Below are 121,896 nucleotides of genomic sequence, written 5' to 3' on the forward strand. Positions count from 1 at the left end.
ACTGTTGATCCTTTAATATTAACTTCATCCTGAAAAGGGTAATTCTTAAATTGGCAAAGTCTAGCTATGCTGTTTGGCATTATTTCTGAGTTGCTCAACATTGTGAGGTGTTCAGCTCTGAGATGCAGTCATGAACTAATCCTCAAAAAATTGTTGCCTCTCACAATGATGAAAGGCATAACCTCAGCTCACTCAAAAATGCTTCATCTTTCAGTTTGGTTTCTGATACAGATTTAGTGTGACATTCCTCAGCAGTTTCACACCAAGTCTGCCCTGCCTGATTTAACTGAAACTACTGAAACATGCCAGAATATGGAGCAAACTATCACCTATAGAAATAATGAAATAATGAGACTTTTTGTGCAGCCTTCTTCTACAAGCCCACACTGCTTACAAGCACAAAATGGTGCCCCATTTAAGGCTTCACATACTCTGGAGAATTTCACCACTGGCAGAGAATTTATTTGCTAGTCTCTTAATTGTTTTTTTCTGGCACATTGTGGTGTTTGGGGACATCACTCTGCCTGAAGAAGCTCTGCATTAATCAGCCTGATTCCTAATGCTAAGGCACACAATCTTCGTAACATCTATCTTTTCTTTTTTTTTTTTTTTCCAAGAAACTTCACCCTCAAGGGACTCCAAAATACCAGAACACCCATAAATTTTCTTCTTACAGTAATGGACACTCTGAGCTAGAGGCTATCCTTCTGTACATGCAACTCTTAAGCCAGAGAGGGAATCATGTCTAGGAAACGTCATTACGAACATGAAGGTCAAGTTTGGTGATTGACAGTGACGCTGCTTTTACATTGCAGGCAGTGATTGCAGGTCACCATGGAGTTTGCTGCTTACTTGCTACTTCAGACACTAAAACCACCCAGGCTTCAGCAGCACAAAGCACAATACAAGCTGCAAAGTTCGCAAAGAATCTGGATAAATGATCATTTCTTCTGTCTTTGCTGAGGGCACACTGCTACGGCTACACGGCAGCAGTAACCACTGCAGCAGGTGGAGAGGCAGCTCCACTGTGTGTCCAGAGGAGCATTCACACTGCTGCATCACAGTTTAGCCACATTAATTATCACATGAGCGTGGTTTCTAGTTCACCTGTCTATTAAATCTCTATTTCCAGTCTTTCAGAAAAAAGAAGGAAAGAAAAAAAAAATAAAATAAATCAAACAAAATAACAAACGTTCTTGAAAAGCTTTTCTAAAATGGTCTGTTCACCTTTCAGTGGGACTCTTTTGCAAATCCAAATGTCATTCTTCAGTTAAAAGAGGTATGCTAACATATATCCTGCAGGAGATTGCTGAAAGTGATTCAATTGCAGTGCTTCTTAACTCTTATGCATCTTTTTCACTATGTTTATGTTCTCAGTATAATTTGATGTGGCATTTTAAAGCAGCTTACACAAAATTAGGAACAGAAATACAAATCCCAGAGGCACAATTATCTGATTATCTGACAAGCTGTATCTTCGACACAGTAACATGTTCAATTTCTCAAATTATATTTTATGGGAAAGAGATAGTATAAATCACATCCTTTCATCATTGTCTCCAATCATTCTGAGAGGAAGAGTCCACAAAGCTTTGTTTATTGGGACCACATCACAAGCTGCAGGTTGCAAAATATAGCCTCAAGCCAATTTATAGTCATAAAATCATTGAGGTTGGAAAAGACCTTTAGGATCATCAATTCAAACCATGAGCTGCCAAGTATGCCAAGTCCAAAAATGCCAAACACTCCCAAGTTCACCACTACACCATGTCCCTAAGCTCCACCACCTACATATATTTAAAATACTTCCAGAGATGGCGACTTCTCCACTTCCCTGGGCAGCTTGTTCTAAAGAATACAAGCCTTTCAATAAAGAATTTTTTTCTGGTATTTAATCTAAACCTGATAGTTATCTACCCCCACCTGGCTTCTAAGGAGAACTCTTTTCTGTGGATTTCATGCTCCATCATATTCCTGAAATGCTGCCATGCTCTTAGGGCTCTTCTTGTTATCCAGTGCCCCATACACCTGAGTGCTCTCCATTCCCTTTTGCAGGTTCACCAAGTTTCACTAGTCCAGGTTAAGAATACAAACGTGATATGTGTTATTCCTATTGCTTTCTAATTTTAAGCCATATTAGTCTTTTAAATAAGGGCCATATTCTACACTCAGCAGGCTCTACTTAGTCCCAGTGGCCATAGGGTGGTACACAAGTGAAGATGTCTTTTCCCTGACTATATTAAAACTCAAAAAGTCAGCCAAGTTAGGCCAGCCTTATTTTATGTTCAGCTCACAAGCAATTACTCTCTTTTCTGAAAAGCTAATTATAAGAATATGCATACTCAGGTGAACTTTAGCAACAGTGCAATCCTCTGGTAAGTTAGGTACACATGAAAAGGCAAACAACACTTTTGAATTAATTTTAAGTTAATTGGTTACATCTCACTGAAAGTATAATCTCAGCATTAGCAGATGATAAAATTTGTAGTTCATATAAAAACTTCATATTTTCATGTATGTTAATTACTGGAAAGCAGGACAGAAATACATCTAAAAGTGCTTTGCTAATGATCTAGGACTACGAGGGTTTTTTAATGTTTAAATCTCTAATTCTAAATTTGGCATAAAATGATCATAGAGATGGGCGTAGACACATTTTCTTTAAAAAAAAAAGGATATTTTAAAATTTTAGTTCTAGTCAACTTCTCTGAATGCTGCTGTGGAAAACAAACATGTTTCATCTAAACAATGAACTACCACATTTATATCTAATCCTGCTCTTGTCTGTGGTAACATAAATCAGGACAATAACTAAAGCCAATAGGATGACATGGGGTCAAACCAGTTTGAAGTCTGAATGAAGACCACACACCTTTCATCCCTTAGAAACACTCATACCATTTTGCTGTTGCTTCTCTTAACTAGGCTTTGCTTTCTGGTTTTTACATACCAAGCATAAGACCAGCAAAATTCATGGATTTAAATTGAAATGAAACAAAAGTAAATTCAATTACATGCTTCTCCTCAAGGTTAAGTCCGACAAGCTACAAACTTTCTGATGCTATTTCCTTTAAAGGATTAGGTAAAAAACACTTTTTATGTAGTTTTTGAATTAAAAATTGCTATTATATAAGCTCCTGATCTGGTTATTTTTCACTTCATGGTGAGCCAAGAAAACTTTTTCAGCTTGATCAAGGAACCAGGGGAACAGATCCTTCAGCCTCTGACAGCAAAACAAGGTATCCTCTGAAGGGGCACAATCCAAAAGCTCACAGAGTTCAGTGAATCAATGGTGATTTGGACCTGGGGTGGCTAAAAAAAGAAAAGAGTGATTCCGGCAATAATTTCTCATCCAGAAAGGCAACAGAATCACCACACATGGAAAGCAGCTCTTCATCCTGCACTCCCTGATATCTAAGAAGCACTGAATAATACTGTAATTTGATGTTCAAGGCAATACACCGATACTACACCATTAAATGTATTTCACATTTTAATATATATTTCGCTGCAACGGCATTTTCTTCCTTTTGGGGTTTTTTCTGCGTATTTTGCCCTTTGATATATAAACTCAGGAGAAAAATGTTGAAGGAAAAATTTGGTTGTGGTACAATGTATTTCCCTGTATCATTCAAATTGTCACAGCTATTTTTTTTTTCTTGGTATGTTTTCTGAGGTTTTCCTATTTAGCTCTAGGCTTTGTTTCAAAATTTCTCCCCTTCTGTTTTAAATATCAGAGCTCATATCTTAGTCTGTTTGCAGCGCACAGACTTGGATGGGAGTTTATCATGCCCTTCAACTGCTCATAGTTCCTTTAAAACAGTAGCTTTGTCCTCTTCAGTTTGAGATAAAAAATCCTTAAAATCAAAGGCTACTAGTTAGAAGAGCCTACATTTGAAGTGCCTTGAAGTCTTTGGCTTTCCTTTCATTTATATGGGCCTTGGATCAGCCTGTACAGTCTCCTTTGTTCATTTATAAGCACAAAGAAAGATTCTCTTTTATTTATCAGAACCGTAACCACTCAGAGAAAAAAGACATTTTTTTATCAGGAATGTTATGGAGTTATTTAATGATCTTATAAGCTAAAAGCTCATTATGTGTCTCCTTTTAGATCCCTACTAAGGATCTGGGCAGAACTAGGCTTTGCTCAGAGACAGGGCTGGTTTAACTAAGCTGAACCCATGTCTGCAGAAGGGTCAGACTCATTCAAGTGTGTGGGCAGAGCGAAGCCAAGCACGAGCCTGAGGTGTCCTGCCAAAGCCAGTGGGGTAAATCAGGAGCTGGGCTTGGCCCCTTGTGTCTGTGAAGGAATCTGAGCTGTCACCGCCACATGGAGCCGGGATTGACTTATTAAGAGTTTGACGAGAGGCACTTGGTATTCCACAGGGAAGGTGGCCTTCGCCTCTGTGCTGGAAATGAAGGAGTTATGGCGTTTCTATGGGTCCTGTGAGCCTTTTATTTCATTCAGCTCTCTGCTGCTGCACAGCATGAACTGACTGAGCCCCAGAAGAGGTTAACGAGCACAACAGCCATCATTTGTGAGGAGTGGGAAAGAGCCATGTGCTGCACCAGCTTCTTTTCAAGGCTCCTGATTTTTTTTTGTCTTCACACTGGCACAAGGGCAAGCACCCAGCATAGCTTGTCTTGGGGAGCTTGGCAGCATTCTCCTCTCCTGGCAAACCTGATGAAGACAAATAAAGTAATCTGTGCATTGTCTCTTCCTTCGCTTGGGTGACTTTTAAGTTGAGGAAAAAAGGAACAGGGGGGCGATAAGTCTTTTGGCTCGGGGGCCTTGTTACTACTCATAACACAAGCATCTTGCTTGGGACAAACTAACTGAAATCATTTTTTGAAATTATACTTATTAAGTAGAAAATATTTTTTGAGACAAGTCTCCTTCCACCATCCTCCTCCCGTCTTTTCTGAAGCCATCGTTGCATAGATTTATTCTATTCAGCCCTCACATTAGCAGATGTGAATGAGGGAATCTGACTGAGCCTGTCAAGGCAAAGAAAGCCATGAAAGAAGAGAGAGAAGAAACATTACACAACCATAATGGCAACCACAATGGAAATATGCTGGCGTGAAAGCAATTAATGCAATTGGTGCTCTAAGTTCATGGCTTACTCTAAAACCAAGCAGCCCCTGGAAGCACAAAGCTCATCACAATGTAGGGGACAAACCCTGAGCCGCTGAGGAAAGCACAAGTAAAAAGGCTTTGCTGTGCATGCAAAGCTGCTCTGGGAAAGGGCTTTAGCATGGAACTTCTCTGCCATGAGCTGCTGCTCCATGCTGGAGCCTCAGTCAGGGCCCAGAAGGCAGCCAGGGTATCACACTGCAAGGCTTTGCTTTGCTGATGTGCATGAATCCTTACAACCACACCACGGGGTATGAGAGCCAAGCTGGGCAGCCTTCCTCCCCGCTGCCAATCTGAGGATCCAAACCCTTCCTCTTCTCAATGGAACAAAAAGCCAAAATCCTGAAGAGGTTTGCAAATCAATAGCCATAAGGAGAGAAAGAAGAGGAAGTCCAGCTGGAACATTTTCTTTTTATAATTTCATGTGCCAAAGCCAAAAAAAAGAAAATTTTCATCCAGAAAATATTGAAATATGCAGTTTCAAGGATTTGTTCTTTCCTGAAAGCAGTCTTTGCTGTAACTAGGTATCATCTCACAAGAAAGAAGAACATTTTCTGGAGGTGTCTAACTAGCTCTGTTACATGTACACCCATCTGCAGCTGACTCCAGGTGTCCCTCAGAGCATGTTTGAGTCACTCGGGACTAGTGGTACAGGACAGCTTTGGCACAGCAGAAGCGCCCCTTTCCCACAGCTCACTCTCACTAATGACTCGTGGTAGCAGAAGCAATCTTTGGACCCAAAAAGTGAAGTGTTACAGAGCATGCAACACCTTACTACCTTACATGACAGCAAGTCTGAAACAGGATTAAAAGCCATAGACTGATTTGCATATTTTTACCTTCCAGGATTAGTACAAACAGGACACAGGAAGACAAGGGAAAGAAATTTTCCTCTCTGAGATGTTACAGTGTAAGAAGATATACAAAGATATACCTTCTGCTGGTTTCAGTCAGACACATGATCACCTGAATCACTCCCCATCTCCTGGGCCTGGAGGGCAGTGATTAGGCATGTGGGGAAGGAGTTGTTAAGGCTCCCTCTGAACATTACCAAAGATCTCTCCCACACATCTCCATTTCCAGCAGCACCCTGACAGGACAATGATTTTTATCCTTTCAGGCAGGTTCATTTAATGTCTTCTCTACAGCCTCAAATTTAGGGGCTTTCTTCAATGTGCTGCGTAGCAGCAGCAGTGCTGTGACTCAATTGTCATTAGATCTCCCCTCTGGTAGGGACATGTATAATTGCTCAAGAGGAACAAGCAGAATTTGTCCCTGCTGACTTTCCTCAGGTCAGGATTTAAATTCAAAACAATTTAACAATCTGAATTATAGATTGAATACAATAAAAATATCTTCTATTTTCTTTTTCCATTATTTACAAAGGGACTCCTTTTATTTCCTAACATTATATTTGCATATATTATGCAATAGATTTCTAGTTGTCTTCTCAAGTTGTTCCATCTCATTTGCATCTTGTTTCCCGTTAATGCAGTCATAAAAGAATGGTCTATATTTGGTTTCCTATTTATAATTTATCTCCTTGTAGAGATAGAAATGATCTCTCAAAATGCAAAGGAGATTCATCTGTGCATTTTTCCTTCCCCCCCCCTTTCTTTTTAGAATCACCTCTTTCCTTTGTAGTTATACATATGGCTTCTTTTCTTCACTTTTGTGAATTCTAGGGGAGCTATCAGTCACTGCTGTAGGTCAAAAGCTTGTTACACATTATGATGACAAATCCTGTCGGGAGGCAGTCACTGTAGAGTAACCCACAATAATGCAACAATACATTCAGCTGGACCTGCAGAGTCTCACCTCACCTGAAAATCTGAAATCCACACAGTTGTTTTCCAGAAGATTCCCTAGCAAGTTTTTCCTCCCTTTTATTTCCCAGGGCACATGCACATTTCCTTTGAACTCTGTGGGATCCCAAGTGCCCCAGGTGAGTCACTGTCAGAGCATGGGGTAGGTAGATCTTTGGGGTACTTGGCTGTGTTGACATTCCAAGTCTGGCCCAAGAAACAATCAGGGAACCAGAGGGAAAGGGAGGGAGGAAGCAGGAGGCAGTAGGTGACACAGAAAGTCTGGCCACAAAGAAAAACGGCTGAACAATACTTTCACTGTTATAGAAAATAAATGAGTTTAGCGTCAAGTGCAAACATACAGCACTATCAACAAACTCAGCTTGTTAGGAGAAGGTTTGCTGAAGGCCAAAAAATAAACTGAGTATCAAGTGTCATACACAAACTTTCCAATCAGAATGTGAGCCTCGGGCTTTGTACACCATGGAATTACCTCACATCTCAAATTTTAATTTCAAAAGGACAAAATTCTACATACATTATATAGATACCTTATTGCTCCACATCATGTGCAGTCCCTAAGGCAGTACTTGAGCTATACAAAAGAGCATATTTTCTTTGCTTTTTTCTGTTCAGAATAGAGTAGACAACATAAACAAGATGTTATGAGCCTACTATGCTAATTAGATTATTATTAGAATGCACAACTTCTAACTATTTGAGGAAAAAAAAAAAAAAAAAAAGCAGGGAAAATGGGGAGAGCAGCAGCAAGCAGCAGTGTTTGCCAGCTCCCCATTATGACAGGGTGTAAATAGAGGTTAGGCTCCTGTCTCTGTCTGCGAGGGGGTCACATCAAACTGCTTTCACCCCACAGGCAAGGTGAAAACAAGACCACACAGACAAAGAGGAATTGAGCTTCAGCTGGCATGACTGGAACCAATGCCAGTCAAAGAGTTCATTGAACAGTTCAATCATTTATCTTGACAGGATATGATTCTTTACAGGCTCCTTCTAGCACTCCAGCACAGCCAGCTCCTTAAAACCTGACACAGGATTTAATAGCTCTAATGATCTAAATGAATATTTAGTCTAGAAAATTAACTTTTGATAACAGTGGCTGATATACCCTCTTATGGCATACTGTGTTTATCAAACGTTATGGTAATTTATCACTAGGGAAAACAGAATGTTAGGTTTTATGGGCAGACCCCAGCACTTCTTTCTAAATGAAAGTTTAGAGAGGGATTTACAGTGGTGCATACCACACAGGTTGCCAGAGGATGAATTTCATGTCCTTGAAACCAAAACACATACCTCCTCCACTTGAGAGGAAGCAACAGTGCTGCTGGACCTCCCATTTACCAGCATCTAAACCATGCATTCTTCCTGCTCAGTCTGACTTCCAATCCAGTAATTCTCTGAGAGTTTTTACATTCTTATGAATTGCATGATTATATAAGATGTTTTGTTACCTCCACACAGAAAACCGTGATTTTAATAAGGACGGTTTAGCCAAGACTGAAATTAGACAGTAGCACATCCTAGTTTTCCTGTAGCTATGGTCTGGCTGAGGAATTACCAGGTTTCACAAGTCTTGCTGCCTAAGATGGACCATATAGGGATAAAAGCATGTAAGTTTGCAACAGAATTTCTTCCCGGACCATATAGGGATAAAAGCATGTAAGTTTGCAACAGAATTTCTTCCCACATCCATCCTAAGCTGTATTGCACCACTGTGCAACTTTCTGTATTTTACTGTTGATTTTCAGAGCAAAGGACACAATATTAATTATGGTTGGGGTCCCACCTATGACAAGTTTAGGCCAACTGACTAGAGTGAGCAACCTTTTTAAATTGCTTCTTTTCTTACACCTACATGGCTCTTCTCTTAGTGTTCTTGAATGGATTTTGGAAATATCTCCTTAAGTCACAAATCAATTTTTCTTTCATTGTTCTGAAAACATTTCAATTGCATGCAGGGGCAATTTTTCTATTCTGCTGCCACAAAAAACACATTTTGGGGCTGCAATGAATACAGCTTTGGCATCATTAGCATTTCTCTGACAACAGCCCAGAATCAGGTGATTTAAACAAAAGGTGCCATCCTGTCCAGTCAGAATTCCCACACACACCTCAGGCAAAATTTACAAAAAGGCTAAAACCTCAAAGCACAGCTTGGGCAGAAGCTACAGACCAGTCCTCACAATCCAGCCTAAACCCCCCAGCACAGCACTAAGTGAGTCCCACTCATAACTCAGTAGTTCCTCGTACAAATGTAGCATCTGATTTTGAAAGACAGCTAAAAATCTTCCTTTGGTGCCGAGAGAATGCAGCTTACTCCAGCAAATTGTTATCCAGACTAATTACCTCCGCTATAAAAATATGCAATGCTTTTCTCTTCTGAAATTATTAAGCTATGTTTATGAAGATTACTGCCTTCATTGCAGTGGTACTACCTAGTACTTTTGACACTAGTTACCTCTTGGCTTTGTTTAAACAGGCTTAACCTTATTAATCTCTTGCATAAAGGCAGATTTTCCAAGAGCTATATTTTAGCACTATGACATTTTCATTATTTCATTGTGGCAATTATTTTCTAATATCAATAAAAGTTAAACCTATGTTATTTTCTATGTGCTAGTGCCAGAATTCATAATTGCCAATGCTCGTGCTAGAAGCAGGCAAAATATTTGGACTGATCATTTTAGACCAACAATATTAATATGGAAGTTTTCATGAGAAAATTTAATTATGCTTTATATTCCTAAAAGAAAAAAAGTATTTTGCTAAAAGTATTCTCTTTCCCATAAATTTTATATGGGATTTAGGTAAAGTGCTTTACATACACCCAAGCACTTTCTATGCATTGATGTAGCAAAGAGAAAAGCCAAACCCCTTCCAAAGTCAGCAACAACCAGAATGAGAGAGATTTCTTCTGTGAAGGGCTCTCCATGACCAAGAGTCTAAGAGACAAAACATCTTGGAGCACCTATCACATGGAAGGCAATTACAGAAAAGCAATCTAAAGTGCTTGCTGGCAAATAATAATTTAGAAAATAGAAAATAAAATACACCCTACTGGTATCATAAAACTGTAGCTTCACCAGGGGATTTTCACGGTGTTATTAAGTTTGAGAGACAATCTCAAGTGGTTTAAGTAATTGAAAGAAGAAAATACAACTTCCACAACATCATGTCTCAAAGTACACTTCTTTGTACCTAATACATAGGGCAGCCTCACTCCAAATACATTTGAGATTTTTCTATTTCGTGTTCTGCAGATGATGTTTGCAGCTCTGTGTAGGTATCTAATTTCCAACCAAAGACAATACACTGGGAGCAGCAACAAGGCTGTGAGAAAATGAGGTTATAGCAACAAGGCAGTCAGAAAATAAGTTATTCAAAGACTGTTGAGAATAATGCCATAATTCTATCTGTTGTGCCACCTTTGCTTTCAAAGGATAGAGCAACACACTGCTCACTGGACAGTTTTCACGAAACCAACATTATATAGTTTAGACATTCTTACCCAATTTGAAACAAAAATAATAAATATTTCACTTTACAATATCGCTGCCATACTTCTGCGTGAGTTCCAAATGACCAAACTATTCTCATTTCTCTGCCTCAAATAGCAAAAGAAATTGGGAGTATATGTCTGCACCAACACCTCACTTCTGGATAAAGAAATGGTAGATGAAATACGAAGTTTTTATGGCAATTTGAAAATACAGCGGAGGACCTGGGTAAAGAAACTGAGACAATAGATTTTCTTATGCAGTACTCTTATGTAAGAGTAAAAGCATATGATTAAATACTTTTGAATTCTTTGGCAAATAGCCTGCCCTTCCAAGGAGTGTAGACCCCCAACTCCATCATTGCTATAGCCTTATATATGACCCAGACATTCAGAATCTCCAGAGAAATAGCCCTTTATATAGGCCTCTGAAAGGAACCAAATGGTTATGGAGAGAAGCTCCTCAAGTGGTTTATCAACTAACTGAAATACGGGAAATGAAGGAAAGGTGATTTTCACACTAGAGGGAAAATACTGGCCGGGAAGTGAAATGCATTACCATGCTGCAGTCATGGGTGAAAATGGAGTTGTTAATGAGGAAACAAAATATAGCATGGTATGAAATGTTTGGAGAGGTTGACTGTAAGGCTGACTGATTGGACAGTAGCAAGAGCATTTCACAAGAGGCCCAGAGAATGAGCAGAAAATGAAATCCTGCATTAATCCACACATGCATGGAAAAAATAACCATTATCCAAGAGCAGTCTTTAAACCAGTATTCACACTCCATAAATAAAATATGGCCCCCTTGTGCCTCCCCCTTTGTACTATCAGCTCCATCTTTAAGAGCACAACGCTAAGATTTTTAGAGTGAATTGAGAATGAAGAAGAAAATACATTGTTCTATAACAAGAGAAATGTATGAGGCACAAATATCTTGACTGCTGTAGGCAGCTTTCCAAAGCTACAGAGATGAACCAGAAGAGGTTTTAGCTCAGAGAAGGGCAAAACTCAGGTCAGAGATCATTGGAGACTGATGTATGTTGGGAAACTACATCAACTATAGCACTTGTACCCGGGAAAAAACTAACAGGGCCAGAGTTTGAAGGGATATGATACAATTTCACTAAGTCATAGAGTATTAGCTGTTTCTCACACCCCAGCATCTGACAAAAGGTTTGAAATGAAAGAGAGAAGCTTTACCACATAGGGTGTAACTTCACTGTGTAAGTCACTGCCACAAGATGCATGGAAGCAAAATAAAGGATATAAATCAGATAAAAATAACTTGTTAGAGGTAGAATCATTAAAAATTAGTTTAAACACATTATTCTGCATTTGGTCTTTTTTCTTATACTCTTTTGCTCAACCTTCAGAATTGAGCACTCTTGAGAAGAGAGCATCAAATGAGCCTTTGATTTTACACGGCATTTTGTTATATTCTTGCACTCCAACAAATTGCGAGGGTTAAATTCAGAATAATTTGTTCACTCAGGAGTTTTGCCAAGAAGACAGATTTAGGCATTTTGCCTCTTAAGAACTGTGACAGGAATTAGTTAATTCCAACTCTGTAATGGACACAGTGTTTAAAAGCTTCACTGCTGTCCCCAGTGCAGTCATCCTTCAAGGCAACACTGCCACCAGCGCTGTCTCTTTTTGCCCTAGACCATTGCCTTGAGGTGTTAACACTGAGTGAAGAATTCACCCTCATTCTTCTATCATATCTTCTCTTGCTACTTATCAGCAACTCGGGAAACTTTGCTCATTAATAGCATTGAAGTTTTAATGTGATCAATAATCCATCATTATGAAGTCTGCATTTCATGATCTTGAATTATTGCACCCTAAAGCAATCTATGGCTACTCTACCACTCTAATTTGGCAGAAACTGGATCTAAAATAGCACAAATGCTGAAAATATATAAAGGCAAATCATATAGAGGGAACATAAAAAAATGATAATATACATCACTGAGTGGTGAGACTTTCCAGAAAGAATCAGCTTCTAGAACCTGACTCAGATGCTATTTACTCACCTAAATAATTATTAGGATATTTTCAAAGGAGATCAGCACTCAGTCTGTTGAAATCTTTTGAAAACCTGGTCATAACAGTCACAATGAGAACTGAGTCCTTTTGGAAAACTAGTCAACAGCTGAGAGTGCCAAGGCAGTGAGAGCTGGATCTCAGACAGAAAACTTGCTTCATAACACCTCTTGAAATACTCAGCAGTGGTTAATGGGAACAGATGAGTACCTACTCTACTCTCTGATTGCAGCCTCCATCAGATAAACAACAAGCTGTGACTTTTCTGTTATATTGATTTCCAAAAAAAAAAAAAATGGATTCAAAAAAACCTTTTATGAAGGGAGATATTGATTCAAGGAATAAGTTCAATTTCCCCCCAGAAGATTGGTTCCATGCACTGCAGTTCTCAGGCCATCCAGGCAGCCACTGCTTCCTGACTTGTGGATTCACAAGTAAGAGGGAAATCTGTGCTTTAAAAACTGTGATTCTATAGATGTTTGCCTGCTGGGTGTTGGAAAGAGGATATTTGTGGTCATCCTACACCTAGCCCTCAGCAGCCACACCAAATCTGCTGCTCCTGACGCCTTCAGGTTTCTAGTTCTTTAGAGTCCTTATACCCACCACAGGGTGTGTTTTAGGTGTCTAAGACTGTTTTAGAGGCCTGCTGGTATCCCATGTGGCTGCCAAATGCTACTCTAGGAAGTCACAGCACTCACTCGTACCATAGGCATCTAAAGCAGCACTAGAGGCCAATGCTTAGGCCCTTGAATTGCTCCTCAATAAAGTTTGAGTCAAGCTGCCACGTCTTTGAGGAGTCCAGTGTGCCAGAGAGATGCTTTATCCAGCAACCGAGGCAAAAAAAGTGGACATTCATGTTTTTCCTTCAGTAAAATTTTTCAACTTAAAAGTTATTCCAGATACTTCCCACAAGAAAGAAGAGTTTACTTCTCATACATTCTAGTTAAATGCTGCATCGGATATCTGTGAAACAATTTTCTGCCTTGTTCTTCTCAACCACAAACTCCTAAAACTTGAAGACTTACTACCTACAATTACACAGTAAGAAAAAGAGAAGTTGCATTAACAGAAATGGCTGAAAGCTTTTTCACCTCTTATTTACACAAGAAACAATTTTCTTTTGTCTTTTTTTAAAGGCAATTCTTTCGAAAAATATCTTACTGTAAAATTACAATAAGAAAAAAACCCAAGAATTTCCTACTTATGATTTTTCCACACATCATAACGTCTCTAATCATTTTATTCTCTTTAGATTTCTACCTACTCCACACAGACATGTGTCACTTCCTAACTTTCTATTATCTGCCACTTTCATTTTCCAGCTCCTTCCAAATCTTTTTATACTTTTTTAATATCTTTTTCAGAATAATATTTAGGCTTTCTATATTTCTTTTTTTATATTTTTTTTTTATTTTATGGACTTGTTTCCGATATGCTGATTACCCATCATATACTTTAATCCCCATTTCTTCTCTGTGTTTCTTTGTATTCCTCCTGGAGCGCTTCCAGGCGCTGCTTCCCGAGGCTTTGGGGGCTTTGGAGCCGTGCCTTGGGCTCTGCTGCCCTCCGGTGGCCCCGCGGGAGGGTCCCGAGGAACGAGCTCATCCTCCTGGTCCCTTCCCAGGCAGAGAATTCCGTGGTCCTGAGCTCTGAAGTGCAGAGGAATGGAGGATGCTGGTGGAGAAACTGAGTTGTGAGTGCCGGCTTTAACTTGCGCAGGAGCCATCCTGGCCTCCAAAGGGAGTCACCTTTGGAGGCACGGACACACAGACACGTGGGGACAGCCAGACAGACTGTGCAGAGGCAGGAAGGAGAGAAGACACAGCCAAGGCAGAAGGGAGAGTGGCTTGTCCACACCTGTAAATAATGGAGCCAAAAACAGAGCTTCCTTCTCCCAAGTGCAGCTCTGTTTCCTAATCTCAGAGTTCAAAACCTCTGCTGGCCTGCAGCTCCCTAACACGTGCCAGAACACACTTGGCTCTGCCCAGCAATGCCAGATGTCCCCATGGCCAGCCTTGGCTTAGGGATTCACATTCTGCATTCCCACACTGATTTACCCAACTAGCACAGCACAACACACAGCCCTGTACCTTGATGTAAACCATGGCAAGCTTATACATCATGAGGAGAAAGACAAGGAAAATCACATTGTGTTATTGTTCTGTTTGTGGGAATTATGCCACGTTGTTTTCTGCATGACTTTCTTTCTCAATCAGATTTGGGGATGGCTTTTCCTAGACAAGATAATTGGCTTAAATCAACCCACTATAGCCACAAACACACAAATTTGGATAATGCTATAAAGGCTGCATTTAAAAGAAAGAAAGAAGAAGAAAAAAAAAAAACCTGAGCAAGGGTTGACTGATTGCTCCATATCACTGTCTGCAATTAAGTTCCATTTGTAGTGAATTGTTAACTACATTAACCTAACTTGAAGTCTGACTAGACAAAACAGAAATATTACTGTGAAAGCATACAAGTTCTATCTACAAAGGCAAAAATTACAGTGAGCCCTCTGCATTGTCCAGAGCGGGGAAGGAAGTCATCAGCTAAAAAACTGTGGAAACAACACAGCTTCTGCTCCTGCCCTCAAGCTCCACAAAATCCCTTAACATATGGTGCCTGGATTTCCCAAGCATCTCCAGTCCTACCACAGCTACCTGCTAAGATCTGAAATGTACATGCCACTCTCAGTCCTGCTCCTCTGCCATAGGGTTAGACAAATCAATGTAGCATTTACAACACCAGAAATCCATTCTGTACATCCCTCTACCCATCCCAAATCCCGAAATCTCAGAGTTTTCCTAGTGTTTTTGCTTTACATATTGCAAACTTATCAGAACTGCAGTAGAGGACACATACAAAAAACCCCACCACCTTCCCTGCATGTTTATAAACTGCAATTTCAGTTTGCTTGAGAAATGCCATAAAGATCCTTTTGAGCCAACAGTGAAAGCCCATTATTGGTTCCTAGCTTCCAATATCCTTTGATTACATCTTGAAACTGAAGCTCCTTACGTGCTGGTATTACACAGTCAGATGTTAACTCAAACTGCAAATTTATTTCAGTGTATTTACCCCGCAGATCACACTTGCAATTCATTTTATTTCCAATCTCTGCAAGAAATACATGCTATATTTATACTCCATTAAACATGAGATTTAATGATTCTGAAGTGTGTTATACCACCAGGAAGAGCCACAGTGTTCAAAGAAAGTTGAGATTTTGTACCAGGGCAGTACCTCCTCCATTTATCACACCATTAGCTGGAAGCAACATGGGATCAGAGTCTGTGTATGGTCCATCAAGAATGACAAGGCAGTAGAAGGAAAAAAACCAAAGATGGCTTTAATATTCCTGTAAGACACCTGCACTTCCAGATCCAGGCTCTTTCCCCTGCCCAGTTCTTTTCCCTGCCCATGGCATTGCTGCCCAGGAACCCAGTAGATTCATCCCCATGTACATCTCTCTAACAGCTGTACACGGAGAGCTCCTCCAAGAAATCGTGGACTTATCAATAAGTCCTGTATCCTACAGAACATACACAACCTGGGACTTTACCCATTCCTTGAGGATGACTTTTTTTTTTTTTTTTTTTTTTTTTAAGCAACATGCAATTATAGATAACATGAAAGGGCAGCAGAAGTACCTGTGAGCAGCCCCTGACTTTGTGGTCATTCAATTTTAGAGGACGATACTGAAGCTAAGCTCAGCCTTACAGTTCCCCAGCCCAATCCTGCCCTGACAATTTGTGGTAAATATCATTGTCCAAATCAGCACCACACACACCACTCTCCTCATGGCTCCCTAGCAAAGCCCTCTCACCACAGCCTCAGCTAGAATGCCTTTTGTTTACAATTTCACCAGCTGAAAGACTCTTTTGAGAACACAAAAAGAAAGAAAGAAAGAAAGAAAAATAAAAAACACACCACCACAACACACCACAAAACAAAACACCCAGAAGGGAAAGAAAGCAAGCTGAAGAGGCCACTATGAGGATCTAATCTATGGCTAAGAGGCTAAGACCACCCCTTGCCTGGCAGTCTGCATTGCCATCAGCTGTATGCATGGTGAGTGCACGGGGGTTTAGATCAGCTGTCTGTGCCTTCTTCCCCATTCACATGGATAAAAGCGTGGCATTCCTCAGCATACCAGCTGCAGCTCCTTCCTAATGCATCCTCTGGGCTCGGAAAATTAATTAGTTCTGATGGTCACCGTGTTTCAAAATGATGGCTGTCATAACCCCACAGATAAAATTACACACCCCTGGCATTTTCCACATTGCCCATTCAGGCTCTCCATAGGCCACCGTTGGCTTCCTCAGATGTATGGCACTGGAAAGATTTAACTTGCCAAATCCTTTTTTTTTTTTTTTTTTAATATCTCTTTGTTATGTTCCAATTAAGTCTGTGTTAATCAAAGGCAGTATTTCCCAAATATTCCCCCTCCTTACCCCAAGCCTCCTCCTAGGCAACTTGATGGTTTGTACCCCCCTTCCTCCCACCTACAATTAGCATTCAGACGTTTCTCTTGGCAGAGCCAAAGCCTCCCTCCCCCTAGGAAGCCTTCTTCTTATGAACACATTTTATATTTCCCTACCCCTCTGCAAGGTGCTTTAGCCAGTTTCCAAACAAAGAGCAAAGTGACTTTTCTCAGACATGTGGAGCCTCCAACTGTATTCAAACACCCCTGTGACAGTTTTCCTGCTGTGACTGGCTCTAAAACAGAAGCCACATACAGTAAAAACACAATAATTCATTGATTTTCTTCTGCTTACTTCCAAATTACCAAGTAAGAATATCAAATTTAGCTCAATACTGCCCTCACCCTTGACACTCTCTAAGATCTCACTGAATAGTCTGCCCCCCTGGGAGAGGAGCAGAGCTGCAAGTAGGGTAGAACATACCAGGAAAGTAGTACCAGCATTTATCATGCACAGCTCAAAAATGTTCAGGCTGCAATGAGTGTTTTCTATCAAAGTAGTCTTGTTTTTTTCTTATTTCTTGGTCTGAAATGGTGCTTTGGCAATATGACTGTGAAATGGTTGAGTTTTGTATGAGTCTCTGAGACCCATCACGTGAAGTTCAGTCACCTCTGGTTGCTGATTGAGAGAGTTTCACATTCTGAAATTTAAGGGGAACAATACACAATGCAAGCTATGTGGTCAATATTCAATTAAAACTTTTTTAAATGCAGGAAATTGTGTGGTCATCAAAACTCTGTAGAGTGAAGACATGCAACCCTCATGTCTTTACCTCTGCTGATTTTGATTTACTTTTGAACTGACCTCATGAACCTGGCTCTGAGAAAGAGCAACTTTCATTGTGATGCTGAAAAAAGCACAGGCACTGTTTTCAGAAACGTCTGCATAAAGGAGCCATCATGTTTTCTCTGGTTGGTTGACATTTACAGCACAGAAATAGGAGCAGTGACTCAGGGAGAGGCAGTAGGTGGATGAAGAAAGTAAAAGGATAACTAGTTCACAATTACCTAAAGCAGGAGCGTCCAGTCCAGGAATGCAATAGCAGAGCAGTGCAAAACTGTGACACGCAGAAGGGAATGCCCCAGCACGTGGTACTTGCAGTATTAAAGCACACACAGTGACTCTTAATAGTCTTTTTCACCAGACTGCTTGCAACCTGGAAGTTTCCAGATGTACAAGGGTGACTAGCAGTTGAGACATGGGTTATCTGAGGAGGGAGGCTTGGCTGGGCTCCCCATGCCAAGGTGATCCCAGCTTTCAGGAAACCAGCTCTCCCTGGCTGGCAGTCAGACACCCTGCCACACTGCACAGGCTGCTTCGAGCACGGAGGTGTCACCTTCTCACCGCCAAGGGCGCAGGGAGCCCCAGCCTGTGTGCCAGGTGACCTTTTAGCCTGAATTTCTGTCCAAAGTGGGGCAGGGGCCAGCCAGGTGGAGCCATAGTCAGAGCCTGGCACAGTCTGTAACCGCAATGAAGGAGAAAAATGCCCGTCACCAACAAGAGGAAAGGGTGGCTGGTCCCTCTGAGCGAGGAGAGCTGTCATCATAGCAGTGAGGAGACCACACCCTGATGAGAAGGGAGAGGAAGGAAAGGGAAAAAGAGTTTACTTCACCCAAATGCCTATACAAGAAGCAAAAGCAGATAACAAGAGAGCTGATGCTGTTACTTTTTATCTCAGTCTACAGGACAGGAAAGGGATGTGCTTGATTTACGGCTCCTTTCACCACTGTGCTCCCTGAAGTGGTAACAGGCAGGAGACCCAGGCCACCTCAAGCTGCTGAAGAAGCTGTCAGCTCGTGCCAGCTCCCACAGGGACCAGGGAGATGTGCTTTGCCCAGGTGGCACAGCCCCTGCCCAGGCAGCCACTCTGCCCACACTGCCACCAGGCACTTCTGCACTACAAGGAGGGAAAGATTCATTCCCACACATCCCAGAGAGAACGGGATGTGGACATGGGCTATGACCACCAGGAAGAGGAGATCCTCCAGGATTCTGCTTTTAGAGTAAAACCTGAGCCATCCCTTCCACCAGGCCAGACTGTACAAAGCCAAAGTCACGTGAAACCTTGACCTCAGAAAATAACAAACCCAGCCCTTCTTAGGAACATACCTACTGTCAGCACGTCCATCACAATCCTGGCTGCTATCATGTCTGCAAAAACAAGGAATGATTTACTTTCCTCATCATATAGAGAAAGGAACAGGATCTGATGAGTGCACAGGAAACACCTTGCCCTGCCATCTCCAGCGATTTTGCAGTGTTCTTTTAGAGCATATAACAAAAGTAGATGGATTTGTACATTATGTGATATGATTATCACTGCTCAGTTCTTTAGGAAAACCACACAGAGTTAAAGATAAGGTGTTATGAAGAACAGCTTTGTATTAAGGTATCCTTATGGAGCACCTTCTAATGACAGAAAAAATTCTAAGGTCAGGGGGAAAAATTCTAAGGCAAAGTTGCCAAACTGGAGGGAGCCATATTCTCAGGTATTTGAGACATGAGAGAGCCTGCCCTTACAAGACTGACCAGAGCAGTGCCAAAGAGCAGCACTAAAAGTGAGCTGAAAAACTCTGAGAAGAAAGAAAATGTCCTGCTTTTGGCAAATCGAAGGGGCAAAATCAAAATGTTTTTGGCAAATCAAAGTATTCATCTCTCCCTACCATATCCAAGTAATATAACTGAGTCAATTTTCTTCTGCTTAGCTCCAGAAAATCAGTCAAAATGATTTAACAAAAATAGCAGAAAGGGGGGAAAAATATGCCCCTTTTTATCTAGCTGACCAAATCTGAAAGACTTCTTCTGGCCTCCTGAGATAAAATCCATAGTATTTCTCCCAGAACCCCATTGGGGTGACCTATCCTTCTGTTCTTAGGGCTGATAAGCCAACTTCCAGAGATCCTTTGCTCTCCCTTAGATCTGTTAAGTAACTGTAATAATAAGAAGCACGGTAATTACTCCAGCCCCCTTATCCATGCTCACCTCAAATAAGAAATCACCTTCTGTCATAAAAGTTCAGTGTCCTTGGTTTTGTACTATCAACAGCTCCAGAGAGAGGAATAAATGACTGCAGCCCCATCAGGATATCCTGTCATTCAGTGAGGGAGGCTTTATTCAACTTTCCAGGGAAAACTTTCAGCAAATACCCTGCGTTTTGGAATCTCTCCTGCCTGGGCAAGCTCTGCATGCCTTATCCTTCACTCGTTTACCTTGGGGAAGACAAGAGTCCTGCTAGAGAATTTGCCTGAGAATGCAGAAGAAATAGCACCTTTAACAATCGTTTGACATCAGATTTTGAGATTTTATGCTTGGACGGCTCTGAAACAAAAAAAATCCAATTCACAATGGAAAAAAGTCCAGGGTTTTTATTCTTTTTGGCTTTTTTGATTGCAATGAAATTATGTTTGACATCACAAATCCAAGATGAGGTAAGAAGCATCTTTTTACATAATAGATTGTTATTTATCTGTACTAATCTGCATTATAGAGAGATCAGTTATCAGATACAGTATCTTAGAGCAGGAAAACCCACTTTAACAGTCACTGGTACTATGACAATGAATTACAACCTAAGAACTCTGTAATTCAGTGCTCTGAGATAACAGAAATGCATCTGTTTATTCTGCATGAGAATTTGTCTCAAATGATACAGCATGAGTACACTGAAAAAGTTTCTAAAACTAGCATATGTGGCAAAAGACTGTAAATTATGCATCTATCAAAAGAAATTGATTGGGATTTCTAGTAAGTCAGAAGATGAAAGCAGAAATTTTTCTATAGCGAAAATTATCTTTTCCTACTAATGAAAAGGTATTTTAGGTAAGTGATAAAAATCTAAGGAATTGAGATATTTAAAATAATAACACAAAGCCATAAACATAAGTAAAGAATCTGTAGTCCTTTAGGGAAGTGATGCATTTGTCATGTACAAACACTATGAATCTGTGGAATTTCACAACACCTGTTTTCACCACCCTTGTAGAGAGGCAGAACAGATTTAAAAGAAAAAACAAAAGGACAGGGAGAAATTAGAAGGGGGAAAGAATGACACTCAGGTATTTTGTTGCTATTGTTGTTGGTTGGTTGCAGTTTTTAAATGGGAATATACACTGAAATACACAAAAAGTACTGGGAAATATATTATTCTTTTTCTTTAAAAAGAAGACTAGAAGAAGAGACATAAAAAGAAGAGACACTAAAAAGTCCACTCTCTTCAGTTTTCTCTAAAAAGCAAAAAGGGAAAATGAGGAATTTGGAGAAAGTGGAAATGATGTTACCATTCCAAAACAAATAGTGTTTTACAGCTGGTGGTAGAGAAAGGGCTTAAGTTATCTTTATTTAGTTTTTTCCTTTTCAAAAAACTCAATGAATTTTACTGTTCAAAAAATGAAACTTTTTGATGATCACCAAATGCCTTTTCAAGTTCTATCCACATTATACCCACATCTGGGAAAAGGTGACATTTTTACTTCAAAGACACCTGAAAAGCATCTACACAACAAAAGGGTTTCACTACCCAAATATTTCAATGTTCCCCAGAGCAGATTTCAACAGTTGCACTTATGAAGACTAAAATTTGACAGCGAAATAGATGTTGAAATGTGCTTATATGTGGGTGGTGGCAGTCACACAGAGCAGCTCAGAGGTTATCAATCTAAATCTCCTTATCAGTGTCTGTGATACATCTTCACAGACTTTGCTGCTGGAATGTCCAGCTGTCAAGGGGAGAAACTGCTGAGTGAGGGCTTCATCCAGGACCACCGTAGGACATGCAGAAATCCTGCCCCAAGGTGCAAGGGTACCCACCCAGAGCAGCTGTGAGCTTCTGCAGAGCCTGCTGCATCCCACAAGTGCCCAGAAGGTCCAAGACTCTCTGGACTGCACGGGGTTTTGTTGCTGGTCTTTAAAAACATACTCTGAATTAGGTAATTTCTCTGTGAATTATGAACTTACTTCTACAAAGAGCAGGAAGAAAGAAGATGAAGCCAAGATTAGATGCAGTTCAGCAATGACTTACTGTTTTAAAATAGGCACGTAAAAACAAGTTAAAAAAAAATAAAATAGGGCTTTTGTCAGCGCTCTGCTGTGGTGGGGTCAGGTCCAAAACCTCCACCAGATCTGAATGCAAAGCAAGATGTCATTCTTTGTCACCACTTTGAAAATGCCAGCCATAGCCCTTTAGATCAGTACAATGGTGATGATTTAATTTTGCCTCCTCCACACCTTGTTTAATTTTGACTTTGAGTGGGGAAGGCACTTGTCAGCAACTTTGGAACTAACACACCATAGGCTGATGCTGTCTCTGTAACCTGGCTTTTAAGTCTGACAAGCTTAGTATTGGTTGATAAAGCACTCTTAGGAAAAATATTACACTTAGAAGGGTTTATTCTGCAGTGGTTGGACATATTTTGTGCAGACAAAGCCTCTGCAAAGTGCTAATTTTTGGTCTATTACCTAGTTTACCTCCAAAACACGGAGCTCCTGCTGAACAGAGAAGAGCTGTGAGTGAGAAAAAAGCTGAGTCAAACTTTTTCAGCAATGTCATTTGGGGCAGTGCTTTTCCTTCTTGCCAATTATTCTTTTCCTATTGCAGGTGAAGAAGCAATGTGATCAAAAGCTGCTCATTAGAGTGAAAACCAAATGTGTGCCTTGCTCTTTAAACCTTGACACCCAGTGCCCTGCTGGTTACACCAAAATTACCAACGGGACTGGGACACCAGACTGCAGGTATCTCCTCTGTCAGAGCTTTGCTAATGAATATTGTTCTCCCGTAATTAGAAAACATTAACACATATAAAAATCCTCTAGTCGATCCAATTTGCTTATGGAACATTTACCAGAGGCTTCACCAACTCCACAACTCAAGCTGCATTCAGGGTATTCAACGCTTGAGGTGAAACGGCAGGTGATGTAAGGGGAAAACAAACACTGCTATTGATGGTCTAACAGATTTTCTCTTGGACAGTATCATAGAATCTCTTCTATATTTATTCTGTATACTTGATGTGAAGGATAAACATAGGATAAATATTATTAATATATTTATTTAGTTAGTTCATATATGTATTATTATATAATTTTATCTAGTATATTATATTATATTATATTGTATTGTATTGTATTGTATTATATTGTATTGTATCATTTCATATCATATCATGTCATATTTATGTGTTAATCTTATATATCATATAAATAAAGTATTTTTCAGACTTCTGGACCGGGGAGTTGTGAGGATGAAGGGCAGGAAGAGATTTATAAAAAACAATTTGACATCCTGCCATTCCAACTGGGAAAAAAAAAAAAAAAAAAGAGCAGTTTTTTAGAGAAAATGTAATTATTTTGAGCCTACTTAGCATTTAAAGAACCTTGGTATTAAACTTCTTTTAAAATACTATTCCAAATTAAAACTTCAAGAAATGTGCTGTATTTAGGCTGGGGTGGGAAGATAAATACACTCTTCAAAAGAAATGTCCCAAGGATCTTTTTAGACCTTGTCATTCAATGCATGTTTTAAAGAAGAAAAAAAAATAATTGCAGACCAATGCAACCAAGATTAAAGTGCTCCTGTGTGATACTGAAAGGAGAAGAACTTAAGTATTTCACTTTTCCCTATGGGAGGCTTGTAAGTACTTTAAAGCAGCTCTAACTTCTTTTCCACAGGTATTACCTGGAAATTAAAACATACACACTTTCTTTTCCGGGCTGTCGGCATCGTTGTGTGAAGGAATTTGAACAACCTGAGTGCTGTCAGGGATACTGGGGCCCAGACTGCATGGGTAAGTTGGTTTGGGCTTTGGGATTTTATTTTCATGTAGAATTTGAAGAGAAAGAAAGCAGCAACTTTTCTTCTTTTCAGAAACTATTGCTGTAGAAGTCTGTTCCTCAGAGGTTGTTATAAAAGTAGAAATAAATAGCAGTTTTCAGCTAAAACTTAGGGGATTTGAAGAAAACCAGGCATTCAAATTTTCATTTAAAAAGAAAAATTCATAGAAAAATGTAAAGAGCCTCAGAAAACCTCCTAGATCTTGAGACTTTCAAAACAAATCATTACAGGTAACACCTGCAAAATTATTTCATTTGGGAGGATCCGCAAAATGGATTTTAAAAATTAAGATTTTTCAAACCACAAATTCAAATGTTTCGTTTTAGGTCAAAACCACCCTTATCTGCACCTGAAATAATTCCGAATCCCTCACTCTTGACTTCGTGATGTAGGGAGGGTCTTTTCTTTCAGCTCAGCTTGAAACACTTTCTTGAACTGCCTGTGAATGCTGAGGGCAATTACTGAAGGGACTCTGGAGTGTCTCCTCTCCTGCTGCCCCTTCCTCAGGAAAAGCTTTTCAGCACCTCCACAAATACATCACATCTCAGGCAACCAAGATGGGCATCCAGACCCACAGAGTAACTTTTCCTGCCCAGAGTTTCCTCCTTTAGTTAATGGCTCAAGGTCTGTTTCAATGTCTGTGAAGTCTTTTGTCCACAAAATAGATTTTTAAAAAGTATTATTTTAGCCCAAGCTATTATTTAAATTCAGATCATTTATCTGCTAAAGGAAAACAGTTCAAACACCAGCCATTTATCTGCTAAAGGAATGCAGTCAAAGTGCAGCTCACAGCAGCTCAAGAGAAAAGACTGGCAAAGAGCTGAGTGCGCAGTGTGTGGTCATGTCTCCTGAAGAGAGTGACCTTTGTGGTGGATTGCCAGCCCGTCCCCAAACGCAGCCCCAGTGCTCCTGCTCCCATTATCAGGGTGCTCTGGGCAGCCACACCAGGGGCAGAGTCCCCTGCCCCAGAGTCAGAGCCCTGCCTGCACCACTGTCTGAAGGAGGCTGTAAAGGCAAGGAAGCCCTCTCTTCCTTTGGACAAACTTTCTGAGCCCAAAAAGCAAAGACTCAAGGTCTCAGCATTGTTTCTGCTTTTATTTGGAGGAAAAAAAAAATAGTTATCTCTACATTATCACAACCCCTGTAATAGAATATGGCACAAGTTAAAATATTTGGAGGAAAGACAGTCCTTCCTGAGGCCAGGCAAAAATCCCTGACTAGGGGTTTACTTCACATGGCAAGGACAAAATCAGGCCTTAAATAGCACTCTGACTTCCTTAAACGATAGCACATGCTGAAACACAATGTATGAATGAAACATCTTTTGTCCTGTTCCCTCCCCACAAGGCACACCAAGCCATCCAGCTGCACACCAATCCGCCCCAGTGAAAAGTCATCAAGTCAAAAGAGAAAAGCACAGGGTCCAAAAAGGTCCAGGGGGGAAAAGCAAAGCCTTTCCACACTGCCAGTATCATCCAGCCACAGGTGCTACAGCTGGTGGATCTCAGGTGCAGCAGGAGCTGCTCCCTAGCACAGCACAGGTTCCCACTCTGCACAAATATGTCCATGGCTCCCAAGAAAAGCCTGGGTACCAACCGAAAGGTGAATGCCATGACCAACTGAGTAGGAAGATCTGTAAGAATCAAAAGGGAGAAATATTAAAAGAAAAAGTAAAGGCCAAGAGGAGAGATACTAAATTTAATGCTATCGTATTATGTGGTTCAAAATACTTCTTTTCAAGTACTACTCCCTGCTTCAGCCTCACAGGGAGTCAGGCAAAGAGAAGTATTCTAAGAGGCTCTATTTGATAACACTGGGAAAGTTCTGAATTTATGTCCATGAAGGAAAAAAAATGCTCATAGATTTAGGTTCTTTTGGCCTTCACATTCTGTTAAGAGAATTCAAATAGATTCAAATATTTGGCCTTCACATTCTGTTAAGAGATAGCAAAAGCATCTCCTTCTTATTGCTTTTCAAAAAGCATCCCCAATAAAAGCGAAGGTGTCTCTTCTCCTCGGGTGATGGTGCCAGCACTGCTCTGGTGTCCTTGCACTGCTCCAGTGTCCCTGCACTGCCTCCTGTGGCCCTGCTGGTTGAAGGAAGCACTTTATCTGCCTTGTACAAACTTGTACAACAGTATCATAATTTGCCCAGCTTCTGAAAAAGTTGTCCCTTGGTGCAAGTATCACAAGAGATAAGATGTAGTGAAGACAGGGGGAAGTGCAATGAATGCCAACAGAAAGAAAAGAAAAAAAAATCCAACAAAACCCACACCTTCTTTGTCAACAATTGTAAAGTAATTTTTCCTAGGAATTACAACATGAACTCTGAGTTTTCTCTATCCTTGCACATTCAATAAAAGCATCAGTGCAAGTAAATTATTTCCCATTCTGTGCAAATATTAAACAGTTGCCAGAAGTCCTAAAGATAAGAATTAACTATCATAGAGTAGCCAGAAAACAAGATTCACTAAAAGCCACTTTAAAGACTAAAATATAGTATTTATAACTTTCCCTCAATTGTAGTTATTTAACCTAAATTCTTAAAATATTATTTCAGCGTGTATGAGGTAAACAGCACTAAAATTTCCATCTTTAAATTTATTGGTTTTTCAAAAGAAGCTTACACGGATACAACAGACCCCAGACTACGTGAAGGAATAAACTGAGAAATGTTAACAGACTGGTTTAAAGCCAAAGATTTCAGTGGAATTAAGTGAACACATATGCACATCATTTGCTCATCACTGTATCCAAATCAAATTAATTTTTGCTAAAACTTCCACATTACTTAAATATTCTTAATAAGGACTACCTTAGGCAGGGGGAGCATCAATCCAATGCTGCTCCTCTCCACTCACACAGAACAAACTCTGAGGCTCTTTATAAGAAATAAATCTTACTAGTAAGGTACAGCAGAGTACCTGTGAGGCCAGAAGGGGTTTGATTCATTTAGATATCACCTGCATCAAAATTATGGTACCTAATGGAAATTCTAATTACAGGAAGGAATGGCTTATGGAAGAGAGTTAATACATCGTTTACAAGGAGGGGCAAGACAACTGTGAAAAATAAGAGTGTCCCTATAGGAGAGAAAATCTGACAGAATGATCTGCCTAAAACCCACTGTCATATACATTTCCTGTAGGCAATCTTTCAGTAAAGATTTGGATCTTGCAAACTTTCAGACAAAAAATCACACTAGTTTTATTATAAATATAGTATTTTTTTTTCTTATGACATCCTGCTGGCTGGAGTTTTTGTTCAGACTGTCTCACCTTCTATGCCACTGCCTGTAGCCATGGTTTTAGCACCAGAGACACTGAAGAGCATAACACACCTTTGTCACACAAGTCTGATTAGTGACCACATTCTGTTGGACAGGATTTGCTTGTGAGATATTTCGATATTTCAATTCCCAAGATTGTTTGAATCAATTATCACAGCCTCATGTATGTAACAGGGAAAAGAAAAAAATTCCCACGTAAAGCAAATGCAATTTTTGGTGGGGGAAAAAGAAGGCTTAATAAACTCCAGCTTAGCATCAAATAAAATCCTGAGAGCAAATTATCAATCCATCAGAGTTATATCAACACACAGGAGTGGTCAGGCAAGCTCCACTTGTACCAGAAAAGCCAAGAGCTTAGGGTGTGGCAGACAGGTGGATCAGCAGGAACAAAACCATATGGTATTTTAGAATACCATAATTATTTTTTGCTCAAACCTTCGACTACAGTCACTAGCCTTAAATTCCCAGACAAGAGAGAGTGATGATCTCTGCTGATGCTAAGACTCTAGTGAAAAGATTGAGGCAGCTGCAAAACAGCAGCTGTGTCCCAGAGGCCCTGCTTGGGCCAGAATGCCAAGGTGGTCACCTGTCCAAGGGGTGGTCACCTGTCCAAGTGCAAGGGGAGCAGAAGGTTCAGAGCAAGGTGACTGAGAGCTTAAACATTGTCATTTCCAGCATGTCCAGGAGGAGCTGCATCACCATGCAACGGGAGAGGACGCTGCTCACAGGGCATAGCTGGGAATGGAACATGCACTTGTCAGGTACGCCCTTTCTTTTAAATGAAAAAAAAAAAAAAATACAACTACAGCATGCAAGTTTTGCTGAAAAATAATGCATGCTCCACTGCATAAATACATTAAAGAAAATTATTCCAGAAACAGTGGACATGATGGGCTTGGAGTTCTTTTTTTTTTTTTTTTTTGCTTGGATTGCACTAATCTTCACGCTACTATTTCTATGGACCTGAGCATGTTCAGGTGAAATTATTTTAAAGTTCTTTCTTCTTGCCTTCCCAAGACAGGTGTTTTGAGTTCTTCTTTTTTAAAATTGTGCTATTACGTGTGGCTTTTTGCCCTAAATAGAAAGTACTTCTACATGGGGGTATACTCTCCATACACTGTTCCTTTGCTGAGAGTGCAACATGTAGTGCTTAACCTCAGGCAAATAGATCTTTAATACACAATTCATATCAACCTTCTTGACCTCCCCCTCTAATGGTTCATCTTTACATCAAAAATCCTCTTCTGGGGACATGTGAAGAAGTGGCAGAGGTAGAAGCAGCCAGAAAACACAACCCAACAATTTTAAGCCTGATTTGGACATTAGGCTTGATTATTGTACTTCATTGTTACCTTGATATTCAGAACATCTGATTTGAAGATCTACAAATTAGTTTTTTTAAATATGTGGGGACAAGATTGTTTAAAAAACAATGTTTTCTAGATTGTGGTAGCTATTGATTGAAACTGTCACGTTATTTTCTTTTGGCAGCAAAAGATGCTGTTTTCAGCCTTCTAAGCATGTATCTGTATAGAGACAGATGAGAAACTTAAGTTTTGATTCCATTGTGTAATTCACAGAAAGGGTTTGGTGGGACAGCCTGTGAAAAATGTGCTGAAGACAATTTATTTGGTCCTGACTGCGCATCAGGTAATATTCAACTTGCTTTATTCGATTAGGGAAAAGAAGGGAGTAAAAGCTGCGTTCAGTCTCCAAGAAATCACAGTGAAATGGGTAGAGGGCCCAAAGAGCTCTCAGTAAGAGCTGCTGTCTGCCTCAGAGAACACAATGGGGAAAGGAAAGAGAGCTTTTTGCTCTATTCTGTGCCAGGGAGATATACAATTCTGTCAAAAGTGTGTGTTTACTTTGGTTTTGGGGTCTGGGTGATTGATGAATTCACTGATTAGCTATACATCTACCAGAAGTGGAAGTCTGATGGAGCAATTAAAGCTGTGTACACTTTTTTAAAATGTTTATGTGTCACAAGTGTATATATGCACATAGCATTTTCCACTTTTGCCTGCTTTAATCATCTCTATTATTTAACCTTCCTGAGCCTTGCTGAAAATTACACTGAAAAACCAGAAAAACTGCCTGAAAAAAATGTTTCAAACACTCTTAAGTGATAATAGTTGCTTATCTCAAAGTAAAACTCCTTTTCTTCCCTCAAGATGTACATAATGTTACTTTTAAGGAGTCACAAATGGTCACAATTTAAATAATCTCTGTTGGCCTTTCTACACTAATCCTACACCACTGCTGGCTCAGATACCCTTTTTCTACCAGCCGTCCACTGGATGCCAGTGTTGATACACTGAAATATAACTGAACCAGAATTTTCATGAAAATAAGGTACTTGAATGGATTTAATATCATAAATGTAATTATTTTCCAAGAAGTTACTGGCAGACTCAATTAGATATTAATTTAAGCAATATTTTACACTTCATCTTTCAGATATTTGAGCTCCTCTAAGTGTTTGAAAATAAATAAAATATAAACAACGTTCATTTGTGACTAACTGCTTTTCAGTAACACGTCAGACATTCCTGATTTTTATATTATTACTATTAACATAGGTAGGAAGTTATTAATTTATTAGTGCAGGTGATTTGCATGAACATAAGCTATATTTTTAAGGGGAAGAAGATATGTTACATCACTGCAGCTTAAATATGAGGCCAGCAATACAATACTGTACCTCTTTTAGACTCTTCCAAGTGTAACTCCAAATGGCCTTTTAAAAAATCATTTCAAATTGCCATAATTCAAACAGTTATAACTATAAAGCTTTTGCAGCATACTTAAGGACTCAAAAATTATTTACAGATGGGTCTCACAGTTGTGAATGCATCATCTTGTGTACATGTTGTCATTGAGTTCATAATCAGAATATAACCAGAAATGAGAGACTATATGAAGAGAGAAGCCTGAGACCTCGACAGTGATTAATTGTGCTTTTAACTAAATAAATTCTGTTTAGAAAGGGGAGGAAAAAAGTCACAAAATTCATCTCTTCTTGCAGTACTTGAGAGATACCGTGTTGAAGCAAAAACAAACAATAACTTAATGGTTATTAAAGAGGTTTATGTTACACATTATGTCCAATTTTGACTTCAGACCATCTCTCAAACTTTACAAGTTTTATGGCACTAGCAACAAGTCAGTTTGGTGTTTAGGGCATCTGTTCTGCAGATTTTCAGACCCCGAGCTCTTAACAGCCTTCAAAAATTCATGTGTTATTTACTAATGCATGCAACTGCAAGAAGTGATGACCTGAGTAATGGAAGCCTACAAATACAGGGACTCAGGTCAGAGCTTGGTTTGGCCAAAGCTGCTGGCTAGGACACACCTTGCTATGAGCAACCACTAACAGTGTGATTCCAAACACTGTTGTTGTTCAGTAAAGCAAATCCATTTCTCCCTACAGTCTGTGATTGTGTTCATGGAGTCTGCAACAGTGGAATTACAGGGGATGGAAGATGCACTTGCTTGTCTGGATACGAAGGGCTCCGCTGTGATCAGCGTAAGTAGCATTTTCCATGTGGGATGTGTTCTACAGCTGTGACGCAGGTAAGGATGAATTGGTCTCAGGTTAGTCATGCAAGAGCAACCGAAGCTTCGCTGACCCTCTAAGCCTCACACGGTGTGCAGGCACAGCTTAACCCGTGCCCCTGTGTCCCTCAGCCGTAGGCGAGTGCGAGGCGCTGCGGTGCCCTGCAAACTCCAGGTGTGCTGCCTCAGGGGAGGATGGAGGACAGCTGCAATGCACGTGTCTGCCCAACTTCCACGGGGACAGGACACGATGTGAACGTGAGTCATTCCCACTCCTGCCCCACTTCTTTGAATGCGCCATCCTTCGTGTTATAGTTCAGATACAGAATGTGCTTTTGAGCCACATCGCACCATCTAATTTTTCTTGGGCTCATATCCCAAAGCACAAACTAGATTCCTTCCGGGTGAAACAACATCCTAAAATGTGCTTCAGAAGCCCATCCATCCAACTACAGTCCATGCAATCAGAGTAAGCTAGTCAATCCTCTTGAAATACACAAAGTGGAGACTGGGTCGTTGGTGCTGACAAATCCACTGCTGTCATATCTCTCTGCTCGGTCCAGTTCAGCCCCACAGCTTGCTTTCATCAAAATCAACAGCAGGTAAAGTTCATTTCAGCTTTCCTGTTTTTCATGAAACAAAGCTATTAGTATCTCAGCTAGAGGTAAACTCCACCTTAGAGGTGTCTTCATAGACTCCTCAACTTGCCATTGAATGCCCAAATTAACTGTATAAGAGTCCAGATTTTCTTTTCCCTAGTCCCTTTGTGTCTTATGGTACCAGTTCTTCTGCCTAGACAAATTGCAACAAAGGATATTGTTTAATCTGATGCTGGAAGCACAATTTAGAAGAGATTGGCTCAGATCAGTCCCAGCTGAGGGGAAAGGAAGGGATGATAAGAGGAGAAAACAGTGAGAAACACGACTTTTTAAGGTGTGTCCAGGGCATACCATCTTCTAGATACGATGTGTGCTTAACCATAACCTAACCTGGACACAAAGGTGTGAGAAGATGCCCTCCAAGTACTGCTCAATTTTGAAAAAAACAAGCAATGCTATTGCCTCAAAAAAATGGTTCATGGAAATACCTAGTGAGCTTCTAGTGCCATCCTGAAAGTAGAAGAGTGTGGAAGACTAAAGCACCTGCTGGACAGTTTTTCATACAGCTGAACCAATGGCATTATATTGTTTAACTACCGGAAAGAAAACAGCAAAGGCCTATTGTATTGAGAAATATTTTCCAACTCATCTAACATGTGCTTGAAACTTGCACAGACCTCCCACCTCCCACCTCCCACCTGACCTTCTCTAGTTAAAATCCACCAGGGCACAAGGAAATAGTTGTGATATTTTAATGAGCATGGTTATATGCTTTAAACTGTTTATAACTCAGTTTGCCAAGTTAAGAGATCATTTCTGCTCAAAAGCAAACAGTTGGTTACTACGTTAGCATAAACACATTCCTCTCTTCCATCTCCATGCAGCCACAATACTTCAGACTTGGCTGTTATGAAAAGTTTAGTCTGCCCAGGCCTTGTTTGGCATGGAGGTGTTCTGGTAAATCCTTGTCTTCAATTTGAAAACTGTGGGCAATAATTCATTTCCTTCACTTCTTTCTTCACAAGCTATCAACCCGTGCTCCAAAAAGGTCTGTGATCCTAATGCCAACTGCATTTACCTCGGGCCAAATCAGCACCAATGCACCTGTCAAGAAGGTTACACAGGGGATGGTCAAATCTGCCTGCCCACAGACCCTTGTCAGGCAGCACGTGGGAACTGCCCTGCACAGTCCAGCATCTGCATCTATGACGGCCCAGGAAAGGTCAGTGCAAGAAGAAATAATGCTTTCTCTTGAAAAAGAAGCCATGAGGGAAACAGCTCTCAAGGAAATCAAATGCTGTTCTTAGTTTTACCATAAGCCTGCAGGTGACCAGGAGAGAATCCTTATAGCTCCTCTCCAAAAATAGGAATGGCAATAGTGTTGTTTTTTGACTCTGATTTGCCTCCCCGAAATAAAGGCACTGAAATAAATCTTCTCCCAGTTAAATTTTCTCTCTCTGACCACAGAAGACTTGTAGAACCAGCAGGGTCCTTATACTGGTACCACATATACATGTCAAAATTTAGTTTATTTAGGAAAGAAGCAGTCTGAGTCTTTGAAAACAATCAATGAACGGCACTTTACAAAAACTGCATATTATTCATGATGTTGGGAACTGTCTCCAATTTCTGTGCCTAAAACTTGCACTATCAAAAAAGCAAGATTTCAAAAGGCATAGTTTGCTTGGACACCCTGAAGAGCCAAAAGAGGACTTGATAATTCAGGGTTGTTTTGCAGTTCATGGTCACCTCTCAGTGAAGTGCAGCTTTCTGAAACAGGCTGGTGTATACAATGTAAGCTTTATATTTGTGTCTGGACTCACCAGGTGATTAACTTAGACACTGTGTTCAAGCCCTAGTTCCAGAAATTATCCTGAAATCCACAATTTGTGCACAGCTGATTTTCTCTCATCCTTCTGATTTAGTCCCACTGTGAATGCAAGGAACATTATACCAACTTTGTACCTGGGAAAGGCTGCAGCATGAAGGACATCTGTGAAACAAACAACACCTGCCACAAAAAAGCCAAATGCTTAACAGTTGCACCAGGACAGATTGCGTGAGTCTTTTTGGTTATGAAAGTTTCACACAGTTTCTCCCTCCTTCCCTATTAAGTGGACTGCTAAAACAAATCCTGTGGATGGACCCCTCCTAAAGTCATCTTTAATGGCTTCTTTATCAAGGACAAATCACAAGATTTAATGGGGTTAGGGTCAGCCAATTAACATAGCGTTAGATTTCATCAGGCCATTTGCTAATACCTATTAAGTTTTATTTTTAAAGCAGTCAGAGGTTCATTTCTACACTAGTAAATAAAAAGGACCAAAATCTCTTTTCTCTTCCTCAGGGCAAGCAGCATTGTCTGTCTCTCAGCTAAAACCTCTTCCAAAACAGAGTAACTGCCTCTTGGCAGCAGTCCCTGGCACATGCTATCCCTTCAACTGTGCCTGGGCACTGCCAGGGAAAATGCTACTTGGTGTGGGCCAGAAACATGCCAGGCAGCATGCTGAAAAGTAATCAGTATTAATTATGGGCTAGCACTGGAGACCTGTCTCTTCTGAGTATACTGATACAGACACAACCAGGGGAATCTGCCCCCCAAGCTGTGAAAGCAACACCAACCCCAGCAGGAGCAGGTTCCTTGAAACTTCCAGTCAAGCAGATGGGAAACTGCAAAACCTCTGGCAGACTTGGCTTTTCCTGTCCAGAAATATGCTGCACGAACATTAGGAAAAAGGCACAGATGGCACTAAACTCTACAAGGCTCTCTTGGACCACAGAGTTTGGCTTATGTGTTCCTACAGCCCACTGATGGCAGGTGCTGGGTTAAAGAGCTGTGCCTGAAATACAGTTTTTGGGAGCTGAGAGTTTGAACATGAAGGACAACACAGGCCATGCATTGTAAGTTAGGAACAAATTATCACATAGCTCTGTAGACAGAAAGCACTCAGGAGAGTATTCTTATTGCCAGCCTTTGTGTCATCATACAGCTTTCCTTTGCAGGGTAATATCAGCCTCACTTCGGCATAAAGCTATTTTGCATCTCAAACAAATTTATCTAGAAAATCCCCTAGTACTCTTCTACAGCATAGAGTGCTACTCCAACTGCTTACTATAGACCCACACAACACTTAGTACAGAGTACTACCATACAGCACTGCTGTTGCAGTTGGAATTTCGAAATAAAATTCCAAATCAGGAACTTTTTTTTTCCTTGATTAGCCACTGTTTCACCATTGTAAAACAATTTCTGAAAGCTGAGAAAGCTTTGAGAATTTCAGAATGAGAAAATTAAAAATTTGTTACTGGTGATTGAAAAGAACAATAAAAATTCTCTGCATATCATTCATTTAATGATATTTAATGGCAAAAAAGTAAAGAAGAATGGACTGGGATTGAAATAAAACTTGAGCTAAGGAAAATCCATTTATGAAAGAGCAATTTAGGAAAAGCGCTGATTTACAAATGTGGGCACAATAAATAGATTTTCATAGGTGACAGACTGTATTTTGGCTGCAGCTCAGATTTTAAATGTATTTGGGAGGGGGTTTTGATTGGGGTTTTTTGTTTGTTTTCTAAAACACAAAGCTGTAACAGAGGCCACAAAACTCCATTTCTTCCTTTCTATTATTTGGTTTGGTTTTTTTGAGGATACAGTTATGCTATTAGCTTTCCCCACACAGACAGTTCTACTTTCTCCAGAACCAAATTATTTGTACAGGAATGAATCTTTCATACAGTCAAAGATGTAAAAAACTCAAATATTGGATTTGTGAATATAACAAACACAGCAACCTCCTCAAAAATCACAATTGCCTCTGTCTTATGTTCCCATGTAGATTTTTCCTGAGTGAGTGCTGACACTTTCTATAGTGTTGCTTTAGCACAGTAATCATGTTCAGCCTTGCCCAGAAGCTATGAAGCTCCAACCAGTGCAGAATTACACTGTATATTAGATCATAATCTCTCTGGTTTCCAAGAAGAGCTGTAGTTAAACTCGATTCTTTTCTTTCTTAATCCCACTCTTATTTGTCCTCTAGGTCTTCAATGTAGAAATTATTAGCTTCATAAACCAAAACTCTATTATAGAAGGTTTTGGTAAAATGGAGACAGAAACCTGAGCTTTCCTCTTCCAGAGAGACAGAGTTTTTCTTCCCTAAGTTGAACTGGTGACAGTTCCCGTCTTTTCCAATCCTGCTGGTCTTCCCCATCCTCGTCATAGAAAGGCAATTCCTTCATCAGTAGAAGTGAGGAAACACACAGGTTGAAGAGCTCAATCCCATGCAATAGGTGCTCATCTCCAATTGCTCAATGCTTTCCAGTTTGGCACACAAATCCAAACTGTGCTACTTGGATGCCCACTCAGTTATGAGCAATATTGTCCTCAGAAAAGAAGTTTCAAACTATGCAGGTATTTCTGCAGCTCACTGTGCCCCCAGAAATGATAGCCAAAAAAGTTATTGTGTTTAGCCACCTGCTTCTTTATGAATATTGAACGAAAAAGAGAAGAGAGGTTTATTTTTAAACCTGAATCTAATTTGTGCCATATTTCAAGTGTAGTTCCTTTTTTCTACTATGCTATTTCTCAGCTCCTCAGTTGTTCTCTTCTGTGTTCAGAAGTGGAAGGGAGCTACCTACAGCAATTCAGCAATATTTGCCCAACCAGCTCCCAAGGAGCAGCTGTTCCTCACTCCCAGCTGTAAACCCTTCATCCAGGCTCCACAGTCAGGCTCTCTCTGCTCAAGAGATCCCCTTTAAAAGAAGTGGATTAACCCCCAGAATAGCATCCTAAAAATTTAGGATGCTTTTAGACTGCCATTTTTACCCAGGATCAGAGTCAAAAGCTTGAGACTCTTGGCCAAAATCTCAGCATCCCTCTGAGCCTGTATGCAGCTCCCCAGATTGCAGGCACTTGTGAGGACTTGCAAATAACATTTCTCTCAGCAGAGGAACAGCTACAGCAGAGACCACACGTGGGGAAAAGGAGAGCATCTGGCATCAGGCTGATACTACTGACATCAGGCTGATGATGTGGGGTGTTATTGGCAGGTGTGTGTTTTTAACAACCAGCACATGCAAATGATTAATTATAGAAAGGGCATCTATTGCTGACGCAAAGTAATGTTCCTTCTCTCGTGATGCCATTAGGAAAAAAAAATCCAAAGAGATGAATCATTGTGGATAGAGATTATATGAGTATTGAATATGCTGCAGACTTAATTGGAAGGGTACTGTTAAATACAGTGTCTCTCTGTCCATCTCGTGGGCACTGTGACCTGAGTCTGCTTTAGACAGCCAGAGTACTGGGTCAGGAACACATCACTGGCACCTCTCAAAGGCTGGAGTCCCCAGGAGACAGCCAGGGTGTTACATATGAGATGCTATTTGCAGAAGTGAGACAGCAGCAGCACATGCATCTAAAAAAGCACGAGATTTTGTGCAGCAGCAGAAAAAAAAATGTAAAAAAGTACAAGTATTACTGCCCAAAATGTTGGCATTACTTAAATGGTAGGATAACAAACCACCACTTTGCTTTGTTGAAAGGAGAAGACTTTTTCTACAAAACCCATGCAGCTATTCCAAGGACTGGTGAGCTGCTATCACCTCCCTTAACTACCATTAATCCTGCTGAATCCCATGTCACGAGAGGTCCTCCCAAAAGACTCCCTGCTGCAAGAGTCACACCTGTCACATTTATGCTGTGCTCTCTCCTCATCCACAGTTGGGCAGGTTCAGTGGATTTCTGGGCTCCAACAACCACAACATTTTGGGACCAGAGGCTGCACATAGCCTTTATTCAGAGGTTCTGCAAGACAGACACCACTGTCTCCTGCCCAGCTAACAAGAGTCCACCACTTCAGGCAAGCAGCCATCAGGCTGCCCCACACACTGACACACTTCACAGCATGCAGAAGTGAAGAATTAACCACAATGCACGGGTGCTTTGTGAAAATGCCTTCAGAGCAGCAATAGGTGCTGGTGCCAGTTTATTGAGAGCTAAAATCCCAATCCCTTTGCAGGTGCACGTGCGAGGGGGGCTCCGTGGGGAATGGGTTTGTGTGCTATGGGAACATCATGGAACGTCTCCAAGAGCTGAATGCAGAGGTGGGAGGACAGTGGCAGGGCAAGCTGACATCCAGCCTCTTGCTCATGGGTGAGTAACCACACACAAGCTGAGCCAGCTTCTGCCCAGGGGGCTGATCCTGCCCTGTCTTCCCCCAACACCCCGTGCTCCAGCAAAGTGCCTCCCACAGCATGACACAGCACCCATGCTACTCACTGCAAAGTCCCTCAGGCCTCTGCTCTGCTCCTCATAACCACGAATGCAGTCTGCAAGAACTTCCAGGCACAGGTGCTAAACGTGTTTCCACAAGCCCCCACACATCATTTGATACCAACAGTGGATTTCGCCCCACGGTGTAACAAGTGGGATTACCCCACTTCTTCTCCCTGGCCCCACTGTTTTGGAAAAATGAGATTTGGTCTAGAATGATACACATTAGTCCATTAAAAACACTGGCATTCCCAGTTACCTTGTGAACTGAACAACCTAACAGCCTTCATCATCTTCTCTACAGCAAAAATCTGAGCTATGAACAAACATTGCTGGAATTGGGCTGGATATTTAACTTGAACTTCTAAATGTGGGAGAAAAAATCCTTCTGTTTAATGTAATTTGCTCAGTCCCATGGAGCCCAGCAATTAAAATAAAGACCATAAATTCCTGAACAGAATAAGAATCCTCCATAGCTGGCCAAGATCAAAACCGGGCAGTGACTTTCATAGTCAGCCCTGAAGATCAGTATCCACTGCCTCAGAACTGAGAGCCCAGTTGCAGTTTCTCTATGCATTTCTCCTCACATGTCTGAAAAGTGCCCAGCATGCTGAGCTAACAACCCAGATTTTATGTTCCTTGATTAAGTTTTGGACATAAATGTGCCATATGATCTACTAGCCAGAAGCTAGAAAGACACATTAACTACACAAGTTACCTTAAAATATGTTCACTCCACACTGATGTCTTTCAAGAGCTAAGAATTTATTGATGTTTTGTAGGACAGCATATTAATTTGGAGATAAATTCTCTGTACAATACACCTGTAACAACTGTAAAGATTTTTTTTCAGTTCTGATTTTATACCTCCAGAAAAAGAGCTGAATATCAGAAATATTTATTGCCTTCAGCTGCCAAACCAGTGGTCTCTCATGCTGCTGTCTCAGATACAGGAATAGCCTCTGGGTAGTAAATGAATTCTAACTAACTTTCAGTACATCAGTTTTGATTACCAGTATTATGCTTGCTGATATTTGCAGTACCAGCAGGTTATCAGCAGCATATTTCTCACCCCATAGAGATGGAATTGATTTAAAGTAGAAGGCTGTGTTCCTGTAAGGACACATCTCCAAAGAAACTGCTGGGTTTGTGTTCTTGCTCTGGCCTGCACACCACAGAATCCAAGCTGCCAGGAGCATCCTGAATGTTTTGCATCATTTTGTGTCAAATATGCATCAGCACCTGGATTTCACATCCCATCTGTCTCTCATCTTTTGATGACTCGGATTTTAGAATCTTAAATTAATTTTTAATAATCAGATAATATTTCTGCTTATTCTCTCCTCACAGCTTTGCACAGTCCCTTTGTCAAATGAGTTTTTCTATAGGCATTTAAACTTCTTTTATTCCCTTTTCTCACAAGAAAATACCTATGAATGGCAGCTGAGCACTCTGGGACCATTTACTGTGCTTGTACCAACAAACAAGGGACTCAAAGGTACAAATGTAAGTAAACAAGGGAAAAGGTTTCACACAGAGGGGGGATTAGCTTCTGCAGAAATCTCATCTGTGTTATAAGCGTTTTGATTCAGCAGATACAGATAATATTGGCTCTTGTACACTTCTGATCACATTTAAATCTAGGGGCCACAGACTGCATTTTTCCCACTTGAAAGAAAAACAGAATCATTTGGTGAGTTAGGGTAGAACACTGCCACCCCTCAGGTAAGTTTTGGGTTGTGTTACAGGCTATGCTTAAAGTCTTTTTACTCAGTTGAGACAGGGGTTGAACTAAGATCTGAATTGTCAGCAGCAAGGTCTGCAGGCCATCTTTTACATAAAGGGGATTAAAAAATAATGGCTTTAGTGAAAAAAAAGAGACTGACATTTAAGTAGCACCTTCCACTGACATCAGGACAATTCTGGAGGCACCTACTGCTCATGCAGAGACATAAGGGTGCAATGTGAGCTGAACTGAAAACAAGAGAGGTCTCTACTTTTTTCAGATTCCATCACCTTGCTTCAGGGTAAAATATGTAACTTCAGAATGAAAAGAACAAAAGAGCATTCACCATGTTTTGGGTTTTTTTTAGATGAAGCCTACATTGAAACAAATCTCTGTTGCTCTGCTTTTCTAGATAAACGATCTTCTGAAAAATAAGCAGAAAGCCCAGTACTTCGTTAAACTCCATATTATTGCCGGTGAACTGAACACCAATAGCTTGAAAAATGCTAATGTAATATATACTTTGACTGGCAAGTCAGGAGAGATGTCAAAGGGAGAAAAGGTAAGTGGCCTTTCAGCCTCCCACAGCAAGAATAGGGCTCTCTTCTCCCTCTACAAGGAGTAGGAAAGCTCTTGTTGCAGGGAGACATCAGGACGAAGATAACTCTTGTATTATGAAAAAACCACAGCTGTGGCCATGCACTGCAAGGAGTTCAAGTCAAACTTCACTGGCCTCGAAGTTCCCACTAAAACCAGCAAAAAAAAAATTACCTTTAGTCCTGTATCCGCACTGAATGACTTGGCAGACTAACAGAGACTGGTCTAAAATGTTTGCTAAAATGAAGTTATCTTAAATCTGCAGGTATGAACAACAGAGCTGGGGGGCAGGGGATGAGGTTTAAGAGAGTCCAGGTGAAGCAAGAGGTGGCAGGGAGAGAAAGAAACCCAGATTTTATGCTGGAAACCTGCAAATACTGCTCACATGGAGCAATCACTGGCTGAGCTGCAGATCCCATTTCCCACTGAGCATCAGCAGCCCTGGAATGATGCAGCAAATGGAAGTCTTCAGCAGAAATAGAACGCATGGCAATTAACCGTGAAAAATGCTTAGCAAAGTTCATCATTAGCCCTGATTATCTAATGTCAGTAGTCATCAGGGCAGCCTGATCCCACAGTTTAAACAACTTGTACTTTATAGATGATACACTAGATTTTGTAATCTGGAATTATTGTTCTTGGTCCATTATGTGTCTCTTGATGGATTGGGCCTCTGTGGAGGCTGAAATAAAGTACTTCTCATGTTTTGCAGAAGATCAGAGGCATCTGAGCAGAGAGATCTATTTTGTATGTTCAGTGACTACACACTCCATTTGTAACAGGAAAATATCCTTGCTGTCTAAGTCCTGTTTGTTTCCTGAAGGCTTCGGTACAGTGCAGGATCAGCAACATTTTGTTGTTTTAAACATACATAGAATATAAGGAAATGGATTGGAGTCCCACAAGATTATAGAAGCTGACCTTTCCAAGTACAACAATATTTTAAATCATTTCCTGGCAGATTTTTATTACTAGCAGTCACCAGAACACTTTCAGGTACACTGAAATCCCCTCAGGGCCTGTCTCTGTTTCTCTTCTGAATTTTGCTCTCATGAAGCAAAAGAACATGGTCTTGATCCGAAGGAGTTTTTTCCATTTCCTTGATAAGCATTGGAAGCAATCTTTAGCTTCCCCAGATTTAAATTGCTCAAGTGTTGGCAACAGGAGGGAGTCAGAGTACATTCAACCAGTGTGAGCACTCTGCTGTCATTTTGTAATAAAGACTTCACTAACCATTGTCTGGGTTCTTTCAGGATAATCAATTAAGGATTAGAATCCAAGGAGGAAGGGGAAAAGGAAAAATTTTGCAGGGAGATATTATTGCTTCCAATGGAATTTTGCACATTATTGACAAAGCTATGGACAATGTGGAGCCAACATTTGAGAGCAGCACAGAGGTGAGCCATACCCTACATACAATGTTACATGCAGTGTCAAAATTTCTCTTAAAATCGTTTCTCATGAAGTGAAACATTAAGAAGAGGGATGACTGACAGAAACTAAGCAAACTCTACCCAGCCATTGCACATCAGCTCACAGAAGCAACATTCAGCATGAAAGGTAATGACACAGTTTCCACAGAAAACAGACTTTCACCCTTCTGCCATGCTGGTCCATGGAGAGTTTGAATGTTCCCACTGCATCTGAGTGGTTCCTTGGAAAATTGGCAGTCGTGATCAGTGAATTTCACTCAGTTCCAGGATCACATACTAAAAGGAGAGACATCTGTACAGACACCAGATAGGACTTGTATTCAAAGTTTCAATTCCTCCCCCCCAAAAGGCTTTGTTTTAATATCAATGGTGATATTAAATGCTTTATATCAAAAGAAATGTGATTATCAGAAACATTGTAATATCAAAAAAATGGTGATTTTAAATGCTCTGTGGGTTTTGGTGCCCAGCTTATCACGCCTGCTTAAAAATTCTCTTCCTTATGTTGCATTTGTTAAATACCTTACTCCTCTACCTTTCTAAAATAGGGATGAAGAGATAAAAACTCTTTCCCTACACACACACAGCTGTTTCTGTGACCCCCCCCAGTATTTCAGGACAATGACAAAATCTAACAATAAACCAGCATAGCACCAGGGAAAAAGTGCTGCCATCTCAGTCATTTCCAAGCCCCTCAAAAGAAATGTAATCGATCTGTAACAGCTGACACTCACAAAGTCAGGAAATGTCTCCTAAGAACTGGTGTTTATGCCATGTTCCCAACTAAAACAAATCTTACTTTTATCTTATTTCAGAAAACCATAATGTCAGTACTTCAAGCTAATGGAAGATACAGCCAATTTACATCTTTGATACAGGTAAGGATCCAGAAAGCAATTACATAAAGCCACTTTCAGATGTTCTTCAACATTAATATGTAATTTCACTTTTATTTTTAAACCAACACAGAAAACTGGCCTAGGATCGGATTTACAGCAGGACAACCAGCCTTTCACAGCCTTTGTTCCAAGTAACGAGGCTCTGAGTAACATGAAAGCTGATGTTCTGGATTACCTGCTTTCTGCAGAGGTACAGTCTTTCTGTAAGGCAAATCTTTCTCAGATAGCAGATGCATACAAGCATTGTCCAGAGTTCATCTAAATTAGCTCCCGTGACCGAGCCATCTCTAATAGTTAAATATCATGACATCATCTGGAGAGGAAGAGGATCTGGGGTCTCCCATCACATATAGGGATGGTGTTCCTCCACACCAGGCCCCCAAACCTCACCTTTTGCCCAGACATCACACCCTGGGCAGCCACATGGCACAGCCCCAAAGCCTCTTCTGAAATCCATCACCTTTGGTGGGAACGGTCAAGGGAAGCAGTTACCACAAGGGCCCCACTGGATGGGAGTCACTGCTGAGGGGTCCCAGAAGGTGGATATTGGTGTCCTGTCCCATGGATGCCATAGAAGACCCATATCAAAATCAAACGTGGTGTAGGGTGAGGACATGGAATGCCAGAGTGCCGGCCACTAGCTGAGCATCAGCACTGGCTCAGAAGTTTTCTGGTATAGCAGCCAGTGATGATGTTTCTCATCCCCATGTCTGCTCAACAAGCCAGACTGGGTTTCTGAGGGCTCATTTTGGGCTAAACCAGCCTCTTTTCTGCATTGGCAGGGTTCCTGGAAGTTGCTGGAGCTGGTCCGACACCACATTGTCTCCAACACTGAGGTGAGCACAGCTGCTTTGCCAGCCCAGAGCCTAAGGCCAAGAGCCACTGTCAGGGGCTATTGCCAGGACTGCAGGCACGAGTAGCAGGAAAAGGAATTACTGCCATTGAAGTCAAGCTATCTCTGAGCCTATTCTGCTAAAATCTAGTTTACGGAAAGAGCTGCTTTTTTCATCCTACAAGAAAGCCCCTTGTTTTTCCTGGGGGGAAGTTCATCCCCACCCCAGTCTCTGTTGTGGGGAAAGAAGGAAAGAAGTGACTGTATCCTTAATGAAAGGCTGTTTATGTCATCTGACCTGGTCACTCCCAGCACAGAGAGTGGGATCAGAGGGAACATGAGAACCATGTGTACCTTCATGGTACCAGCACCATCACAATGCTCTATGGATGCAAACAGAGCTACTGTCAGAGACAAGTAAGACAAGTACTAACTTTATTTAGACTGACTGCGATAATTGGAAGAAAAATTAATATTCTTTTGAGCGATAAGGTCCTCATATGCAGGAACCAGCAAGCTCAGTCATAATTTCGTGACACTAACATTGTTACACAAGCTGGTTAGTCAATGCAAGGCGGACCACATTGATAATCATTTTCTCGCCCTGAAGAAAGTCTTTCTTGTGAAATCTGTCTGAATTTGAAGAGTAATGATATTACACTTCTCTCAACCAATTTATATTCTTTTCAGCTAGAGGTTGCCAGCCTTGTCTCAATAGAGCACATCAGCACCATGGCAAAGCAGTTCATTCACTTTAACAAGACCAGCACTGTAAGTCACAACCCCCACCTGTGAGCAGCTCTCTCTGATCCAGGGAACTTTGCATGCAGGGGGAATGAAAAAGGGGATAAGGGGAGGCATTAGCAGGGGAATTTCTTGCTATAATGAGGCAGGAATTTTCAACTTCTCATTCCCACCTCCTGTGAGCATCAATATTATAATGGATGCAGGGCAAATGATCGGTGTATAAGGACAACCTACAGGGGTTTTGTCCTTATGATTATCCACAATCCAGGAATGATCCTCAGTCATGCTCTGCCTTATTTTGAAGGAAAATAAAATATTTAAAAATCATTCTGTTACATATTTTAGTAATTTTAAACACTTATCAGTGCACACAAAATTATTCCTTTTCTCTCTTCAATATTATCGTGTCTGATCCGGCTGTACCTAGTGAACACAATTTTAAAAGTGTTAATTTTTCAGTGGTTGTGTGAAACCAAATGATCGGTTAGGTTAGCTGCCTTCTCTTCTGGAGCAGAGATGCACCAATAAAAATTCTTGTAAGGCCAGAGCAGCAGCAGGAGTAAATGCCAGAAGAATACCTTTTTCTCTCTCCTATGAATTTGGATGGATCCCAGATTATCTCTCACTTTCCCTCTCCCATGTCAGAGAGAACACCAAGGCATGCTTAAACCCAGTGAAATCAGTGCCTGAAGTCGTCAGTAGTCTTCTCAATTTGGCCAGTCTGTTATTCACCAGTTCCACAGGCTGGCAGGGCAGATTTATAGAAAAACTTTAGATACCTCTGTTGAAGACCAACATTCAAGAAAATATAAAATATATGTGTGCTTCTTGCATAAACAAGCATACTAAAAGTTAGACAGCAAATTCAAAAGCATGTAATTTTAAGCATTTAAAATTAAGCCATCAGAAACGGGGGAGCTAAACACACTTTATTATTAATAACAATTTATTGTTTCATAGGGAAAAGTCTTAGTGAGTGGAGAAAAAATGGAAGAAACAGACATTATTGCAAAAAATGGTCGTATTTATACCCTTGAGGGCGTTCTCATCCCACCCACAATTGTTCCAATCCTACCACAACGGTGTGACGAGACCAGTCAGGTCACAAAGGTAAGAGAATCACAATGAATCTGTATCTCCAAGTTTTCCATACAAGGCTTCCAGCTTCCCCTTTACTTTACTAACTTTCTCTGATATCATCCATTTGAAAGAGATGTTTTTGAAAATTAATGTATCAATGACAACCAGCCTAGGAGTACTGCAAAGAGGGAACTCATATGAACACATCCTATACCATTAAAAAAATCTAGTTCTTGTATTAACCCTTTGAAATACCCTTTGTCTCTCCAGCCCAACTCTTTCCTCCGGTTCCTGAATCCATCTGTGCATACAAGTACATGGGAATTTACAAGTGTCATGTTCTCAGAGAAAACTACTCCCTGTTTCTCAGGAAAACTATTCCAGATTAATATTTTCCCTTCCACTAAATATGCAGGGAAAGGAAACAGCAAATTAAAATATTAACATAATAATTTTATATTTATATATTAGAAAGATGTTCTTTTCAGCAGCAAAAATTTCCCCTAGCCTTGCTTTCTTCCAGAAACAGATCTGTTCCTATTTAAAAGGATGGATTTTGACAAACCTTTCTCACTTAGGTAACACAGGACAAGCCTTTACTTGGTAACATTCAGATGCTGTTTCTGGCAGAAGGGCTGAATGTCAGACCAAACTTTTCACTTGGAGTAAACACAGCTCCAGCGAGATGCCTCTGGACCATGTTCAAGCCCATATCTGGGCCAGTAACTGTTCTAGTACAAAAGGAAAACATTTAATGTCTTAGCTTGCAACAGTCCAGAACCACATCCTGGAAAGAGGATCCCAGGAGAGCTGGACAGCCTCAAAATGTAATGAAAAAACACTGGCAGTAAAGATCTACTACCTCTGGCAAGAACTACAAAGTGCTGTATGTGCAATATAATCATAAACCAGGCAGAGCTCCAAGCAGCAATCTCTGATACAAAAAGCAATCCACACTCAGAACACTCCAATAATCTGAATTCCTTACCAAAAACCTACCTAAGAATTATGTCCTACATCAATCGATCCTAAAGCTACAGGCAAAAAATTATTTAAAGACAAAACAAACGTAGTGACAAAAATTATTCCCCGAATTTAAGTTAGGCACCTCTGTCAGCCTTGAAAGCTTCATGCATAGTTTAAAATACAGTTATATGTTCCAATATTTAAGCAGAGCACTACTAGCCAGGAAAACACAAAAAAGCAACTCTGCACCAAGCATTTCCATCACTGTCAGAAAACAGGGGTGATACCACCCCAAAAAAATACTACTTATATTTAAAGAGTTAAAAGACACAAACCGTGTAGGAGCTGGTAGATCTACACACCTACAAGGACTTTGCATCCCTAAATATGAAACCTTCAGGCTAATGCATACTTATCCCTGTAACTATACCCAAACCCTGAAAGCTGCACCTGAGCCTAACTGAAGGACAGCAGGGCTTATTCCTAATGTCACAGAGAGCACAGAAGGGATAACAGGTCCTCAGTTCCTGCCTGATGTGTGGACTACAGCTAATTCTGATGATCTGACATGTGGTGAGGGGAGCACTGACCCCAGATACTGCTCCACCTTCCCCCAGAGATCATCATCCCTGTGGCAGATCTGATGGGAATATATCTCTGTGCTCCAATTCCCTCAGTGCCAAGGCAGTGTATCAATCTATACTGAAAAGAGGCAGATCTGACCTCTCCCGGAGGTGCAGACACTTTTGTCTGTCCTCTGCTGAGGCATGGCAGAAGAGGGAGACAGGACTGCCATCCTCAGGAAAAGGAGGGAGCAGCTACACGTGGCTGGAACCATTCCAGAGGAAGAAAAGGCACTGAGTAGGTGACACCAAGTGGCACTGAGCAGCAAGGAGAGCAACACCAACAGGGGGAAGCATTGCCCACAACGACCAGCCAGATTTTTAAGTTCCAAAGGAACAAAGGTGCACTTACAGGAATTTTCAGAAACACAAAGAAAGGCAAGACCCTATGTCAGCTTCAGACGTGACTTTGCAGATTATAAAAGGGCTCTTAAAATGTCTAAAACTATTTGCCCAGATACATATGATCCAAAAACCTTCAAAACATAGCAGCAGTATTGGTACCTCAGCTATCTGCTGCAAAAATTCTTTTTAAATCTGATCCTTTATTCCTTTAAGTCCTGTACAACACGAAGGACTACTAAATCCAAACAAGTATCTGGTTCTTTCCCCACAGCTCCAGTGATAAATCTGTGGGAGAAATGCTATAATTCAGGTTTATAGTCTCCTGTCCAATGGCTACAAAACACAGCAATGTAACACATCAGATTCTGGCTCTAGGATTTATGGTAACTTGATTGAAAAACAAGACATTGATAGTCACAAGGACCATAGCTTTGACAAACTCCATATCCACACTCTGAAAGGTTCAACCTCTCTGAAGTTATTGCATGTTGACCTTGCAGAGGATTCACCTTTAAAACTGGCAATGGAGTTTATACCCCCTCAGTAATGTAATTGCCAGCCTCTGTCACCATCACATGGTGATAAATTGGCCAGTCAGGAAACGCAGCCAAAGAGTGAAGTCAAAAAAAAGTCTTTGTACCACTGGATGATAATGTAATACATCTGCTTCTGCAATGTGAAAGCTAATTCTTTGCCACCTATACACAAGACAAACTTCTGTTCACAGTGCCTGCATTCTAGACTCAACTAATCTGTGGTTTTCCAGGAAGAAATCAAATATTCTCATAGAAGCTAAATGTGTAGACTTCACCAGACTCTCAGACAACATTAGTTAACTCATTATACTGAGTTGAGTAGAGGACATCACTGTATTCTTGTCCTTGCTTTCTTCTGTTGAGGAAGCTTCATATTCATTAAAAGAAGGAAGTGAGGGAAGGAAAAATGGGGAAAGAAAGGAGAAGGTGGAAATGAACCAGCATTCTTCAAAAATCAGAGCCAGTAGGTAAAGCCCTGGTGCTGCCCTTTGGCTCCAGATTCATGCTGTAACACTTACAAGGCACACAACAGAGGTACTTAAAATTTACAGGGTACACCATCCATAAGTATGCATCTCAGCGGTTGGTATAATGCCTTTTTAAATCCCTGTTGTTCCATCTAGAGGGTGTGTACAGGTTGTTTACAACGTGCACTGTCTCCCTGTCCCCAGGATGCACAGCCCATCCTAAGTGACATTTCCCAACAGAGTCACCAGTTGTACAAAAGGCTCAGAGGGAAGGAATTCCCATATTTTGGTCATTGCTCTATATATATAGATAGATATATATACACATATATAGATAGATAGATAGATATACACATATTCTTTCATCTCTTTTTGGCAATTACTGAATCGTCTGATAATTTCAGCGTTATTTTTTTGTTGCTGTGGCAAAATTCCTTGTATACTTCATAGAAGCTCTAACTTGTTTCTCAGGTGGAACAAGCCCTATTTCAGCAGAGGAGAGATGTAAGGAATGACAATCAGATGATGATGCTTTGAGAGTTAATAAACTGAATATGTTTAAAATAGACCTCACATCTGTTAGAAGTTTCCTTTTGATTAAGCATCCTCCCTGAAGTAACAGTCTGTAGACGCAGGTTCAGGAAGGATTGAAGATCTCCCATCTGCTCTGTATCTAAGAGATGCAAATTTAGCTGCATATTTCTCCACATATAAAAATTTTATAAAAATTAACTAATAGCAGTCCTGTAAATCAGTACTTAGAAACAATAAATATAGTGTTCATATTGTGAAAAATACCTAATTTAATAAAATTTTAAAGTGCAATACTAGCAAAGTGCTTTCTGTTCTCCAGGTAAATGATACTGTGATATTAAGACTGTATCACCGAACTCTATGTAGCTTAGAAATATTAATGCTTCCTTTTGTGCATCTTCCAGCCTATCTCAAAACAAAGATGCATATTGAACACTCAATCTTTCAATAATTGACTGTGCTAGAGCCTGCAATATAACAGCAGTGCTATAGAATTACAGCTCCTTAAGGTGAAATGTTTGTAAAAGTTTTCCAAAACATTGTCTTATATATGGTGAACTCTCCTTTTGGAACTGAGAGATGTTTGGACATATCCATGTAGTTTCCATGCACTTCAACACCTGAGAGGAGTTAGTGTACATTTCAGAGCTAAATATCAGGGAAAATCCAGATTAGATTTCATATGTCAACAGCACACTCATACTCTGCCATGCAGGAATTTTCACATGAGGCTCCAAGCCCAGGTGTATTCATCTTCCCATACAGCTTCACCCATGAAGAACAGGACAACTCACCCTCTCCTGGTCCCAGCCACTCCTATCCCAGGACCTCCCATGACATTGGATAACAATGGGTGGGAAACACTCAGGAGAATCACATCCCAACTGTTGCTCGGGAAGTCCAGTCCTTGCAGAAGTCATTAGCCCCTGAGCAGTACTTACATGCTTTTGGGGCTCCTAAATAAGCTTCTGCACTTTGTGAGCACCACTTAGTGACAGGTAGATGAGTCTAAAAACCATAAGGTTTTTAAGCCTTTTGCTAATTCCTAGTTCTCTTGAATCACACATGCAAATGAGTCTTTTCTAATACACACTTTCTCTTTATAAATAAATGGATCAAGAAGCCATTTCACAAATAAAACAACAGATAAGACTGAAAGGGCCATTCAGAGCTGCATGGTGGCTAAATCCCACCCTGGTGCAAAGGGGAAGGAGGAAGATCAAACCAGCATCTGTCACAGCATCTCCCTGGGGCAAAACATCCTGAGGTTCCTGATCAGCAGACTGCCTGCATCCTAATTGCACTGCACTCCCACTGGCAAATAAGAGACTGCACACAATATAATCAGATCCCACTGGCATGTTCATAAGTGGGGACAGGATGGGGATTTCTAGTACTGAGTCTGATAAGAACAAGGACAATATCTGGTGGTCTGTGCATCCCCTTATTGAATTGTCAACACCCTTCCTGGTTTTTAACAAGGCCTTTGCGGAGTTGGTTCTGGTTCAACATAAGGCCTTTCAGAGACAGTTTTCCCTGCAGGTCTTTCCTAGAGGGCCAAAACACAGTAAAGATGGGTTCTTTGTGCACTGTCTCTGCCCTAAAGCACTGAAAAAGATGATGCTCCCTTCATTTTGCAGGAACGACAGTGTTGCAAAGGCTTCTTTGGCCCTGACTGCAGACCGTGTCCAGGAGGTTTCTCCAAACCCTGCTCTGGAAATGGGCAGGTAAGCATAGCATCCAGCAGCATCCTGCACTCCAGGGAGGGGAGGATGAGCTGTGTCCCAAAAGTCCCTGGAGCATTTCGGCACAACAGGAATGCTGGGCTCCACAAGGGCTGCCCCCTTCATCTGTGTCCAGTGATGGCCATGAATTTCAAGTTCACTTATAGGTAGGAGGGAAAATGAACCTGTCACCTCTCAAATGTCCAAATGGCAGATTCCTAAGGTTCCAACACACAGGCAAGGCTGAGTGGCCCATTCTCATCCTTTTGATTTGCACAGCACAGAGTAATGACCCAGCCCACTATTCTCACATAAAAACTGCAAAGAAAGGTAGAATATATAGCAGCAAAGAAAAAGCATAAGGAAAGTTTTTGCTTTGAAACACCTTTTTCAGCAAAGCTGGGGTTCTTCCTGAGAGTCTATCAGAGTCACAAAATATGGACAGGCACATAACCTCTTTCCAAGGGTAAAGATTTGTTTGAACTCCTACATAACAATTTCCTCCCTTCCATATCACAGTGTATGGATGGCCTGGATGGAAATGGGACTTGTGTTTGCTCTGAGGCGTTTCAAGGCTTGAGCTGTGAGTTCTGCTTAGAGCCTGGCAGATATGGACCTCAGTGTGACAAAGGTAAGTGCAGCTCTGTAGCCTCAGCACAAGAGCACGGCCTACTTCTTTTGGACCCTAGTGATGATCTGGTAGGAGTTAACTGGTTGCTTAACAGTCTCTATGGAGAATGAGCAAGATGTTCCTGGGGTATTTTCATTTCTTATTTCTAAGGGACACATCATAAGGCCAGGGTCAGTGTAAATAATCTAAATTACTCTTTGCAGAGGGCATAGCTTGTTTTATACTAATTTATTGTTCTTTTGATTTCTGTCTCCTCACACAAGTAATTGTAAAGAAAATCTTTACTCTTCTGTTTCCATATGCTATTGCCCACAACAGAACAGATTCTCCCTGCAATGACAAACACATGAAACCTAAGAACAACTAGATCTATAAACAAGTCATGTTTAGGCTACTTAACTGTCCTTACTGAATAATTTCTGCTCTATTTTATAGCTTATAGTTCTTCGCTGACAGATTTAATCCCACTGAGCCAAACCATAATACATTTGAGAGTCTACAGCATATACAACATCAAATACAGACACATTCCTCATCTACAAAGCCCTTCTTAGCCTTCTTTGTTATGAAACAGCCTGCCATTCATGAAGCACAGCTCACTTGAGGTACATGGACAAAAGCTGAGACACAAATTCCATAAGGAATGGTGGTAGCTCCTAAACTCCAGTCCCACCAAAGTAATAAATGTTTGCTTTACTAGTCACCACTGGCATTTCTTTGGAATGCACAAAGCTTTCCTGCTGTGTCCTTTGGGCACATTGCTGTGCCTCTAGCAGCACTAATCCACCTAGTCCTAGCAAAGTCCTGGCAGGTCTGTGCTGATGCTTTGTGTACCCAGCACTGTGCAATCTGTGATCTGTGGGTTCAGTGTTTAAAGGTTTACCTGTCACTGAAAGCACAGCAAAAGTCATGCAATGAATAATTTTTACAGTCTAGCAAATAGCATTTTGTTCCTACCTCTCTAAAGCATTTTGATATTCGCTGGTAAGAGCAGTGTAAAAATACAACAGGTTTTAAATAGTTACCCATAAAACACACCTGGAGAGACACAGCTATGATTAACAAACAAGTCCTCCATCAAAGTGAGATTAAAAAATACAAAAGTTTAGATTCTTGAAAAAAATAGGAAGACTGATTCATAAGAAGTGCTGTGTAGGGATAAATGCCTTTTTCCACTGAGGAATTGCACATTGTCATTTCTCCCTGGTAGAGTGCCTCTGCATTTATGGGAAGTGTGACAACCGAATCGACAGCGATGGGACCTGTGTTCCTGGATCCTGCAGAACTGGATACACAGGGAAACTCTGTGAGAAGCAGGTTGTTCCCTGTGAGCCCTCCCTACAGCTCTGCCATGCACATGCAGACTGTCAGCTTAGCGATGGCACAGTGAGGTAAGCCAGTAACTTGCATCAAATTAATATTCACTGCGCTGCGGCTCCTTCCCGTTTCCCTGACCCCAAAACAGTCCCTGGCAGCAGTGCACACACAGCAGCCACTGCAGTCCTGCTATGCAGCAAACAAGCACAATCATGCACCACATCAGCCTTGAGCTGCAAGATGATAATTACGAGTTCTCACCACACTGTACTTTATATATTTAACAATGAAAGACAGTTGCATACGGATCTGATCCTTGATTAAAAGCCTCCCTTCCTACCAACATCTACAGAGGTTTTTAGGAAGCTCTTATTTCTAATTACCCCGAAGTGGTTTAGGAGTTTAGGCCTTGCTGGAAAAGAATGAAATTGTCAACAGTTTGAGGACAGATATCTCACTCTGGCCAGCTCAGGTGAGTTTTGCACACCACAGAGTTCAGCACAGGTTCCCCAGTCCTGGTCACAAAACTCTGTTACTGCTCAGCTGCCCTGCACTCGCCTCCAGCTCACCTTCACACGCAGCAAGTTTGCCTCTTACCACAGTGTATCCATACTGAGTCAGGACAAAGGACAGTGGGGGACACTGCAGAACCTGAGGGCTTAAGTAATTCCCTCCAATATAGTTTAATCCTAGGGAGGGAAACAGGGGGGCTCATTGTCTTGCACACATTTCAGGGGGAGAGCCATCTTCTGTGTCACTGGAAGAGAGCATAGCCAGTCCACAAATATTTTAGAGCTGTTAGCTCAACTTTGCAATAGTAACACCAGCTCAAAATTAATTTCACTCCCTGTCTCATATGCAAAGAATGGATCACTGATTTGACTCTAATTAACCCATTCAATATTTTGGGGAAAAAAAGAAAAAAAAAACCATAACGTACACACTTGAGCTATTTGCATCATGAATCCAAGGTTACCTATTTTCAGCTGCCTATAAATAGCATGTTGCAGTGGAAAACAATCACTGTACTTTCGAGCTGTCCTGTCACGTGTAACGCCTCCTTCCTCCTCTTGTCCCTGTAGCTGTGTTTGCAAACCTGGCTATGAGGGAGATGGCTTGAGCTGCAGCCAAGTTGATCCTTGTGCTGTTTTAAACCCCGGTGGCTGCAATATCAACGTGAGTATGTGCTTTTCCCACAGAAAGGCAAGCAATGAGGAAGGTTGGGCCAGGAACTTCCGCAGAAGAGTTACAGTTTTCATTGGAGTTCCAGGCTCTTTCCCCAGATACCACTCTAGAGCTTAGAGAAGCCTTATGGCTAATGCCATACATCCCCTAAGAGTCCTGAATGGCTGCCTCTGCATCTTCCCCTAGGCTGAGTGTGTTCAGACAGGCCCAGGGGAGCACAGGTGTGTTTGCCAGGAAGGATGGACAGGTGATGGAAGGGACTGCTCAGCCATCAACAACTGCCTGCTGCCCACCACGGCACCGTGCCACGAGAATGCCACCTGCATATACATCGGGCCAGGGCAGGTAGGTCCCCAAATTCAATGTCAGCTTCAGTGCATGTCCTCAGTCATTTTACTCTGCCAGAGTAAAATATTTTCTTCCCCAAAGCCTCCTCTCCCTCACAGCCACGGTGTTATTCCCACATCGTGCTCTCTACCCAAAGCAGTTCCTTAAATTCCAGTTCCAGTGTTCTCTCCTTTCTATGTGGTGGTGCTGTGGCAGCAAACACATTTTTAGAAAGTACATAAGTAGATGTCAGATTATAAAAGTCTTCTGCAGATATTAGTCAGTGTCATTCCACTGAAGCTAATGCTAAGTTACAGAAACACAGAGAAACTAATTCACCATGTCTAGAATATGCACACTATTTTAATCATTTAAATGAATTGCTGTGTTTTATTGAAACGACAGAATGACTGTAAGTGTAAGGATGGATTTCAGGGGAATGGAATTGAATGCACACCCATAAACTCGTGCCTGGAACAAAATGGAAAATGCCATCATCTGGTGAGTAATTAATCACTCCCTGAACAAAGTGTTCAGATACATATCACACCTCGCCTCCTGCGCACACCATAGAATTTATTTGCCATTTCAAGCCTGCAATTTCTTTTTGAGAAAGCACTTTCCAAGCAGTTCTACAAGCACCAAAAACTGCGTGAACATCAGTATGCTACATGAGCTGAGGATAGACTGCAAGGGCTGCTTCCTAATCTGCCAGTACAGAAGGACTATCTTGAGCCTGGAACAAAAAAAAATGCTGTTTTTCTACCAGTAATTACAACATGGATTCACTATCCTGTTGGGATATTTACCCAAGTCAAGCATCTCTACGAGGCATCAATCAGTTTTATTAGTGGCTGCATGTGCTCTGCTGTGCCCTGCAGTCCCAGCCTCAGGTGGGGCACAGGAACAGAGCTGAGGTGAGAAACACCAGGAAGCAGAGGATGGATCTGCCATATTCAGGTGAAAGAACAGGGCCCAGAATATGAAGGGAGGAAACAAGAAAAGGTGGAGCAAGCAAGAGTTTAGATTCCTACAGATTTAGTGCATGGTGGGTAGGGGAGGGAGTTAGTGCCCCGGGTTGATGGAGTGTGTCCTACTGGAAGGTGAGAACACCCACGAAAGATGGTAAAAAGCTCCTTTGTAAGTTTATGCTCGTATATAAACAGGTCCTAGTAAGAGGCTTCACAGGCCCCCCTTGCTGGAGTGGTCCCCCGAGTATTTGACAAATTCTCTCTTTCTGGTTCCAAGGCAACATGCCAGCTCAAGTCTTCTCGTGGCTGGGAGTGTGTGTGCCCAAAGGGCTACGAGGGGGACGGAACAATATGCTACGGAAATGTTGCAGATGTAAGTAAGGTGGTCACTTCCTCTGGGCACAGGACCTGCTGCACAGGTCTCACCCTGGATCTTAACCAGAGAGAGTAGCAGAGCCTTTATAAACAGTCAAAAAAATATGATGCCCACCAGTGATCTTTGCAAAGAGTGTTGCAGAGGGAGACGTTTGCTTGATTCATAAATGGTCTGCTGTGCTTAAAACAATGGCTTGGAAAAGGGCCTAAGGGAGCAGAGCGTGTTTCTGGCTTCAAACAATTTGAAAATTTGAAATTGAAAACAAATTGAAAAATGCCAGTCCTAGCATCCAGATCTGCAGAAGTGCTAAGCACTCACCTGCCAGCTGGGAGCACCAAGCAGTGAACTCCTCTGGAGTCCTGCCCTGCAGTCTCTCTCTGCGGAAATGATCAATTTATCATGTTGAAACAAACTGTGCTGATCCCCAGGAAGATAAAACCCAAACAAGTCAATTGGTGAAATAAATATGCATTTAACAGCACAGGAAAAATGAAAGTGTCCTCAGTCTCAGCTCCTGGCAATAACCTTACATGGCTCCCAGCACTATCTGCCACCCCTGCTTAGACAATCATCTGTCTCTGTTCTAAGTACTGGGGCAGAATAAGGTCTGGGTGATATGTAAGATGCTGTGCAAATATCAGGTAAAACAACATATATTTCAATCAATTTTATATAGAGTTAACAGAAGTATTAGGTTTAAAATCACAGGAAATTAATGCTTAGCCTGGGATCAGTACACAGTATATACCAAGGTCAGGTACACACCTAAGCCATCCATGGCCTGATTTTCAACAATTGGTAACTCACCATTCCCATTACCAGAAAGTATTTATATTAAGAAAACATTAATGAGATTGCTTTTCACACACACTGAAAACCTCCTCCTCTTCCATGTCACATCAGCCAGGCCAGACACGGTGGGTTGCAGCACAGTCAAGAGCATTTTGGTACAGCTAATTATAGTTTACAAACTCGTTGATGTTTCTTCTTTCCAACCAGGAGCTATCCACTCTGTCAGAAGCAGCTGCTTTTAACCAGTGGGTTAATGTAAGTACACTTCTTGGTTGATTTCTGATGTTCAAGTTTGCAGAAATACGTGAGCCTTGTAGAAATGTGAACCTCACAGCAATATTTCTGTCAGAGAGAGGAAGCTGAAGATCTGGAAAGGCATCAGGCTGCCTTTCCCACCAGTTGTGGAGCGGTTGATCATCTGGTTCCCTATTTCTGCCTAATAAACAACTTTTGAACCCAAATTCAGCAAGTAAGGAAGCCCCACAAGCAGCAGAGCTAGTGCTCTCTGAGTCAGTCACATAAGCCATGACTGGTTTCGCATAAAAGCACACTGCAGTCCAGACAAGCAGCAGCAGGGTGAGAGCAGAGACTGAACATGACCCCAGGTGTCTCCTTTCAACTTCTCTCATTCAATAAAACGACATGTGAGAAGGGCAGGCAATGCCTTACCCCCCTCTTCCCCATTTTCATGTGCCCAACCATAGGAAAATACAAGTGTATGGCTGGACTGTGCTGCTGCCAGAGCAAGAGAGCAGGAAAAACTCAGAAAAAACTCAGGCTGTGCAGGCCTTACTCAGCTGCAGGAAATAGAATTATAGAATGGCTTGAGTAGAAAAGGACCTTTAAAGGCCATTTAGTCCAATCTCCCTGCCATAAGCAGGGACATCTTCAACTAGATCAGGTTGCTCAGAGTCCTGCCCAGCCTGACACTGACTGTCTCCAGGGGCTGTTATCCACCACCTCCCTGAGCAACCTCTTCCAGTGTTTCATCACCCTCATTGTAAAAAAAAAAAAAAGAAAAAAAAAAAAAAAAAAAATTCTTTCTTATATCTAACTTAAATCCACCGTTTTTCAGTTTAGAACCATTATCTCTTATCCTTTTGCAAAAGGTCCTGCTCAAATGTTTGTCCCCATCTTTCCTACAAGCTCCATTTAAGTACTGAAAGGCCTGGAGTCTGGAAGACTGCCCCTGGAGTCTTCTTTTCTCCAGGCTGAGCAACCTCAATGAGGAAAGAGATTAACTTGTTTGGTTCCAGATTATGGAAGAAACACCAAATTAGATTTTAAACCCCAAAGTTCTGGATAGAATGGCTGTCAAAATCTACTTTCTATTTCCACATGCAATCATTTATTAGTGGAGCAGCAGTAACATTAGAGGTCCTACCCTGCTGTGATTGGAACTGCATGAACAAAGATCAAAACCAGTTGCTCTCACAAAGGGCTTAAAACCTAAGTGTAAAAGGTGCAGCAAATACGTGGCTAATTAAAAAAAGACAGTGATGTGTTGTTAATGAATAGCATCAGAAGCAGAAGTCACAGCGCATTAGCTGCTTTAAAGCTTTTCAAAGTTAGATGGCTTGGGGATCATTAAAGTACATAACTGCAAGGATCACCTCAGGGAGCTTCTTAAGAGAGCTCAGTGTGGCTAATCCAAGTCAGTTTTCCTCCTGGCCCTGAGCTCAGACTGGCACTGGACACTGTGTAGAGAAATTAAAGAATTTAAAGAAATGGGCACAATAGGAAGTGCTGCTCACCTGCTAATCTGGTCTTTAGGCAAGGAGGGAACAAATCAGAGGGAAGATTCTGTAAAATCTGTTGAAACAGAGATGTGGAAATTTCTGCTACACTTCAGAGAAATGGAATCACTTAAAATAAACATTGGTAACTACAAACATGAGCAAAATAGGGAGGCATCTCCATCTGTGGGTTTTTAACTTTATTAAAAACCTTTTTAACTTGAGCAGGAATGTGATGTTTACCACTTTTCATAACCAAATATTTTTCTTGCTGGTCAGGAAGGATGAGAAGGAGAAGTTTGTTGCTCTTTCTATATTTAAATATTTGGAAGGTGATAGGGATGATGGCTAGAAAGAAAGATGATCTTAACAGAGACAAAATTCCCAGCTATTTAAGGGAGCTGATTCCCTTCTTGACTTAAAACCCAATATGGGTAATGAAGGACTATCCAAAACAAGCCAGCTTCCAGGCAGCATACCAGCTGCAAAAATGTAGAATCCAAGCTCATATTGCTCCCTCAAGTTTTGCAGTATCAAAAATGGCAAGTTATGGAGCCTGTGAAAAGCTTGAAGAACCCCATCTTCAGCAAGATCACATGTAAATATCTAGTTTTCTGTTATCAAAAAAAAAAAGAAAAAATCCACATGACTGGAAAAATCCTCTCCAGTGGAAAGTCTTTAAGGCAGATAAAAACATGGAAGATGAATTAATTTGTGGACAGACCTCACAATCCCCATCTAAAATTAGAGCTGTCAGCAGCAAGCTCCACTGCAATGCTAGTGGGCACAGATAACTCTTTGATATCTTGGAAAAAAAATCCCAACCTTTTAAATAATAGTCTTCTTCCAAATGTGTCACTTTGTGTCCTGAGAGTTTCTTATGTCATGGTTCATACTCCTGTTTATTAAACAGCATGGATTGGTCTGCAAGAGCAAGTTATTTGAATTTATCAGTAACCACTAGCATTTATCACCTTTTTTTTTTTTTTAACATTCAAGTGAGTAATACAAAACCTATGAGACAGGCAAACTTTTGTGGGGGTCAGGTTATGTGTGCTGTAATAAGAAACAATTCTGACCTGAACATTATCTCTACTCTTTAAATACTGGCAATCTATTCTGTAAAAAATAGACACTCGTTTACCATTTTTGTACAGCTCCAAGTGCTATTGTTCAAGTCACTGCTCAGTATAATAGTTTTTTTCCTTTCCAGGCTGGTCACAAAGCACGTCACATACTCCACCTCGCTTAAAATGTCACCAGCTACTATTTATAGAGCATCATTAGAGTGAATTATTTTATCATCTTTACTTTCAAGCAGGAGGCCAAGATAAACTCAGTGTTGTCCACCACCTCAAACCTAACTGTGCTTGTGCCTTCTCTGCAAGCAATTGAGAACATGGATGAAGATGAGAAAGCCTTTTGGATGTCAAAAAGTAACATTCCAACTCTCCTTAAGTACGTTAATGGTTGGGGGGCTTGGCTTTTTTAATTAACTGTCTTTTTATGCTACAAAAGCCTATGGTTTGAAGCTACTAGAGCAAGACAGGTATTTTGATTTTAAAAGGAAGGGCATAGGATTCCCCTTCTAGTTCCAGTGGTATAAATCTCTGTAGCGAGGCCGCTGGGGGAAAACGGCATTATTTATATAATACCAGAAATGTTTAAAGGTTGAACTAAGATCAAAACATGAACAAGGTGTTGTAAAATGAATTGCTGCTTAAAGCCACAGTTTTAGACACACTAAGCATGTTTATCTGAAATAAGAGAGAGAAAAAACAGAGAGAAAATACAAAACATTCAAATCCAGTTAATTTCCTTTAGGTATCATGTACTGACAGGAGCTTACAGCTTTGCTGATTTGCAGAATTTATCATCCTCTGACATGCTGCCAACATCACTACAGAGCAAATTCCTACACTTGTCTACAGAAAATGGGGTGAGATGACCTGCAAACCACTGTGGTATCATACACCAAACCCTGACCATCACTGCCACTGACTTTCTTGTATTATAAAACCACACACATGATGTATTTTTTTTTTTTAAATACATGTCATAAAATTAAAGGCATAGTTCAATTATATTGGGCCCTCTGGGAGAAACATTAGCTCTACCACTTTACATCACCGAATTTGTCCACAATATTATTAATTTCTAATGTCCCAGTAGCTGCTGCAAACATTGGACAGTCTTGCAATAACCAAGCAGAAGGGCAGTCCTTGCCCAGAGCAGCCTGTGTGAGCTAAATTAAGACAAAGAGCATCAAGGAAACCAAATAACCCAGTTTAAGGAACTCAGAAGGTAGGAGGAAGCAGCGATAACACACATTTCCACATATGCAACTTGATAGTCCTAAACCACCTGAGAATATTTTTAATGGTAAATAACAATTTACAGCCCTTCCCCTTTAGCCTTTTTATTAGGTAAATGCCATGTTCTGAGGAGGATTTCCTGGAAATACACAAGTCACATTTAAGCACTTCTTCCCCATTAAGGGAGAGGGAAGTTCCCCCACCTCCATGCTCCAAAGGGAAAGTTACGAACAGGGTCCTTCAAAGCTGCACAGAACTGGGAGGGTGTGAACCAGCTCAGAGCTCAGCCTCCCCTGGGGCTGGAGGCAAGTGCACCTAAACCCAGGTAACCAGTCCAGTGCAAGCAAGCCCAGGGCTTTGCCAGTCTGCACACAGGGAACAGCAAAGGGTCCTAAAGTCCCCTCCCCTGTGCATGATTCCCTGAGGATAACCCAGCCCCTGGGGTGAATTGTCTGAGCAGTGCCACGGGGCAGCTGCAGGCAAGTGTACAGGAAGGTGTGGAAATCCACCGTGGGAGCTGCTGGGAAAACACCAGCCCCACAACGTGAACACAAACCCTCTCTCCTCTCACTTTTCCAGAACCTGACCCTCGAGGGCGCGCGCTTTGTGGCCAGTGACATTGCCTCCACAAACGGGGTCATTCACGTTATTGATAAGGTATACAATATATTGACAAGGATTTGCTCCTCTGCACCACGGGCAGGGCAAAACCATTAACCTCTCGTGGGAAAAACTGCACAGAACAGCATTTTGTCCTGCATCTGATCCTTGCAGGTGATGTGGGATATCTGCTCCTTTGCAGGTCCTGACCCCGCTCCCCAGCGCTGCCATGCCAAGGCTGCTGGCCCGCCTGGAGCAAATGCCTGACTACTCCATTTTCAGGGGCTACATTATTGTAAGCTTTCATATCATTTTGACAAGGTTTTCAGCACAGAGGAAACTCTCTGCTTTGTTTGCTTTTCAGACTAGTATCAGACTATCAGCAGTTGTTCTGTTTTTTTAATGTTTTTCACAACAGCAATACGGTCTGGCTAATGAAATAGAAGCAGCAAACACATACACAGTCTTTGCCCCAAGTAATGATGCCATAGAAAATTACCTAAAGGATAAGAAATCTCCTACTCTGGTAAGTATTACTCACAAAGCTTGTCCTAAAAGCTCAGTATTTCATCTTTGTTTCAAATGGATGGGTTAGGAGGACACAGATATAGGAAGAGGTTTGTTTCCCAAAAATCCAGTAAGTTAAGTTTTGTCTGTAACACCAGAGAAGGTGGAATGGGATGGATCTACCCACATTTTCCTGACTTGCTGGAAGAGCCTAGCTGTTTGTTCTGTATTTTGGCCTTCTCTAGATTAAAAACATGGTGATAATTCCTGAGACATCTTGTCAGTAGACTTTTTTTGGTTTGGGATTTTGTGGGGGTTTTTTATGTAAAGAAGATCAGTACAGGAGTAACCAGAAAAAGCACTGAAATTAGTTTTTTAGGTGAACAAACTCCAGTCCCCTGACATCACAAATACCCCATCATTAATAATGCCATGAAATATTCTGACTCTTTTTTCAAACTATCCAGATGCTGGCCTTGTCACTCCTGCAGGAATGCTGCAGCAATGCTCTCTCACTGGCCTTTGTACCTTGACATATTTACAAGTTCAAACCAGCCTCTCAGTCTTCTTGGTTTCTCCCCAAGATAAGCTATCCTTTTTCTGCACCATCCCAGCAGCTTACTTCATATCTTCTCCAATTTGAAACAGCTTTTTAGATTGCGCATATCAAGAGCCACACACCTTGCAGAGGAAGCTTCACCCATCATTTGCCCAATGGGGCATTCATACACACATACATACAAAAACTAGTCTAAACATTCACCACAGTTTATTCCCCTATAGGTTATTCAGGGATTCCCAAAGGAATAAGGAATAGGTATGGAAAGAGTATAAAAACGCTCATGAATGTGCAACCTTTCATGTCAAATGAACCCATGAAGTTCAGAGTCCTAAAAAGTCCTCTGACTTTTCCCTGAATTCAGCAGCCAGCCCTATGCACAGAAACACACTACAGGCTCAAGCAAATCTTGGTCCTCCCAGTTCAACAGCCTTTCATCCTCCATAGTCAATAACATTTTCATTGTGGCAAGAACACAGGTTCTTTACAGGAGGAAATATGGAATAACCTGCCTACTGGAGAAGTTTCTCTTTAAACTCAGGCAATCTATGTTTGGCTTAACACCCTCCAGATAATGCTATCTCTAAGAAGCTTTCATTCTTTTTCACATAACTCTGAATGTAACTGTGTGTTGGCAGGATGAGGGCCAAATCCGCTACCATGTTGTGCTGGATGAGAAGCTCCTGAAGAACAACCTGCACAATGGCATGCACAGGGAGACCATGCTAGGGTTCTCCTACCAGGTTGGGTTCTTCCTCCACAACAGCCAGGTACTACTGTCTGCACCTGCTAGCAGAAACAGGTTTCCTGCTTTTTACAAATCCACCTTTGGCTTTAAACTGACATGGAGTCAACAAGACCGGTGCATCCTTCATTAGCTTCTGTGACTCAGCAGCAAAAAAGTTGTCACTCAAATGCAAGGCCTGTCTCAGACCTGCTTAATTCAAAGTCGTCCTTGAACGTATCTTTGACTGAATTTGATTTCAGTTGTGCTGTTCACACTGGGAATTGAATTTTAGGTATCTGTCTCTAGCAACTACAAGCTTGAATTCCAGAGTAGTCATTAATCTGACTTGAAAGGGCCATTAGAAACCTGCCCTCAATTATAAAACATTAATTCTATTTTCTGTGGATTCACTCCACTTTCAATCCTAAGAGTTCAAAGCACTGGGCAACAAATGTGAATTGCCTTTCAATACCATTCATGGAAAAATCAGGCCAGCAAGATTAAGAGACAGGGCCAGGAAGGGCACTTGGTCCTCCTCTGTACCAGAACTCTCTCTGGGCATAGGCAAAGAAGGACAGAAAGCTTCTCTCTCAGAGTTTCAGCCCTGCCCTTTGCTCTGCCCACGGCTAAGCCTTGAAAAAGCACCTGCAGTGGGACTGTTGCTGGTGAGGGCCCTTTGGGAGTGTGGGGTATTCACTGAGATGATGACAGTCTTCCTGGAAAGAGCAGCTGCTGAGAGGGTTTCCTTGAAGCCCCACATTCCCCAGACACAGCAAATGCACCTTTTGGCATGCCTTAGGCTCCTTCTTCATAGCCTTTTCACCCCTTGGAAAAAGTTGCTCTGCCAAATCCTGTTGCTATGAAATTTCAACAGGCTGCAAGTTAAAATCCCATTTAACCCTCCAGTGCAGTGAAGCAGTTAAATGCAGCAGCTGGAATATGACCAAGTGCCTGATGCTAACTACCTCTGTTGGTTTTCCTTAAGTGATCCTGGTGCATTTCTCTCTTTCTTCCATCTCCTACTGCTCAGGTTACCACAGAGCCATGGAACACCTCTGCTGCTCTCTAACTGACTGCATGTCTTTTGCAGCTATATGTAAACAATGCTCCTATAAGCTATGCAAACGTTGCCACAGACAAAGGAATTATTCATGGACTGGGAGAGGTCCTGGAAATCCAGAAGAACAGATGTGATATCAATAATACCGTGATCACTGTAAGTGGTCCTGTTTGTATAAAAGCTTAAAGCCCTCAGAGAGACCTATAGCCAAACAAAGCTCAAATGTATAGGATTATAGGATATGTGATACTACTTCCCAGCAAGGAATGCACACATTTTCCACAAAGGATACTCCTACCAGAGTTTTAGCATCTCTTAAAACAACTTTTGGTCCTGAAATCAGTATTCTGACAGCCTGGATAAAATATAATCAGAGTAGCTCAGGAATAAGAAAATCCTGAGCTCTAATATTCAGTTAATATTAGTAATGCATTATTCTAATACATCTTTGTAGCCAGACTACTTGTTTATAAAGTGGGGGGCATCATTTTAGAAGGGCAAATAAAAACAACCAAATGATCTTTCCTTCCTCCCCTAGGGGGGAAGGGTGTCCCCCCCCAGAGCCACTCACAAGGATATTCTTCCTTTCTGAGCAGGACAGCTTCCCTCATCCTCTTTGCCAAAGGGGTTATCCTGATAATGCACCTCAAGGACTAGATTTAGAAATATGGCTGGAAATCATTCTCTTTCTATGAAACAACCTGCCTGCAGCTCTGTACAGTCTGTTAACTACCTCTCCTTTTTGTTGCTTAAGGAGAAGTGCAGAATTTGTTCACAACCATCAAGTTGCCCCCCAGGAACAAAAGAAATAGTAAGTATTTTTTTCATTAATGCTGTGGTTGTTGGATTTTTCATTTAAAAAATGACTATACGTGCATTCAATCCTATTTTTCATATAATTTCCTGAGTTTCAACAAAAGATGTAGTATCTACCTCAGCCTGCTACATACATTGCTTATAGTCAAGAGACTCAACCACCCTGACCTCAGATGTTTTTTGGGTTTTTTTTCAATCTGTTTGGGATCAAGGTAGCAGAAGGGCAGATTAAAGAGAGCTTTATCTTTCAAGGCCAATTTCTCATATGCACTGGGACAACTAAGACTCCTCAAACGGCAAAGTTTACCTCTATCATGCAAAATTAGGGGAGTTAAATGTGGTCTGGAGTATGCCTGCTCCAGAAGGAACTACAGAACCAGCTTTAAGCCCTTCAAATCAGAGATGTACAGAAGGACAAACTCAATCCATCCCCAGCAATATGCTGTAAACTATGATCACAAGATGACTTGGAGGTTAGAAAGATTTTGGATGCCCAGGTCCAACACATGAGAACTGCAGATATTCAGAGTTTTTTGATATCTAATTTATGTGTGAACACCTCTCCATTGGGATTACATAAGTATATCTTCCTTCCTTTTTTTTTTTAATTAATTATGCCAGTAATGGTATTCCAAAGCAGATCAAGTCCCATCTATCTCATCAAAGTACTTGACTGGCAAAACCAAATTTAACTCCTCATGGGTAAAACTCAAATTCGTTCATATTTCCTTTACAATGAACAACAGGATGGATTCTTGTCTTAATCTCTGCACAAGTCTATACTGAGATCAACAGCTTTCTACAGTGTTGCTGTTTCTTTTCAGCAACTGTGGAGGCTTGGTCTTCAGAACAGACAGCACGGCGTGTACATTCTGCTGGTACCGCCGGGCCTAGTAACAAGCGCATACACCAGTATGGTGGACGGTTACAAAAGGCGTTTATTAACTCAAAAATGTACTTTATATACTCTGGGGTCTTTACTACGTCAGAGGGGTATTGCTACATTTCCTGGGTTAGAAGGAGGGATGGAAAAGTACTAGCACGTGTTAGTAAGGGCCTACATTCCTTTTAGTGATAGCTTATCTTAGGGGGGTTGGGGTATTTCTTTCCGTCACAGCCCGAGATCTTCCGCGCCGCCTGTCCCTATCCAACCACATCTCCCCCCCTCTTTCACAAAAGAACAAGGTAGTTACACATATATATATATAGATATAGGCACTAAATGAGGTAGAAGGTTAGGGTTTAACAAGGGAAGAAGGAATTTGGAAACCTGAGTAAGTTTTTTGCCAGACAAGTTTAGAAATCTTGTGATTGGCAATGTTCCCTGATTAATTCACAGCATTTCATGTTGGCCTATGAACAGAATGTTAGTCTGATCTAGGCGAGCTTTGACAAATGAGACTATCTTGTTCAGCAGGCATGGTCCAAAGGTAACAGCTAAAAGTAGCATTGCCAATGGGCCTACCAAAGTGGATATTAAAGTGGTTAACCATGGGGATTGGTTAAACCAGGATTCGAATCAGCCTTGCTGAGCTTCCCTATCTTTCTGTCTCTGAGCCAGTCTGTTTCGGAGTTCGGCCATGGAGTCTCTGACGACTCCGGTGTGGTCTGCATAGAAGCAGCATTCCTCTTTCAAGGCAGCACACAGACCTCCTTGCTGCATGAACAGGAGGTCCAGTCCTCGCCTGTTCTGCAGGACCACTTCTGAAAGCGAAGAGACTGACTTCTCCAAGTAGGAAATGGACTTCTCAATCCTCTGCAGGTCCTCATCTATAGTCATTTGTAGCTGAGACAAACTTTGATGTTGGGTTGCTAGGGCCGAAACGCCTGTGGCCGTGCCAGCTGCTCCCAAGCCGAGCAGCATTGCGATAGTTACACTTGTCAGTATCTCTCTTTTGTGGAGTCTGCTGGATTCTTCGAAAAGGCTGTACACTTCTTCCTCTGAGTGGTACAGGACCCTAGGAACAATCAGAACTTGGACACAGAAGTCGTTAGAATCATCAAACTTGGGAAGAAATACACACGGACTTACTCCAGACCCCTGACAAACCCACATTGCAGACGCAGCTGGAATTACCCACTTTTTATTTTTTCTGTTAGGCTTTACAACTCTGGTGCAGACATTCCCTTTTCGCTCAGCTAGGGTTGCATTACCAAAGCATTTGCCTCGGCCTGTGACTTGACTTAGGGTAATACCTCTGCGGGGTGTGTCCCATCTGCACTGGTGAGGTGCATCAGCTGTGGAGTAACTGAATGGGGTGTTTAAAGCAACTCCTTCATAGAAAGGGGGTTGGACATCATAACAAAGCCAACAGGAATTGGTTAGGTTAGGGTTAGATTCGTTCAGGGATAGGAAGGTAGCTTCTAACATACGAAGGATTGGGTCTGGGTCTGACCTGGCTAATCGGTCCATCTGAAAGGCTTTTGCATCGCTAGTTGGGATTTTGGTGATGCTTGTGGGTACAGCTTTGGGGTAGGTCATGTTTCTCTTTGTCTGCGTGCTTTTAATTATCTTGTTGGGTCCAACTGCTCCGGATGCTGAGGGTTGGAGCCTGGTAATTCGCACATTCACCCACTTTTTCGACCCTTGAAGGACCACTGTCCATGCTTTACCCACTGTCCAACTAGGATGATTGGGCTGCAAGACTGTCATGTTATAGTATATGCATTTTCGAAATTTAGGGATTTTATAGCTGTATCGATAAGAATTTCCATGTACAGAGAGAGGTGTTTTACAACCTGCGGGTGCCCAGGTGAACTGTAGGAACTTGTCAGGCTCTTGTGGGTCCCACCCAGGCCCTGATGGCCTGGCATCTGTTACTATGGTTTCGCAGCCCCAATGCCCACAGTATCCCCACCCGGGGTTGTTACAATAACATTTTCCTGCGTTTGAAGCTGGGCACCAATAGGATAGGTACATGTGTGATGAGTGTGGAGAATAGAGATCTACCTTTGGTTGTCCTGGAAACAGATCGGTAATACGGAGCACGAAGGATGGACTGTTTGGTGTGGTGATGTCTCTGAGCACCTTGTCGCTGGTAAGGTGTCTCATGACCCACCTGAACAGCTGATGTGGGTAGTAATCTGGGCTGGCTTGTCCTCTGGCGACAAACCCCAGTCGGTTAGTTTGTACTGAGTTTGTTTCCTTACATTGTTAAAAGCTTTGCTCGGTTTCACTGTAAACCTCATAAATTCTGTTATCTCCGTTTCCGAATCGGACTCGGAGCTCTCTGTATAACTAGCCGCAGAGCTGTGGCTCCCTTCCGTGTCGGAAGAGAACTGGTGGTAGGCTTCCGGTTTGCTATGCCTTTTTGTCGGGATCCGCCCCCATTCCGCCTTCTGCGGGTGGGTTCGGTCGTCCCCTCGGGTTCGGCCGCGTTCCGCCTCCAGCGCTCGGCCCCTCCCCTCCTCCCGGGGGTGGCGTCGGCGCGTCTCTTAGGGGCAGTCCCATACCCACCCCCTGGGCTCACCCCCTCCCTTCGGAGGAGGGGTTTCTCCCTTATAAGGTGGCATTGGGAGCGGTTTCCGATCGCGTGTCCGCCCCCCCTCGCTCTCCAGCGCGTGCGCTGTGTAGACCGGCAGGTCCGGCTGCTGCGCATGCGCGGTCGCGGGGTTTCGCGCTTCCGGGTTTTCCACGCCATGCAGTCGGCCACCCCGCCCCCGCTCTGGACTGTCGGTGCCATCTTGGCCACATGGCGGCGGCGGCAGCGGCGATTGGCCGCCCCGCCCCCGCGCTAGACCGTCGGTGCCATCTTGGCCACATGGCGGGGGTGGTGGCAGCGGGGCTGCCGTCTGCGCGGCGGCGCTGGCTGCCCTCTCGGCGCCCCGCAATTCCCGCGCGAGTTTTCCCCAGAAAAGCCGCGAGCGTTCCTCCGCCGGGGGGTCGCTAGCCGGCACGCTTGGCGGGAGCGCCACTGAACCCGGCGAGGTTCCGCTACCGCTCGCATTCGGACCCTGGATGCGGCGGGGAGGAACGATCGAGAAAACCACGGTTTTTTCAGGGGGTTTCGGATCTGGGGGTTCCCGCAGGAGGGTCTGGGGTTCTCCTGTGGGCTCCGGGGGTTTCAGGCATGCACTCGGGGAGAGCGTTAACGCGTCCGCTTCCCGCATGTCCTTGGGGGGTTCCGCGGCACTGTAGCCCCCCTCCCTCGCTCCCTGCATCCCTCCGGGGGTTTCCGCGGTCCCGCGGTCCCCTTTCCCCGGCTGCGTAACGGCAAATAAACACGTTTTTTCAGCGTTCCAAGTTTCTTGTTCTTCTATTGCTTTCCGCAACGCTTTCTCAACTTTTCCCCATGCTTTTAAAACTTTTCCGCTGCCAGTGGCTTTTGTATCTTCAGCCAGGGCAGCGGTATATCTCTCCCAACCCTCTGAATTTAATATGTCTATGGGGCGTGAAATCGCGCCTAAATCCGATAATCTTGCAATAGCAAGAAATAAGTCCCTTTGGTGGCGCTGTTTCCAGTGGATCTCCATCAGACTTACGGCCTTCACTAAGGCTTCCATGCCGTTCGCGGGTCCCTTGGGGCGTCCCCCTTTTTTCTTCTCCTTCGCAGTAGGTCGGTCCGGCCGCCACTGCCGCTGTGTCCTTTCCAAGCGCAGATCCCGTCCTCCAAGGGCTCCTTTCTTTCCCGGGCTTTCGGCACCACTTGTTGCTGTTTCTTTTCAGCAACTGCGGAGGCTTGGTCTTCAGAACAGACAGCACGGCGTGTACATTCTGCTGGTACCGCCGGGCCTAGTAACAAGCGCATACACCAGTATGGTGGACGGTTACAAAAGGCGTTTATTAACTCAAAAATGTACTTTATATACTCTGGGGTCTTTACTACGTCAGAGGGGTATTGCTACATTTCCTGGGTTAGAAGGAGGGATAGAAAAGTACTAGCACGTGTTAGTAAGGGCCTACATTCCTTTTAGTGATAGCTTATCTTAGGGGGGTTGGGGTATTTCTTTCCGTTACAGCCCGAGATCTTCTGCGCCGCCTGTCCCTATCCAACCACACTACAGCAAACAATCTTTCCTCAGTTGTGTTCAGACCTAGATGATTTTTCTACAGCTGTTTTTGCACAACTTCATAACTCAGTTTTCCAAGAAGAATTAGAAAGATCAGAAAATGTGAAAAATGAAAAAAGTGTTTGTAAAACTTCTGAATAGAATCTGTTCAGTTCTGAGCAAAGGCAATTTTAGACATCTTTAGAACACCACAAGACACTGAGTTAAACTGATCATATGTTCACTATAAATTATTTAGCTAATACATTTTTTTTCTAAAAGTGTTTCCTTCAATTGTGAATTTGTGAGTCAGCGCACACCATGCATAAAGTTAATGCCCCATTTTTAAACACATTTGAAAGTAGTTGATCAATATTATTCAGAAGTGCTTCTGTTTCTCCAATATTTTCTCAGGCAGGGGAGAAGAAATACTGTGTCCTCACAGAAAACCACATGAGACTGTACACCATCCAGATCGGGTGCCGGCCCAAGTGCGCTAAAACCGTCATTGTGAGTTCACTGCTTCTCTTGTGGTAAAACCAGGAGCCCCCTTCCTTCAGCTTCATCCTCCTAACAATGCCCACTGAGCACACACAGCATGTCAAGGCAGTTCCTGACAGTAGATTTGTCTACCTTTATTCTGGACACAGCAGAAATTGAAGGTTAAAGACTGATGAGAGCTGCGGCACAGAAAGGTCCACACGGTGCAGAGGGAGCACAGGATTGGGAAAGGCAGGCCTATGCTTGTCCCTAGTAATTCTCCACCTCTCTCCGAGGTGATGAAGGGCACCTGGGTCCCGCCAAGGACTTGGGGTGGCAGCCTGTGTTCTGGCATATTGAGGAGTGTGGTCACAGACAAGCAGAGCTGATGTGCTACTAAAAGTCACAGAATCAAAGACTAGTTTGAGTTGGAAGGGACCTTAAAGATCATCGAGTTCCAATCACCCTGCCATGGGCAGAAACACCCTCCCCTTGACTAGGTTGCTCACAGTCCCCTACAGCCTTGCCTTGAACTTCCAGGCATGGGGCCACTCATAACTTCCCTGGGAAACCTGTTCCAAATGCCTCACCACAATAAAGCATTTCTTCCCAATATCCAATATAAACCCACCCTCTTTCAGTGCCCCTTTTCCTATCACTAAAAGCCCTTGTAAAAATCCAGCTCTCTCATTCACCCTGCTTGCCACCCCGACCCTCAGCACAGCATTTCTGGGTTTCCAGACCAGGGAGTGCTGCGCGGGTTTCTTCAGCCAGCAGTGCCAGCCATGCCCAGGGAAAGCCGGGAACGCCTGCTTTGGGAATGGCGTGTGCATGGATGGCATCAACGGCGTGGGCACCTGCCAGTGCGAGGAGGGCTTTGAGGGCACGGCCTGCGAGAGCTGCAGCGAGGGCAAGTACGGCCAAAACTGTGACCAAGGTACTGAGCACCCCCAAAGCTTACCCTGGAGCCCTAACCTTCCCCTTCCAACCGTGTTCAGTCTGGATTCTAGACAGGTACGGCACTCCCAGGGGAACAGGCCAGCCTTAAAAACATCACTAACCCTTTTCTTTCCCCATTATGGTGTTTTTTCTCTAATCCCTAGGCTGGAGACAGTGCCTTCTACTCTGGCACACCACAGACTCAGGAAAGAATCCAGCAAGCACAATCCTCTTTAGCACTGCTATTTTTCCCCAATTCTTTCCCATTAAAATACAGTTTCAGACCCTGGATATGGGAAGAGGAAAGCTAAGCGTAATTTGAATTTGGAGTTATTGTGTAATTAGAAACCAAAAGGCACAAGATAGCACCTTCCTTCAAACAGCTTAGAGCAGAAGGTGCTGTCAGCAGGCAATGTCTGGGCCACACCTGCTGTCCTTCCTGCACACACTGCCAGGGACAGTGGCTTCCCCCATCTCTCCCACAGTGTGCACTTGTGTCCATGGGAAATGCAGCAGTGGGGTCGACGGGGATGGCTCCTGTGAGTGTGACGTTGGCTGGAGAGGAGTGTCGTGTGAGACTGGTGAGTGTGCTGTCTTTACTGTTCTGAGGTAAAAAGTGAGCATTTCAGAGAATGACACAACTACAGCCACGATCAGATGCCAGTGCAGTTTCCCACACACAGTGAAATATGTGTGGGAGTAAATAATTGCTGTGTTACAGCAATTAATTACTGTATTATTAGAGAGCCAGCTGAGACACTGTTCATGATACTGAAATGCTTACTTAGCTAATTCTCTACCTGTGTCACCCTCTATCTGTCCCAAAAACAAAAATCCCATTTTTTAAAGCTATATGTTTACCAGAGGAAGGTTACCCAGCACATTTTGACCCTCAGATCAAAAGCCTCTCAAATGCTTCAAAAAGTTGATTTAGCTATACAATGCCAGATACTAAATTATGTTCCTGTTAATGCGATAAAAAATAATTAGCAAATAAACAATTTTGTGCTGGCTTAATACAACTCCTATATCCAATCAAATTATATTCTATTTAGACATAATTAACATGTATTCAGTAACTATTTCTAAATTGTAGCTATAATTGTATGAAATTTTAAAATGTTACAGACACCTTTATAATGGCATTCAAGATCAGTTTTAAATTTTCCCAGGGAAAAATTTAATAATAAGTAGAGTTTTGTAAGAGTATTGCTATAGTTGCTACGTCTGAGAAAAATTTCAGCTCCTTTAGAAAACCTACCCTGATATAATTCTAATATTATACATTGATGAGACTAAATACAGATAAATGACAACAGTGAAATATATTCCTGACAATATGACACAATTTCCTTGCAAGTGAATTTAAGTGGTATCCACTGATCTATACAGACTGTACAGGTGGAGTCTTTACAGAGACTGAGAGCACACTTGTCTGGCACAGGACTCAAACTCCAGCTCCACACAGCGGGAACAAAAGACTCTAAATCTAGAAAGATGTTGACCCAAAAGGTTCTGATCCCTACTTCTTTATTTTTTTTCCCACTTGCAGAAATCAAAGATGATGCATGTAATGCCTCGTGCCACACCAGCGCTAAGTATGTATGAAATGCACTTATTTAGAGGAGAGGGGAGAAGGGTATCTCTTGTAAGGCAAAAGTCAAGTCCACCTTGTTCATGACTTCTCAGCAGCACATCTCACACAGATAAGGAGCAATGTAAATCTAATGTATATGGTGATGAGTCCAAAAACTTCAAAACCTCTCCTCTTCATATCAAAATATACAAACAGCAACAACAAAAAAATGCTTTCACCAGTCCAGCACCAATATTGGGACACTAACTAGTTTTCAGAGGAGCCTCACTGAGCCATTTACTGAAGTGCATCTGTCCCCTCACCACTGAGCAGGCAGCAAGATTCACACGAGTCAAGACATCTCAGAAAAAAACAAGGAAAGGGGGCTGGAAAGACTCCTCATTTTCAGCCACAGCTCTTCTGTAGGAGCTGAGAAACCAGAGGGGCAAACCCCCTTTTTCCCAGATGTAGGTCATTCTCTCCCCTGTGCATTCGTGACCTTCAGTTCACAGCAGCAATATTTTACCTGGCTTTTTTGGCAAAACTACACTCTCAGATTTGCTCGTGGGGACCACACACATTCTGGAACTAAGACTATGTTTCTGACAGAAGCAGATTGTTCTTTTGTATTTCTCATCCACTGACATACATCTGTAGGTGTCAGGATAGATGCAGGCATGACAGGAGTAGGGGGAAATGATGAATTATGCTGGCTGCATCCCTCCGTAAATTGGGTGCACACAAATAAAAATTGTGCACAGCTTTTTGGGCGAGTAGACATACAATGCTGGAGCATTGCACAAAAAAATAGGGTACTCAAAGACGAAAGCATGGAATTCTAATATCTAAAATAAGATGTCAAAAACAGATTTGAAAAAATTGGTCCAACTAGGACCATTTTTATGGTTTTAGCTACCTCTTACTGTATGGTTAAATGCCTTATTATTTGTATGCAACATTACCTTCAAAAACACTCACAAAAACAAGGGCTGTAAAAAAGACCTGACTATTTTTTTCCCCCCTTTCTTTTAATGATACCTCCCTCCTTTTATTTCATTAGCTGCCTTCTCCTATCAAATGGCACTGCCTATTGCAAGTGTGCAGCTGGGTTTGAGGGGAACGGGACATTCTGCACAGGCAAGTGAACTTTGTTTCTTCCCTTTTGAAAATTAAAAATTAAAAAAAAAAAAAAAAAAAAAAAGAAACCAGTGAAGAATGCTTGAAGTACTCTTTGGTCACAGTAGAATTGGTGAGAGATGAGCACTTCCCTACACACCAGTTAAAAAACAGGAATTGTTGCCAATTCCCTCAAAACAAATAGCAGCCCAACAGGTGCAGATTCAGAGCAAACAAAGGGCTCCAGATTTCTGAGCTGGGAGGCATTGTGCTGAGGGAGACCAGAGAAAATGGAACATGCCGTGCACAACTCCAGCCCCATTGTTTGCAGAGTAATGAAACCTGGTTTGGGACTTTTACTCCCTTTCCCAACAAAGCCCAGCAAAGAGAGGCCAATTCAGGGTACAATAACACTTCCAGCTAGTGGAAGCCGTGTAGTTCTACCATTTCCTCGGCTTTCTAAAGTTGCTTAGATTTCTGGTGTGGTAAAATACATTTCTTTAGACTAGAGAGATTTAAGAGACCCTCAAAAGGGGGTAATAGCACCTTATGCCAGGTGTTCCTCCAAAAATCTGGGTTATCCAAAACAGACTGATCCAGCCACAATAATCATCATTAATTATATTTTTTCTTAATTCTTAACAGATCAAAATACTAATGTTTTTCAGAACAGAAGCCCATTTTTCCACTTACAATGGCTAGCAGGGTCCCAATCCCAGATTTTGCCACTTTTACTCTCTCTGTTTTCATTTTCTCTTCTGGCACAAGAGAGTCAATTCCATTTTAATCTGGTGGGAGGCAATTCCCCATGTGCAGGAAGAGCTGAGTGACACAGGTCACCCATAGTGACTCTGCACTCAGCCTTGCTCTCATATACAGGATTCCTAGGCAAAACTAGTTGCAGAAAAAAATCAACGCCCTGGTCTGAAATTTCTGAAACAGCAATTTAGGGACATTTTAAGCAAAAATTAAAGCAATTTTCAGGCTGATTTGGGTTACACTGAAAATCAGATAAGCTCCCTTCTTGCTCTCAAGTTGTAAGCATCCAGCTCATCAGGAGTTGGAGAAACAGTATGAGTATCCATCTGAACAAGAACCAGGACTTTCTGTCACAGGAGGGCTAGGTGATATTATACTCTAGACCTCCTGCCAGAGAAGTTATATGATCTGTGTGCAGAAAATATCAATCTCAGGGAACACTTAAATGGCTATTTAAACTTGAGATCAACACAAACATCCCTTTTTTGGTGTTTTGTTGAAATGGGCAGAATTGGAAGACAGTTGCTGGAAGTCAGTCCTGGATGAATTCTAACATTCCATACTAGAAACACCATTTCAGCTTTCCCTCTTGAAACAATAACAGGTATTAAATAACTGGCACTAATGAAGTCTGTGGCCTCCTGATTCAGAAAGGCTCTGTCTTCTGAAAATGTTAGTAAATCCCTCTAAAAGATGGAGACAAATTATCATGAGAAGCAAGAAGCCAGTCCAGCAGGTTGGTTTAACCTCTGCTGTTGTCCCTGTTCAGCTATTGATGCTTGTGAGAGCAGCAATGGGGGCTGCTCCTCCAGGGCAGAGTGCAGGAGAACAACACCGGGAAACAGAGTCTGTGTCTGCCGCGCCGGCTACACCGGAGATGGGATCATCTGCCTTGGTAAGCGTGTGCCCTGTCTCCTGTATCACACACAGGAAAATCACAGGAGCAAGGTTTCCTGCAGGGGAATGACCCTCCTTCCACTCTGACCCAGAAGTGCAGCTCGCTGAGACTATATCCCCTGATGCCAAAGGCATCTTTTCCTGCCATGCGACTGGTACGGCTTGGCAAACCATGCAACTGCAGCAGTGTGGTGTGGCACCAAATCTTATCAAACAGCATCTACCTCTAGCGAGGATAACCCCATCTCCAGCAGCTTGATACACACACACTCTTCTGACCATCACAAAGAAAGACTTTTAGATGCTGCCCCAAACCTCCCCAGGTTTGGTTTCAGAAATGCTGCTGGCAGGGCTTTAGCTTCCACCAACACAACTGAAGACCTAGACCGAGATACTAAGTAACTAAGGGAATTAATTCTGTCATAAATCTGCATTCCTAGTATGCTTTACTTAAAATTCATTCTCCTTGGGTTTTCAGAATTACTCTCTCTTTATTACACTGTTTCTGTTTTCTAAAGAAATCAACCCTTGTCTGGTGAACAATGGTGGATGTGATAGAAATGCAGAATGCACGCAGACTGGACCCAATCAAGTGAGTACTTTATTAGTAGAAGTGAAGAAAAATAGGCCTAGCCAAGTGTTTATTGTTGGGCAAAGAAAGATTTCTCCATGTTAATTCTGGTTTTAAGTAGAAAGCTGAATTTTGTAACGATTCTGAAAAGTATATGCTTTCCTCAAAAAGGCATTTGGGGGGGAGTACAGACAGACATAAAAAAAAATATGTTTCAGTGAAAGAAATCCAAAACTGCAGACAAAAGCAGTGTTTTGCTATTTCGAGTGGTTGTTTTTCTCCTTTGGGAGGTTTTGACGTGAAAAGCTCTAAGGTTGAAAGTATTGCTAGGTGATGTTTCTTTCATTGTTATAGAAACTGTCCATGGAAAAAATTCCATGTTAGACTAGTCCTTCTCCCCACACAGTTCAAACATATCCACAAGGAAACAAAGTGGCCTTAACCATAGCTCTTGCATATGGGTCACAACATTCCAGCATCCACTCACTCCACTGCTGATCTCTAGATCTCTAGAAGAAGTAGCTACAACCTGTTTGTTTATTCTTCCTGACCTGTGAGAATGTAATTAACATCAGAGTAATAACGACCTCCTCTACAAAACCCCAGCACTGCAAAGGCAATTTTATAGGACAGAAATGCATCTGCTTTCTCTAGGGCTCTCCCTCATGCAGGGCTTAGCACTGGATGAGCACTAATAAGCACTACTATTAGACTGCTTCCCAGTTTTATTTCTGCCACAGAAATCTCACTGAATTTTCAAATTCCTGCACATTGAATGTAAATTTTAATTTGAGAACCATTAAGAAGTGGAGAATGTAATGCATTTCTTTGAAATTATTTTTCATTTTCATGAGAACTGCAAATGCAAAATAAAGTAACCAGGACAAAGTGTCAGATGCATTTCCACTATGTGGGAAGTTGCCAGTAACACACAATTTCAGGTGTGCTTTGAAGATACTTTTCCCCACTTTAAAAAAGCAGGGGAAGGAAAGGGTTGAGAAGAGAATATCAGCCTATGCAAAAAACATGAGGGAAACAAATTAGGGATTTAGCCTGCTTTGTCAGCAAGACAATAATGTGCAGATGTCAGAGGGGTCATTTCAAATGAACAGGGCAGCAGAGAGGAGACCAGAGATGGATAGGTAGGGAAAAGGCAGATAGAGCCTAATGAAAATTATTACTTCCCAGTCTCAGTCTATGGTTACTCATACAGTCCAAAAAACTACTCTGAGAGACACAACATCCTTTTAGCAGTTTATTAACTGCACATTATATCACAAAGAAACTATCTGGAAAAAAGTAAACTATATACTTGTGTGTTGAAAAAAATTCAAGCATTTTTCAATGACTGCATGTTTTCTGATTTTGCTTTGCAGGCAGTATGTAATTGCCTGAAGGGATATTCTGGAGATGGTAAAACCTGCACATATATCAGTCTATGTTCACAAGTGAGTATCCATTTAAGGAGACAATTTCAGGCCTCATTATAATCATTACACTTCTGGGGATTGTATGCATTCTAAACTAAGCTAGGTGTGCTAAGAATCAATTTACATTAACTTGGCTAATCTTTAAATATTCTTGGTTCAGTGCTGTCATGCAGGACTAAACATGCAGGAAGGGCTTCTCCTCAACCACAGCCTGAACATAACACAAGTGAGGGCCTGGACTCACCATTGAGTCTTAAATAACTCACTTCAAATCCAATCCAGAGAAACAGACTCTGGTCTGTAGAGCTAAAACCTAAATCAGCAAATTATTTGTCATACCAAGTTCCTATAAAAAGCCAACAAAACCATTTCCATCCACAACATCCAACCCAGGACATCCCATGGCACTACCCATTCTGTGCCTCACTTCTCACTGCAGGCTGAGAATTAGCCACTTTTGTTCAGCACAAGCTGGCTCACACACTGCAAGCCAGATATTGGCAATCAGTGTGGTTCTCTGCACTACTCTGCCTCTTGGCAAGCTGCAGCACGGATATATCCACTCTCCCACGTACATTAATCCTCTGTGCTCTGAGCACAGTAACATTAATCTCACCCTCCCAGCCTGGCCTCTCAACTGGCTTTCTCTGACCCTGAAACATTGCAGAGATGAAAGAGCAAGGGTGAAAACAGAAGCTGCAGGAAGGCGAGTTCAAATTTATGAGCTACTGCTCCCTATGATTTTGCATTCTCTTGCTTTTTCCTATGCTGTGTTTCAGCAGCTCTGATTCCACTGGGCTAATTATGTATAAAAAGTAAAGATCATCTTGAGGAGCATCAGTGTCATACTAGAGGCTTACCTGGCTCCACAATGGCCAAACCTCTGTGCAGCAAAGCTTCACAGGAAGCCAAGGCTGCCAACAGTCTGCCTAAGCCAAGCCAAATCCACAGCAAATCCACCCAAACCCACTGCTTACAGTCAGACACCTCTCTGAGCTGTCAAGTCAGGCCCCACTCATAGCTCCCAAAGGAGCTTCTGCTCCCTCTCATTGCCCGTGGGAAAGGATCCCTGAGATGATCACCAGCAGAAAGGACACCATGAAACAATACTAGAAGAGCAAGCAAGAAAGCTTCTCAATTTTGTCTGATTTGATTTCAAGCCCAGGATAAAAACTTACTTGCAAACCAAGGTGGTAACAGAGGAGCACCTACTTGTGACTGAGCAGAGCTCTGAGCCCCAACACGAGTGAGGAACATCTTGGTTGAGTACAGGGAGCTTTTTGGAGGCAGGCAGCTGGGCCAGATGCATCCACAGGCCCAAAGCTGGACTCAGGTGCAGGCAGAGATATTTCAGAGACAAGGACAAGGCAAGTCCCTGTTACAGCTGACCTGTGCTAATGCTCCTCCATAAATTCAGGCTCCTGGCACCACCCCAGTGATTTACAGTGTGTAAATAGTTCCTCTTAAAGTAAGCACTGCATTGGCAGAGAGGCCAGGACTCACCCCCAAGGTACCAAGTGAGACTTGCATGCCAATATTTTGCTTCCTTATAGCATCATGAACTAAATATACAAGGGAATCAAAACTACATCCTCTGCATAAAAGGAGACTTATTTTTTATAAACCCTGAATATTCTTTAGTGTTTGGAAGAAAATATATGCCATCAGATGTTCCACCAAGATGTGATTTCAAAAACATCTTGTGATTAAACCTTTCTAAATTATATAAATTGGAGGAGGGTGAGAATGGTGAATTGAAATAGTTTTATTTACCTGGCAACAAAGGAATTATATATAATTTAAACTTTGCTCTTACAAGAATAATGGAGGCTGCAGTGAATTTGCCATCTGTAATGACACTGAGCTGTCTGAAAGGACCTGCACCTGCAAACCTAATTACATTGGGGATGGATTCAAGTGCCGAGGCAACATTTTCCAGGTAAAGTGCTTCACATGTTTGCTGTCTCCTATTTTTCTTCACACAGTTACTTAATACAATGGTTGAAACACACCACTTTTTTCTTGGACAAAGTTGTACTGGGAATTTGCAGTTGTCCAACACAAGAAACCAGGAATAGGAACAGGATGCTGCAAGACAACCTTAACTGCCCAAACAAACAAAAACTCCTAATGGACAATCATTATGACTGCAGTATTAGGGAGTTTTAGATTTCAAAGAAGCTTGCTGTTTGACAGAGTAAGGCAAGAACAGAACAAAAACAACAGAGAAATGATGAGTTAAGTTTTACCTTTCATGTTTTTCAGATGCTGTGTGGCATAGGTCTGTAGTTCCTCATATAATGTGTCAGTAAGTTCTCTTCACAGAGTAGGTAGACAGAACAATCCTTTTCCAGCTTGAGACCAAGGCCAACTGTTACAACTTTCAGGCCCAAAAGCATGAACAGTGGACTGAAGAGAGGAAACAAAAAGGATGGGACTTTATAATCTGAAGCTGTAATTGGACAATTAACTCCAATATGCAAAAATACCCCCAACATATAAAAGTGTGGAGAACCTTGTGACCAATCACCCATTTTTGTGACCATTTTGGGTCTGTCTTGGGTGTAGCCCTAGTTAGGCTCTTGTACTGCCAAGGTGTACCCTTAAAGGCCTTTCACTGAATACCTACTTCATTCTCTTAGCTCTGTCTAGTCTCTGTTCCAGGTCAGCCTTCCCAAGGCATCAGCTCTGGTGACCACAGCAGGACAGTGAGACATCTGGAAACCCCCCCTGCGCCAGAGGAACACCCAGCTCCTGCCCTCCCACTCCTGCAGCACTTAATCCAAACCAGAAGTTCCCTTTCTCTTATGAGTGCTGCATTTGTTTGCACTCTGCAGATGTTGCCTCATATTTGCAGCATTGTTATAGAGTCTTGTTCTTAATTGCAGGAACTTCTCAGGAACACCAACACATCTAAGTTTTACTTTCACTTAGAGGTAAGAAAAGGTTGAGTGGTGGGGGTTTGTTGGGGTTTTCTTGAGGGGTTCACCTCCCCCCCCCCCTTTTTTTTTTTTTTTTTTTTTTTTTTTGTCTAAGAGTGTAGAGCTGAGAGAAGCAGGCAAGAATCTGGTGTGTAGCAACTTCCTTCAATGTAGTTGGGGCTGGATTTGGATTATCAGTCACCAATACTTGAAATGCTCTAATGTAAACTATTAACTGTCACTAAAACAGTATTAATGATCAAGACCAAGCTCCCAGGGAAAGGTAAGACTGGGCATAAAACCAAAGCTTTCACCCATTCATTCACAGTCTGAGATCTGCCAGCACATCTCTTGTGAATTCTGAAGCAAGAATATTTCACTCATTTACTACCCTTTCTGCATCTCCAAATGGCAACATTCTCAGTTGCCTCCCTGAAACATCACAGGGTGCTCTGTGTCTTGCAAGACAGCCAGTGTGCAGCCAGCTCTCACTGATTTTTGGAGACTGGTGACAGCAATTCTCTGTTTACCAGAAACCTCAGGGCAGCACAGACCTGTATACTGGCCTGCTAACCTAAAGAGCTATAATCTAGTTTTGATTAGCAAAAATGAGCAAATTAGCAAAGATTTCAGTTTTGCTACCATGTTATACAGGTGGCTTCCTCCTGCTTTAAGAGAGCTCTCAATTTAGCTTCTCAGTGGTCATTGCAAAGTGCTATTGCCTGCAATAACCCAGGTCCATTCGTGTTCCTAAGAGTAATTAATTTAATTCCCTCACCTCCTGTTTCTTTTTGCAGAGGAGATCAAGACATGGCTATAAGACAAAATCTTCTATTTAATACCTGCGAGCAAAGGTGACAAAGGAGGCTAGGAGTCAAAGTCCACACGAGGAATTTCTCTCACCCTTGTGTTGCAGGGAAGGGAACCCAACATGTGGCAGCAATGGAGCTGCAGGCAGCACCTTCCCCTCCACAGGGCAGTCACTGTGTGGCATCACAGGCACTAACTCATTGCTGCTTTTTCCTCTTCAATTTGGCAGGCCTTGTCTATCAGGGATATCTCAGGCCCCGGCCCTTTCACCCTGTTTGTCCCTCACACAGCCGTACTGAACGGTGACCCACGAGTAAGTAAAAAGGCTCAGTAAAAATGAGCTTTCTGCTTCAGATGCCTTGCTCAGCTGCTTCTCAATCCCTCCATTCTCCACTGCAGGTCAAGGACTGGATTGCCAAAGGAGTGATGCCTCAAGTGCTCCGGTACCACATGGTGGGTTGTGCCAACCTGCTGTACAAGGACCTGACAGCAATCACCAACATCACCTCTCTCCAGGGCGACCTCATACACATCAATCACTCCCAGGTAACTGAACATGGAGAGACAGGAGCAGAACAGTACAACACTCTACTCCCCTTCACCTTTTTAAAAACTTCAGTGGTTCCCTTTCCTCCTCTGATGCACAAAAATAAATAAATGACTTTCAAGTAAGATTGCCTGTTCAGCACTTATTTGGTATTCCAAGAGTGGAGTTCCACAACAATTGCTTTGATATAAATTATTTCATCCTCAGACTCTGGCTTTATGAGCATGAGGAGAGTTTGAAAAAGCAAAGGGAAATTTATTAAAGCTGAAAGTACTGTTTGCTGCAAAGAAAAGGTGGTCTGGGCTCCTTATATAAAAGCAGTTCAGGATCAGCCTCACTTTTCCTCAAGGTTTCACAGAAAAAAAATGATTTTTGTTGCCTTTCCAGAACTCGCTGGTTTTGAACAACAAAGCTGAAATTATAGTCAGTGATGCTGTTGGTACAAATGGTGTGATCCATGTCATAAACCAAATTCTGGTCCCTTCACATATGCAGGATTTCCCTCTCAAGAAGGTATGTGCAGCTTATCACCATTCCCAACCCAGGGGCTTTTCCACAGTTACTGTCAGATATATAAAATCATATAAGTCAACAAAAAAAGATACTAAAAAGACCTTATACAAACATGGTGTGATACTGCTGAATAAGTTAAATATTATATTTCAAATTCACCAGAATTACAGATAAAGTAAGAACACTGTAAGAGGATTTTTGCAGAGAGCTTTTACAGCAGCTTTGATTTTATAACAAAAAGTAGCTTACAAGGAAAAGCAAGCTCTTATCTGCTTTTATAATATCCAAATAAGGTATTTCTCAGGTAAGCTACTCACCTTTCTTTCTTTGTAGGAAAGTCTTAAAATGGTTGCAGCCAAGCATGGGTACACTCTGTTCAGCTCTTTGCTAGAGGTAAGAACCCAAGAGACAGGAGCCACTGAGAAAAGGTTGCAAACAATTTTTTTTTTAAGACAAAAACACACACAGCACATGGCATCACTGGCTGGATTTTGTTCAGAAGAACCAAAAGGCTCACAGTACACAACATCCCTGCTCACCACAGTCACACTCCCTCAGAGGTTGGGGCACTTTAAGCAGCCACATTTCCCTTCCCCACTCTGTCCTACTGTATACCAAGCTCAACCCATGCATCTGGTTTTTAAAATCAAGGTATTTGCAGGCCCACAGGGCACCACACCCCAGTCACACCCAACAGTCACCCCACAGGCTCAGTGTCACTTTGGACAGAGCATTAATCCTCTGCCCCGTTTTTTGGCTGTATTGCAGAAAAACAACCTGCTTGGGCTGATCAGCGATCCCATTCACAAACCCGTCACGCTCTTCTGGCCCACAGACGCAGCCATCCGGGGAATGCCACGAGAGCAGCAGGACTTCCTCTTCAAGAAGTCCAACACCAACAAACTGGTGCAGTACCTCAAATTCCACGTTGTCCGTGATGCTGCGGTAAGCCCTTGCCTTTTGGGAGCGTTGCCACAGCCAGAAGACGCAAGCCCAGACATGTGTGTCTCCCCTTTTCTATCCCAGGTGTTGGCCTTCCAGCTCCCCAGCTCCACCTCACTGAAGACTCTGCAGGGCTCCAACCTCAGTGTGAGCTGTGGGGATAATGGAGAGATCGTAAGTGTTCACTCTGCTGCACATTTATTAAGTGCTCCCCTGCTGCAGGATCTGCTCCTGCAGACCGTGCTCTGCCTTTGCACAGCCCCCAGGGAGGGTCAGTGCCACCAAAACCTCATTGCTCACCGCTGCTGTGTGCCAAGAGCCACACCAACAGATTCACAAAACTCTGTGGCTTGCAGGACCTTGGGGAGCTGTCATTTGCTCTGTTGTAAGATGCTATTTGTTCAAAACAGCTCTCAGTCACCTTGAAACTGAAATACCAGCATGCTTTATGTTGCAAGGGACTCTAATTAATAGGAGGTTGGACAGAGCAAATGACACATCTCGACCAGTGTGGCTACCATATCGTTCTCTGCTTTATTGTTTCCGGACAGTGACTCATCTAGAGTCACAACACAGTTTACACTTACAGGGCATACAAAGAATGCAAACAAGCCTTATTTATCTCAGTCTTAAGGTGGCTAAAGTGTCAGAGCTACGATTCTATATTTGGAAAGCCATTATTCACCTTAATGTGAAAGGTGAATTCCTGCTGTGCCATAGCTGTGAATTTTTGCTGCGTCACTGCGGCCCACAGGCCTCACAGGTCCCACAGGCCTCACAGGCCCCACAGGCCAAAGGGCCCAGTCTGGAATTGCTCACGCCTCAATAAATCATGTCCTCGCTCTCCACGACAGCTTTATCTTCTATAATACCAGTGCAAAACTCTAAGGTCAGTCTGGTTTTGAACCCTATAAATGCAGCATCTGCATGCAAACTCTAGTGTGTAAGCACTCCCAAGGTAAGGTTGCAGGCACATGCATAGCCTGATAAACCAGAGCAATGTCACATTTTTCTTTGCAAATGTATCAGATCATACCTGGCAAGCATCTAAGTCTAAATATGCATAAGATAAACCTGTGCAACTCCTTCTAGTGTCTCACCAACCTCAGAGTAAAAAAATTTCTTTATACTATCCAATTTAAACCTACCTTCTTTCTGTTTAAAGCCATTGCCCCTTATCACTATATGCTCTGGCTAAAAATCCTTCTCCAGCTCTCATTATTCCCACTTAGGGACTGGAAGGTGCTCTAGGGTCTCCCTGAAGCCTTCTCCCAGCTGAACAGCCCCAACTCTCTCAGCCTGTCTTCACAAGAAGGTGCTCCAGCACTCTGAATACCTTTATGGCCCTCCTCTGGACTTGTTCCAACAGGTCCATATCCATATCCCGTGTTGGGAACCCAGAGCTGGGCACAGTACTCCAGACACACATCTGCCCATAGGAAAAGAGGCCCTACAACTGTGTTCGAGCCCCTATAGCCATCGATTTTACTTACAGGATAGTCTGACATACCACCTTGCCTTCTGTAGGAAGAGCATTCCTACAGAGAGCAGGAACCCAAGGAGGAGCAGCTCATGCCTCGCCATGTCCCCCTCTCCCCATCCCATCTCCCAGGGCGCCCTTTTCCTGAACGACGGCCAGTGCAGGGTGGTGCAGAGGCAGCTGGAGTTTGACGGGGGCATCGCTTACGGGATCGACTGCCTGCTGACAGAGCCCAGCCTGGGGGGACGCTGCGACAGCTTCCTCACCGTGGAGTTCATGGTTAGTGCCTCTTCCAGGTCCCCTCCCTGACCGTGACACAGGGGTTAGTCTCCACCTTCACTGGGGTAACACTCCCTGCAGTTCCAGTACTCCTGCGAGCAAACCCCACTTTGCCAGTGCATCCTCTGCACTGGTTAGAGGGAAATTAAAAAGTGCAGCACAATGCCTCAGAGCTGCACAGCAGAAATCCTGCATCCACAAGAAGCAGCACGCAGGACAAGTGGTGAGGAAATTCTGCATGGGGTCAGCATGTTATCAGCTCCACAAGAGTTCATCACACTCTGAGGGTGTCCAGCACTTCACAGAAAATGGCTTAAAATAATTGTGAGATGGCTGATCAGGTGTGTTTTGAAAATTGAAGGTTTTAATGAAAGAGAAAATAACCAACAATACTAAAGAACAAAAGCCATCCATGCATAGTGCAGAGAAACCCCTTTTGTGCCTGCTAAGGCATCCCAAAAATCCCCAATACCTCTGTGCTCTTTCTTATCTACTAAAAGTTTTAGGAGGGCTTTTTGCTTGCTGCCCAATAGAAACTAGCTTCATTCCTGCAGAACAGCTACAGAGAGCAACAGGTGCCTTTGTCCTGGCACTGAGCCCATTGCAGTGAGAGAAGAGAAGAAAGTTCTGGTGCTTCTTCCTTAAAAATCAGAGGTGTAACTGAACCCCTTTTCCTTAATGGAAACATCCTGCTTGGGAGTGGGAATGCAATGCAACAAAGTGGTTCCACTTAAGACAATTTAAAAAAAAGCACTTTATGCATGCAAGCAAAAACTTGAGTAAGGACAAATCTTTCTGTTGTACTTTTAAATCAGTGGAAGTTCACACAACAGATTTGTCCATAGGGATCACATTTACAAGGTTCCCTATTAAAAAAGAACAGCATTGCTATTCCAGCACCACAGGGTATGAAGGATACAAGCTAGAGAACTGCCTACTCTGTCTCAGTCTCTGGCACTTCTTGTTTTTAACACACCTGAACCAGGCACTGTTAGCGTGGAGGAAGTTTCCTCCATGAACTTTGATGGGTCCCACAAATGGGAAATTCTTAAAGTGATCTTCAAGCAGTTTCCAAGTTGTTGTCCAAGTCAAATGGCCTTTTGTAGCCACTCTTGTGATATACTTTTCTTTTTCCCTTTTCCAGGGGCATTGTGCTAGCTGTTTCAGTAACTCCAAATGCCCTCCAGGGACAAAACCAAAGGTAAAACATTCAAATCTCTCACATAAGCAATCTAACCTGCTCTTCTCTGTACTTCACTACAGCAAACCAGAAAAAGTTTCTTGGAATAAATAAAAAGAAAACCTTTGATAGTGCTACCACGCTATTAAGTGACAAAGCTGTCCCTGGGCAAACATCCAGGTGCTGGAGATGAGGGAATACTTGCAAGTCTCACACAGCATCCACTGTAAAAATGCTTCAGCTGACTCCAGAGCAGCCCCTGCACTCTCAGGAATGGTGCTTAGCATGTCAGGAATCAGAGAGGGTGGGGGTCTCACACCCACACTCTTCCCACATCACATTTTTATTCAATTCCTGATTCATCAGTTTCTAATTCAACATCAGAAATTATGATTTAAAGAGGATAAGAAAAAAACCCCAAACTTCTCGCAGCACTCATTCCCCTGTGTTCTCCCTCCTCCTCTCTCTGTGCTGACACACAGGAAGGAATCCACTGGTGCACTTACGAGTCCTATGGGCTGCGGAGGGATGGCTGCCGTAGGAACTGCTCCATGGTCATCCACACAGCCAAGTGCTGCAAGGGCTACTTCGGGCCGGACTGCCAAGGTAGCATTCCCACCCACATGGCCATCCTGTGCCCTCCCCTTTCCCAGTACAGCTGTGTAGCTCCCAGCAGGCAACACTGGGAGAATTGGGAGGAGGGGCATGAGGAGGGACCAGCTGCAAGATGAGGGAAATTGGTTGCAAGAGCTAAAGAACTCAAAGTGTTAACTGCTTCTTCAAGTCAGATTATCTCTTCAAATTAAGAGGAAGTTTTAGACTCCGTGGCAGTGGCAGGTGAGTGCTACGGGGAATAAAGGCTGTGCTCCTGAGTGGGTCACCAGCTGAAAGTCCTTTAAACTCACATAGTAAAACAGCAGCACACACCTGAGAACCAGTGCATAGTTGCTCAGCTACGTGCAAGTGCACTCATCAGCACAATAAGCTCAGAAGTTGTAATTCTGAACAGGTGAAGACGATTTGGGAGGCTCCATCTCAGCGGTTTGTTAGCAGACAGTTTCAAACTGTTCTCCATCACCTGCCAGCCCTGTGGGGTAATAGCACTAAGGCCCCCAGCAGGGCACACAGGGTCACAATCCAGGTCAGGATCTCTGCTGGCAGCTCCAGGAACACATGGCCCTGCCAGCTTGCTCTGTTCCCAGTCTCACAGATAGATATGTGCAGATCCCATGCAGTTTCGGCCACTTTGGGGTCACCCTGACAGCACGTAGACCCAGACAGACACACAAGAAAGGCTCGATTTGGGCAGTGCCATTCACAGATGGATCTGAATGAGCAAGCATCCACATAACAGCATCCACAAGTTAGAGCTGGATAGATCCTCAACACCTTTCTGATAGGAGTTGTGGAATTGTGTCAAGGAATTTAGAGCTGGATAGATCCCCAACACCCTTCTGATAGGAGCAGTGGAATTGTGTCAAGGAATTTAGAGCACAAGGCTCTCCATAGTCATAAATGTCACAAGCACTTTCCCACGCCTCAAGAGAGATGCATTTACAGGCATTCCCTGCTCAACGCTTTGTACAGAACACTAGATAAAACCAACAGCGCCAATGAATAAACACGCACCTGAGCTAAAGAGCCGCTTTCCTTTTCCAACCTTTCAGCTTGCCCAGGGGGAGCAGAGACCCCATGCAGCGGGCACGGCTCCTGCGACGACGGCTACACGGGGACGGGGGAGTGCCGCTGCCACGGCGGCTTCAACGGGACCGCGTGTGAGCTGTGCCTGCCCGGCAGATTCGGCTTCACCTGCAGCCGTACGTTTGACTCTCCTCTCCTTGTCAGTGCCCGTGGCGAGCTTAGCCTCTTCTGTCAGCAGCGAGTTTCTAAGTGAGCCAAGGAATGCTTCCCTCTTAACGCCGGAGGTTTTCCTGGGTGCCTCCTCACACCAGCGCATGGCACAAGGTCCCAGAAGGGAGAAGAAAGGGTGCAGAGGCTCTGCACAAGGGCTCCTACTCTTACACAGCACATCAGAAGGAGAATAGAAGCAGGTCCTCCAGCAACAAAGCTACAGCACAGCTTTCTCCTCCATCCCCATAAAGATTAAGAGACCATTTTAGCTGAAGGCTGAGGCCATGCACTACTTGCACAGAGAAGGGAAGGGACCCCAAGATGAGGGCTGTTGGCAAAGAGGGGCAGCCAAGCAATTGCTCTAAAAATCCCCCTCTGCGTGGCTTCAAATGTAAACCAGGCAGGACCAGTATCAATATCTCCCTTTAAACTTAGATGTTTTCCTGACATAAGGCCTTCAGATAAGAAGTTACAGCATTAATGCTTCCATCCTAACCCTGTGCACCCGTACTGCTCCTGAGGCACAAAGGATGGGGCTGTAGGCAAGACAACAGGCTTGGAAACAGATTCTCAGGATTATGCCTACCTACAATTCACCCACTCTATAGAACACCATAGCCATTAGCATGAAACCATATTATAAAACTTAAGAGAAAAAAGGTTTATAGTGTGTTCCTTTTAATGTAGATTTAAGTCAGACAAAAATTAACTAAGCAGATTAAGTGAAAAAAGCCAGCAAATTAAGTTCCGTTTCAGCAGGACAGGTATGCAAAAAATCAGTTCCACAAATCCCACATAATTTTCTTCTCTAAACAACAATATCTCAAGAAGAAGGATAAGGCCATAAAAGATGCTGCAGCATGACATTATAAAATAGAGAGCCATAAATAATTCTTTAAGAAGGATTTAGCACATAAGTTATTGCAGGGCCCAAAGAGAAGAGGAAAAAACATTACCTATACATTAAACAAACCATCACACCTCAGGCTGGAGGGCAGAAAGAGCAAAGCCTCTCCCGTGACAGAACTGAAAGAACCCAAAAGCTTTTAGTCGTGAAAATATCTGAAACCTAAAATAAGAGATTACAGGTAACTTGTCTACGTTTTACAGCAAAGCTCACCAACATAATGTCTGGCATCCATACTCAGCTGGACCTTCTCCCACACAGCAGCCAAGCACTCCCCCTCTACACACCTTGTTTTTCTCTGGCTTTTGCTCATTTGGACTGATTTGTCTGGGTTTTCAGTTCAGCCATTAACTCTTTCCGGCCACAGTTCTCTGTGGAGTAGGAAACTCCACTGCAAGGTGCAGATTTTAATTTTCAGAGGCACATTGAACTAATGCCAATTGTAAGATCATAGTACCACAGGATAATTCAGATTGGAAGGAGTTTCAGAAGGTCTCTAGTCCAATCCCTTTTTAAAACAGGGTCAGTTCTGAGCTCATGTTGTTTAGGATTTATCCTGTCAGCACTTGGATGAATATTGCTCAACCACTCTGGAAAGTCTGGTCCTTGGCTTGACTGGCCTCATGGTGAAATAGCATAAAGTTAAACTCATCTAAATTATTTCTGGATAATACTGTAGCTAAACTGATATGATGATGTTTCTCTAGAGAAAGACTTTCCCGCTCTGCAAGTGACCTCTGCATTTGTTTTGCAGCCTGTGAATGCAAGAACAACGGGCAGTGCGATGAAGGATACTCAGGCACAGGACGATGTTTCTGTGAAACAGGATGGACTGGCCGTCTGTGTGAAACCAAGCTAGGTCTCTGCCTGCTCTCACCACTGTCCATGGAGCTGTGGGTTGAAACTACTTGCAGTTCAACAGAGGGTTCCCATAGATAAGGCAGAAAGGGTTAATGAATGTCAGGAGCCATGTCAGAGCACTTAGGCACTCTGCTCTGGAGTGAGCAGGGTAAATCCCTTCACCCCACTGTCTCCTCTTTCATGATATGGCATTATGAGTTCCTGCCTCCCCTGCGGAGGGGCTCTGGGCTGTGGCAGTCAAAAAATAAAATTCTTACAAGTTTTCCAGTTAGCCAGACTGATACGAAGGGTTCTCCTTCTGCATGAAGCAAGGCCATTGTGGTCCCAGAGCTCTTTGATTCCAGCTCTCCTGCCTTCCCTGCAGCTCTGCCGCCAGCGTGTTCCCCGAGCTGCTCGGCCAACGCTGTGTGCACAGAGAACAACACGTGCCAGTGCAAACCCTTGTACAATGGGGATGGGATCACATGCACAGGTGAGCTCCCACCCACGGCCAGAAGGCAGCTTCTTCCCTCTTGCACAGGCACAGGAATGCGGGTACTGCCCACTGTGAAATGCTTCCTATCCAACCTAAAAACTTCCACTGCGCAGCAGGTGGAACAAATTTAGGATATATGGAGTTCAGGTTTTTCTAAATCAGAAGGCTGACTTCTCCAGACTTTTCCAACTAGGACCATGGGCAACAAGCTTTGAAGACAGCAGGGGTTTAAGCTGAGTTTCCCTCTGAGGGTTTACAGTGAGACACAAAGATATCAAAGGGGTTTTCAAAAAAATTATTCTGTGATTTTTTTTTTTATGACTGTAGGCAAGGCAGTTCCCTGGTAACACTGCTACAGAAAGAGTTGCTCTTTCTCAGCCAGATGTTTTACATCTTTCAAAGTCGACTTGGCCAGAAATCTGAGGGTTGGTACCATGTCTCCTTAATCAAGAACATCCTGACAAGGCCTTCAGAGCCTTTAAGGGACGCACTTACAGAAATTCAGTAATGCCTCAGGAAACAGAAACAGCTTTTTTTCCCCTCAAATGAGTATTCTAGTATTTTTACTGTGAAAGGACTGGTTTACAAAAAACATCTTCTTTAGAAGCAGACTTTACTCACTTGGGTTTTTTTTTTTTTTTTTCCCTTGCAGCTGCAGAACTTTGCAAAGAAAACAACGGTGGGTGCCACAAGGCGGCCAGGTGCTCACAGCACGGGGTGAAAGTCTTCTGCAGCTGCCAGAAGGGATACAAGGGAGATGGGTTTACCTGCCTGCCCATAAACCCTTGTGCTGATGGGTTCAATGGAGGCTGCCATGAGCATGCCATCTGCACTGTTGTAGGACCTGTAAGTTGAATGATTTCAGTCCACAGCCGGGAAGTCTGAGGAGTTTCTCCCTGGTGACAGCAGAATTCTCCTCTGGCTGGATCACACTCTGTACCCCTCTAAATCCCTGTTTTCCAAAACAAACTTTACTTAGCTTCAACCTACTTTGCACATCAGTTTGATATGTTTTCAGCTGAAGGCTGAGAAACAGTCTGACACCTTTGCTCTGGGGAATGGGGTAACACAGAAGCTCGGATATTTTCATACGTAGTCTTTCTGTCCCAATCTGAGCTCTCCCTAACTGTCTAACCTTATTTCCAAAACAATTTTTTAGGGTTAAAATGAAATACATTTTGGAAGCTAAACAAAGGGATAGCTGGGATAATAGTGTCTCTTTTTGATTGCTTGACCCCAACTTAAAAAGCTCTGCAGCCACAAAAAATTATACAAATTCCATGACCCACACAGTCAGTGTGGTTAAGGAAAATTTGTGCAGGTGGCTTGATCCAGCATTTGTCCTGGTGCTTGCAGGATCACTTCTCCATTCCATTTTGGTGTCTTGCCTGAGCTGCCTTCCAGCAGTGATCTAGAAAAGTCTTGCTGATAATCCATTCCAGCTGTCAACCATTACAATCTCTGGATGTCACCACTTAGTTTATAGTTCTCATTTATTACTAGCAGTGGGCTGTTAAATCACTTCAATGCCCAGTCATTAAAGTATCATTTTAATATGTTTGCCATCCTTTTTTGCGTATTATGTGTCACATAACCCTCCAATGCGTGTTATTAACTTTGTGCATGAAATTATGCTTTGGTGTTAATTCAGCAAAGCACCCAAGTACATGTGTAAATGTTTGTCTTAGTTGTTAGTAGCAACTTTTCTGTTTGTCCATTCCTGCTTGTATCAAGTGAAACTTCCCCAACAGTTCAGAATGCTGCCCGAAACACCAGTTTCATATCAGCTAAACACCCATCTTGGCTTTTCTCCTCTCCCCGAGCAGGACAGACGTAAATGTGAATGTAAGAACAACTACATTGGTGATGGGCTGACGTGCTCCGTGATGCAGCTCCCGCTGGACCGCTGCCTGCAGGACAACGGGCAGTGCCACCCCGACGCCCACTGCGCCGACCTGCACTTCCAAGGTGAGCAGGGCACACCACCAGCCCCGTGCCCTGAGACCGCTGCTCGGGAGATGTAAGCCTCTCCTTAATGTCCCCATTAAAACCACGCGGTTACAGCCGGAACGTGAATTTGTACCTATAGGTTCATGGAACCACACGTGAGGGCGTTCCAGGTAGGAACGTTACCCCTGAGGGATTGATGTGCTCTAATTACATTTCACAAAACCCACGGGTGTTTGCGCCGCACAGCTGGCTCTGCACCAGGACACCTTCAGGAAGAGTGTGTCCTTTTGTCTCTCTTCGCAGACACCACGGTCGGGGTGTTCCACCTGCGGTCCCCCGTGGGACAGTACAAGATGACTTACGAGCAGGCCAGGGAGGCCTGTGCCAATGAGTCGGCCACCATCGCTACCTACAACCAGCTGCTGTATGCACAGAAGGTGAGGAGCCTCTGGGAGGGAGGAGATCCCCAAATAGGACCCAGACACACAGTAAATGGAGAGGGAGGAGCAAGGGGGCTGCTCTGTGCTGACAAGCGTCATTTTCCCTCCTTCCCCTCGCCCATGCCCCAGGGTAAGTTTGGCTGAGGGCAGTTTTCTGGCTTTTCGTTGGTTTCACGCCTGCTCACGCAGCACTGAAACCACTTGCCAAGTTCTTGTTTCCTGTGATGATGGGTGAGAGGTAGAGTTAGACTTCTAGAGTATTTTCAAGAGGATTTTAATTATTAGCGCTTCTTAAAGAAATGTACACTTCAGAATTAGGCTTAATTTATTTCTTTAGAGTAAGTTTCCAGGAATCTTTTTCTCAAATGCTGTTAACAAACTCATTTCCATATAGCCTCCCCCGAGCACGTTATAGACAGCACATGGCTGATGTCAGTGTGATGAGCATCTCAGCTTGGGCGTGCAAAATTTGTTTTAGAAGATTGGGTCAGACTGACTGTCTCTGGCTCCTCCCAACTACAGAAGGAAAGAAAGACACTCACTGTTTAGAGACCCCTTTAGCAAAATGTGAGGCTAAAGGACCGGTGCTGGCAGGGCAGGTGCTGCCTGAGTACCCGGGGGCTCTGTTTATTCCATGTGCAGCTCCCCAGCCCCACGGCCCAGCTTTTCCCCTGAGTTTTTTCCCTTCTGGCTGTGCTGACCACAGGCAAGGTACCACCTGTGCTCTGCTGGCTGGCTAGATGGTGAAAGAGTGGGCTACCCCACTGGCTTCTCCTCCCCAAACTGCGGCTCCGGATACGTCGGCATCGTGGACTACGGGAGAAGAGTCAATCTGAGCGAAACCTGGGATGTTTTCTGCTACAGGGAGAAAGGTAAGAGGGTTCCTTACCTCATCCCTCGGTGAAAATGAGAACAGCAGCCCAGATTTTGGTTCCTTCCATTAGCCACAGGCTGCTGGATAACTCTGCAAGCAAGATACTTAAAATAGCAAGATACTCTGCTTCTCCTTTAATTAAAAATCCTAACCTGTTGCTTACAAGCAGTTTTTCAGGCACAGGGCAGCCTAAAGCTTTCTTGGAAAGGGCGTTTGCCCATACAGCTCTCCCTGTTTGTACCTTTCAGATGTGAACTGCACCTGCAAGCCAGGCTATGTGGGGGATGGCATCTCCTGTAGTGGGAACTTGCTGCAAGTGCTGATGTCCTTCCCAACACTGACAAACTTCCTGTCGGTAGGAGCCAAGGCTGGGGTGGGAGTGGAGCAAAGCAGGCCCTGAGTGTTGTAGCCACAGTTTGCTTTATTAGCCCAGCAAACACAGGCAATAGCAACACACCAGTGAAGAAAGTCCAAGTGGTCTAAATCTGCACCTATCTGGTCTAAATCCAAGCAAGAACTTGGTCACTACTTTTCTAATTACTTGCTCCAGAGAGATTTCTGGGTTCTAAAATTCAGTTGGAATTAAAAGTCTGGTGCTGTTTAGCTTAAAGCAGACTGCACAAATTTTTAAGCATCACAAGGAGCACTGTGCTTTGGAATATCTTGAATTGCTCCTGAGAAAAGGCAAAATGTTAAGAGTTCTTTACTTGCTGCTACTGAGAATGGTACCATATGTAACAGCAGCCTCAAAGACAACAGAGGCCCAATGTCTGCAAATTGGTTTAATATGTACTCATCAAATTAGCAGCTGGAGCTGGGTTTTGAATACAAGCTTCCTTTGGAAAGTCACTCCAGAGCTGTTTCATGGCTAATAACAGAGAGTTCCTTTGTTGTCATTTATGCAGTGTCATCTTTTCCCCTCTCAACACAGGAGTGCACAATTGCTGCCTACTAAAGCTGGATTTGTTTCTGCCTAGGACATCATGGCTTACTCCAACAGCTCTAGGAAGGGGAGAGAGTTCCTGCAGTGCCTCACAGACCTGTCAGTGAATGCCACTCTCTTTGCTCCCAATGACAGTGGGTTAAAGGAAAATGAGGTCAGGGTTTTTTCTTTTTTTCCTTCCTTGTTCTCACAACACTTCTTAAACAGCTATTATGGGGTTCTGCATCCCATTGAAATTTAAGCTTAGAAAAATAATCTTAGTATGATGTGACTTCTTTACCCCATATAATTCAAACTGTGATCACAAAAGCACAACATGTCTCAAAAAGACATTAATTCATTATTTCCATTTCCCTTCCATGGTTAGGGGTGCGAGGTTATTGAGTGTTCCAGTCACTACAGAGACTTTTCCATCAGGGATTTTAGTGACCCTGTTATGAAGGAGTCTGCCTGAGATGAAGTCTCTTCTGGCTTATTAGCATGTAGCACAGTTGTTTGAATAAAGCAGCACACAATTTTGGTATTTCCCACAAATACATTAAAGACAGCCATTCCTAACTTCACTTCTATCCTTATTCCCTTTATTCTTCCTTTCCTTCCTTCAACCAAATGCTGTGCCAAACAATTCATCAGGGTTTATGCATAGGTTCACATCTTCAAGCTGTTTGGAATACCTGTGAGTCTCATCACTTCAGGTCATCCTACAGAGGAGTAAAATCCTTTGTCCTTCTGGAATTAAGGTCTTGCCTGCTGCAGGCAGCCATCAGAGGCCAGCACGGACAGAATGTCCCACTGTTCCCATGCAGATTTCCCAATAACCTCTAACGTGGCTACACTTGCTGCAGCATTAATAGCAGAGGGGGAAAAGGTCACAGGCACATAGCTTACTAGTAAATCCAAGGGATTAATGAGATCCATTAACACTCCTTGCATTTCGCCCTCATTTGCAGACGCTTTCTGGGAGAGACATTGAGTATCATTTATCTAATGCCAATATAATGTTTTATGAGGACTTGACCAATGGAACCATCCTTCTAAATCGTCTAGGGAAAAAACTCCTCATTACAAACACTGGGGGCCAGGAACATCGAGTCCCCACTGCTGATCAGGTACCTCTGTAATAAATTTCTCATCTTTGTGCTTTTCCTCCTCGTATGTTATACCCTGTAATCAAGTGACACACTGATCTGGAGGGCATTTTGATAGGGCTAGAGTGGGCAGCAATGAGAGACTGAGTTCAGAAGGTTCTTTCCTGCCCAGAGACTGCAGGATAGCAGCTGTCAAACTGCAAATTTACAATCTTGCAAATGTACATCTCTTACCTGCAAAACTCAAAGGAAGCTGTTGAAATGGCTTTGAGGAATGGAAAAATAGGGATATGAGCTTCATTTAACTCTTCTCGCAGCTTGGTAGGATTATGGGAGGTGGCTGTGGGATAGGTGAAGAGATGAAAGCAGCAGTTTATCATTAAAAAAATGATGTTGACATTTGTGAAGTTTCATGGTAACTTTCTGGGAGAGCGGGAGAGGCAGGAGACACCAAGAGAGCCTTGCTCACAGCAACCAAATTCCAGCCAGCAAACTTGAGTGGTGAATGGCATCCCCCACAGTGCAAGTGGCTGCCTGCACTCAGGAGTAACTGCACTTCTAGGTAGAGCTTGGCAACTTCACAAAGATCAGAAAAACCTTCATTTAGGTAAAAAAAAAAGGACAGAGCAACATGAAGGTGACAAGCAGAGTAATGATGATGGCTACTTCATGCTCAGGAGAACCGTGACCAGCCAGGGGCCATCCCAAGCTGATGTCCAGGGAGGCAGCAGTGTAACTTTCCATGTTTTTTTTCCATGTGTTTTTTCTCTCTGGGTGTCAGCAACTGAGGTGGGGAAACCATCTCAATGACAATTTCAGTACCAGAGGGAGAAGGGTCAAAGCTCAGCTCTCATTCCTTCTTTTCTGGCAGAGCGAGATCCGGTACGTGGACAGAAGTGCTATTGTTGAGTGGGATATAATTGCTTCCAACGGGATAATCCACATCATTTCAGAGCCTTTAAAGGCTCCATCAGAACCTGTAAGTACATAGTGATTCAGGTTTTGGGGTGATGAGAGGTAACTGTGTCTTATTTTACCCTAAACCTATTGCTGACATTCATATATGGCATATATGCAGCTTTCACCTTAAAAGGTTACTTTCAAAGAGAACTACAGTTGAAAACCAGGCACCAGTGAGACCAAAAATTTGTCTGAACATTTTCTTCCCACAGTTATAAATTTGTTTTCTTTATATAAATTAATGGAGCTCATGTACATAACAGAGATTTTTTAAAACTCCATTTTAATTCTTCCACTTTCAAGCTTCTAAAGCACCTCATTTACTCTTGCCTTGGCATTCATTCCTGTCCAAAACAACAAGCTGCTTTGAAAATAGGCATCTTTTGTCTGCATGAATTCCTGCAAAGCTCCCAGTTATCCAGCTGTCTCCTTGATCCACAAGGTTTAGTGATGGACTTGGCAGCGCTGGGTGAACAGTTGGAGCCAATCATCCATTTCAACACAATCAGTTCTGTGATTCTATCAAAAGGCCACACTTAAATGTCTCTAGGGAACACCGACCAGGAAACACAAGCCGAGGAACAGCTCAGGACCAGAGCATATCTCGAAGGGACACTGCATGTGCCTGGGAGCTGTAAGCTGACCAGGGCCCACCCATAGCTCATTCACCCTCTCCCTTGCTTCCAGGGTCCTCTCCATGCCAGTACCGGGACAGGAATATTCTTTGGCATCTGTCTAGTTATTGGAATTGTGGCTCTCATTGGATATTCTTACCTCAGGTTCAGGAAGAAAAACATAGGCTTCCAGCACTTCAAGGTAGGTGGCAGGTGGGAACCGAAGCAGGGGGGAACAACTGCACTTCCCAAATTCACAGCTTTCAGTTTCTCCACACATTTTGTTAAGGTAGAAACACTCCTGATCACTTCACACTTGAGCTGTTCAGACTGAGACACAGAGAAAGTGGGGAAGGCTCACGTGCTTGCCTTGGGCATGAGCTTACTTTTGTCCCCAGACCTCTCCACCCCAGTGTCTGCTCACACAGACACTTCCAACACAGAGGACTGGCCCAAAACTGATTTAACCACACCACAGCAGTGCAGAACTCCTTGACTCCCCAGAGTTTTCACCCTTAGGGAAGCAAGGAATTACAGCCACTGAAAGGGAGAAGGGTCAAAGCTCATTGACCCTTTCCATTAGTATTCATTTTCTCCTCCTCCATTAGTATTAATTTTGTTATTCTGGAGGTTGAAACATTTCATAGGAAAAAGGCCAGATCCAACAAACAAATTGAAATACCTGTAGGATTGAAAAGTGCAGGTTTTTATACTGATGCACTTTCATGCTTGATTTCTCTTAACTAATTTTGTTAGTAACACATAGATGCAAAACCAGTCAGCAACAGCCAGACTACAGAAATGAGGGATGAGGAAAAAAGTTTAAAAATACACAAGAACAAACCCAAAAGAAAGCCTACCTAGAAGTGAACAGAAATCTCTTCCTGTTCTAGTCTCTGCATGTAACGCCACTCATCTTGGACAAACAAAACCCAGTAGCCAAGAGCCAGGGGAAACACTTCTATTTTTAAATACTTTCAGTGAGAGCCCTCAAGACTAACCAGGTACTTCTTAACCCAAGCACCATTTCAGGGCCACACTTCCTCTCCCATTTTTGCTGAGGCTTAAAAATGAGGAGAAGATAAGAGATACCAGTGTTAAGTGACCTGAGATACAACCACCAAAACCACAGCTCGTGCTGTGAGAGACAGATTTAGACAATAAAGGCAGCTGAGTCACAACACTGCGCCAGCTGGGAGAAGCTCAAGTGCCCTACTTAATGCACTGAGGGAAGAGGATGAAATTTAAGCAAGTTTCTGTGCTTTTGTGTAGTCAAGAGATGACACTGAAACAACGTCACTGGACAAGTCCGAGCCTTCAAATATCATCAACCCCTCATATGAAAGTTCTTCAACAGCGACTTCACCAGAACCTACTTATGATCTTTTCTCAGTAAGTGCTCTTTTTGATTTGAGATTGGGACACTTAATATAACAGTAAGAGGGAATAATTTTATAAGAGAAAAATTAATTCAAGAAATCAGCATTGCAGTTCCTGGCTCTCCTGTCTCCCCTCTGCTTGAAACTGGATTGCCTCACTTGTAGTAAAATTGAAGCTGTGGTCAACAGCTGCATCTCAAGGCCCCCTTCAAACACAGCTGAATTAAACTGGACTTCAACTGCCACTGGCTGACAGTGACACAACTTTACAAACTTCAAAAACCTTCTAAATCTGTCTTCATGTCTCCTTGCTAGAAATACAGCTGAGAGCCACACTAGCACTCCAAAGAATCTGAAACAGAGCAGGGAGGGGGCTGGGAATCCAGAAGAGGAAAGATTGCACCCTCACGTACATGCTGAGTCTAAAATCAAAATGCACCATTTTGCATCCAGTAAAAACGACTTGTTTGGTGCAAAAATGTCAGGTGCCAACTCTGCCATCTGTACGGACAAATCTGTCAAAAGGTTGCTTTAATTTCTTAATGCAATGTTCGAGTCTGATTTTCTTTTTATTCTATTTTATAGGATTCAGATGACCAACAGCTTGTGATAAGTGGTCCTCATGATAAGAATTAAAGACAGAATTTGGCATTATTCAGCTAATAAACACGTTTTTATTTACATTTACTGTGGGGAAAAAAAAAAAGAGCACCTACATTACAGAGAATAAAATCTTGTTATAAATTGAAAACCAAAAGAGCACTGCTTTGTTTAAGGTGCCTTCTACATAGCTCAGAGAGATACTGACTTCAGAAGTGTTGGCTGAATCTGAGCAGTACCAACTGTGAGGGCTAAAAGCAAAATTGAGCCGTAACTAACCTACCCAGAAGCAGACACCTTTCTGGGAAAAGCAGCTGATTTTCACTCACCTGCTATTTAACTGCTTTTATCTTTCTTCACAGGCTTCAAAATGGTCACAAGCACATAGAGCCACTAAAATGGCAAATATCCCAAATTATCTGTTACTTTCATTTTGGCTCACTTACAATTAGAACAGGCAAGTGTGAAACAGAACATGTGTTAAACGTCTATTTTTAAAAAGAGGGGATTTTTTTGCTGGTCTACTTTTCTGTTAGACAGTCAGCAGCAGGAAACACAACGACCCTGATTGTGCCTTTTGTGTCCTCTAGCTTCTCTGTCTTTCCCTGACCTCACTCTACAAAGGGAACCAGTAACTGAGGCAGCTTTAGGAAGAAATGCAAGTGATATGAAAGCATTCAAATGAACCATTTTTGTGAAAAGTGGACTGTGGAGATGAACATCCCCTTGCCATGCAATGTCTACAGTCAGTTCTTCAGGTCTGAGAGGAGCAGCAGCAGCTGCTCCTTCACACACTGTGTTTTAACCACTGTCACCACAGACTATTAGAGAGAAATCAAACTTGAGTTTGATTCACTGTCACCTCCTTCCATTAAAACATTAAATATCATAACGACAACGTGAGAACGTGAAAGAAACCACAAAACAGCAAGAAAATAAAGGTTTTCTTTCTGGCAGCAGGAACATCTCCCCAGTCTACAGGGGCAGGAGGGATGCCCAGGAAAGCTTTAGTTACCTCTGGGAACTACCCCAGGAGGCATTCCCTCAGAACAAGGCAGTGGGCAAATCCAGGGTTGTTGATGCAGCTATCAAGCACAAGGAAGGGAACATGACGTGTAAATACACATGGATGAAACAGTCCATTTCCTCAACTCCTTCCCCTGTCCCCATACACAAGCCTGCTTCTTTTCACAGACTTTAGAAAATTTACAACACAAACATTCAAACACTCACACACATCTAGGAGAGCTTTCCACAGAATTTTGCAATCAATACAACACATGTTCTTCTCCCCAGTCAATCAAAATATTAAGGTTCACAGAGACCAGAAGATAAAGTCCAAGCATTTATTTTTTAATTAATCATTAAATATTTTATCACAAAAAAAAGCTCCACAATTCATTTAACATTTTTTTTTATTGACAGACTGTTCAGCTCTGTGTTTTTAACAGACCAGAACAAAAATTTCTTCTTGCTTTGGTGTTCAAATGAACCATACTCCCAAAATTAGTGCAGAGACACTGCCCATTAAACATGCCTAGAAATCTCTTTGAAATCAGTAGCATAAGGTGAAAATGAGTGATGCAGAGAGTGCCAAGGTGAAATCATTAAAAAAATGCAAGACATTTTTAAAAGTTAACAAGCAGCACTTGAGCACTGAAAAATAAATAATACACTTGAATATTCTCACTTAAATTTATCTTATATATAGTTGGGTTATTTTAAAGAAAACATAACTCTTCAATAATTAACTTTTTTCATGCAACACTGTTTATTTCAACAAGTCATGCAATATAAACAATATTTTACTTCAGCTGGCTGTTGCAACATAGCTTGGTAGAGAAGTTTGATTTCTAATTTAAGAGAAAGGAAGAGTGAGAGAAGAAAATAATCTCGAAGCAAAAACCTGCATTGTGAGCATAATATAACCATCCAAGCCAATTAAACTCTTCCTGCTTAACACAGGATGAGTATACAGTGGTTTGGGTGGGTCTGTTTTTAAAATAGTGCACTGAAATCTCTGGAGCATGAGAGGTGCTAAACACACACATAACACCAAGTTCAGTTAAAGCTGAGCATTGGGATAAAGAACTGAAGGCAAATCAGGATATTTCCATCTTCATGTTTCATTACCAAGTTTTGCTAAATATTTCTTGCACAGTCCCACCAAGTAAACTCTTGATGTAGTCAAACTAACTTCTGGCAACACATCATCTTTTTCTTCCAGCAAAACAAGCAGGACAGTCAGGTGAACTTACTCATTTCAAGTATATTCATCTGTTTAAACACAGGGGTGTTTAAATCACACACTTCAATCAAGTTTGAAATAAGAGCATAGGAAAATTATAAAATCTAAACCACCTCTGAGAACTTCGTATTGATTTCAAGCATACAGGAAAACTACTTACAAAATTGTGCAGGCTAAATTAGAATACATTCTTTACTTTGCAAACATGCTTTTAAAAACATGAAATAGACTGTAAAAGAAATTCAATCCAGGTACTTGCACATACAGACAGGTTAAAACAAAACAAAACAAACAAACCAAACCAGAAAACTTTTGGTCAACAAAAGTTTGTTTGCCTGACAATCATTATAGAAAGCAAGTGATATCCCAAAATGAATACCAAATGCTATATGTTTTGTTAATCACATGCTTTTAAAATCCAAGCTTTTAATAACTAAAATTTGAAAATTATTAATCATATTATGCCTTCTAAAGTGGCTGGGGTGGGAAGCACCACTTAAAAAAACAACATTTCCTTTGGATTCAGAGAAAGGAAACAATTCTTATTTAAAAACAATTATATAGCAGTTCTATAAAGTGCCTCTGAGGAAATACATCAACAGATGCTTTCCTTGTGCAAAATAGACATTTTTCATCTCTAATCTTTGAAACACAAATGCTACCCAGAGTTTGTGTTGACCTTCAACATCAGTAATTCAATAAAACTTCTCATCTATATAAAAACTATTTTTCCTTAAAATGTGTATCACTCCTATTTTAGCTTTCAGGCCCTGAGCTAAAAACATGTCATCAGAAAACTCTGGGTTTCACTTTCTCATTTCTTAATTTTTCCTTTAAGTCATTTGCCCATTGTGCGTGTTTACTTTTGACTGTAGAAGTCCATTACTGAAGGCTATATGAAATACATTCTCTCCTAGGGAACAGCAAAGCCACGTTGCATACCACTGGAATAAGACACTGTTAAAACCTTTAAAAGCAGCATTTAGGATCAAACTAAAGCCTGATAGAGCGCTCTGTCTCCACTCCAAAATGCAAAACCTCTTGAAACGACTATTATTGGAGAGTGGATACTTGAAATGTTCTGAAACTCAAAAGAAAAAAAAAAAAAAGTACCTAAAAGTTGAGAGAAGGAAGCTGAAGCAGCCCAAGCGACTGCAAGTTTCAGTTTTAGGCTCAGGCCCACCTGCAGCCAAGCACAGAAGCTGCACAGACAGGACAAAGAGCGTGGGAGCCTGAGCCCAGCAGAGCCAGGACACACAGCCCTTGGCCCCTCACAGGTAAGGCTCCATCTGCAGCAGCAAGGAAAGGTACAAAGTGTGACCAGCCCCCTCAGCCTCACCCTAAGCTGGTTACTCACTTCTGTCACTGAATTACTAATACTGGATTTAAGTTCTTCCATGCCAAGATCCATTACAGGCTCCAGCTGGAGTGCTGGAAAGGGCCAGAAGAGAGAGTCCTGGTATTTCTTTGTAAACCACAGGCTGCAGATCAAAGTTTTCAATGAACAAGCAAAAATAACCACCCCAGAACAGCAGCAGTCCTCCCCCTCAGATGTGCCCTCCCTCCTGGCATTCTACTAATTTGGCAGCCCATCATCTCTTCTGTGTGTAAGAGGAGTTTTCACAGGTCTGAGCAGGAAAGGAGAAAAACAGGTACAAAGCTTATGAGAATAAGTATGAAATAAATCTTTTACCTTGGTTTCTATATAAGTGACTTAAATAAAATACAAGTACATTCAAGAAAACAAACAGATATCTGTCCATTTTAGAGAGGAGCCACCAAGAGTTTATTTGATCTGAACTGTCTCTTGTAGGAAAGGTATTCTGAATGTACCAGTGCACAGCTGGTCTGACCAGCCAGGAAGTTCATGCTGCAAAGGAGTCCTTCTTGGATAAAATGTGTAATCAGGTTCGTAGTTCAAGAGGCAGCTCAGTGATGCCATGTAGATATCTGCAAATCTAGAGAGACGCCTCAGGAAATAAGTTGGATTCTCATCAGTTCTGAATATGCTTCCGAACTGGGCATTGAAGAAATTCCTGTTCATCTCCCTGCCCCCCAAAGAGAGAAAACAAAGACAAAGAAGTGAACAGACCTGTACACATCTCTTCACCAGCTGGCATCCATAACCTGAAGCAAGCAGATCCTGAAACCTGTTCTATGCTTTATTCTCTTGCTGTTGCTCTTCAAAACACCAAAATGTGCCCCGGAAGTTTTTTACCTCTTGCACATGTACAACCCAGGTCCAGAAATCACAGTTGTGAAGAGCTTCACACATCTCCCACTAGAGATAAGTGGGTTCTGACACTAGAAACATGACCTCTCAAGCCTGCTTTTTTAGGCACTGTGAAAGATTTTTGCTTTTATCTGAATACTAATGACATTCAATGTCCCAAACAAGCTTTTATATCCAAAACATCAATGTTTTGCCTTTTCTAAAGAAAAGGCAAAGATTTGGCATAATGCACACAAAAAGCTTAAACATATCTTGGAATTAAGTTCTGGACATTAGTCACTGCCAAGTATCATTCCCATTTCATTTATTCCCACATTTCTGCGGAAGGGTACAGCTGCTGGCCTTGAAAATTGTGCACTTCACACTCCCTGCATTTAGGGATTTCATCATGATAAGAGATTATTAGGACTTCTAGTCCTATTACTTATCTTTATGATTAAACCACTGCTAAATCCAATCTAGCAGAGTTCAGTTTCTATGTATTCTAAAATGTATTACACACAATCTGCAGAAATCATGTAAAAAACCAGGAAAAGTGACCTAAGTCTTGTCAAAGACAGATATTTTTTATTTGTGCAGAAGCTGTGTAATCAACAGTGATGGCTGAACATCGAGGGATTGAAGAATAAAAATGAGAGGGAAAGGGATTTGATATGATGTTACCTTTTCACACAGAAAAGTTACATCTGTTCTAAAGACAGGGAACAGGAAAAGGGGTCCATATGTACAAAGTGTCAGAGGGGAGAAGAGCTGCCCAAGAGACAAGTAGAAAATTGGTTTAAAAATATTTTATAATATCTATGACTACCAGAGAATCTAAACCAGGGATGGAAAGCAATTGCAAAGAAACCTAAGGAAGACATTGCAGAGAACCCTTGGCTGCCAAAGCATACTGAAAATTCTTCATCCCCTGTGCCTTACCTCATTTCTTTTCTTTCCTTCTTCCATTCTTCTAAAATCATTTGGGAATCAGGATCACGGTGAACCTGAAATGTAAAGTATAGATAACCTGTAACTGAGGATAACTTTGTAAATAAGCCTTTCTATTAATAAACCCTTATCAGCTAACAGGACATGAGCAATAATTCAGAGATCCATATACAGAACTCATCCACGTGAATTTTGAACAACCAAAAGCAGGAATTGATCCAGGCTGACCAATGGAGAAAGGGGACAAGATGTTGAGAAAACTCCTATTAACTAACTGCACAAATAATTGATTTATCTACAGTGCAACATTTCAGCAAGACTGAAACCACTGGCAAACGTCAATGTCCAGCATTTAGAAATCTGGCTGGATCCCTTAGGCTCTCCAGTGCTGATTACAGACTCAGACCACAAACCTGCATGTGTTCCAATAATCCTGTCAAGGTTTGCAGCCAGGTCATGGTTTGAATGTACTTCTCTGTGTTCATGATTTTAATCTCTGATCGTAACTCGGGAATAATCGCACCAGTGCGCCAGCCGTGCTTCAGGGTCAAGTCCTATTTACCAAGAATTTACAAAATACAGGTATTAGTCTTAAAAAGAACAACTTGAAAGAAAAGAATCTGACTTGTTTATCCCAAAGCAGCACCAATTTAACTGTTTCTTACGTACAAACAGAAGCATTAAACAGTGGGACCAAACTGCGCCAACGGACAATAGGATTTAATTTCAGATTAAGCACCAAATCCTACATTTTTGGAGAGAGATGAAGAACACACAAGCACTTGCAAATAAACACTCATTCATTAAAACAACCAGCAGGAAATTCCTCTGTAGATGAGAGCTGCTGCCAGCAGTACGTGGAGGAACTGTGTGCAGGGTTTGTGCTGTTCACCCACACACCCAGGTGACAGAAGGCTACAACCAGGAGCCCCAGCTCCTCCTGACAGGTACAACACGAGGCAGCTGCCACCTGTGCTCTCCTCTCCATTGTGCCAGAACATGGCTGTGTCCTCTTCTTGGCCCTCAGTCCTCTGAGGCACCCAAAGTTACTGCTCTTTTAAAAGTAAAAGTAGACTGAGAGGAAAAAGCAGACTGAGAAGAAAATGTTAGTATCTGCTGCTGCTGAAACATGTTACCAAAGCTTGGCAGTGGAAAAGTCACGCCCAGGCATTCATAAGAAATCAATTACAAAAGAGCCAAGTGGTGGACACTTACCCTAAAGTAACACTAAACAAAGCATTTGTTCATAAGGTGGCAAAAAAAAAAAAAGTCTGGAGAGTGGGGATACAAATCACAGCAAGATCTTGGGAAGAAATTTTACAATTAGTGACAGGAAGACTGCCTCCTGCATTCAAAACAGAAGCTTATTCACCTGCCAAGTCAGGCATATCCTGTACATTTGGATATCTGTGTTTACTCTCGATTACATCTGACACGATCAGTATCTGGATCAGGAATACAACCTCACACATTCCTGACCACAGTTAGTAAACAAATTAAATGCTACAAGTCAGGTGGAAAATATGGTTGGCATTTTACAGCACGAAGCTTCTTCGCTGAAAAAAAAAAAAAAAAAAAAAAGGCAAAATGGCTTAATTACCAAATTCTGTGGTATTTTTAAATCTCAGATGGAAGTGTGTTACATTGAATAACTGGGGAGGAAGAGAGGAAAACTAACAGAATGCTTCATCTTTTCTCTGATTTTGGGAGAGCAAACTACTTACTGCCAAGTCACTGTATATGTGGTCACCAAAGTAGAGAACCTTAGAGCCCCTCCAGCCAGTAAGCTTCAGAAATTCATACAAGTTACCCTGCAGAAATAATGACACAGACATTGCAGCAGCATGTGACTTGCACCTTCACAGGCATGAAAAAGGAACTTAGTACACCATTAAAAATATTTCATATCATCAATCTTGTCCTCAGTTTATATACTACGAGTCCCAAATTGGACAGGTGATTTCAGTGATACTAGCGCTTCAAGAGACAAGGACACACAATATCAGCAACAAATCTGTACAATTTCAGACATTAAAATAACTCCCTTAAAGAACGCATTTGCATTTTAGAAGTTTTTATAGCCAAAGAAGCTTGGGATTCTAGGAAGTAGGTATGAAATTTCAACAGAACAAATGCGTTGAAAGCATACCTGTTTGTAAATCTGGCCTTTCTGCAGCTTGTGAATCTTGTCCCAGAGCAAGACTCCCCTTTCATTCACCTTCCGAAACGGTCTAGAACAGATAAATAATTGTTATGTTGCTGTAGAAATCCTGACACTTTGTAGGAAATTAAAGTCTTAACATTAAAAATATTCATCTCTCAAAAGGAAAAAGAAAATCTCTAGCATCTGAATTTTGTTAGAAGAAAGCAAAACTCCAAAACTTCTACTTGAACCGGCGAAAAGCAATGTAACTCTCCAGTACACCCACGACATTTATAAACACAGTTTGAGAACAACTGCTGAGAAGTAAGGCAGGGATCCCAGGCACAGGGGAAGAAACAGCATGAACTGTCTGCCACTAAGGAGAGAACACAGAAAACCAGATGTGTGTGAATCTTGCCCAATCCCTCAGTTTGCACACCTGGACAAGGGAAGATGAGAGAGCACAGGACTGGGCTCAAAACATATAGCAATGTTCTTTTTTAAAGTTACATGCAAAAAGTAAAGGGAAAATAATCCTATGTCCCTCTATCTCACTTTCAAATCATAAGCACACATAAAGGACCAGGTCTTTTTCAAGGGTAAAAGTAGGGCATACACATTAGAAATGTGTTTACTTCATCACAAGTAGTCCAAATATTCCAGTCTGTTCGCCAGAAAGATGCCTTCTAAATATCACGTGTGATGGAAAAAAAAAAATCTGAGAAGCAATGGAAGACATTTCTAGATAAGGGTCTGATTTGAAAGGCATGAAGATTTCTCAGGTTTATTAAGAAAGATTGCACCAATGTGCAAATAAGATGTTAAAAACAGCTTCTGTGGCCTATAGTTGATCCAGTAGACAGGTCCTTAACCTTCTTAGGCAAGAAAAGGTAAATATTCAGATTTCAGCATTGGGTGTTGCTGCATTTTGTAATGACCTTACCCAGGATTTCATCAAATACAATTTCATTTTACATTGCAGCCAAAGGAAAATATTTCCTAACACACTCTACAGCCTTATATGGAAGAGTTGCTTGAATCATTCTTTACTGACTAAACACCCACCTTCGCTTATCATTGAAAAAGTTTGGTTTCTCAGCCTGGACAATGACCACATCAAAGAGATCCCTCCAGTCCTTGCCAACAATGAACTTCATGCCTTTGTCCCTAAAAAGGACAGAGGGATATTAACAATGAGGTATAGCAAAGTGCAGTTGCACGTGCAATAAAATTAATTGTACTAGAGAACCTCGTCCTCCCCATCCTTTAAGAATGCATAGTTAAACAGAAAACAACTGCTCACTCACACAAAGCTGCTGGGACTGTTTGTGATGAGAAACATCTTCTTGCCATGATCAGCCAGCTTTGCTAACACTGCACGAGTTTGTTCAGCATAGCAGATGTATTTCTCTGTGAAGATTGGGGAAAACACAGCATTAATTGAGAAAACTCTTTTGAGAAACTTTGTATGCATTCAATCAAGAGTTCAGAACAAAAGGTTATACGTAAACACACCTTTGAAAAGTGGGAATAAGTCTTTCAAACTTGAAAAATTTAGAATCTGTAATCTTTAAATATGGAAGCCAGAAAATCATATACTATCAGTAAGAAAAGCTTTGGTAGATAATACCATTAATACTTACCAATATCTGCTTCAATTGCTCTGTACATTATTCCTTTGATATGAACATCCCTGATTGAATCCTGTAAGGAAAGCAATGAGCAGTAAAGAACGTCATCTTTTCAAGTGTTCACCAAAGAGCAAGAGTAATTTGTTTTTAAAACAACTCCTTTCTTAACACCTGCAATTTTACAGAAATGCCATATAATGTTCAATATAATTATATACATATATATACATGTACATATGATGTCACCACTAGACAAAGACAAAGCTTGTTTTCTGAGAAACTAACTTCATTTTGGGAAGTACAAAACTATATAGCAGAAGGGCTGTTTTACCTAACTGAGAGGTTGCTCAGGAGGGTGAGGTGGGGTGAAAGCCCTCTGCAGAAGCAGAGTCAGAGATTTCCAGTGACCTTTGGAGCAGAACACATTCCTTTCCCCTTACAAAAAAAAGTTGTACATCTGACAGATTTTAGATTGCAATCACTCACAAACGCCCTGGTTATTTACATAAGAAATTTATGAACAGATTAAATAAGCTATATGTTTGAATAAAGTACTTATAAGGCACTCTGGAGGCATTTCACAGCTCTCCTGAGCCAGCTCTGCATCAGACAGCTGCATTTAGAACAGTGGTAGTGCCATTTTGGTACTAACATGAGGTATGTCCTCAAAATCCTCAAAAGATACCACTACAGGGTCCCCAAAAACCTTGTAATGCTGAATAGCATACAAATTTCTCTACACAATTCAGAGAAACCACAAGAACTGGCCTTCTCTATGTTACATAACCATGACATAAAATTATCTCCTCTGCAGGACACTTCCTGAAGAATCAAGAGGGTCAAATTACTCTAGACTAGTACTAGGGCTTTTCTGGAGGAGTAAGAGAGGTAAACAGGGAAAATAGATAGTTCAAAAGCATGAAATAGAAAATGATGGCACAGTAGCCAAAATGAAAGCTCTAAACTGGAATGCCCTATAGCCTCTTACACTCCCTGTAGTCTGGTAAATCCCTGATAGTGAAAAAAAGGATATGTTCAACAACAATCAAAACAACTTTTACACCTTACAAGATCTTCTTCACTTTCCCTCTATTCAACCCTCAAATCTACAAGAAGAGCAACAGCCCTAGAATGTCAGCTTTCAAACAAATTCCAGTTGATTCTTTTCCAAGCTCTACCTTGATTTTCCTTATGTTTTTACGGTTGTATACCCATAATTACTCCACACAAAACCTAAGGTGAGGTATTTCACTGAGGCTGGCACAAGTGAAAGCTTCCTGAAGTGCTCAAAGAGAAGACACACAAATACACAAGTTTATCTAAATCCTCAAAGCTTGACATCTACCTTGACATCTTTGTACAGATGAACAGGTTCATAGTCTATGTTGTTTTTCAGAAAATATTCATTCACACATGAAAGGAGTGTCATTTCTGGCAAGGAAAAGATATCCATGAATTGCTTCATTGTATTTCCTTGCGAGCTCTACAGTGACAGGAAGAAAAGGAAAGGAAAAACAAAGTCAGGCATTTCTCAGATTAGAACACTCATTTGTTCAGCATAAACATTTCAGCTTAGCTGCATATATTCAGCTTTTGCAATCCCTGTTCACATTGCTATAGATTGTTTTTCAACTAAGATCTTAAATAAAGTTATCTACAACCAAAGTGTTGTGATTAATTCTTCAAATAAATCCAAATCAATACTCTTAACAGTGGTATTCTAGTTCATAAAAACAAGACAGTGCTCAGCTAAAAGTCAAGAGAAGGCCTTGAGTAGAAGTCTGCACTTCTGCAAATGAGAGGCACTGATGGATGAGGGATGGAGGTTTTCTTAATTTGGTGGGGTTTTTAGTAAGTGGAATACTAATTAGGATTGCAAAACAATTTACCTCCTTGAAATGAGATAGTAAAAAGATGTAAGGCTCCACAATAACCAGCACAGTAACAGAGGAAGAGATTTCTAATCTGCAAAAACTGTAACAATAGTTATGTTTCACAGAAGTAGAGAATCTCATCACATAAGAGCAAACACAGCCCAAACACCTCTCAATACTTAGGGAGGCTACACAAGAGGCTCAGGATCAGAGTGACACAGAGCAGAGGTTGCAAGGGACTGCTGGAGGTCATTTTGTCCAAGGGCCACCTACAGCCAGCTGCCAGGACCTTGTGCAGATGGCTTCTGAGGATCCAACAACAGATTCCACAAGCCCCTGGCCAAGCAGCCTGTGCCAGTACTCAGAGCAAAGGGAGCACTTCCTGACATTCAGAGGAAACCTCCTGTGTTTCAAGTTTGTGTCCCTTGTCCCACCACTGTCTTTCACATGACCAAATAAAGTATAGACCCAAACAGATCAAGGCATCCCACTGGAAATGCCAGAGTGACATTCACAACTGCTGCGGTGACTAGATTCAGGAATTCTAAATTCAGCTCCTTAAAATAAGAACAAGTGCAAGAACAATAAAATGTTCGACATCACAAAGAAGGGCTTTTCATGCCAATGCGAAATCAACACCTGTACATAAAAGCGGTAAAACAAACTTGGCTTTTTAGCAAAAAGTCAGCTTCATCCTACATTTGGGAAAAAAGAAGCAACCCACCAGAGGGAAAAATCAACTTTCTTGGCAAAGTTTAGGATTTAACGTAGAAGTTTCGTCTTTTATCATTCATCTTTTGTCAAATCCCCTTATTTTCACTCCGTTAGTTTGCATGCAGGAGTTGCCTCCATACATTTACTTCCTGCTACACCAGCTAAGCCATCAAACCATCAGGAAAAAGTAAAGTACATGAGCCAGATATGGTTCATTTCCCAGCCTTTATCAGATTCTGTGTGCAACACTGAGAAAGTCACTTGATTTTCTGTGTTCCACCACTCTGCCTGTACGACTTGGTAAGTGAACAGTCAGGGAATAAACAACAACAAGCATGAGAGAGAAGTAATTAGTCACTTCAGAGGGCAAACTTCACATATAGCACATATAGCACGTAATAAACCTAAGTCAATCCTATATTGACAAAATATAACTGCTAGTTATAATGAGAACAAAACTTAAAAACCACCACCCTTGTGCCAAAAAATCCTCACCCAATTTTACAGACTGATTTATGGTTTTACCTTTCCATAAAAGTCACTCATTTGTTCTAAAGGGACATGGGAACCATCATACATTGCAATGACTTCTTCATCTGGGACAACACTGAGGCCTCTGGAAAAAAAACACTAGCTTTAGTCCAAAAGTCAGATTAAAATTTTCAAGTAATCCCCAAACCCTGACAGATTAACACTTAGATCTGGTTCCTATTAAAGCCCTAATAATGTCACAGGAACATTTTTGTTTGCAAGTTAAAACAGCATCTTTCCTTACCAAACAAGTAACATTTTAACAGGCTCATGCACACAGAACACATTCCAATTTTAAGTCCTTTTCTACTTTCTTATGGGAAAAGAGCTTATTAGTCTCCATTAAAGCTATGCCTCAAGGGTCTTTTTAAGAAGTGGTTAGAACTTCCAGTTTCTTAAAACAAAGTAATTCCTCATGCTGCCTTTTCTTTTATACAGCACTGATGATATGATAGTGTTTGAATCAGATTATTTTACAGCATGACCTTCAAGACTTAAGGGAGTGAAAAATATATACAACCTTTAACTAAATAAGAATTTATTTTAAACTGTACAAACTGTTCACTTTCCCAAAATTTAAAATTACTTGAAGGATAGCTGGTAATTAAAACATCCAAATAAAAGAACAAATAAGAAAGAAGGAGATAACACCTCCCCAGAGTTTATCAACTATTAAGAGAGCAAAGGCTTTGGTTTGGTTTTAAAAGTTTACAGCATCAAGCATCTTGTACTAAAGCATCAAAAAGACTGCAGGCATGCAAACATCCTCACCAGAGGCCCCAGAAGTTGAGACTTTGCTCAGGATTAAAAAAAAAAACACTAATGCAAACCAGATCAGCTGGTCTCCTTTTTCCAAACCTACTTATGGTGTTTTGCAGCCTTGTAAAACAGACCATTATTTCAGTGCCTCCTTTCCTTAGTCTAAGAAGTGTTGCCAGGCATTAAAATAAAAATAAATTAATTCACAAACCTAGTGCTTTCAGTGCTTAGAGTCCACACCAGGGGAAAGGCATGATACATGAATTTCCTCAGGGCTTCTGTGGTGGCAGAATCCCACATTAACCAGCTCCTTTACTACACCCCAGTCCCCACACCAACCAGGACACAACTCTGAGCTGTTGCTGGCAGAATTCCAGCGTTCAAGTCAGTCTTGTGCACCGACAGGGGTTGGGTTTTGTAAGATACAGAGTTCATTCAGCATCACCCCTTCCGCAGCAGCAAGCACAAAGATATGCAACCAAAATGTAAACCAGATACCAGGTAACACCACCAGAGTTGAGGAGGTACCTTCTGGTCTGCAGACAGCTATGCCAAGTGCTATTTGAATACTGCTAGAGAAAACACTCATGCATCAGGAGCTACCTAAGCACAAATCAACAGAGGACAACGGACACGTAAAAACCACAGTGGAGAGATGACTGCCTAGGCAAAGCTGTAGATTACTTCTACCACAAGACTCACAGTCTTGACACAGCTCACAGTGCAGCTGTATAACCAGACATCAGCCCTCACAGCCTTCAGCCTCTTTTTCCCTCCCCTCATGCCTGTATGATGTGGTGTGGGAACAGTATCCAGGTGTGGTGCAAATCATCATTTCCAGGTCACATCATCTTTGGGCCCCAAATTTTGTCCTGGTGAAAGCAACTAAGAGTTGCAACAGAATAAATCTAGGTAAAAGGGTTTTTTGTTCAATGACTTTAGGGAAGGCAGCCTGGCCTCCCATTTGATTTAAAATCTGGTATCGACTGTGGTGAAAGTTTGATTTAGTTGCTGTGTCCACATTTAAAAGCTCTGTGCAAACACAGCAGGACCTCTCAAGTGTCTCCACAACCACACCAAAGTCATGCTATCAGGCACTCTGTCACAATTATTTACATAGAAAGCAGGAGCAGAGAAGTCCTCAGGGTATTTTTAGATGTCTTTCAGCACAATTTAACAGCCGGAAACAAAGTGAGTCAGCACTATGTGACCAAAACCAGCTTGCCAATTCTCCCGGGGCTGAGCTGGGGAATCAGCTGTGCTGATCAGGCAGTGGATGTGTACACGGCTGTGTGTACACACACAGGTGCAAAGAAAATCCCTTCCAGCAAGGCTGCAATGCTCAGTCGTGTCTGTGCTCAGCAGAGCACAGCTCCTGGTAAGAATCCAGGATGTTGCAATGTTGTACACAAAAAAAATGCAGTTAAAAAACACACACAAAAAAAATAAAAGCATACTTTGTTATTATAAATATTATGAAGGAAAAATAATTTTACCCACCTGTAAACTGTTCCCAGCTGAATATAATGAAAAGCATCAATCTTCATTAATAATGCCTTGCAAGTAAAAAAAAAATAAAAAAAAATTATCAATTCAGCTATTTGACATGAAATTACAAAAGTCAAAGCAACTTGATCTACAACCTTTCTGCCTCCAGAACACCTGAGAACTCTCCCTCAGCAACTTCCTTCACAGCTTCCAAAATACTTCTATCAATTACTTTTACCTAGTTTTATCCTGTTGCACCCTAAGTTATCTTTCCTCACCCACCATGAGGACAAAATGCCCAAAACATGTTCTACAGAAGAGCCATTTTAAAAAATATTATTATTCTTATTGATGTTAACAGTAATAGTAATAATAAAAATCCTCGTAATAAAGAATAAAGATTACTATTAAAAGAGAAAACCATGAAGCAAAATCCTTACACATCAATGCAGAGTGAAAAGTTGAAAAGCTTAAAAGCTTTCTATTTTCTTTGGCTACATTCTCAGCACTACATAACTCATCACAAAGTTAGTAATACATACCCGATGAACATCATAATGAAGCCCTCTGATGGCAAAATTGGGATCATAATCATATTTTCTTATTTCTGCAGGATACTAAGAAAAGAGAGGAATGATTTGATTTTAAAACCATCATCAAAACAATAAAAATTGTTTCTGCAGAATTTTAGAAGCCCAAGTTTTCTATGCTTCTCATTTGCTCTAATCATTTAGGAGAACTTTTCACAGCCTGGTGAGATTTGCAGGAGCGTATGTCAGCAGGACAAAGGCAAACATTTTTCCAAAATCCAAGGTCATTGTTTTATATCTAAGGCCATCCTGGCACCTGAAGTTAGACACCCAGGTAGTCTGTAGTGATTACCTTTGAACATTAGCCTCTTGTTCAAAAAATTAACTTAATATAGTCTTAATGTATTGTTCATACATTAAAAAAACCTCTTTTAGAGATGGACATGAATGTCTGTCATGTACTCTTCCCTCAGGTCCTTTATATATAGTGTAGGTAGCTCACATGCTCATGTGGTGTGAGCTGTAGCATAACATTTTTCAGTACAAGCCCGTTTTCAGTCAACCATCATTTTTTCCTGCTTTAAACACAGGTTGCCATGAAAAGAAATGTTAGGTACATGTCTTGGGCTAAGGGTTTTGTTTCACCCTTGTTTTTAAGGGTGAAATGCTTCAGTAGTTTCAATAAGGCCTATAGAAGACTTAAATTTCTTTGATTAAGCCACCGAACTACAAACCTTTATTTTCTACCCACAGGTTACATCAGCCTTAGAACATGACATAGTTTTTCACCTTCTCTACAACAGTCTCCATACATATATAGCTAATTTACAAGCCTCCAGGGGGAAAAGTGCATTATGCAGCTTCAACAGAGCCTCTAGCTACTTTATAAGAAATAAACTGTCATTTCCCCCAAAGCTCTTATCTTGCTGAAGAAGACTTACTCTGCAAATGCAGTAGATCACATTCATACAGAGTACAGGCATCTACAGTTAAAGAAAACAGTCGTATCAACCCTACTACCACTTCCAGAAAACACAAGGCAGGCTGCTGATCTGAATGGAGAACAGCATCAAAAGCCTACAAGACAGGCTGGAAGAGGTGTAGGTTTGGCCAGGGAAGATGAAGCATTGTAAATCGTCAGGGAATGATACAGTATGTGTTTAACTAAAAACTACCATGCACTGCACATGCCCCAAAGTAACTACATCAAGCATGTACAATGAAATTTGTTTCTGACTTTATCAAATTTTCACGTATTTGACTTGCTACTTTAATTTATTCTACTAGAAAGTTGTCTTTTTGGATACAATCCAGTACACACAAGAAAAAGGATGGAGCTTACCCTGGCACACAAACCAAAGCTTCCTTGCAAACCAAACAAAGAATTGATAAAAATAAGTTTGCTTACCCCACCTTCGGTAGGGACAAATATAACTGGACTGCAACAGCAGTCCAGATAAAAAGGCACAAGACCTGTGCATCAGGAAAGAAATAAACTCAGCAGCAAGAGCTTACATAGAACACCTGCTGCCACCTCCATGATTAGCATTAAATTGATGTTTATTCTCTTGGACAAATCCTCGCTTCCTACACTGCATTTTGCAAGTTTTGATGTATTGCTTCCCACTGCCACAAGCAAAATTTTCTATCTTTTGGGTTGACTGCAACAGTCATAATGGACACTTTCTAGACTATTTTTCCTATTGGTAAAGGCAAAAAAAAAATATTAACAGCATAAGCAGCTACAACATAGTACCAATAAAAACTGCTGTCCCCCAGTAAATTCAAAAAGGAGACAATATATTTCAATAAGCTATCTCAAAAAGTAATTACAGCTTTGTTTAGTAGAACTCAGAAGATTTTAACCAAAACAAACTGGAAAGCTATTGATACCTAAATCCATTCAAATAGTAAAGGCAGAACACCATTAGGATTTTTCTCTGTAAGAATTCATCTTGACTCCTACAGAAACATAGGTTTTCCCAAGAACCATGTAGCTTTACTAAAGTATATTTACACATCCCACAGAAATTGCTATCAAGACGTGCTAAAATTGCAGGGGGATAAAGCTGTGTATGCTTGTAGCACCCATGGAGGTTTGTTTGTTCTTCCAAGGATATTTATAGGTGTTTATATATAGCTCCTAACCTTTAGATTCAAATACGAAAGTGGAATAACACCACGCATTCGGATTTAGGCTGTATAAAAATACACAAGCAGTTTTATGAAGTTACTCCATGGACTTTTTGTCTTCTACTTTCCTGCAAATCCTACAGTTTAATTAATTTCGCTGCTTTTACTCCACAGACTTTTTTCAGTGTTTCTCCCTGCAATACCTCCAGTTTTCCAGGTCACCCATCTCCCCCTGCACTTCCTGACACACGGGAGCTTCTCCCATCCCCAAACTAGACAACAAGCAGCTCCAAACTGCTCGTGCAAGTGCAAGAGATTCAAGAGCACTGCTTGGAGAGGCAGCAGGGCAGTGCTCTGAGCTGGACACTTGTATCCAGGCTCTGATCACTGCACAGGCTGCCCCTTGAGCCAAGGCAGCCAAAATGCCAGGTACACACAGAGCACCTCGCAAAAGCACTCAGAGCCCTGCTAAAAATATTTCATAGGAAAACTAATCACTGCACTCACAGCAAGGGATGAAACACAGTAATGGTAACTTTTTAAGCCTCTTATTTATTAATGCGATTCCAATAAATGACAATCAGGAAACAAACAGCAAACCATATGCCCGTATTAAAAGATAAGACAAATATAACTGTATTCCTTAACAGACTGTTCTCTGCTCGAGACTGCAGCTGAGAATAAAACAGGCCTTCTGTTGGGCATATGTAGCTGTTGTACAAAATGTGCTAGAAGGGAGCCAAGCTAGGAGTGAGGCATGAAAAGATGATTTACACCTCTCAGTCAGAAATCATTTATTACACCCTTTATTCATAAAGGCATTGTTATTCCATTAGTTTTACTTACCCGATGCTCATTAATAAGGAGATCTCGAGCAGCATTAAATATGAGCGTGTGCAGATGTTTAGAATAAAAGACCAAGGTGTAGTCATAATCAAACCCATAAATTTCAATGTCTGACAGGCTCATTTCATTGTTGGAAAAAATAGCATCTGGATTCAGCATGTTACTCATAATTGAAGGAACCAACTCTGTGAACAGGGAAGAGGAAAAAAAAGTTATACCAACCTCGTAGTTTTATTTAAATAAAGACACAGAAATCCATTAGCAATTGCTAAATATAGATAAACGATGATGGAAACTATCAAACCAATTCACAGTAACCAGCAAACTCTTAACAACATGATGCTATTTAACATGCTGTCCCTAACTTGGCTCAGTGATCCATAGTTTTATTCGAAGTACACTTTTCTCTGCAGTCCAAGTTTGAAGAGAAGATGCATTTTGGTGTCTTATTTATCAGGGAATGAACACCAGACATTCTTTTTTTGCTTTAACACATTTATTAATATTTTTGAAAATTAATTAGGAGTTGAATATTATTATTATTATTACTACTAGTCTAGGAGCTGTGTCTTCTCCTCCCATTACTTGGTCTAGCTCCTGCCCTTGAAGCAAAACTGACATTGTTTCAATTTGATAGTGCTTTAATTTTTCTTCACCATTTCAAGGTTATCACATTAATTAATTTCAACTCACATGAATAAACTATATGTGACACATAACAATTACTACATACACGTTGTTATGCTTATTAAACTCCTAGAGAATCAGAAAACCAAAAATATTCTGCTTATTTTCTACACATTCACAAACACAGAGTGTGTAAACCACTTCCATTTTTAAGGGTATGTTTCAGTTGATATTTGATGGAAAAGTATACTGACTGAGAAATTAAAACCCTGATAAGTAACTTCAGGACCAACATCAATGTCAGTACAAAACACTGAAAGTGTTTATATTTCTTGTTTACAAAACTTGAAAGAGCAACATTAGCAGGTTAAATGTTACCCTTCTGGCAGCATAAAACAAGAGCATGTTTTCCTCCCTTCCTCATATACTGTCTTTATATACTCCAGACTTCCCTACCAGCGGGAAAAAATGTGGAACACTCATCTTAAACCTGTGCTTGGAACAGCGGGTTTAAAAGGAATATGCTTTGTTTGGTTACTTTTTATATAGCTCTAAAAGGAATTGATCAAGCTGCTCTCGAAACCTTCAGCTCTGAGGATGGACCCCTACATGCTCCAGCACTGAAAACATCTCAGCAAGGCAGGTAGGTGTGGGGACTTCAGATGCACACACCTAAGTCTTTAAATTTTTAAGAGAGGGAAAAAAAGCAAATTCACTGAGTTTAATTCCAAACTTCAAATAAAGCCCAGCAATCAAACAATCAAACCAAATGCAATTTGACATGTTACGGTAAGGAAAATATTCATACTCTATAGAAAGGGCCATGGAGCATTCAATTAACTTGAAGTCATAAGCACAGCTTTTAATCAACTTCCAAAATCACATTACAACATCCATTTCTGTATTATAAAGTATTTTTTCAAATGTTCAATTGTGCAGCTTGGTGAGTCAACACTTGCTTTAAAAATAAAGATATTTATGTAGCTATATATAGATAAAAAGATACTTCAGCTGAAAACTAGCTTGACTGGTGGCTGTCTGAAAACAGACAGCATAAACAGTTGGCAGCTATTAGACATTCTGGGCAGCAGACAGCATCACAAGTGCCATAAACCTTGGGTCAAAAAACAGGAGAGCCTTGTAGCCTTGTCATCTCAACATCGTAACTAACTGAAATATCATATACTTGAAGCCGTTGGTTGACTTAGGTTGTAATATAATAGCCTGAAATATTCTAGAAGCAGTTGCCTCATCTTTTGCCAACTCACACCCACTGACCAACTTATTTTCTCACAATATTACCTGATCTCAGCTCTTAAGTATTATTTGGGTGTGGTTTAGAACAAGAGAGATCCAAAAACAGGAAAATAATAAATAGATTCAAAATAAAAGGCAGTTTCCTTCTTCCCAACCCTTATCTCACCCTCCACAGACCTCTCTTGCCATCGCTAACTTGGCTTTTCATTTCAGTTCTGAAATGCTGGTGCTATTTTACATTCACAAATGCTCTGTTAGCACCCACCACTGGGAAGTGCCAGCTCACATTCAAGACTCCTAAGTGCAGGAAAACACAATAATTTATTTTTTAAGGGCAAAACATGCAATCTAAAGCATTATCCATTGTCACTACAGGACGCACCCTTCCAGCTTAGCATTGTAGAACACAGTCTGCCTCTTTTTCTTTCAGCTCTCAGAAAAGGCCACATTTTCAAGCAAATGTTACCTCGGTAATTCTCTTCCCATCGGAGGGCAGAGGCAAGCAAACGTTTCTCCCCTAGCTTTTTGCCTGGCTGACCCGAAGAACAAGGCTTCCCAAGGGCCTGCATTGTACCGCCAGCATTTTATAGCGCCTCGCACCATGTTACAATGGAACCACAGGTGAAATGAAAAGAGCCGCGCAAAACTTCACAGCATTTTAACTTTTTGGAAGAGCGGCCTATTTCAGAACACTTGTGCTGCGCGCATATACAACAGCCATCAACGAGATGGCCAACTTCTCGATTCTCTTTCTCCGCTTGTTTTTCTACGCTCGGCACCCCCCAAGCCGCCGCTCTGCCCGGAGCCGTACCCAAGGCGCTCGGAGCAGCGGGGCCCCGGGCGGGCGATGGTGTGCGGGGCTCAGCAGCCGCCCCACGGCCGCGTCCCGCCCTCCGGCCCCCGGCACACAGCGGCTGAGGCTCCCGCTCCGGGCACGCACCACAGGAGCGCGGAGCACGCTGCCGGAGCCGCTGAGGGACGGACCCGCGCCTGGCCCCTTCCCGCTCCCGCACAGGCTTCGTCCCCGCCCGGCTCCCGGCCGCTCCACGGAGCCGCTCCCTCCAGGAGCCGCCCGCGGGCGCCGCTCACCCTTGGTGACCCTCTTGGCCTCTTTGTAGCGCGACCACAGGTAGCTCTTCATATCGGGCGACGGCTGCTGCTGCTGCTGCGGGGCCACGGTGCAGAGCGGCGCGGAGCCCGCGGCGGGCAGGACGCGGCCCCGCCGCCCGCCCGCCCTGCCCGCCGCCAGCAGCGCCCGCGCCGCCACCGCTGCCATGCTCCGCCAGCCCCGCCGCTCCGCCGCCGCCTGAAGTCACTTCCTCGGGCCCCGCCCCGGCCCGGGAGGCGGGCCCGGCCCCGCAGGTAGCGGCGGGAGGTAGGGCTCGGCCGTCCCGAGGGCGCCTCGCCTCGGCTCCGCTGCTCTGCGCGGCCTCCGAGGAGAGGCGCCGAGCCCCGCGTCTCCCGTCCGCCGTCCCGAGATGGGAAAGCCGCGTCCTCCATCCACCGCCGGCGGCGTTTTATCAGCGCTGCTGAGCAAGGTCAAGGGGAGATGCCTGGGGAATACACCCCGAGCTCATCATGGCTCTGCTGCTCTTCAGGGCTCTGCTGCTCTTCAGGGCTCTGCTGCTCTGCTGCCTGCGATTCTTCCACCGCAAACACCGCATCAACAGCAAATATTTACTTCTCCAGCCCGCTTGCACTTCCCCAAGTACTGTATACACCTGCTTGTACCTGTAAAGAAGCTCAAAACACAAGCTGCATGTGAAATACACAGACGTTCTACTGATGTTTTGAGGCCCTCATGTCCTTGTGGAAGCTCTAGCCGCTGATAGCTGTAGACCCTGGCAGTCTAAGAATTTAAGCCATATCTATTATACTTGGAGGGAAAAAATAAATAGATGATGCATGGATGAAGAAGAATCAGACCAGACTACTGCCACAGTGAACTGGTTACAACTCCACATGCAGAGTTCCTGATGTGCTCAAAAACTCTTTACGACAAAAGGAACTTATTCTTTTTCCAGTACAGTAAACATTGAATACAACTTGTTCTTATTTCAAGGAGATCTACATAGCCTATTGTCACTTATGTCTGGAAGTTACTCAGCCGTTCATCCTCATCCATCTCAAAAAGAAAAAAAAAGAAAAAAAAAGCAATCCTTTACAAAACTGAAGGATTTCAGACAAAATACTACTCTGAGCATGCACTTTTTCGTGTTTGTTGTTTTGTGGTTTTTTTGGTTTTTTGTTTGTTTTTTTTTTTTTTTTCAATAGCAAAAAAGAATGGCCACTCACATTATTTTTACAAGCAAAACCACAAAAAGCTGAAAGAAAAATAATCAACTTTGGATTTCAAAGTGTCTGTGTGGCTTCTAATGGCTGTGTTCTGTACTTCCAACCAAGGCTGAGTTCTTTACTGATAGTACAATTGCTACAATTGCGATTGCCAAAAGTTTGATACACTAAGTACTTCCCAGGGTTGGTTATTAGTGGAGACCAGGCACAGCTTTTATCAAAGTTCCTACATTATCCTTTATGTAAATTGCATTGTGATTTCAGTATGTGATTCTGGTATGCATCACTACAAATCCATCACAACAAATGCTAGGAACAAGGAGAGAACAAGATCATCAATATTTAGAAAACAGAAAAGGCAAGAGGAAAAACAACATCCTAAAGAATTACTAATCTGGTACTTGCCTTCTTTAATGTTCTTAGTTCTGACAATATTTTTGCAGAACCCTGCAGCAGACAAAATGAAAACTCCCATTTAACTTCCAGCATCAGATTTTCCAAGTACAACTAAAAAAAAAAAAATGAAAGTATTAAGTAATCTATGAAATTACATTATTTCGTAAAATTCATTTTGAATTTATGGCATAATTCTAGAGTATTGTTGGTTTTCTTGTCAGCTCAACTCTTCATCACCTTCAACAAAAATATACAATAACTGGACAGCTTTTTTAACCCAGACTATGGGTTAATTAACCCCACATGCAATTCAGTTGAAATTAATAGAAGTCTCATTGTTCTTCTCCTGAACACAGCCTAGCCTGGTCTCTAAGTTCCTAGATTATAAATATTGTGAACAATAACTACTTTGGTAGGTGAGGCATTCTCCAGGAAGAATTACAAGAACTCCTGTGAATAATACAAGAAGGAGCAGTAATGAAGAAGATATTTCCAGCAGTCAGTGTGTTGACAAAGGTGTTGTTTGTTCTGCCATAAGCAGTAAGAGAATACTGTAGAGACAGGGATTTATGTTCCCTCACTGTGACACCAGCATTAAGGTTAGAAAAGTCCAATAAAAATCTGGAAAAAGACAGTACAGTGCTCTGTACCATTATCACTCACCCTTCAAAACCTCAAGGCTTTAAAATTTGACATTAATTTCTTTTTTATACTATCAGACTAGAATGCTAATACTTCTGTTTCTTCTGCAAGCAAGTGCAAGACAGAGCCTTGGATGTGCAAACTATTATTGCTGATAGAAATCCCATCTTTGCTGCAGACAGTTTAGGTCCCCAGATAAGCAGGACTAACCAATAAAAAGATCATTCTCCCTACATATCAGATAACATGTTTTTCTAATGCTTGATGTATGCAAAAAAAGAACAGTAAT

At 42.1% G+C, this 121,896-nt stretch overlaps 2 protein-coding genes across 2 annotated transcripts; one reads left to right on the plus strand and one right to left on the minus strand.

Moving 5' to 3' along the window:
* Positions 1 to 20,240: 20,240 nt before the first annotated feature.
* On the plus strand, positions 20,241 to 98,768 carry STAB2 (stabilin 2). Its single transcript, XM_066319964.1, has 67 exons — positions 20,241 to 20,417; positions 22,583 to 22,716; positions 23,653 to 23,768; positions 27,779 to 27,864; positions 28,684 to 28,753; positions 30,534 to 30,629; positions 30,791 to 30,916; positions 32,283 to 32,479; positions 33,183 to 33,316; positions 37,278 to 37,411; positions 38,955 to 39,037; positions 39,670 to 39,819; positions 41,108 to 41,251; positions 42,103 to 42,165; positions 42,257 to 42,376; positions 42,969 to 43,022; positions 43,709 to 43,789; positions 44,726 to 44,875; positions 49,957 to 50,043; positions 50,560 to 50,671; positions 51,882 to 52,062; positions 53,071 to 53,164; positions 53,360 to 53,518; positions 53,906 to 54,001; positions 54,749 to 54,844; positions 55,847 to 55,894; positions 58,697 to 58,833; positions 59,200 to 59,314; positions 60,270 to 60,347; positions 60,493 to 60,585; positions 60,709 to 60,816; positions 61,995 to 62,126; positions 63,174 to 63,299; positions 63,898 to 63,954; positions 69,363 to 69,458; positions 70,170 to 70,365; positions 70,853 to 70,948; positions 71,920 to 71,965; positions 73,004 to 73,080; positions 74,588 to 74,713; positions 75,234 to 75,307; positions 76,663 to 76,734; positions 78,536 to 78,655; positions 79,605 to 79,652; positions 80,677 to 80,760; positions 80,847 to 80,993; positions 81,382 to 81,507; positions 81,841 to 81,900; positions 82,276 to 82,452; positions 82,534 to 82,623; positions 84,062 to 84,208; positions 85,353 to 85,409; positions 85,871 to 85,994; positions 87,056 to 87,205; positions 88,901 to 89,005; positions 89,372 to 89,479; positions 90,135 to 90,328; positions 91,309 to 91,450; positions 91,736 to 91,869; positions 92,579 to 92,744; positions 92,995 to 93,101; positions 93,724 to 93,843; positions 94,640 to 94,798; positions 95,649 to 95,756; positions 96,425 to 96,553; positions 97,624 to 97,743; positions 98,316 to 98,768. Exons 1-67 carry the CDS (start codon positions 20,334 to 20,336, stop codon positions 98,364 to 98,366), a joined length of 7,497 nt encoding a protein of 2,498 aa, XP_066176061.1. The 5' UTR covers positions 20,241 to 20,333; the 3' UTR covers positions 98,367 to 98,768.
* A 1,557-nt stretch (positions 98,769 to 100,325) lies between these two features.
* Positions 100,326 to 119,550, minus strand: NT5DC3 (5'-nucleotidase domain containing 3). The gene is made up of 14 exons (XM_066319953.1): positions 119,364 to 119,550; positions 116,391 to 116,575; positions 113,424 to 113,498; positions 112,894 to 112,949; positions 110,629 to 110,719; positions 108,861 to 108,998; positions 107,528 to 107,588; positions 107,192 to 107,294; positions 106,950 to 107,051; positions 105,891 to 105,972; positions 105,466 to 105,552; positions 104,155 to 104,295; positions 103,733 to 103,797; positions 100,326 to 102,626 (listed from the first exon to the last, which is right to left on the minus strand). The coding sequence occupies exons 1-14, from the start codon at positions 119,548 to 119,550 to the stop codon at positions 102,365 to 102,367; spliced, it is 1,635 nt and encodes a 544-aa protein (XP_066176050.1). The 3' UTR covers positions 100,326 to 102,364.
* Positions 119,551 to 121,896: the final 2,346 nt, after the last annotated feature.

The sequence above is a fragment of the Sylvia atricapilla genome, chromosome 5, assembly GCF_009819655.1.
Source record: "Sylvia atricapilla isolate bSylAtr1 chromosome 5, bSylAtr1.pri, whole genome shotgun sequence".
Taxonomy (NCBI): domain Eukaryota; kingdom Metazoa; phylum Chordata; class Aves; order Passeriformes; family Sylviidae; genus Sylvia; species Sylvia atricapilla.

What these genes read in the sequence shown, in the direction of transcription:
- STAB2 (XM_066319964.1), top strand. Translation starts at nt 20,334, where the DNA reads ATGGAAAAAAGTCCAGGGTTTTTATTCTTTTTGGCTTTTTTGATTGCA. An exon ending in ATTACCTGCTTTCTGCAGAG is followed by an intron (nt 42,377 to 42,968) that starts GTACAGTCTTTC and finishes CTGCATTGGCAG; the next exon opens with GGTTCCTGGAAGTTGCTGGA. An exon ending in GTGGGTTAAAGGAAAATGAG is followed by an intron (nt 93,844 to 94,639) that starts GTCAGGGTTTTT and finishes CCTCATTTGCAG; the next exon opens with ACGCTTTCTGGGAGAGACAT.
- NT5DC3 (XM_066319953.1), bottom strand. Translation starts at nt 119,550, where the DNA reads ATGGCAGCGGTGGCGGCGCGGGCGCTGCTGGCGGCGGGCAGGGCGGGC. An exon ending in TCCTTATTAATGAGCATCGG is followed by an intron (nt 113,499 to 116,390) that starts GTAAGTAAAACT and finishes CTCTTTTCTTAG; the next exon opens with TATCCTGCAGAAATAAGAAA. An exon ending in AAGGAAAGAAAAGAAATGAG is followed by an intron (nt 102,627 to 103,732) that starts GTAAGGCACAGG and finishes TTTGGGGGGCAG; the next exon opens with GGAGATGAACAGGAATTTCT.